This window comes from Meleagris gallopavo, chromosome 1, assembly GCF_905368555.1.
Source record: "Meleagris gallopavo chromosome 1, MGAL_WU_HG_1.1, whole genome shotgun sequence".
In the NCBI taxonomy this organism is placed as follows: Eukaryota; Metazoa; Chordata; class Aves; order Galliformes; family Phasianidae; genus Meleagris; species Meleagris gallopavo.
Window position 1 is genome coordinate 37508035 of NC_139404.1, and position 144179 is coordinate 37652213.

Sequence of the window (144179 nt, forward strand, 5' to 3'; positions counted from 1 at the left end):
AATTATCCACATCTGCTCTGCTCTCTGAGGCTCCATCTGGAGTACTGTGTCCAGACCTGGGGCCCCCAGCACAGGTAGGACATGGAGCTGTTGGAAAGGATCCAGAGGAGGGGCACAACCATGATCTAGAGGGCTGTAGCACTTCTCCTATGCAGACAGGCTGAGGGAGCTGTGCTTGTTCAGCCTGCAGGGCTCCAGGGAGACTTCTTTGCGGCCGTCCAATGTACCCAAAGAGGGCTAAAGAAAAGCTGGGATGGACTTTGCCAGAGGGTGTAGTGATAGGGAAGGAATAATGACTTTAAACTAAAAGAGGATGGGTTTAGATTAGATATTACGAAGAAAATCTTTACTGTGAGGATGGCGAGGCACTGGAACAGGCTGCCCAGACAAGCTGTGAATGCTCCATCTCTGGAGGTGTTCAAGACCAGGTTTGATGACACTTTGGGAACCTGATCTAGCATGAGGTGTTCCTGCTAACAGCAGGTCTTGGAACTGGATGATATTTATGGTCCCTTCCAACCCAAACCATTCCGTGATTCTCTGATTCCTCCCCATTGCAAAACCACAACCACGGCAGGAGAGAGGCTTCACTTGGCTGCAGACTGCTCTAGCACCATGCTCAATACTATCTGCTGTAAGCAGCTCATTTTCAAGATGCACACTGAGAGATGTTTCTCAGGCCTCATTGCTGCAGGTTGCTATCAGGCTGCAGCAGGAGAACCATGCAGTGCAAACCTAGCAGTAACCTCACATACTTTCTGGGGCATTTCTACTAAAGCACTCACACAGAGCAACTCTGGCACATGGAGCAAGAGCCACTATTAGTGAAACTTTATTTTTATACAAGAGAGAAAATAGATTGGTGGTGGCTAATAGACAACAGTGAGGAAATAGATGCTGTCAGGAGCTTGCTCCCTTTCTGGTCCCTATCTCCTACCCTTGTGCATCCCTAACACTGCTGCTCAACACCAGCACGTGGTGCTGAGGCACTGGGACAGGTCGTGCCAGCCAAAACTGTCCTGCTGTTACCAGGCACTGCGTGCCCCACGCACAGGGAAACAGCAGCACCATGCTCTGGCACCTGTCAGCAGGTGACAACTCTGCAGTGCTTTAATTGGAGGTGTGCTTCTGCAGCTGCTGCTGCCTGGTCTTTGCTCAGTGTGTTTTCTGAATGTCACATCAGTGATGTTCCTGCTGGTTTGTCAGGTCATTGATCCTCTGTATAACACTTCTGCTTAGTGCTTGCTTGTTGTGTCAGGACATAACACTGCAAACCAAGCACTTCTGGAGGCTAGTGTGATCTGAACACGATCAAACCCACCTTGTGTAAGTATTTTAAGAAAATAGCCCCAACGCTGTGCAAAGCTGATGTGGAGAGACTTCTGGCAGCCATCAAGCTCTGTGAAATAAATCTTAATTTATTCCATTTGGGGAATTTCACTGGCAGGATGACACAGCCCGATGCACTTCATTCAAGTGTCCTTGAAAATGCATTCTTTTTGCATCTCTTTCATGTCAGCAAAATGCTGAGAGCGCTGCTGGAACAATTCCAGCATTCAACCTGCTTTCCAGTGAGCATACAGGAGTGCGGCAGAAGCTTTGATTGTTGTTTTAATATTTGCATACAGATCCTCACTGGAAACCCTTACAGACATGCTCAGACACACCAGTGAGATCTGCAAGGGCTGTGGCCAGCCAGCAATTGTAAAAACATTCCGTGGTGCAAAAAGACTCAGAGTGAGCCATGTCCCAGCCTGGCCCAGGATTTGATATTAGCAGTGTTTTCCTACAGAAACATGCATCTCAGTGCCTCAGGGCACTCAGAAACACAATCCTGCATCTCCAAGCAACAACAGTGTCTGCCGGGCACAGGATGACTGTGGGTCTGTGGTGGTCCAAGAGAACAAAACAGGCTTGGATGGGGATGCCCCAGTTCTTCAAACTTAACACTGCTTACTTCAGAGCAGGAACAGAGCCACTATCAGGGACAAAAATAAACACCAGTTGTTGTTCAAAGCCTTCAAAACAAGAGCAGGAGCAGAGCACAGTAAGTGCCCTTCTCTTTTGATTGCCATCTCTACCAAGAAGCAGGGGGAATGCGCAGGCATATGGGGTTTTATTCTTCTTTAATTTCTTACAGTGGCATTCCCCTCTGTCCCAGCCAGTTCTCTCCAGTGGGTGTTTGCCCACATTTTTGCTTTTCACTACAATTTCTGCGACGCAATGCCAAGTACAGCTTTGCTGCTGCCAATCTAGGGACATGGATGCATGGTCTACAGGAGAGCTCATCTCTTTTTTTTGGACCAAATGATGCACTTGGAAAGAACAGAGAAGCTTTGGTGCCCCAGAACTTACCTGCCTGTTTCCCCATGCCCAGTGCTCCACAGCAGGGACCTCTCTGCTTCCTGCCTGCACAGTGGATACAGGATGGGGCTCCAAAAGGTGGGAGGGGGGAGGGAGCTCTGAGCTCAGGTGCACTGAGCTAACTGCTTGTCCAAATGCTTCCTAGATGACTTCACACAAGCTCCAGAGTGCTGCCAGAGGTCCCTGTGCTGCAGACCCAGCCCCATGACGGACAGAATGGCTGCCGCTTCTGCTCAGCTGTGGCTGTCCTAGGCAGCCTCTGAGCCCAGAGAAACCCAGTGGAGGCTGCGGGTCTCAGCTGCCAAGGGCGACAAGCCCTGCTCAGACGACAGCCTGGCAGCAGAAAGTGGAGGCTGAAAGCCCATGGGACAGGGAGGCTGAGAGGCTGCCCACAGGCCATCATGGACACACTGGCAGTGCATGAGAGGCAGCCAGAGCTGTGGCGTTTCCCTGAATCATCCTCCCAGATGGGTGGTGAGCTGCCCAGGTACAGACCAGTCCAGAGGCACACCCACATCTGTTCTGTGCCAGCTGAAGTCCATCTTGGTTGGAGTCGAAGCTGCTGGTGAACAGCTCCTGGGCTGCAGGCAGCTAGGCTGAATCTCTGCTGAGGTTTCACAACTAAAGTGGTGCAGCAACATCCTCTGTTAGCAAGGCAAGGAAGGAGTTAGGATACCTGAGGCCATCCTTCTTGCCTACCTGTGTCTCTATCACCCAGAGAGGATGCAGGATGACAGCTCTCCACACAGAACACCTTGGCCTGCCAGTCTGCAGCACCCACCTGCCCAGCACTAGAGCCACAAGTCTGACAGTCTCCCTGTGACTGTGCAGCCCTCCTTCCAGTGCTCAGTGCCTCAGCTTTGTTTTCTGCCTGAAACAAGCCATTGCACTAACAGAGGTCTCACACTGCTTGTGTGCCTCATGAAGAAGACCTTTCCCTGGTGACCTTCCATGTTTACATTTCCTCTGTGCCACCAGGGACCAGACTTCTCCCAGACCCTGGTCCTGTAGCTGCTCATCATGACCAAGGACACCGAGTGCAGGAGCCCATCAACCAGCTGTCACACACAGGCAGGTGTGTTTGCACACCACGCCCTCGTGTCACTGCTGCTGTACCAGTGAGAAATAGCTACTGTGAGGCCATTCCTAGGGGATTTGGAGCAGGTGGTTCTGCTGGCTCTGCTCTCTTACAGCTTTATTCCAGATTCACTTTCATAAGATGAAAAAATCATTACTGTGGATGAGTTCCCAGAGCATAACATCTGCTCGTCATCCAAGGCCAAGACAGATAAGGAGAAGAAAAAAGAGAAAAGGAGAGCCATGCATACACAAGGCAGAAAATAAAAGGAAAACAGGAGAAAAAGCAAAAAACTAAAAACAATAATGAAGTCAACGTAGCTCCTCTTCCCCAGCTGCCTCTGCCCACCCGCTGCTCCGCAGGACCCACTGAGCAGCACTGCCCAGACCTGCCTTGCTGCCGGCCTCAAGGTAATCCTGTGGGACACGGCCCACAGCCACCCCATGGCACACAGACCAGCCCAAACTGACCCCTCTGAGCCCATGAAGAGATCCCGCCCTCTCGACCTGTAATGGAGAAAGGCTGCTTGCATACAGGTGGGCACCCGCAGCCTGCAGCAGGAGGATTCTTGGGGGCAAGCCATACATCTGGGATAGCTCCTTACAGTTGCTTCAGCCAGAAATGGGTTGTAAAATCCACACATCTCATTTTCTTTTCTTCCTTATTTTCTTTTTATTCAATAGGGCAACACTACTCATCCTAAAACATTTCTTAAAGACAAGGGGAAAAAGCATGACAGCAATTCATTCACACAGAGCCAAGTTTACCCAGAAATCTCCATTTATTTGCCACAAAAATAATTTAAAATCAAATAGGAACGGCTCAAAACAAAGAAAAAAATCTCCAGAGATTTTCCCCTCTCTCAGACCAAGACAACTGCCAATCCTTTCAGGTTGCTGCTCCACTCTAATGGCTGCAGCAGATTCATGCCTGTGTAAGGGAGCTATTAATTAGCCTCAAAGATTTATTTTTCCCTGGAAGAAGCCGCTGTCTGGCCCTTGTCCAAAGGGACAAGCCTCCTTGCTGGTAACCAGAGGCTGATTCCTGAGGGGTGAAATCAAGTGCTGCCTGGAGGAGGGGCAGGCCCGGGGACACCATGCTTTTACATCAGGGTTTTGTAAGGCTTCCTTACTGCAGCAAAGTAAATGAGTCAGCCTAGGAGTGTGCGACAGTCAGGAAGAAAACAGTGTTGGGGACAAGGAGAAAAGGGTTTTGCATGAGAAAGATTAGGCTCTCCTGCCAGAGAATGAGAATTCAGGGGTATGAAGTTTACAAAATCTCAGAAGCATAGAGGGTACACTGAAGGGCCTGGCAATGGAGTGAAGATGAAATGGAGGAGCTGGGCCTTGACTCAGCTGATGAACTTGTTACCTCAGGGAACTGTGGAGGTGCAGAAGGAAAATGGATCAGAAACCGCCATGGACAGATTGATTCAGCATAAGGCCAGGATAAAGCCAGTGATAGTGATTAAAAAACAATTAATGAAGGATAAACCCTTCTTTAGACATGGTGAGACAGTGGCTCTACAGATATCTTTAATTAAAAGTTGGGGAAGAGAAGAAGTGGCTGAAAATACCTGCTCAAGACAGTTAGGAGTTCACAAAAAGCCTGGAATAAACGAGTAATTGTGATTTAAAAAATAAGAGTTTGATTTTTAACAAAAAGCTCTCTGCTATGTGCTGGGTTACAGAGCCATGGCAGACATATGGGAGCCTGAGGGGCTAGCAGAGACTCCAGCACAAGACCTGGATGAGGAAGAGCATCAGCACTCACCTCCATCAGTTAAATGGCTCCAATATATGGCAAGCATATGGAGCCTGCTGTGCTGCAGATCCTTCACAGGCACTACCCCAGGCTCAAATCTAGTTCCCTCTGTACTCAGCCCCGGTGAGGCTGCACCTCAAGTAGTGAGTTCAGTTTTGGAGTCCTCACTACAAGAAAGACATGGAGGCCCTGGAGCATACCCAGGGAAGGGCAATGAATTTGGTGAAGGGTCTGGAGCACAGATCTTATGGGGTGTGGCTGAGGGAATGGGATTGTTCATTCTGGAGAAGAGGAGGCACTCAGAGGAGACCTTGTTGCCTCAGGTTGTGACGAGGTGTGGGTTGGCCTCTTCTCCTGGGTAACAATGATAGGATGAGAGAGAATGGCCTCAAGTTGCACCAGGGGAAGTTCAGGGAATATTAGGAATAATTTCTTCTCAGCAAGTAATGCATTGGAAAAGGGAAGTGGAAGAGTCACCATCCCTGGAGGTGTTTACAAAAAGAGTAGATGTGGTATTTAGGGACATGGTTTATTGGGTCTTTTCCAACATTAATGAATCTATGATTCTATGAACAAAAATAGCTGGAAAAGAAAGGATGGGTTTTGGTTTTTCCAAAGTTCATCCTTCTGTGCTTGATACAAACTGCACTAGAATGGCTGCCTTTTTAATTTGCATTATCACTGCAAGATAAAACAGATTAAAATGCTACAATCAACAAGGCAAATACACTTTACTACACTTGTGGTTTGGATGGTTAATTGCTATTAAGAACATATCTCTTTTTGCAGTGAAGAAAAAGCCAGAGAGAGAAATACTTCCAGCAGAAGTGGCTGTGTGTGACTCAGTGAACTGAAGAAGAGCCTGATGTATGCCCTGCTGCTCAGTACCAGCTCAATCTGAGCACCACAGCAGTGAGGGCTACTTACTGAACTGCTGCCAAATCCTGTGCCTGCAGTTCATACCTAGGGTCCGAAGTGTGGCAGGCAGCAAATGGCTGCTGTGGCTGATGTATACCTGGAGCAAAGCAGAGGCACACAGCGAGGATTGCAGCCACTGCTGCAAACCTGCGCCAGCAGTGAGTGGGGTTACTTCTGTGAGAGAACAGAAAGCAGCAAATGCCTCCTCCTACTCACAGCTACGGAACGTGCAGCCAGAGCAGCTCTGCCTTTCCTGGAGCATTAGAAAAAGGCTGGGGTGAACAAACGCACAGAGGCAGGCCTACATATCAGGCTGTGCTCTAAGAGATGAGGAGAACAAAAGTGGATGCAATTAACGGAAGGGCCACTTTCTCCTTTCCAATCAGAAGATAAAACAGGCAATATTTTAAGACCATGAGTAGGAGTCCTTTTGTTGGATAACTCACAGGGACTGCTCATTACCTCTCGTGGAAAACACAGCAAGTCTCAGGCAAGCAACCGAGTTACATTAGGACAAAAAAAGCAAAATAAAAACAAAAACAAACAAACAACAACAACAACAACAACAAAAACCAAGCTTGTGGTGTGCATCTCAAGAACTGGAAGTAAATCCATCATCTGAAGGTTACTCGATAATGTGGGGACATTAGAAGCTCACCATTCCTTTGCTGGTGCTGCAGGAGGGCTGCACAGACAGCACTGCACAGAGGTGGCTGCAGCACCTCACACAGGTCGCCTCACACAGACCACTGCTCTGCTCCCCTGCACACCCCTTCCAGGTGCCCAGCTTATAGCGCACAGGGGTATCCCTCCCTTTGGGGGGCCAAGCACTGAGGTCTATCTCACATAAAAGAGAAGGGTGTGGAAACAATCAGCTGTTGATAAATAAAGCAGACTCAAAGCACTCGCTCATGGTGACCACCTACTACCTCTCAAAAAGGGACTAAAAATACAGCAATCAGAAACAACCATGGGTTTGGGGAGGACTTTTCTTCTTTCATCAGATGACAGCTTTATTACATAATACAAATTCATTTGGAGCCCCAACTTTTAATACTTTGGAGCTTTTATTCATTACCCTTTTGCCTCTTAAAATTCATTTTACGACTTAATTCTTAGCCATTATTCAGTATTTTCATCAGTGTTAAGTAACGGGGGAACATTTGCAGTTCTAGCCTTTATTCCTCATTGTTTTAAATGCATGAAAGTCAACCGAGTTGTTTTGTTTGATCCCCTCCATGCAACAATGAGCTCTGTGCTGTTAAGTCTGTAAATGGGCCACATCACTCATGAATTACTAATCCCCATCACTCACATTTTCTGGGGAATGTACACTATATTTAGTCCTTAGACTTGGAAAAACAAAGCTGGAGAACTTTGCAGCTCTTTTTTCTCATGAAGAGTCTTTAAAATATTCCCTAAAAACTGGCAAGATAATTTAGCCACCACGTATAAGTGCAATTCATTAACTGTGGTGGAAATTAGACCCTTGAATTGAGAGGCTAATTAAGACATTTAGATATAGAGCCTGAAAGGAAACTACGCAGACATTTCTTAAAATCTCATTTACAGCTCTGTAAATCTGGCCCAACTCCACTGTCATTTTTTGGATTTATACCCAAGTAATTGAAATCACTACTGAGCTCTTCTAAGCTCTCCATATCAGCAAAAGGCATTGAAGTAAAACAATTAGCAGACAGGTTGTGCTTTTCACTGTTGCTTCTAGAGGAACTCAATAGCACAATGCTGAGACTTCAGGGGTAATTTGCCATTCTGATGGATTGTTTGTCTTAAAAAAAAAAAGCGTGATGAATTTAGTGGGCCACCATCAATACAAGGAGCTGCCAACCCTACAGCATTAGCAAATGAAGAGAGCTGGAAAGCTTCAGCTTCTACTATTGTCCCTTCCAGGATGACCATTACTTTTAATTAGTGGCCTCTGCCGTCTTTCTTTCCACCACCAGCTGCACCAAGACTGCAGCAAGTAAAAACACTGAGTGAAAGCTCTATACAACCCATGCAGAGAAGCAGACAAGTTTAGATGGGGGGACACAGCATATTTACACACAGCTATGGATTACAGCAGTATGCCTCTTCTGCACTGCTGGCTGCTGTGCAGTCCCCAGTGCATGGAGCCTCTCCTCGCTTGTGCTCTGCAGGGAGAAGTGGGCAGATCTCTGGCTATGCGAGCTGTTCCCCATCCCATCTCATCCCATCCCATCCCATCCCATCCCATCCCATCCCATCCCATCCCATCCCATCCCATCCACTCTCAGCCCAGCCCATACTTTGGAGCTGGTTCTCCTCTGAACGAACAGAAACAGCAGCTGCCAAAACCTGAAGGAACCCAGAGCAGCCTGGGAGGGACCAGCTGCTTTGCTGAGAACTGCTGGCAACTGGGCTATGAAAAATATCAATAGCCACAGAGGAAGGGGATGAGAAGACGGAATCTGAGCAGCAGGATGGTTGGCTCAACCCTGAGTGCTCTTCAGCCTGTTGGTTTGTGCCCCAGGCCAGTGCCTACAAAGCCTCTGGGGACTGGGTATAGTGCTGCCCACTGCAAGCTGCCTCTGGGCACCTGCCAGCTCTGGCTGCCACAGCCCCAGCAGTACAGCAGAACATGGGCCTCACTGCCTGCATCACCAGAGAGCACCCTGCCCTTTGTGGGACAAGACTGACGCCAATGGCCCCCCCCTTAGCCCCATCCCACCTCCCATAGCTCATCTCTGTCTATGTTGAGTCAATGCGAGCATTTTGCCAGCTCTAACAAATCTAGGAGCAGCCCTTCCCAATTGCCCTTTGCCTTATAAACCCAAACCCTTCACACCTCTCTCCCACAGGAGCCTGCCCTCCATGGAATATACTGCATGTAGGAAATAAACAGAACGTGAAATCCTTTTCACCAAATGCACATGGGTGCTTAGGCTTCAGGACTGTAATCTCTCCCACTTGAACTCTGGTGTTTGATTTCTATCTGTGAGGATGATCCAGTGAGTGACCCCTTTCAGGACAGTAAGGCCAGGCAGCTTTCCATCCATATACCACCAGGGCAGGAGACCTCTCTGTCCTTCCTGTGCCTGGCAAAACAAGCAATTACTTCCCTTCCTTTCCCTCCCAGTTCCATCAGCGCTCCGACACTGAATGTCACCTGGTGACATACTGGTGTGGTCATGTTTCTCCAGGAAACCTCCTCTCCAACAGCAGAATTTTAAACAAAATCTGTTGATTGCTCTATGAGCAGCAATGTACATCAACTTTTTTTAACAGAACACCGGGGTTTTGATTGCTAATGGCAGATGATTCAGTTCCCTCTGACTTTCCCACATTACCTTTGGGGTAATTAGTCAGCTTTTCAATTCAGTCATAGTTCTGTGTCCTTTCACTTGCTGTGAGGATGCTCTGGCAAAGCACCTGCAAAAATCAAAGTTCAAAGTTCAAAGTCAGAGCATCACAGCAGTACAACTACATCTAAAATATTCCTTCCCATGAATGGATAGACTGGATATAGGGAAGAAGATTTTTACAGTAAGGGCGGTGAAGCAGTGGAACAGGTCACCCAGAGAGGTGGTGGAAGCCCCGTCCCTGCAGACACTCAAGGTCAGGCTGGATGGGGGTCTGAGCAACCTGATCTAGCTGTAAGCATCCTTGTTCACTGCAGGGGAGTTGGACTAGATGGCCTTTAAGTGTTCCTTCCAACTCAAATTATTCTATGGTGTATGACTCTGTGATTCTATGAGTCTATGAATGAGCACACAGGATTGCTATTGAAGTGGCAGCCTGTGAAGTAGGGATCGGTCAACACTAATCATTTTTGATACAAAAAACTCCAATCCAGCAAAACAAAACAACCCTGAATGTTGAATCTGAAAGTTGATTTTGGCCCAGTGGAACAAAATATGAATAAAATCGCTTCTTTCTCTTGTGTATGTTAGGGCTAATGCATTGAAATTGAAAAACTGCAGGTGATGATCCCAGATAAGTATCTGGTATTACTCTGAACCAGAGGTATGGGTTGGACCTGTTATCAGTAAAAACAGTTTCTTGTTTTCTCAATAAATATAATCTCCAAGAGGAGATTAGAGGAAAAGAGCAGAATTTAATCGATAAATGAGAAATTTGTAGACTTGTTCTGATGGCAGCTACATCCTCCAAAATGTAGGCTGTTTCATGAGGATTATCAAAGTCTCAAAGCATTTTTACATTTGTCGATGATTAACATGAGCAGGTCTAGGAATTACATGACACGTATAATCCAATAGAAGGTTCCTGACTTTTGAGTGCTCAGTTCCCACAACCGTGTTGCACGGACAAAGCTGAACATGCAGTGCTCTCTGACAGGCCCAGACACACATACACAGTGACAGCTGAACCTGCTCAGTATGGTGGCTCTCCCTGTAGGCATAGCACAGTGCCAGTTACCAGCCATCAGATGGGCTCCCGGAGCAGTGTGATAGGAATGTGCTGAGTGGCTCAGGCCCTCCCTGCAGCTGGCAGGAACACCTTTTTGTGGGCCCAGCTGATGAGAAGCAGAAGAAAAATAGCTCAGCAGAAACTGGAACCCTCAAACCACATCTGGAACCATAAAAATAGGCCTACTGATATGTTTCCTGACAGTCCCAGGCACTGCACTGAGGTGTGGGTGCCAAGGCCGAGCTCTGGGTGCTGAAGCCCCTCTGTCCATCTATGAGGCACCTGCTGGGCCCAGTGGGAGCTGGGCCTGGTGCTGTGGCACAGGGGTGACCATGCAATGCCAGGAGGGCTGTGCCTGGTTCCTGCTCCATGATCCCATCAGGCTGGGACCTGAAACAGAGAACAAGGAGATGAGTCGAGAGTCCAGTGTCGCTCTGTTTGCATTTCCTCACTGAATGCAGCAGATGGGAGCATTCCTCCCCGAGGTGTGTTTGTGCCAGATACTGCAGTCACAGTGTGTTCCCAGTTGCTTGCGGTTCCAGCCACATTGGATGGCTCAGGGCTGCAGCAAGTGGAAGGGCCAGGCTTGTCAAAACCATGGCATTGTAAACGCATCCCCAGGCTGTGTGCCGAAACCCTTCCTCTGTGAGCAAGTTTCTCCTGTATTAGAAGGGAAAGGCACACGAGAAATTGTCTGCTTCCTTACTAGCATCTGAATTTTACCACAGCAGTCAGAAGTAAAAATCAGAACGAAATATAACATCTCTCTGATCCTGCTCCAGACAGCCATTCTGGAAATTTCTGCTAAATAAAATTCAGCTATTATTAAGCCAAAGCTATTAATTCTGTGCAGCTTATTATGGTGAAAAGTTTGAAAACTCCTCAGCATTTGCCGCCTTTCAATGAAATATTCAGACCTGCTCTTCTCTATTGAATCATTCAATGAGTCTTGTATTAAAATAATTTTTGAACAGGGAAATTAAAATACACATGAACAGATCAGCAATAAGTCAAGAGATATTCTGGCATTGAAGAGTTTAACCTCAACTTTGGGGAAAAAAATGGACATAAGCACGAAGTGGTGTCACGTGGCACTACAGAACAGTGCAAAGAAGGAGAGCCGGGTGGGGAAAACATGACTGTCACAATATGGAAACTAAGGAAAGGCGAATACATACATACATGTCTTGCTACAGATGTGGGTGTTTCTGTGAGTGGAATGAATTTATTGAAAGCTGAAAAGAAGAGCATTTAGAAAGCTCATGATGACAAGTGCGCTAACACTGGGAGCTGTAGAGGCAGCATTTCAAAGCGGCAACATTTATTCTGTCTTCTAATGGTAACACCCACTCGTTCTGACAACAGCAATCCAGAGGGCATGGCGATGAGAAATGTATTTCTCTGCATTTCCACACAGATTCAGACTTTGGTACAGAGCAGTACCAAAATGTAAAGGTAAAACTGTTGAAAAGCTTTACAGCTGCCAAGATACTGAACACAGCATAAAAATGATGCTGCTCTGCAACCCAATTCTGACCTTGGACATACATTGCTATAAGACTCCAGAATACAAAATGTTTTCCCCAGTGGTTCCTGGTAACAGGATCCCAAGATATTTGGAGGTGTTTCCCACATCTTTATTGCAATTTGATCTTTGCAGCTGAAATGATACAGTCAGCAGTTCTGAATCAAAACACAGTGTTAAATGTGAGATATTAGTCACGTTTGTAATACCCTGCAGTTGCCACAGAGCGAGAGGTTAGAACACAGATAAGTTTGATATAAAACAAGATAACATGTTATGGTCCTGTTAATAATTTTTTTAATCACTTTTCATTTTAATGTGAAAAACAATGTCAATTATTAATCAGAAACAGACTGTACTAATATATAACATAATAACAATACTGGGCAGCCTGATCTAGTGGTTGGCATCCCTGCCCATGGCAGCAGCATCCCAGCCCAAAGCAGATGATCTTTGAGGTCCCTTCTAACCCAAGCCATTCTGTGATTCTATGATTCTATGATAATAATAACATAGATAATAAAAAAGTACACTGGTGTGCTCTCTGTAAGTTTGGTATATTTGGCCTGAAGTCACTTGAATACGCTTGGATTAGAGGTTTGTGTCTGAATACGCAGAGGTAGAACTCTGCTGTTCTCAGTGGGGATGAACCATTGGACCTCTTTTCATGATCCCGCGTGCCAGTTATTAAATAAACACTGGCAATAAGAGGAATTAGTATATGAGTTTCCAGAAAACAATGACTTTCACAATAATTTGTTTTTTCTCAAAACATTTCACTCAAATGAGAACTCAGAAAGTTGTAAGAAAGCTGAATTATGTCCTATAATTCTATAAGGAGACTAAAAGTACCGAGCTCCTGTTATATTTCACTATGTACAATAATCTGAAAGGTCCTAGATGTGCTTTCTATGCTTAACACAAGTAAATTTAGATTAATTATCTGAGGCGTAGCTAGTGCCAAATTTATTCGATGATTTATGACTACAATAAGAGTTTGTAAAATTATTTCCAAAACAATAAATCTAGCAGTTTCCACGCCTTCCCATGGCATCCCTGTGCTACTTGCTGCACTTCCCACAACATCAGCCTACCCAGTGCCCCCAGCCAAGCACAGACACATGAGCTCAGGCCAGGAACCCCTGCCACACTGAGGCCAGGGAGCAGAACTACTGCCACTGATGGCCTCAGTGTGTGTCTGTGTGCCTAAGGATCAAAAACCACCCCAGTGAGGACAAGCTGTTCTATCTCAATAAATCTAACACACACCCAGTCCTTTCAGCACCCACCCTGTGACTCCTTGAGCTTCAGTATCAGACCTTTGAATTGCTCTTGCAGGCTGTTGCAAGTTTATGGCCCAGATTGGCAGGGTATGTGCGGACAGGCTGTCTGCAGGGCTCCTCCCAAGGCTTTCCAAGGCAGCTATTTGCATACTCCAGCTCAGGAGAAAATTAATTTCAGGGATTTTTTTTCCCATTTGCCACTCTTCCAAGAACACAGTGTATTCCCCTTCCTACTGCATACCCAGGGAAGGCGATATGGAAGCTGTGGCTGCTTTCTCCTGTTTATGTACACCAGACTCTGTATTCTTCCTTCCAAATGACAGTTCATTCATCACTCACTTTTCATCTTTCCCTCTCTCTACCCTTTGAACTGGGTGTTACTATCTTCTGCCTTCTCTCATTCTGGTTCCTCCCTCTCCCCACCCACACATCCATGCAATTACCATTGTATTACAATGTCTCATCACTTCTATAGTCAATCAGAGAGTAGAAGCAACGACCCAGCAATATAGGAGGAGAAAAGTTTCCCCTTCCTGCTTGTTTACTGACTGGCTCCTTTTCATAGATCCAAGCCAGATATCTTCTGCAGCACTTAGGACTGCAGCCAAGATGGCAAACTTCTGAAATAGAACGGAGTCCTAAGATATAGAGATGCTGACAGCACTTCCTATTAACCATCAAGGCTTAGAAAGTGCCTCTAATTTTATAGGGTGATAAAAATGCCTCAGATTACAGGGAATGCACCACAAATTCTGATTTCCAACACTTGCTGTATTATTACAAGCACCAGTAATTTCCAAACCTCCCCACTTATCCACGTGGCAGAATGCAAGACGGCAAACTCATCCATAGAGATAAGCACTACAGCAAACTGCAGGATGTTGCATGTGACTTTGGCACAGTAGGACCCTTCCTGGATACGACTGAGCAGCTTTTGTATTTTTCAGCCCCAAATGAATCAAGAGAGGAAACAGCCCAGCAGCATCTGGTATCAGACCCAGGACAGAAAGATTTGGTTCAGAATGTTTTTGCTACCTGGCTCATATCTCTGTCCAGCTCTCCCAGCAGAGAAGAAACAGGAGAACCGTCTTCCCAGCAAGGGGACTGAAGAGAAGCTCAAATAAAGGACCAGACAAAATGAAGGCAAAGCAAAGTACTTTTCTCACTCCTTTTCCAAAAGAATTGAAGTGCTCGGCCAAAATTCTCCATGTGTCAGCAGGAAGCAGTCACTCCTCGTACAGCATGGGAAATTTCAGCCAAAAAGGTTATTCAGGCTGAATTACAAATGCTGAAAATCGACTTTCATTATGGCAAGTACCGGTACTTCTTACCAAGAATTGACCTTAAAGTATCACAGTTCTAAACTCTTCTTTTGAGATGTAAGTTATGAAGAAAGGTTTTACATGTACAGAGTCATCAATCAAGAAACTGAATAGGCTGCCCTCCGCTATGTTCTGGGAGCTATAAATGCGCTGCTCACAGGGCAGTTACAGGCTCTGTGGAGCCAGCTGCACCAGAAAAGTGTCTCATTGAGGCCACAGCCATGCAGAGCTGCCTCCAGCACACCAGGGAAGGCAGAGGCATCCTGCAGCGGGGGCCCACAGCTGCCCCAATCATTGAAAACTAATTATATTTGGCAACAAGGGCCAACGCTGATAATAACACACTGTATTTTCTGCAGCACTATGTAACTATTCTGTATGTTTTTCCCTGTACTATGCTGGTAATAGGAGTCTCAGAGTATTCCTAGTTTTAGGAAATGGTTCTGTGTGGTTTATTTGCCTCACAAACACAATCCAGCTGTTTCTACTATGACTTTCATTGCTTCAAAAGCCTAAATTTGATCCTCATACACACTGCCAGGCGTGTATCAATTCCGAAGGCGAAATCTCAGCAGACATAACTCTCATTTGGAGCTGCCTTTTCCTGCATACCCAGAGAAATCCCTGCCATGTGTTCGTTCTGCATTTACATTTCATGTTAGGATTTGATCAGATGCTTGGTCTGGAAAATGGAGACACCCACTGCAAGTAGGTCATGATAGTTCCAAAAAGGAAGATCACAGTGCTAAATTGTTTTACTGGATATCCAAAACACAACCAGGTTAGAAATTATGTTCTGTAAAACAACACATTCTGCAAATACTTTAAGTGGAAATATTATCCCTTACAGTGAGTTCTGCTGTTGGTGGCTTAGAACGCAGCCACACAGGAAGCAGTATTTCTGATGTGCCCTTAATCCTGCACTGAATCAAAGCTTCAGCATAACGGTGCTTTTATCTGTTCACGATAAATAAACTGTCTGCTGAACCAGCGGTTTCTGTAGGAAAACTATTTGCTGCTCTTTTTGCCAGAAGTGTTTTTAAACAGAGGGCAGCACTTACCTCCTGCCTTCCTATCTATTGCAGGCATAAGCACTGCTTCTGAAGTCTCATCCTCCACTGGATCAAATCATAAAGAAGAAGCTATTATGTATTAACTGTATTACATACTTACTTTTATCACTTTTGTTTTTGGAATGCTAACATTACAATTCTTATTCCTGAAAGCAATTATTATTTTGACGTTCCCACAGGGAAGCAATCTGTATCATCTCAGATCCAAGCAGCTATTTCTAGCTTCATTCACAGGATACAAATGCTGCCTCACAAAACGCTACCGCAAAAATTTAATTGTGTAAATTGCAGCCAACACATTTCCAAAGCTGCTGTTTACAAATTCTGACATTAGTGCTTGATTTGTTCAGTCTTAATAGTAATAATGAGATAAATGACATAGTAAGCAAAGTTTGGTATGAAGGTATGCTTGATACCTGTTCTTAATGGTGGCTGAAATATTTACCTATTCCTTAGATGTAAAGAAATTAAATTGCAAACATCTCCTTGCTTTAATACCGAAATAGTTTCTAGCTTGAGATGTAAAAGAATCTTGAAGAAAAAAGAGACACAAGGAGACACATTAACTTAAGCACTGATAGAAATTTACCAATTAAAAAAAATAGTAAGTTTCTATGGCTAATAGCAGATCTGCTATATGACAAAAACCAAATCTAGTAGGGTGAAGTGAATACAGTTCTATCTCAGTCACAGAAATGTATGCGTGTGAAGAATATAATCTTCCTTAATCTCCTCATGTGGTACCATTAATCACCCACCTGTCGGCTCTGGAAGACTGTTACAAAGATAACCACAGAAACAATAGCAAGTTGGCACAGTACAACAAATACCACATTGACATTTGGTACTGTTTTAAGTTAACCTCAGAGCTTTCAGCTTAAAGGCAACAAAAAACACACCTTTGTAGCTAACTTATTTAGGCATATCCAACATGTTAAAACATATGAACAGATGAACGCAGCTGACGGCTTATTACATCACTACGCCACCCAAATGGGAACTTTCACTTGGCTGTGCCACCGGAGTTCCTCAGCGGGAGCAGGGATGGAGGAATGCTGCTGGAATGCAGGAGGTCTTGGTGCAGTCCCACAGGCCTGTCTCTGTCAGAAGCATGGGAACTACCAGCTGCAGAAGTGTGCTGAGACTCCACCACCACCCAGAGCACCAAATGACGGATGGCATCGTCAGGTGAACTGCTTGCCCCCATTCTCAAGAGCCGCTGCTGCGTGGATCTAGTGTCACTGTGCATTACTTCTCTGTGCTTGCTTGTATTTCAAGCGCGGACCTGCCTTCCAGTTTGTGTGGAGACAAATCCACACTCAAGCACAAACAGAAAAACTCTCTGGGACATACTACCAGAAATAAAACCCACAAGGTTGATCTGACCATAGTGCACTTCTAGACTTACTGCTTCCTGCGGCTTTGAAACACCAACCTCCCAACCCAGGGGCCTCTTGGGTCTTGACATTTGTCCTTGTCACAACATCAAGAAATCAGTCTTAAAATCATCTCCATGTCAGCTGTCAAAGAGCGAATTACATTTACAGAAAGCTCTAAAATTTGGGATAGTTACACAAAGAATTGCAGTGAAGGAGGAGGTACCAAGAAGCAGTGAGAGGGTGTCCAGGCTGAACAGGCTGCCTTAGGAAAGGGTTGGCTCCAGGAGGGATCCTGCTCTTCTGCTTTTCCCCCAGAAGCATCTCTCACACTGGGCTCAGTCTCCAGGGCTGGAAACTAAACGGCCACGTGCTGAACATGTACCCATCACAGCAAAGACACAATTCCTGACATTCTCTGAGGGAAAGGAGCACCATTTTGGGAACTCTCTAGAAAAACTGGGGAAACTGTGGTCCAAAAGTAAGAATGGATCATTCACAAAATAGAAAACAGCAGGGAAGTCAATGAAACGCAGCACTCAACTCAAAGAGCCTTCAGACTTGAGAGATTTTACCAGAGATGGGTCAGGTGCCAGATGAAAGAAAAAAAAAAAAAAGCTTTATGTAATTTTCACTTTTAAGTTCTCCTTTGTATTTCTGGTATTAAAAAAAGAAAATTGTATGTCATCAAATTTACGAACTTTTTGATTCTCAGTTACAAGGCTGGCAGGGTTTAAATATACGAAAGCAATCATATACTGAAATACTTCTGCTTCAACCTTAGTCAAGAAATTGCAGTAAAGGTGGAATTGTGCAGATGTACTAATGGTATAAAATAATGCCAGCAAGCAGCTCCCAGCACTAGGCCTGTCTGAGCAGGGAGCTCTGTGGGCTCACTTGGGCCAGTCGTGGCATTACTGAGCTGTGAGGAGTGTGATTTTCTCTCTTCTCCTCTGTGTTTAGTCCACTCACTCTTCTGCACATATCAGAAATGATTCTGCTAGAAGAAAAAATTACTGTCCCTTGTTCTTCCTTAAATAAATTTCTTTAATGAACATGGAGGTGCTCCCTCAGCAGGATGGGGTAGAAATTGGCAACAACACCATGGGGCGACAGGGAGGGAGCCTGCTCACTAATTACTGTCACGTACAAAACGGACTTGGTTTGAGGAAGATTAATTTAATTGATTGCCAATAACAAAGTAGGACAGTGAAAATGATAATAACAAAAAAACAACAAACATGACACCTTCAGCCCACTTTCCATTTTCACTCAGCTTCGGCCTTAGTTCTGCTGTTTCTTCCTTGCAAGCAGTGCAGGGGATCAGGGAAGCAGGGCTGCAGTCAGTCCAGGCAGGCCTAGCCACTGCCTGCCTGGCTCCAGGTGGCCTTCCCACAGGCCACAGCTCTCCAAGCTCTGCTCCAACACAGCCCCTAACCCAGGGCCCACCCTTCAGAAGTGCACTCTTCCTGCACGTCACCACGAGTAGCAGCTCCCCCAGCCCTCCTGTCCCACCATGGGCCCCTCTCCACAGGCCGCAGCTCCGGCCCAGGGTGGTCCTGCAGAGGTGTACATACAGGCCGTGCCTCCTCCAGGCCTCAAACTGCTGCACTGCAGGCTCCTCCGTTGGCAGCATGTGGCGATCTGCCCCGTGCAGTGCCCATGGGCTGCAGGGAGATAGATCTACACAGATCCCAACTGTCAGCCTCTTTCTTCCTCTACTTCTAAGAAGCATATTAGGTCTGTGGATCTAAAAAGGGATCTTTTAGCCTCCAGCATTGAAATCTGAAACCACTTTAAAGAAGATGCAGGGAAACACATTATCAAAAATGTTTTTATTTACAATTTCAGAAATCATCATCCGAATCATTATCCTCAATTTTCTGTGGTGGCCGCTTAACACCAATGATTAAATCAATATTGAGAAGCTCTGTAACACAATGAAGAACTGAAGTTACCAGCTGGTATTTGCAATAAACTGATTCCAAGCCTTTCTCATTCACAGGCAGGGGCTGATTCTTCCTGAGTGCTTCTGTGGTTTCAAAATAAAACTTGGTAAAGCCGTTCCGTTCTGTTCCACATAAGGCCTTGGGAATACTTAACAAAGCATCAGCAACTATGTTAGATATGACAGTAACCGCTGACTGCTGAACCTGCTTTGCATAATGCTGAATATAATAATGTAACAGGATTTCAAAGTAACCTCCTACCGGCAGAACTGATCCTGCTTCTAGGATGGAGCAGGGACAACTCTGTGTAACACCACAGCCAGCCTTCTCTAGGCCTTTATCGACACTTAGGTGCTCACGCAGGGTAGCAGTGCTGACTACAGCAGTGCTGTAATTCCTGTGACTGCACACCGCTGGGTAGCTCTCGTTCATCCCATCTGCACACTCACACAATTTCTGTGTCCCTGCCGAGTCAGTCCCATCGGTGCAGACATTCAGCTCCTTGCTGTGTGGGACAGGAGCTGAGACTGGTGGCGTACAATCAGGATGTTCGCTTTCCTGCAAAGCAAGACCTGAACTTTGTGCTGTTGTTTCACCCCTGCAGCCTTCCATCTGATGCTCAGAAACCTGACTGCTGCCACAAGCAATACTTTCTGTCACCATCTGCATTTCAGCAGCTGGAGAACACCCACTCCCAACACCTGAGGCACCATTCTGGCTCTCAGCTCCGCACTCCTGACCCACCTCTCTGAAGAGCTGCAGCAGCATGGTGAAGGCCCCGTGCAGAGCGGCAGCGTGCTGCTCGTTAACGGCATCGACGGGAGCGCACAGAACCAGGCAGTGGGGCTGGAAGGCGCCCGCGCTGCTGAAGCCAATGTGCGCGTACCGCTGGGAGCCCAGCAGCAGGGGCTGGCAGAACGTTACCACTGCAGCCTCTGTGATCTCCCTCTGCACGCTATCACCGGCAGGGTCATAGGGCGAGATTCCTGTGATTTCAGAGATAAGGGCCACTTCTTCCGATGACAAACACTCCACCACGGACACACCGTGTAATTTCGCGTAGTAGATAACTTCCTCGTGCTGCTTCACGCGGGACAGCAGCAGCCTCACGCCGTTACTCCGCAGGCTCTCCATCACGGCCTCCGTTCTCCCGCCGCACCAGCGCAGCGCGGCCCGGTGCTGCCGCTCGGATCGCACCGCGCACTCCACGCCGGGTGCTGCGAGCACGGGCCGCAGGCAGCGGGTGACCAGCACGGCGAGCAGCCGGCCGCCGGCGGGGCAGTAGGCGGCGAAGTCCCTGCGGAGCAGGACGCCGGGCAGGACCCTGGAGTGGGCGAGAGGCAGCCCGGCGGCGGAGGCGTGCAGCTGCGCGAAGCGGCCGCAGAGGAGGCGCAGGGCGGGCGGGCGGCGTGCCCCGCAGCGGGCGCACAGCTCGCAGCCCAGCAGCGCCACGGTGCGCCGCTCGCCCGGCCCCAGCCGACCCCGCAGATGAGCCTCCAGCAGCGCCTCCAGCGCCGCCGCCTCCAGCTCCGCCCCCGGCCCGCCCGCGAGGAATGCGCTGCGGAGGTGCGGCCGCAGGCCCCGCGCCACGGCGCGCTCCAGCACCCGCCTCTCGAAGGCCGGCAGCGCCCGCGCCGCCCGCCGCGAGGAGCCCTCCCGCATCGCGCCCAGCACGGCGGCCAGCAGCAGCACGAACGTCTTGGCGCCGTCCCCCGTCGCGCTTTGGTGGCGGCAGGCGCAGGCCGCCATCGCCCTGGGGGCACACGGGGTGTTAGGCGCTGCCCCGCCCGGCCCCTTTCTCTTCCCCACCTCGGCCCGGCCCTCCCGCCGCCGTACCTGGCCGTGGGCGGCTGCAGGCTGAGCGCCTCCAGCAAGCGCCGCCCGTCCCGCGTCACCAGCGCCCGGCCGTCGGGCCGCACCAGCAGCGCCCGCCCGCCTCGCGGCCCCAGCGCGCCGCGCACCGCGCCCGCCAGCGCCGCCGCCTCCTGCTGCAGCCCGGGCCGCGCCGCCATGGCAACCGCCCGCTGAGGGGAGCGCGGCACATGCGCGGGGCGGCGGCGTGAGGCAAGGCCGTGTGGCGAGAGCCCGCCTCCCTGCCCGCCCCTCACGGCCCCGTCCCCCAAGAAATGCTGTCAAGGCGGGCTCGGGGGCTGTAGTTTACATTTTTATTTGTAACCGGAGGGTCGGACGCAGCAGGGGAGCTAATTTCAAACACGCAAGCCTTCACAAAAGGTCGGGTGTTACATATGGCACAAACTTGACAAACCATGTCTGGGAACAGCAAGAAACCCCTCGGGAAGGCACTGTTTACAAAGCTTCGATCCGCTCAGTTTTCAGCGATTGGAGGGTACCCTTAAAAACCAATAAAACTTACAGATGTACAGAAGAACCCCTGTTATCCGTTATTTACATATACAGTGGTGAAGTAACAGCCTCTTAAGAAAACACACTACATATCGAACCCAGAGTCTGCTCCATAAACACCAGTCTGGCAAAAAAAATAAAAAAATTAAAAAAATAAAGGAAATCCCAAAGGCACAGGAGGGTGGCAAACAAAGAGGAAAGAAAGAGAATCCACCATTTGGAAGGAAGACCTATAAGACAATTTCTTGACAAGGTTAAACTGGGGGGGGAAAGCAGGCTTTGCCCTCAGTAAGCAATGCCTTGTCTTTAAAAGACATCCACCTGTGAAATGCATGACATCTGCTGCTGCTGAAATGGTGCCCTGTGACATCTCACATTTGCTCTTTTAACCTAGGTCACGGGCACCTAGCTAGGCAATCTGTACCTAATGGCAAATTAAAGGCATAGAGTGCATTTGAAAACAAAACAATAAAACCACATGGCAACAATTTCTGATGGTATTTCCTGTACAAGAAAGAACAACCACCCCCTCGAGATCTTTAAATCAAATATGAAAACAAACTAGTGCTGTTTAATCATACAAACTGGGAAGCTACAGCCCTCACACATCTGCAAGCTGTACAGCCCATTCTGTAACTCACGCAGAGCTCGCCATTAGATACTTCATATTCAAGATCAGCCACACGTTGTGGGTAGGCAGACAATCGTGATGTGTCACAGAAAAGCCCTCACACACCAGGCCCAAGGGCAGCTGTACTGCAAGCATAAGGCAGGAAATGATGCCATCCTGTTCACACGGGGGAACATCATCCAGCAAAATGCTGGACTCTGATGTACTTTCTAGAATTTAAGAAATCCAATCATTCTGCCAAGCAGAAATCTGCAGTTTTACTTTTTAGAAGTTTCATCACATATTCTTTACTTTCCTGGACCACGACTAAAATCACTTTTACAACAGAAGTAACCTCTAAAAATAAGTTGAAAAGGAACATAAACATAGGCATTTTGTCTCACTCTGTTCAACTCTGACTTGCCTTGAGCTGAACCTGAATTTCAGATATGGAACATTTGTTTAGTCTGATGTTGCCCGACACCGTGCTGCCAGCCAGCTAGCTGGGTCAAATCCATGAACAGTGAATGTAAAAATACATCCAGTCTGTGTTAGTGACTGATCTTAAATAGAAGGATTAAAATCAAAATAAAAGAGCAGAAGGACATTTCCATTTACAAGGCAGATAAAAAGCTTGTAACTGTCAGTCAAGAGTTTTCAGCACCACAAATTTAGCAGAGCTATTTTAGGGGATTAAAGTTATTGCTCAAATTCTGATTTTATTTTTACCTCACTCATTTTCTTTTATATTACTCCCACACATGGAGTATGCTTAGGAACCTGTAATGGATCGTTATGACAGATGAAGCTTTGACATTTGAGTACTGTACCAAATGGCCCAATTCCATGCTGAGTAGATTAAATTAATACTATAGTATTCTGCTTTTTTTTTTATGTCATTTTATATATGGCAAACAACTTCAGTTTCTGTTGGAGACTTAAGTTAGGGACACAAAACTTAACAGTAAGAAACTTCCTATATTCACAAATTCCACGTCATCAGTTGTAGACAGTAGAGTCCACATTCCAAAAACTGATTCCAGAACAAGCTATGCTAGTACGAAGCTGTAAGACATAAGCTGAAGTGACTGCTTAAGCAATGAACTTTCACACAGCTGAGGTCCAAAGAAGGGATAAGATGAAATAGAAAGTGAAGTGCTGTGTAGATGTCAGCCATGGGAACAAATGAGCTTGACTAAGTAAATAGAATTTTCACCAAATGCTGGACAAGACTGATGCAGAACAGAATGTGAGATCACTTGAAGAGTTATTGAGGCTGCCCAAGGCCATGGCAGCTCCAAACTTTCCATTTGATTTCTGAGAGGACCCACTGAAAACAAACTTGGCTATACTTTGTGTCTCCCGTCTTCCTGCTGTCTTATCTGGGTTGCTGAAAGTAGCTTTACAACACTACGGCTACTTTTTGACTTGATACATGTACATGGAAAGGCTTGATTGCCGGAAGGAATTCACCAGATAAACACTGGTACCACTTTTTTAGCTGAAATTCTGTAAGTTCTGTACATGCGTGTTGTTCTTTGAACAAAATGCTACAAGCCCTGGTTTTAATTTGAAATTTAAAGTTCACATAAATTGGTATGGCTGCGGCTAACGAATAAGTGCACTGAGTATTCAGTTTGGTAGCATATATACACCATGAATGTAACAAACAGTGTTTCACTATCATTTGTTCTTATTTTTGTTTTGTTAGCCAACCCACCATTTCTGAAGCCACTTCCCTTGTAAACACACATTCTCATTTGCAGATGTTCTGCTGACAGTGGCCAAATTCTGTTCCACACAGTCTCTCCTTTGGAAAGCTCAACTCATCCTATATACTAAGCGTAACTTTTCATCTTCACGTTTTGTTTCTGAAATAAGAGAAGAGTCCTGGCATTGGTAGTCTGCCTTCTTACTGAGACGCAGCCATACTCCAATATAAATTCAGGACTTTCAGATTTATCAAGACTTAAAAACAAACCCTAAAACCTCAGTATTCGCAGTTCATGGGTGTGAGTGTACAAACACAGTACTTTCCCAGGTGCTGTGCTATTAAAAACATGCTCTGTACAGTAGATGCAGGAATGTTTTTGTGAAGAACCTGAAGTTTTAAAATTATAAAATTGGAAAAAAAAAAAAAAAAAGGCTTATAAGCCACTGTAGTAATTCAGGACAAAAACTGTCACGCCTCCAAAACAAATCAAGGACATAAAATTGCAGAATTCCTAGAGACTTCAGCTTTGTACTTGCCAGTTCCTAACAGTCATAATGATGTATTCATCTGACCTTAAATAAAAGTTCACATCCAAACACCCAACACCATTTACAAAAAAAAAAAAAGTTGGTAAGCCTGGCTACTTTAAAAGATACTTTGTTACAAAAATTGTAAGTTTAAATGTAACAAAGTCTGCTTGTTTATTACTCTACCAAAACAGGAATCAGGTCCAACCTACAGTGCCTGACCTCTGACTTTTGAATTTATCTATTCTGTGGTGGAGATTCATCAGTACAGCATGTGACATAATAAAAAACACAAGGCTGATGCTGTATGTCTGAGACAGAGGCACACACCAGGAGCAAGAGTGTACTGGCACTTACACGATTCTTACTTCAACTGGGTAGACGGGAGGATGATTCTGAACCATGGACTCTGAGGCAAAAAGTTCTGCAAGTTGTTGCTACAAGGCTCCTTTAGATAATATTGCATCATTTAAAGTCCAACTTAAAATATGGTCCCCAGTAAGAGTTTGATCATTCCAGTTCAGAAAGGCCCTTGTTCACACTTTCTATTTGAACAAGAAATTGATGATAAGCTGTAGCAGAACCAGGAGTAAAATGAAGATATAGTGCTTCAGCTGCAAAAACTGGTTGTCCACAGGTGGGGAATTAGAAGTGACTCGATTTCGTAGAGCCATTATGTCCCTGTAAGACACAGCATAATATCTTGTAAATCATCATCCAGACAATCTGACATTTCTAGTTTGCTGGGGCTCCCCGCAGAACACAAACTTTGAGGAAAATTACATAATATTGATAAGTAATTAACACTTAGAAGAAGGATAGTTGAACTAATTTTCCCAGTCCTTCAAAGGCATCATGGCATTAAAAGGAGAATGACATACACCAGCCTCCAAAACAGCTGGGCAATCAGTATTCTCAGTCATTTTAAAACATTTTAGATTGAGCACTACCTCTTAATGTCTTCTTGTGTTTCCTTTATAGATTCAATGGCACTCTGCAGTTCACCAAGGTCTGCCCCTTTTTTCCTTATTCTTGTATTATGCTTCATAAGTTGTGCTAGAAAAATAGAAAAGATGGGTGTAATTCACAGAAGGAAGTCCTTAATCCAAAATGGAACAAAGTAGTAATGACAAGCTTGCAAAACCAAGGAGGAAGTTTTCTAAGTGAATTTCTATTGAAAACTAAAGTTTTATTACAGAGTTACTGTAGCACAGAAGGAAAGCAAGTTGAGCTTTAGGAATATCTTAAAACTCTCAAGGTATTGTTTAATTTTTGCAGACAGTCTCAACAACAAAAATCTGTTTCCACATACTCAATACAGACATCAGAACATGCTTCATGCTGAAGTGCTATCTAAAACATGTCTTACTTTGCAATGAAAACATTTTGAAATAATAATAATATGTGTGACTAAAGAACTCTGCTTAAGTGAATTTCTTATGTTTGAATGTAAACATGTCTTCTCCTACCTTCACTTCCAGAGGAATCCTGATTATCAGGCTCGGGGGATGAGAAACCACACTCCCCTTTTTTCTGGCTGGTTGGTTTTCGCTTGATTTTTGGAACACTAACCTACAATTGAAAAACATATAAATTACTTCCACAGAACCAGAACTGTAGCAAAGCAGCACATTCTGTCAGTAACAGTTAAAAGCATAATATCTCACAGAATTCCAAATCAAGATTTGTGACATAAAAGCAACCCAAAGTTTGTGCATCTTTCCATTAAGGGAGAACTGTGCTAAACTGCTGAACTCAAGTTGGCATTACTTCACATTCTTAGTCGATTAAGTCATCTCTACCACTCAGGATGCATCACAGAAGTGAAAGACTATGGACTGGGTAATCTACATTTTCACAGGGTACCAATGGTATTCTTTAGCCCTTCCTATGCTTTGAGGACCTTTACACATATAACACAATGAATGTGAGTCCCTGGAGCTTGCTGCACCTACTAACAAAACTAGAACTTACCATCGGCGTCCGATGGCGAACTTTTGTTTGGATTGTGCCATCTTTTTCAAACTGAATCATATCATTCAAAGGGTCCCACGGCCTGGTACTAGACAAAATGAATACAAATGATTAATATCACAGAGTTTAAATAATATTTTATTGCTCAGAAATTATTTCGTATGTACAGGCTAACAATCTTTCTCCCTGTGTAGAAGTCAGACACTGAAAAAATGATCCAAATGTCCACGTGTAGCCTGAAAAGCCACGAGATCCAGTTGCCTCAGAACTACTTTCATTCCAAAGTGGCTAATGGTAACCTGCAATGGTTTCAAGAGGCAGTAATGAGCAACATACAATTCGCTTGTTCAGACTGTTAACAGTGCTTTTCCAAATAGAAATTGACATAAAATGAAAAATATCAAGCAAAAGACATAGCTCATTAGAGAATGATAAGTTGCCAAAGGTAAAGACAGACATTCCCATGAAGCACAGCCTTTCCATGATAGAAACCTCAAGTCAGCTGCATGAAGATCATTATTATGCACAGCTTTAACGAGTGCAGATTAAGCATGGATTTTCTTTCAATTCTTCTTGTGTCTTTTTTAAAACATTTGCAGCTGTTTCAGGTGTTGTGAACATAGACTGCATATACATCTTAGCTTAATGTGACTTGAGTTAAATGCTGTCTAAGGTAACTGGATAAGAACAAGGCATTCCTCTCCCAAAGGTCTCTCAAAACTGCAATCCAGGTATCTAATTTAGATACCTTAACAAATGCTGCTGTTCACTGAAAGCATTTTTCACAGTAAGCATAAAATATTCTGCTCTCCACGTGGTGAGCTGGCCTCACATTCATAAAAAGAATCAATTATTCTTTCCAATGACAACTGACACCACAGACTGCTTTCTAACATACAGTAACACTTCTGTGGCACACATTTGAATCATAAAACTTCACAGACACAGAAAATACATACAATGCATCCCAATCTGTGGAGGCACATAACCAGAAATAGGGAAAAAAAAATAAACCACAGAAAAAGTCCATTGAAATAAGTGCTTGAAACGTAGTTTCCTGCTGTAGTAATCCCTGCCTTTTCAAAATTACATGTAGTCACCTGCTAAAGGGATAACCAATTCAGCTACAAAATTACACATTTTGGTTAAAACACGTGAATTGGAGTATCAAGTAGCATTGCAAATTTCACGAGTTTGAACTCAGCTCTTGCTCTTGAAAGCACAGCAAGAGGCTCAGAGACACTTTTGAACATTCAACTAGCAGTTTTGTTACAAACATTCCAGCACTCACTCAGCGTATCTGTAGTGCCATTCTCCCGTGACTGAATCCTGATCAAACAGCTTGCACGTCCACTCTTCACCCTTAAGTTTCCTCTCTTTGGCACTCTTTCTCTGAGCTTCCTCCAGAACATATTTCTCTTGAGTAGCTTCTGTTTGGTCTTTATTATTTATTGCTTTAGTCACTTGTTGCCAAAGCCTGACAAACAAGCAATATCAAGAGTAACAATCTGGTTATAAAAATAATTGAAAACATTTCTCTAATTATAGGCTTAGTAGAGGTTGTAAGGCTCCTAAGTAGTGAGCCTGTATTTAACAGTACTGCTTTCTTGCTGTACAGGTCAATATCAGCCAACATAGGAAGTAACAAAACCATCAGCTACTGGCTGGCTAATGTCATAATTTGAAGAAGATAATGAATATTTGTCAGAATAATTATATGTGCTTCTAAAGAGCACTTACTTCTCTGACTCAAAGTCATCTTGCTCTTCAAACTTCACAGTGTATCTAGGTAATCTACGCTGCTTGATATCAGAAGTTGGGTTCCAGAATGTCTCCGAAACATCGGTCTTCTTGTCCCTAATAGTAACTTCACTGTCCTGTAACATACATAATTTAGTGGTCCTAACTGTAATAATCACACAGAGTGCAAAAAATAATGCAAACTGAAGGACTAATTACTATTTTTGTAAACAAAAAATATTTCAGATTCGCAGACAAGAATAATTACATATGCTAATTTCAAAATTCAATTTCTGCATTCTGCGCTGGTTCCAACTCAGAATAGAGAGGAAGTGGGACCATCGCTGTCAAACAATGGTGCCAGTGTCATCAGAACTGAAACAAATTTAAGTATTTCATCCTGGTGCCTCAACAATTCCTCCAAGTATTAATATGTATATCAGAACATTTTACAAAGTATTCTCATTAGGAACTTCTCAAACATACTCGAACAGTAACAGTCCCTTGACTCTAAAGTCATTCTTGAGGACTGTTTGACTACGAAAGGACGCTTCATTGAAAGTGGCATTTACTCAACTCCTAAAGAGCTCCAGTTCTTTATGACCCTTTTTTGTAACTAGGTTATTTTCACCTCTTTTAACTCAGAATTTACTCAATACTCACTACTTACCCAGTGGCCCTCCAAAATAGCCAGAACTTCTTTGCCAAGCTTAATTTTCCCCGATATTTGATTAACACTGTCATTGTTACCTAAAAATGGCTGCAAAGTAAGAAGAAATGCTTTCAAAATTATTTTAATAACAAAATATATTTGCATGTATGTTGAGTGTTATGAAATAAAATGCATTATGAAATCCAATGTGAACAGCCCTGAATGCTTTCAGTATTACAACTTCTGCCTAATCGTGCCACAACTAAATTGTTCTCTGTATTTTCTCAAAAGCTTTGCTGATCCAAATTACTAGGATTGGCTAAGAAATCTGAAAAGGGCAAATAATATAAAAACATGATGATATGCAAGTCATGTGATGATATCTTGAAGGAAATTGTCATTTGCTATTACTAATCTCACCACTTTGCCAAGGACTCTGTTAATAGAGATTAACTCTTGTAAAAACAAGAAGAAAAATGACAGCAAGAAATTTTCTTCAGCCTTTTTGATAGTCTATTCACATATCCCATGTGTTGAAGAGGCAAAACTTCAATTGACATAGCCTCTTAACTTTTAATTTCCCCCTACAATCTCAGCTGAATACAGTTTCTCTCCACATGCACAATGCACACTTTTCCCTAATGACTGTTTAGCTTTAAATCAGTTTGTCTCAAAAACAGCAGGAACATTTTCAGAAGAGCCAGCCATTTGTACATAATTGAGAAACCTTTGTTTAGCCTTTGCATTTGGTGAGCGCTTCTATAGCAAAGACAGCTGCAAAAAATAGTACACATAACTGCTCATAATGCTGGACATTAAACTGATCTGAATGTTAGCTAAAACCCTTCTGTTATCTTTGTTTGATGTGCCATGAACAACTTAATTTTCATGCAGGATGGAAGAGGGGAGCCCGAGTTTGAGTTCTTCTTCAAGGGATCTGAAGAAGTTTAAAAAGACACTCCAAAGTTTTCAGAGAATGAAAAATGTCCATGGGACATATATACTCTCAGCAAGATACAAAATACTTGAGTTGCTGATTAGATCACTAATCCCTGTTCTTGCACACTTTCCCAGACACATACAGATGCCACTGCTGGAAATGAGACAGACTATTGCTTCCTCCTGTCACCCCTCCAGCTAAGTTGCTTGTAAGGTTCACATAACTGGCAATATGCAAGCACTGCAATGGGAGTATTCTTATGAGCAGAGATTAAGACAGAGCTGTAAGTTTTGGTCAAGACTTTTGGACCCAGAAGAAAACATTAAATAAAAAAGGAATTATATTGTCCTATGTTTCTTTCCTTTTTCTTTTTCTTTTTTTTTTTTCTTCTCTAATCACCAATTGCTAGATTGTATCTATGGTATGATCTGATAATATACACATTTTAATATTAGAATGCTCATTCTCATGTCCACTCATAGCATTTACTAACCTTTAGTTTGAATTCAATTGTTGCACTGTAGCCAGTTTTTTCACAGGTGATGTTGACCGTTCCCCCAAGCTCTAAGGTCATTGTGCCATAAAGAATTCCTGCAAGAAGGAAGAGCCAACATGAGAATTTATAACTGGGCAAGACAAAAAAAACCTAAACTCTTTTGTCCCAATTCCTGGGGTAAACACATCTGTGCCAGAGAACAAAAAGAAAGCGACAGCTCTGCTTATTTTCTCTTTAGATGACCTTTCCTAACCATGAGTATGATCTTTCTGCCCAATAAGATAATCCAAACAAAAAGAAAAACATCCAAATGAATTACTGAAGCAGGAAATATGATCTATCAATAGGAAAACAACTTTACTCAAACAGATACAGTAGGCACAGTAAAGACAATCGTACAACCAATACACACTGATCAACTCTCCAAAGATTTTTGGAAGCAAAAAGGTTGACAACTCGTAATACATTTCCCACAATCACAGTCTTTCCCCTGCAATCCAGCACTTGAAACACTGAGTGTATTTTACACACAATGGATGCTAGTGGAAATATGTTTTCCAGCATGTACATTTTCCCCTGCATATTCTTCCATCTTTCTCTCTCTATCAGTATCACTAGTCATTCTAGTTCTTCTTCCTGTTTGTTTTGTATGTATGTATACATGTTAGGTACTTACTACTCGTTAAACATTATTTCTGTCACCAAAGTCATATAAAAGGTAACATAAAATCTGACAATATTAAAAATATCCTCCACCTACCCCCCAAAAAAAAAGCGAAGAAGAACCTACCAAACCCATGTCAAGTTATATAATTCTGCCAACTCATCTGTCATGCATCTGTATGAAAGTCTTACACTTGCTGACTACAAGAGTTCTGAAATGGAATTTTGGCAGAAAATATGGAGGCAAAAATCCCAGCAACGCTGCAATGTATTCTGTACAACTACCAGCCCTTCAGAAAGGAACTACTATTTTCCCTGTAGTGAAACTAAAGAAAAAAAGTCATGATTTACACCCAAACTACATGAGGTGTAGAGACTACAGTATTACATTTCCAATAGGAAAATACTGGAGAAGCTCCAAAGTATTCTCCAGAAAAGAAAGCAACTCAAACAATAAATTACCATCATAGATAGCTATATAAACACTTCTAATATTTATGAAAAAAAATCTTCTGCTGTGCCAAAGCCAGATGATTCCTTAAATAATACTTCTTATCTTGGTAAAGTATACGGGAGCCTAGAACCACCAGGGCTGCCTGTGTTCAGAAAAACTTAGAATAATGAACTCTACCTTTACAGTGAGCATATGGCATAGTCATTACATAATCTTCTCCTCTATTTAGGAATGTCAGCCGTCCTTCTCCATCTAGTATGGCAGATAACGAATTCCCTGAAATTCAAACACAGAGAAACACATTTCACACCCTGCAAGACAACAGTCAGCATTTCCTAATAACCAAGAAACAGAAATAAGATTATCATATTTGGCATTGAAATCTATCTTGCCCAGTGAAGCCACTGTAATCACAGCATCTCCAAACAAAAGTGTACTGTAAAAGAGAAATTAAAATGTGAAGACCAGTAGTAAAAACTTTGTCAGGCAAGTATAATACAGTGATCCAAGCCCTGATTCTTATAAAAGCCTTCTTTCAGCATCAAAACACAGCCCACTTGCACTGATTTTACACTCCTCAATGAAAGCACAGCCAAAAAAACCCCACCACTCTGAGCAAAACGTTACTTACCATAGAATTTTGATTTGGCCAGAATGCTACCACTAAGGCAAAAACCGTCCTTGCGGTTGCTAACATAGAAGGCAGATATTGGGGGATGATGGGATACCTATTGAAAAAACATGCAACGTAGTATAAACCTTGATCTAATAAAGACAATGCAAAATTCATGCTACACAGAATAGAATACAATTGATATCAAATATGAGATCATAGAATCATAGAACATCCTATGTTAGAAGGAACCCACAGAGATCTAGTCCAGCTCCTGGCTCCACAAAGGACCACCCAAAATTCAAACTGTATGTCTGACAGCCTTGTCCAAACACAACCTTAATCCTCAGAGATAAAGATCAAGCAAACATTTTCACTGAATTACAAGAGTTAAGAAAACTAGTATCTGACTTTCACTGGAGGAAGATGGAGCAAAAACACTGAAACATCTTTGCCTTTCTAAGAATATACTTAGGAGAGTTTTTAGGATACTACACATACATACAAATACATTTTCTAGCGCTCCCATATTGTTTATCTGGCACACACAAAAAAACCTAGCACATTTATTTTTCTTAAAAATATTCATGCTGGTTATGGCAGCTACCTGTTCTGCAATGTAAAAAGTCTTGCTGTTTGTCCTTGGATGGATCCACATGCAGCGGAAAGTCTCACCAAGTATTGGATTGTACGGCTTTTTTAGTCCCTGAATAGAAACAAAACAGACAGTAACCATACAGCGCATGTAGAGAACTCACAGAATATTTTTATCAGTCTGTCACTGAAAGATAGAGAAAGGAAAAAAAAAAAAAAAAAAGCAAGCCTAATGCATATGCTAAAGCACATCGCCCCAACTTCATTATTTGAATATTATGCTCAAAAAGCAGTAAATAGCGTCATCTTTAAACACTATTTTCCATCAAGCTGTTTATAAAGAGTATTGAGTTTAAAGCTAATTGAAGTAGGGGAAATTTTGCTCCTCGAAATACATAATGCTATCACCGAAGAACAATAAACAAAGATATTGCTCAACTTTGTGTAAAAATGTTTAATTACATTTCTACATCAAGGGGAAAAAAAACAGTTGTGCACAATCTACTTTAAGCATGGCTAGGGACCAAAAAGATCTATGATAAATTTATATAAATAATGAAAACTTAACCTTCTTTAGAAAAAAATGCATAACAATATAATGAAACAAAAACTCAGCACATTCCTGAGCTCTCAAACCAGACACAACTTCCAAAACAAAGACAAAATAATGAGTAAAAGGACACCTTTGGCTTTTTGTAGAATCCAGACAAATACCACTTTACCACTTTTTTCATGCGGTTGTAAGCATTCTCTTCAAGAGCAGCTCTGTGAAACAAACAGAAAGCACAGACTGAATGTCAGCATTGCTTCAATTATAAGACGCTACCAATTGTTGTGATATATCTTCTATCTAGAAGCTCAGTTAAACAGAAGCTTTGTGATTCTCAGTATTGTAAAACTTTCAGCCTGACTGCATCAAATTAAGCTTTCAGAATCCTCTGAATGAACATGGAAATCAAACAAAATAAAAATCACAAACACTTACTCCAAAATTGAGTCTGGACTTTGAAGCACTAAATACTGCTAAACACCCCGCCTCCCCCCCTCCCAATTCCTTTTATTTAGGAAAGATATTGCTTCAGAGAATTGGCATACTCATGCGCAGTTGAATAATATTTCAATGTACAGGTTTTAATTCATTAGCTTTTTTTGAGCAGGTAAATAAATTCTAAATCAAAACAGTATTTAATAATTTCTTTAAAAAGGCTAACTCTTGCTATTCTACTATTATAACTATATGCATCTAAAAGAAGAAAAAGGAAAAAAAAACCCTAATTTTGTTAAATCTTGAGAAGTCTTTTAACCATTTTCTAAAATCCGCTACAGAAACGCCTGCAACACAACTGCTATTAAGGTATTAAGAGGGGACAGACATTGAGACACACCAGCCGAGCTCTTAGGCTGATAATTTTCAGAAAGCAAGAATATTTGACAACTGATACATTGTCAGACAAACATTCAGACTACGTATTCTATGATGCTGTTCAAGTGAACCAGACCAAACAACAAAGAAAAAAAAAAATGTTACTGGTTTCTTATTTTAGCTTAAAAAATATAAGGAAAGAAAACCAGTGGTAGGATTGACTCACTCGGATAGGAAGTCTGCATGGTAGTAGTAATCAGATAGCTTGTCAAGGAAAGAACGAGGTTCCAAGATAAATGTAGGCAGTACAACCTTGGATAAGTCCATTCCTGGACGGACTTGCTTCAGAAGTGTCCAGATCAAACTTTTGTTTTCTTCTGACACTACTTCTGTCTGAGCAGCCTCCCCTGCCTAAGAAAAATAAAAAACTGCTAACAGAAAGGATAAAGAAAAGAAATGTTGAACTGTTTCAACACATTCTGATGATGCCATAACAATAGAAAATGTATACACAAAATGGAACACTCCGAAGAAGAGAGAGAAAATTCCTCTAAATAAAGTACATATTTAATATATGATACTATATTTACTATTCAGCATTAATAACTGCATTTATTTTTATCAATCCTAAAACAGAAAAACACCCCACTGTTCTCCTTTTGGTCAAAGAAAAGTGGAGATATTTTTTCTTACAATTCCTGAAATGAAAAAGTCTATAGGAAAAGCATCCCTCTTTCCAGAACTGTTCTAAAATGCATTTTTGCTAACTTGAACTCCTCAACTTTTCTTGAGCTGTTGTTTATTCTAGAGTCAATCCTGGAAAGCAACAAAGCACAAAGTTTTTATGTCCAGTAGGTATATAAAAATCAAGCAGAAGACAACAAAAACAAACAACTTCATAGTTAGCACTTGAGAAAAAGAGGAGAGCCACAACTATTCTCTCTATTTCTCTCCATTTCCATTACAAAGATTTTTGGTATTATTATAGCAAGTAATACATACATATTCCTCTCACATTTGACTGTGTAGAGGTGAAAGAAAACCTGCAGAAATGGAGCAGTAACTCTGGGCATTATAATAGAATGCAAGTTGAACACTGAAAACATAGCAAGTCTTTCACAGAATTCTGCAAACCCCAGCACTGCTTAACATCTCTCTTGCAGTAGAAAAAGAGGTGTCAGTTTGTACAAAAATCTTCAACTTGAAAATTTTTACTTGAAGAAAAAAACCAAAACAATTTAATTAAAAAAAAACAAAACAGAGTTAGTAACAAGAAGAAATGCAGACATCTGGTCAACTTCTGCTGCAGGTGGTCTTCTCACAGTAAGCGCCTTCTCTCTGAGAAATACCCCAAATAATCTTTAACAAAGAGATCATTCTCTTTAAATAAACTTAACTCTTAGAAGCGCAGAAGTGGTGTAGCAGAGCAGAACATGGATGGACACAATTTTTTTCCTCAAGATTACTGAACACATGAAAGTCAATCCTGTAAAGCAGTTGTCAAATGTAGCACATCCTCTAAAATACCAGCTTTACATTCAGCAAAGTGACCCGCCCACTACATGAAAAGTACTTTTACCTCTCCAAGTTCTTCATGACTTTGTTCTAAGTAAGTTGTTTCTTTGATATCAATTGGCTCTGGATCAACATAGGAGTCATCTTGTCGCTCTGATGTGTCGCTATCACTTTCTTCACTTTTCCCCAATCCATCATTATCAGACTCATCATGTTCATGATCATTTTCCTTATCAGATTTATCAGAGTACATATCTTGGTCTTTAAAGTGATGCCTTTCGATTTCACTGTCATTTAATCTACAAAGGATAAAAGCTAAATGAACCTTCAGCTTCACATTGTGATTTCATGTTTCCAAACCAAAATCCTTGCAAAAAAAATCACAATAATCCTTTGAATTAAGTGCCAGTATGAACCCCGGTCTAGCAGCAAAGTTGAACTTGCTTCAGTGGAAATATACAGGATGCGGTGTTGTCACTGATCTGTAAAATGCACCAAATTTACTTTGCATTTATGTTTAATTATTATATTCTCTAACTATTGAATTCCATAACTGAAGTGATACTTCACACAAGGCAATAATTTGTAGGTATAGAACACTATTTCCTCTCCCACATTAAGGCAGTGTAAATAAATACTGATTTTAAACTCCTTATTAACTCCCCCAACATGCTTCCTTCTCAAGGTTATACAGTTGTACACATTCCTCAGCTTCACTGAGAAATGTAAAAGGTTAGTTCTCAGCTGGCGTTAAAATTGCTTTCATGTTTTCTCTCTCTCCTGCCAACCCCTTTAAAACTATGTCTGCAGTTTTTATTATAAACACACTGAATACTCTTACAATACTCTACATCCAAAGATCTGCTTAATTAAACTATTACTCTTAATTAGACTTAACGGTTGTAGCTAATTGCTGTGACTGTAATCTCGGTCAGGTGATGATATTAAATTATGACTGCAGATCTCCAGTTGAATTGTACACAACAGTTTCACTGTTTCCTTAAGATTGTGGAAGGAGTAAAACTGTACCTGGACAAGATATTGCTTGGTCATCTGGATAGTGCCCTGAATTTGGACTGGAGGCAATAGTCTGCTTTTTCTCAGTGTTTCAGACTAAGTCAGCAAGAAATGCATTTCTTCCTGCACAGGCCTGTACTTTTATCTCAACTACAGCAGTATAAAAGTCCCACCCACCCAGAACAGACATGGGCAGCTGTACTCACATGTGTGAGGGATTATTCAAAGACATTTATGTCAGTCTATAAGTATACTCAACTGGTGGAAGAGAGAAAAACTGTGCAAAGTCTAAGCTTCAGACCAAAATATTTCAAACAAATGACTAAATCTTTTATATCTTTCTAATGCACTCTGATGACACAACTGGATGTGTTGGAAAGCACATTCATCCACAGAATCACAGAATGGCCAGGGTTGGAAGGAACCTCAAGGATCATCAATCTCCAACCCCCCTGCCACATGCAGGGCCACCAACCTCCACCTTTAATACTAGACATTCACCATGCTTGTTTAATAATATATTTTCAGGAAAGACCATGCTCACAAAAATTTGGATGAGAGCATTTACTGAAATGAACAAGTGACTCAAGGGCCCCCCAATATTTGACAAAGGTGATTTCAACTTTTGTACTATTTAATTTCATAAGCTGATGGAAGCATTATTGAATAACTTGATGATTCAAACCTGAGGCAAATTAAAACCATTTAAATAGCTTTGGTGTTATTTATACTTTGACCAAAGAAAAGCAACTTATATTTACATCTGCCTACTTTCGTAACACGAGCTAAACTTTTTTCAGGTGAAACAAACAAGAGAGACCAACTTCACAATACAAAAAAAAATTAAACTGTAACAGTTTAACTGTAAGTTTAACTTAAACTTACTGGTGTAATACTCAACTTTGAGTTCTTTGGGCCAAGCTGCCCTCTGTATCTGCTTTGCTCAAAAAATGAAGTATACATGTTTTTCATTTTATCCATGTATAAAAACACAGTGCAATTAAGTCTTATAGAGAGAATTTGGAAGCGAGTAGAACTGCAAAGAGAGATCCTCTTTTCGAAGAACTCCAATAACTTTGGAGAAGTTATTACTACATGGTTCTGCCAGAAAAGTAATCAGGTTTAGTAATTAATTTACTTACGGTAAGTTGTCTCCACTGTTTAAGTTGTTAGCACGAAGCAGGCCATAGAGAGAGACATGAGCACTGTCACTTGAAGAATTCAAGTCATGTTCTTTACCTTCTCTAATCATTGTACGTTTAAGTAGACTTGAACATTTCAAAGCCAGCTCCAAAGCATCCATCCAACACCTGCCTAAAGACAAATTTAATATTAGACTAGAGATGCTGCTGGGTAGGGTGAGCAAGGTGAATAATTCATTTAGAGCATATTCTAGCATTTCTTCCTAAATGCCAGTATGACTCCATCAAGGCTCTGCCTACTCAATTCCTCTAAAAGTGCTTGCAGATATACTCCACTTGTGAAGACTATATAATTGCATCACTTGGCAGAATTTGCTCATGTTATACAATTACAATATGGAAATTACAATATAAAAATCAGTTCAATATTGGACATTCCAAAACAGTTTCTCTAAAATTATGTGCTCTTTTCACTCCTCACTTATTCATTTTCCTGTATTTAATTCATTTTCCCATCTAACAGTTTTTCATAAGCAATAAAAAAAAGCATTTAAAACATAATAATGAAGATAGTACAAATTTACATGTAAGGGTGATTAAATAATCCAAAAATGTGACATTTATTTCTCTTCTATACACTACATTTAAAAATAACTGTATAATAATTTGAAGGAAAATAAGAGTCTTAACTTTAAGGACTTCAAGGGTATGCTTAACTAATCCGCAGAAGGAAAGCAGCTACTAAGAAGGCTAAACAGTGGTCTTAAATTTTGTTTTTGTTTTCTAACCTTCCAAGGTGGTTGCATCAATATTAATACCTACCTCCTCTAAGTGATGGCATTAATAATGTGTATTTCGAGGGAATTTCTACTACTAGAACTCTGCAAAACTGCTGAATTTTATAATACACAAACACTTTCATTAGCAAGAGTCTACATTAGCATTTAAGAAAGGAACTAGTTGCAAGGAGCTCAATGACAATTTCTTCAATTCAATATTCTCCTTGAATAAGCATGAAAAACTGCTAGTACCAACACAACTGAATGCACCAAGTTAAGGAAGAGCCTTTACAAGCATGGAACTGCAATCACAGGGCTGTAATAGACAGTAAGACAAGTTAAGCAATCTCTTTCTAATGACTCACTGCTGTCTTGGGTGAAAAAATATTGAAATGCCTATTTACCATCTGATTCTGAAGCGGCTCGGATGATCAAGTAACTGCTGGGTAGTGGCTGAGTTATAGAACCAACTGCTTCACCTTTTGGACCCTTGAAATACACAAAACAAGCATCATATATTTTAATTCCATTTTAGAGTTTACCATTCATGTAACAAGCAGACACACTGCTGGCTATTTACTGTCACTCAGCAACATCTAATGAAGATATGAATGGAAAGATGGACAGCCCTCTTTTACTGGATTTCTTCTTTAAAGACATCATTCTAAGTATAGCTCCCAATTCAACCCTCTTTCTTTTAAAGAGAACAGTCATTGGGATTCAAATAATTTTTGGTGCTTTTTTTTTGTTTTGGTTTTAGGGATTTTTTTTTTTTGTTTGCTTTTAAATTAGACTTGGTATAGTAGCTTAGAAATGCTCTGCTGATGCCACTGAAAGCAAAAAGACAAAAGCATCAAAAATAAATGCTACAAGAGGAGTCACTCTCACTTTTTAAGGGATTGCAGATGGGCATAGAGAAATCAGAAGGGATGAGTTATTTCTCTTCAACTCTGCGTTTCAGATAAACAGGTAAGTTTGAAACAAAATGTATGTGTGGGGGGTATTTTAAGAGGGTTGATTTACAACAAAAGCTGTCTATCAGAAGAATCTACATCTGTAAACAACTAACCCTTCCCCTCTGGTCCTCATCCTCTCTTGATGTGAGTAGATTCCTCTCAATTCTTAAGAAGATGCTATGGTTCAGAAACCCCAAAAAGACAGAAGAGCAAGCTAAACCACTGGAGAGAGCAGGAGGCTCTCCTGAGTGATCCACTTCATGCTTCTTTTACACAAGAACATGTTTGTTATCTCAACTGCATCCTACACTCCAGAACTGCATGGCATCTGCTGTCTTCAGAAAACATGAGTCGATCAATATTTAAACAAAATTGAGGTAACTGTTCCCACTTGAACCCTAGGGCTTGCAATAGGAACTCATTCTTCTTGGCTCCCTCCTTCTCCTTTCAACCTCTCTATCACCCAACAGTCAGTCAATCCCCTCAAAAAATTTTGGTGCCTAACTGTATTTAGTGCCTACCTGTAGACTTGGTGCTTAGGAAAAACAAAACAAAACAAAAAACAACAAAAAACCAATGATAGCTAAGTCCATAAAAGACATTCAGATGCTTAAGTCCTTCTACAAAGAGAATCAGCAGGACACCAAGAATTGAGTTAAACCAAAAAAAACCATACAGGACATTAAATGCCAAAGTTTAACTTTCATTATGAAGTTTTTTTCACATTTGGAATTTAAAACAAATCCCAAAGACCCTTCCATTTCTGCCAATCTTTGCTTTGGAATAAAAAACTAAGCAAACATTTTAATGTCCCTTCAAAAAGATTTACCCATGGGAACATTAAAGTAACTGATAGGCAAAGAGGGCTGTATTAAACACACTTGAAGCTTGTTAAAAGCTGGGTTAAGCCTGCCTAATTCATGAGTTATCACAGTTTGGTCTTGACTGATTTCCCCATAGAAGCCTAATGAAAACCAGTATAAGGCTTGGAAGAGGGAATTTGAAAGCCAGCAGAAGTTTTGAGCAAAAGCAGATAATGGCAGATATTTCAGAAGCAAGCATATGAAACAGCCAGAACATTTCTGAGGGTGAGAGGCAGGTAACAAGGAGTCTTGGTGGTGCTTAGATACCCATACACATGAGTTGGTGCTGGTAAACAATGTTCAGAAACTTCTGAATAGATACAGAGTAGAAGTCACTTGGGTGTTAAAATTAAGATTCTATGTTACAGTCTCCTCCAGTGACAGGAGAGGCTCATCTATGCAAGGTGTTTGGTGAGGTGACACGTGAAGATTGGAGCTAACAAGACCTGTGAGAGACATTATGCAGAGCACTCCTGATTTTGAGGGTGGGTCGCTAAGGGTCTGGGACACTGGGGGATGCAAGGGAGAGTTCACTGCACCTCTGGGGAGAGAAGGGCTGGGAGAGATCACTGGGCACTGCACAAGGGGGATGGTACTGTGCTGTGGCTCCATGGGCACATGTGTACTGAGCAAGTGCCTCCACTATTCCAAGTCCTCAAAATTGCCAGATTACAGGATACAAAGGGCAGCACTTCTCCCATGAGAACTTTAAGGTTATGCTGCGGGCATACAGGATGCATCACTTTGTACCAAACAGATGTAATAAAGAAATGAAGGTTTGCATTTTAGTGTGTATGAGAAAGCTATACTTCCATGGGTAGCTACACAATGTACTGACTAACAGAGAGTTAATCATTAGATTGAACATTTAAGTAGGTTGATTTATTTTGAAATATTTGCTTGTGCATTTTTAATTGATTATTGTTCCAAAAGCACTTGACATTTTTCATTGTTATCAGCCATTATGACTTCAAAATCAATTTTCAGTGTATTAGTGTCCAAGACAGATGTTAGTTAGTTTTCACTTGTTAGACAACTGCATTTAAACTGATTGCACAACTACTGGAACATGAGGTAATGGGCAAATTAAAAAATTCCACTAGATTAGAAAACTTTGAAGTTCACTTTCAACAGAATATTCATGCCAACTAAACTCAAGTGCCACAAATATTCATAGAAAACAACAAAATTAGGCAGTCACACTTCACTAAATCTCTTCATGGAAAGTTATTTGTGCTAACTTCTCTAGTTAACATCTTAAAAAACTCAGCTGGCATTAGGATTGGGCACCTGAGGAAGAAAGAAGGGTCAGTGCATCAAGTACCTTAAAGTGCAGAAGGAACATCACAGACCACAACAATAGGCTTAAGGGAGCATAGTAAGTGACTGACTGCAAACTACTGTCGATGAGAATTTACAGGCTGCCAGAAGGACACACTACAGAAGGTGCGTTCAAGCAAGAAAATGTCCTGCAGTATTTATCTCTTTGTAAATATTTCTTGCAATGTCATCTTCCTACACTGATGGCAAACACAACTCATTTTGTCTTAGACTTCAACCTTGTTCTGGATTATCTACTCTGTAAATCAGTCAATTGCTATTTATGTTCATGAAAATTTACCTTACAGTAATAAATTGATTACTAGAAAGTTATAATCGACTAGGAACAGAAGGCAGAAAATAGTTTCAAACTTCAAGGCCTCTCATCTAATTAAGTCCAGTAATTCTCAATTGCAAATAGCCATACCAAAATGAACAAACGCCACTCCAGCTCTCAGCACATTTAAAATGGACAATATCAACTTGTTCAGGTTCAAAATATGACCTACCTTAAAAAAGTAAAAATCTGGAGGGGCATGTCCTCTAAATTCTAAATATCTAGTTAAAAAAACAAACAAATCCATTTCTAATTGCCAAACAATAAAGAAATATAAGATTGATTTGTGATCTTCTGCAGACAGGCCACCAGTTTGCAATGTACACATACAAGTTCATAATTAAACCACATTAACACCAAACTCTGTTGTTTTTGAAAAAGAATATGACGTTTGTGTTCTGCTAATGTGAGATCACAATTAATTAGTGAAAAGTCCTCCTAAGCAATACTGAAATAAAATCATTCAAAAGGTACGACAAATGATTTGATCTAAGTTTAGTAGATTCAGATAATACCAATAATGACAGTTATTCAGCAAAAACAGCACAGATATCAAGGATAATGCTAGCTGACCAACTCTGAGATAAGGAAGAAACAAAAACATTGCAGCATATTCTCCAGATGTGACAGCACTCACAGGTATTAACGTAAGTCTCGTACAATACAATCTCATGATTAGTACTTGTATTGAGATGTTGCAGAGAACACAATTAATTAATGACAAGGATTCTGACATTATATCACAATTTCATCTAAAGTAATTTGGGAGCTAAACACGTTCACGTGTGCTGTGCTTCCACGCCCGCTCTCCATGTGTAAACACAGAACAAGGACTACAGTAGTTAGTTTAGTAAACAATGAGTAATAGTGAACATTAAAATAAAAATTACAAAAACCTGAAATAACCCTTTGCTGTGCAGAGCACACCATGGTTATTGACACTAACAATATTATGCCATGTATGACAAAGCAAGTAGCCATCAGAATTGAAGAGAAACATTGACCTTTGTAAAATTTCAGCCAAATCCAAAGAGTACAATTAGCAATATGTGCTACTATTGTATGAGGAAGCTATTTGAATTTCTACTATCACAAGCAAATTGAACTAGGCTGACATTACATGAATATAGAGCTGGAAGCCAAGAAATGTTTATAATGCATCTGAATACCTTCATCTTTCTCAATCAATTTCCTCCTTAATTTCCTAGATTAGACTGATGTAGAATACAATATTATATACTCATTCCTTCCACTTACATAACCACCAGTGATGGCATTATCCTCTTCCTGGCATACTTCTGCACATCGTAAGTTATTTTAGTATATACAGCAGAAAAAAGCAAATATTTTTTTGCAATGAAGAAAACTACATTACGTTTTACATTCAGAATAAACAAATCATTGAAAGTTATAACAGACAACACTGTTCAACTTTCTGCTATGGCTGTCTTAACTCATAGTTGGCTAACACTGGTCATCCTTAAGAACCACACATGCTACTACTAACCTTTATAGCCCATATGGACTGCTCCAAAGGATGAAAAAGTTTGAAACAAAAGCCATCTTTTTTAGAAGGTCTCTCAATGAGTTCACAAGCATTCAGGAGCACTGTTCCCACCCACTGGCCATTCTTGGGTGTTTTGTAAACAAGCAACACTCCTGGTTTCAGTACACACCACAGTTTGGTCCAGCTTTTCAAGGTACCCCGAATCTAGAAGACAAACAGTTACAGTTACATTCCATAAACTCGGTACAAAAATCATCCCCTTCAACAAAACAGAAATCAAAATTAGACATGTTTATTTTTGTTTTATTGGAATAAAAAAAAACCCACTAAGTCTATTCAAGTTCATCCATGTTTATCAAATATAGTAAAAAGGCATAATTTAAGTGTTCATTCTTTTACTCTGTCTTGACAAGTACTTATTTTACAGAAGAATATACACACATCAAGATATGTGAAATGTGGATAGTCATCTGAAACCTCATGAATTGTTTTATTTGGAACACATTTTATCACTAGTATGTAGGCAGGATAATCTTTGGAAACATAGTTCTGGAAACAGGACAGACATCCAGTAAGAAAAATAGGATATTCACAAAATAAATTATTTACATTAGATCTGAACTTCTTAGATAAAATCTCTCACAAGGAGCTGTTAATTTCAACCCATATGTGCTATATAAGACCCTTTCGAGTCCCTGAATTCTGCACATCTGATTAAACTGCTTGTGTCATTTAATCAACTCTGGATTTAGGTTCTTCTGTCTGTAGGACTAAATGCTAAAACAACTTGTAAGCAATGTTTTAACCTGTTTACATTGATTTTGCAAAACACTGAGGAACTTCTCCTAGACAAGCTACTGTTTGGAGCTAAATATAAAAACAGGGTTTCCAAGTAGTATGTTACACGTTCAAGGCATTATGATGCTGACTGCCATCTTTAATAAATTCACTTCTCACTTTCTCTACAAGTATTAGTGGACAGTTAATCCTTAGGAGAGGAAAGGAAAATAGCCAGAAAGAAACACAAATAAATATATACCTAATATGACTAAACTACTTTCACAGTTAGTAACAAACATAACAGAGCTTCAATTCAAAGTGCAAAATAAACAGGACAAGATTGGAATAATAAAGCCAACTCATGTGAAACTAACAGCTGCACACACAAGATGCATGTGACTATGGTGAGTGCAATAAGTGGGAGCTAGGTTCCTCCATTATTCCCCTAGGAAGCGAGCACAAAGTCACAATTAGTATCTGCTGTTTGTAGAAAAACATTAACAGCAACTTCAGTTGCTGAGCCTTTTTTATTCTGGTCAGAAAGCAGTTGGCAGCTGCTAAAACTTAGATTTCACATTTAGATTCTGACCTTCAGCCAGTCAGCCATAACAATAACTGATGGGTCTGTGATTGTGCTGAGCAATTCTTTCGTAGCTCTCTTCTTTTCTTCTCTGTAATTTTTCTTTTGAACCTGTAAATAATAATAAAAATATTTATAATGCCACAGGCAAAAGCAAGTAATCACAGCACAAAAAGCCACCTACTAGTACAAACTGAGGTAAAACCTGCTGAATTCAATTTACAAGAAAGATGGAGATAAGCAGTTTTAAAACAGTATTTGAATCCAAAGTCTATACAACCATTACATACTGTTTCAAAAGCTGCTACCAACATAACAACTTTACACTCTTCTACAATTTATTTTTGATACTGAGAACTGTGAAACTCCTCTTAGAATCATGGAGTGAGATGAGATGGAGTGAACCAAAACAAACAAAAATACTCTTCCTTTGCAGGCGTATGGTACAAACCCAAACTTAGGGCTAGATTCAGATTTTTATTGGCACTTTATGTGATCAATTTTTATCCATCTCTCACTTCCCCTCCCAGCAAAAATTCAACATAATACGTATTTTTCTTTTACTGGCAAATAATGTTTTGTTTCCCCTGATGTGGTATTTAACGAACAGAGGAAGTTTAGTCTTGTTACAATGGAGAGGTAAAAAGTCAGTAAATAAAAGAACATTGGTAAAGCATGCAAACCATAGCTTTGTTATTTCACTTTGTCTTTTCATCACAGGTGTATGTCCTGAGGTCCTTGCCAAGTTGAATTATCCTATAAGCTTCTCAGTTATCCAATAATCTTATGTATTCACAAAGACTACATTATAAAAGCCCATACTTCATAACAGTACAGTAAGACTTGAAAACCCAAGAGAACCAGCAACATTAATTCTCACAGAACATGGATATTCTACAGAAGTCTCCTCACTGATTGGCATTTCTCTTCTCATCGGAAGAATGTGATTAAAATTTGTGCATGTTTATAGTCCATGAGAAGTTTTTAGACAGTAATTCACCTTGAGAGATTCCTTTTTGGTAAGTTTGCTTGAAGATAAAGAGATGTCTTTCTCAGAACCATTGAAAAGCTTGGATTCAGACTGAAATTAACAAAACATAGAATAAATACATGATAATAGATATGAGGCCATATTATGTTTCAATGTTTGAAGTGTACAGCTATGTTTCCAAACTCCCCACTCCTTTTTTCTACTATTTATCCCACTTAGTAAAACAAGGCTTGTAACAGTAACGTTCATCACCTATGGAGTCTTTTCTTCATAAGGCTTTTGTGGGGAACAAGTCTGAGATTCCTCCAGAAGTTGAAGTAAATACAGTAAATATTTAGGCTATGTATCCTGTTGCTTCACATATCACAGTCTTGACTAGGTAGGCATTACTTCAGCAGAATCCTGGTATTTAAACTCAAGAGTCATTCCTGTATCTGACATGTGAATCTCAGCATCTTCCTAACTTCACAGTTCCTCCAAATACATTGCTATACAGGCACTTACCCCATGACCCATGAAGGAAAACAGAGCCTCTTCAACCTAGAATTCAATGCTCTGCAAGTTACCAGAGTACTACTGACCACTGCTGGCACTTGTTCTTCTGCTTCCTCCCTAATGCCACGCTCTCGTTACTCTGCAAATAATCTCAGAGAAGCTCAGCATGGCAATAGGCAGGAGACAACTCAGGTTTGTTTATAAAACCCAAGTCCTCATTCATGGCAGGACAATATGCTGCCTCAGCACCACGTGATTTCTGTCACTCCCCCCACCTCCCGCGAGGTTCAAAGTTTACTTCTTGGCATCTATTGCCTACTAATTGTAAGGGAACTAGAAGGACCAAAGATTCTCCCTGGGTTACAAAGCTCTTTTCGTAAAACAAAAAGAGTATGCTGAGTTATCACACACCATTTCTATTTCAACCCAAGCGCACTGTATGGGCACCCCACTGTATAAAAATATCAGATAAATTACATAGTTGTATTTCTTTGAGCAAGTAAATATAAACTGGATTGTCAAAAACACATGTGCAACAAATGGCAAAAAGTAATTTTAAATCAAAATCATTTCAGCAGTAAGCAAATGGTCCTTAACTTCAATGTACATCTTGCAAGAAGGAAGGTTACCTCTTCATTTTATATTAAAGCTATGTCCTTAACACCGAAAATATAAGATAAGCATGCATCTTGAAATTTAATTCCAGCCCAGAAGTTAAAGAAAAGATGGTACTTTAAACGTAATAACAAGAGAAAGGAAAAATGCTTATCACTGTCACATAAGAGGTAATGAAGTCATTATGCAAGGTAGAATGGAGTAATGCAAGTAAAACATTCATAAATATTCCAGTTGCTCACTAGCAGAAAGCTAATGCAATCTAAAGTCCACACATATAAAGCCTAAACCAGTAAATATCCCAGGTTACAAAAACTCATTTTCTCAGTTATAAAGTTCACTAACATGACACTGAGTGAAAGTCCGTACTTGCCTATCCAACAGATTATGGACAGATCAGTGACAAGGATATTTTTAATCTAATGATCTTCTCATCTGCACGTGGGGGGATAGGATCAAAATTTACAAGAAAAAATCTCTTTAGTTAGAAACAAGGAGTGCTACTTCACCTCCATAGCTGGGACAGCCAGTAACCATCTTCTGCTAGCCTGAAGCTTATTGGTGGAGTATAAAGGAACTACTGGTCTTAACAAGCTCCATTGCAAAAATAAGGATAAAGAACTATATATATTAAGAGAAGTAGGAGTATCTGTCTCCTCTTGAATAGCAGAAAATCACAAAAGGAACAGTAAAGCATAAAAAGACTTATGATTCTGGAAATAATAAAGAACCACTCTAAAAAAAAAAGTAGAAGAGAAAAAACAAATTAGTCAGTCAAAAATAAATTATTAATAGAGTCTGAAATTCATCTGGGTTAAAACAGACAGTGCTATCTTATTTCCAAGACAAAAAAGATTTAGAGGTTTCTAGACCATTAAAAAAGTACTTTGACCAGAAATAAGTCAGATGATTAAGTATGCTTCCTTCATCTCCCTGATCAGGATATGTTAAATCTTACAGACACAGTTCTGTGACTTCAGATTAGGTGGAAGACAGTGACTCCAGGGGTTGCTCAGCTGTGACAGCATGGGATTGTACCAATCACAGAAACTGACCTGCTCTTTCAGAATGCAATTCTGAACACACCATTTAAGTAGGGGATGTTACCATAACCTTTACATCAGTTTGATTTTGTTCAGCACCTGTTTGATGTTTCTCTTGAAGACTCAGACATATGAAACACTGCAGAAAAACTTCTATGAAGGCCTGGAGGGCACTACCTCTCTCCTCTGGCCGAGGCTGTCTGTGCCTGGGGCAGCTCGGGGAACCTTGGGTCAGAATGCTGAGAGGAGAGCTCAGTGAGAGGCAGTCCTCTTCCCCACCTCACCCAGGAGATGGACATACGGGAGCTTGGTTCCCAGCCCCTGGTCCCAGCCCAAACCAACTTACAGCTGTGCCTAGTTTGTGCACCTAACAGACACAGCAGCTGACCCATGCATTTCAGCCCCCAGATTGGCTTTGGATCTATCTTGTCCCCACAGATTGGTGCTGTAAACTGAGCCTGGCCTACACTACCAGCCTCACTCTCCTCACCCTGCCTGTTTGTGGTAGCACCGCGCTCCTGGCTTCTGCCCTCCCCACACAGCCATGTAATGGGATCATTTAAAGATTTGAAATCTAGCTAGTGGTGATGCTTACATAAGAAAAGCAATTTAACATAGCTACTCAATTCAGCAATCAAACCATACAGAACTTTCTCCTCCACAAAATGGCATCTTTCTGCTCTTCACAGTTTTGATGAGAAAAAGACATCTGTTTTGTAAGACACTCAATTAAAAATATTTTTCTGGAATTCCACATTCTAAATATACATAGACCACTAGATGAAAATGTAGTGCTTTGACAAGCCAGGCACTCTAAGAGTTACAATAATACAGTTTTTAAAGAAAGTAGCATCAGAACAGTCTATATGATGTCTTAAAATGTAAAGCTTCTCTAACTGTTATACACAGATTTAAAAGGATTTAAGAAAGGAATAAATAGATAAGGAAGATTTTTCTCTGCATTACTATGACTTTTTACACAAATGGTTCATACTACATCAGGACCAGCAGAAAAGAACATTTTATTCTGAATGTTGATGCTATTGCAAAGTGTTCATGTAGATAAATTTGATTAGAACAAAACAAAACTCTGAAAAGAAGAAGAAAATGGGATCACTACACAGCAACAGTCTTTTTGATTGCTGAAGAAGTTCAAGTTCTCTTCCTCTTTAAACTTCAGCCATCTCAATATGCTATATTTTTGGTGACTGCTGTCTCCCAACTCGGTGCGTTCCCATTTTTCACTGCATATCAGTGAATGAACCTTTTTCACAGAGACAAAAAAGGTTCTACCATCAGTATAATACGATGAATTGACCTGGTCAATTATGAATTTGAATGAAAATCTAATACATTTGTTAAAGCAGGCACTCAACTCCTTTGCACGCTGACATTTTTAAGCCAGGCGGAGGCAGCTTTCCTTACCTTGCTTTTGGACATAGAATGTGCTGTATCCTCTTTGCTTTGTGAGGCATCATCCTTCCCTTTGTCAAAACCTTAAAGAAAAGACAGCATTGTTGCACATGATTTGAATGCACTAACTTTAACACAAGCTAGCCTTTGAAATAAACCTGCAAATAGTATTTACCATTGAAAAGTGCAAGCAAACCAGATTTTCAAACAGCTCATATATATTAGTTCATCATGTAAGTTGAAAATCAGTTACCACAGCATAGTCTGATTTAATACCTGCTAAGAAGGGAGAACAGTCCACTCTATTTAGATGATGCTGCACCCAACTCAGAGATCTAAGCAACTGAAAACATGATTAGCAAATTTTCATCCTTTTATGTCCTCAGCCTTCCCTATCTGCATACGCAGGCATGAACACAGCAGAACACTAAGAAAAGCTGGGATTGGTTTGTTCATTTCTTTAGCCAGAAATAATGGTTAAAATCCATACAATTGAAAGCAAACAGATAACATGGGTTAAGATTGCCAGTCAATTTCTCACAAGTACATGAAAAGATGGCCCACATTTGCCTTGAATTCATATTTTGGAATTCACATTGCACAGATGCAACTACGTGGCTTTATATTAAGTCACCAAAATTCTATATTTATCTTCCTTGAATGATGCATGATGTGAATCCCACACTTTCACAGTATCCAAAGAGCAAAGTGAGCCAACATCTCAGTGATTTGCTTTCTTTGAAGAAGTTGGTTTGAGCACAAGCAGTTATAAATGGCAATAAAACAAATACCTCAATGCATTTATTTTAGTTATAATGCCATCACTGACATGCCCTCCAGACATAAGGGCATAAGTGAATATCAGGAAAAAAGAAAACAGCGAAAAGCAATGCCAAAAAGCGTGTTCAGGAAACGTTTATATGCTGTACTGAGGGACATGGTTTAGTGATCAAATATTGGTGGTGGGTAGATGACTGGACTGGATGATCTTGGAGGTCTTTTCCAACCTTGGTGATTCTATGGTTCTATGACATTGCCTTGCCGCCCGGCCCACCAGAGGGCACCAGACCCACAGAGAAACGGCAGATGGACGGACAGACATTTGCTACTTTGAACCCCTGCTACAATTCAGCCCAGTGTTCAGCCACAGAAATGGGTACTTACGCCCCTGACGTGACATCGTTGATCAGAGAAACAGTGTGACTTCAGGTTCTTCAATGTGTGTATGTAATGTGTGTGTAGGCTTTGTAAGGTTTAAAAGAACTTTTATCAATTCTCTGCAGCCATGTTTTTTGTTTAATGTGGGACTTTATTTTTTCAAGAGTAGTATCTTCACCTTTCCACAACTTACACTAAACCCAGAAGTTTAAGGCAGCACTGATTCATCTATCACAAATAAACATCTTGGGAAGTTTCTCTGAGTTATTAAAGACATTAGGACAATTTTCAGGCTCTGCGAGGAATCCAAGATTCCTGCTTTGTTTCAGTAGCCCTATTTTTTTTCTTCTTGTTTTCTACTTTATTACCTTTTGTAGAGATTCAGTTTGAAGATCAGATTTAAAAAAAAAATATGCATTGCAATACAATTCATTTTTTGTCTACCCAAATAAAGCTTCACACATCTTTACAGAAGCCCTTCTGCAGACAGTTCATTAAACCCTTCCTCACGTAATTCTCCTAACACATCTGTAAGGGATTTGTTCAGTTAAAAAAAAAAAAAAAAAAAAAAAAAAAAGGCATAATCCAGCAGGCTGTTTGACCTCAGAGAAGAAGCACCTAGACATGCAGAAGATTTGTAGCTCTAGGCAACGGGGCAAAAAAAAAAAAAAAAAATTAAAAAAAAAAAAATCACCACAAATAGATTCATCAGGATCCAGAAGTTGGAAGCCACAGAGCTGGAAGATAACAAAGGTGACCTCAAGTCTTAGAGGACAGACGTAAGTTCAGTGAGAAGTTATTAGATTTGATGCCAGTCTTAGATAGTCAAACATGCATTACAATCACAGTAACAATGTCTTCTCCTCATCCCACAGCCAAAAGCAACCAATGGTTAGGAACTAAATTCTGCTGAAAAGGTAATGCACGGATATTTTAATCACTTTCCGTGTTTCATTTATCTATTTAAACACAGACACAAAAGGGATGGGAATTACCAAGGAAGTGCTACATCAGGGTTGGGATTACAGAAGAGAAGCTCCCTTTCTGAAGCACAACAGCTTTAAGGACTTCGAGGACTTTGCACATCCTTATCTAACATACACATTTTTATTTTCATATACAAGCTTTGCATCTGTATCACCAAGCACAAATAAAGCAAGAAGGAGTGCTCTATACCCAGAGTGTCAGAAAAAGACCAAAGCTGTCTTTCTTAATTGCACCTTCTCTCTCCCAGAGCCTCCTGTCCAAGACGTGCATACATTTGCTGCTATTCAATATGTAACTGCACTCCCTCTCTTAGTCACACAAACAGCAAAATGATGGCTGGAGGGCTTGCTAGGGAATCCAGCTGCTGAAATCACAGCACTGCAGGCTCTAGGTCACTTTGCAGTACATTGACTTAGTTTATGACAAAAAGCCAAGCAGTCGGATCCATATCCTGTGCTATCCTTGTTACTCCCCTCTCAGTGGAAGGAATGAGCCAACACAGACTAGACAGAAGGTCCTTCTGCCATAAGACAACATGAATGACTTAAAAAAAAAAAAAAAAAAAAAAAAAAAAAAGAGCATGATTCGGGTGCTACCCCAGACACAGCCTTCCTCAGTGCATCTTCATTAAGATGAGGGGAATGCATGTACAGTCACTATCATGGAATGGTTTGACTTGGAAGGGAACTTAAAAGCCATCCAGTTCCACACCCTTGCCATGGGCAGAATTGCCAGCCAGTGTATCAGCCTGCCCAGGGCCCCATCCAACTTGGCCTTGAATGCCTCCAAGGATAGGTCATCCACAGCTTCTCCAGACAGCCTGTGCCACTGTCTTACCACCCGAACAGCCAAGAATTTCTTCCCTATATCTAATCCCAATCTGCCCTCTTTTAGTTTAAAACCATTACCTCTTGTCCCATTCCTACATGACCTTGCAAATGTCCCATCCCAGTTTTCCTGTAGGCCTATTTTTATTTAGGTCCTGAAAGGCCGCAATAAGGTCTCCCCAGAGCCTTCTCCTCTCCAGGCTGAACAAGCCCAGCTGCCTCAGACTGGAGACGAGTTTCAGGCCCCCGAGTAGTCCTGATTCTTCTGACATCAGTGTGAGACTAATACCTTAAGGAAGATTTGTACTGAAACATCACCAAAAGATACATATGAGTCCTAACTGAGGACAATATACACTCTGCCATGGAAATATTTGGTCAACACCATCAAAACAATTATATGCATAGAATCAGAAATAAGATGCAGTTTTCCCCCCCTCCTGATAGCAGTTATGAACTACAAGTTTCTCTACGGATTTCTATTTAAACTCATGAGAGCAATCTTCAGGTAAAACTGCCAGGGGAAAGCAAGCAAATGCAGTCTGAATCAGCCTTCAGAGCTACAGACTGAGCACCCAACATTTTTCAAGGCACTTGCAGTTGTATTTCTTTTAAGTTTCTCTGCTGTACCCTCTAGAGCAGTTTTGGATAGTAGAAACTGTCTCCAGAGCAACACCATTTTAACAAATTTCTCTCACTGCAAGCTTTGTTTTCTTAACATCACAGGCCCTGTACTCTAAAAGTTGATCCAAAACCAAGCAAGCTACGGTTCATGATCTGATCTTAGACTCCAAGGGAAACTGTCCAGGACTACATTCCTATCGAGGGCACATGGCAAGTCCAGATGAAAACTCACACTGAACTTTCAAAAAGACCTGAGAGGAGGCTGACAACTGCACACAGTTTGAACATGCAGAACTTCATAATGTAAGCTGTCCTCACAACAAAACCCATCAGTAATTGGCAGGGAGGCTGGAACTAGGTGATCTTTAAGGTTCCTGCTTATCTGAACCATTCTATGATTCTGTAACTGTTCAGAGACTGAGCTAGAGCACACTGTCAACATCAAGAGGGAAAAAAAATCTTCCAAAGTATCATCCTTGACATAAAATAGTGAGTAAGAATGATGTGAGAGTAGTGTTCAAGAATTCTCTTCAACAAGAAGCCTGTAGTAGGGTACAATTAAAACAAACGTGTTTGTTTAAGATACTTCAGTTTTGAAGCACAGCATGTGTTGGCTGTTTGAAGTCACACCTACAATCTGTCCCCCAATCAATCTTGAGTGAAGTGGGAAAGAAAAAGCAGAACAACCATGCAGCAACATCTCCATTTCAAGTACTGGTATTATGTCTCTCAACAAGTATCATATACAAGTAGGATACTTTAGCAAGAAAGAAAAAAAATAAATGTTACTTTTTAACACTATTTTATTAATACTATTTTATCTAAGAAAAAATATCTACTGACTGAAGGGTTGTTTGTTTGTTGCTTATTTTTGTTCCCAACAGCCCAAAGAACAAGTGAAAAGAGGTAACAGAATGCATAAAAAGATCACGAACAGCAAGCCAAGTAACAATATTACTGACTTGCAAATGAAAAGCAAGAAACAGACTGATTTGATTACTGGCATGGATGTGCAGTTCTGAAAGAAAGTTACTGAGCTGAAAATGGATATGCTTCTACAAGGACAAAGTGGTTATAATCTGTGGAGACAGAAGTACTAGCGTTATTTAACAAACAAGGCAGAAAAAAAGGCAAGAGTCTTTTAAGATTCAAACATCAGAGACAACAGTTTTTGACTGAGTGATTTTCAGCAGCTTATTGACAAACACTTTTAAGAATACTATTCCATATTATCTAATTCATTTTGAAGGTAGGGAGGTTCTGCCTATGTGCCAACTCCATGCTTTCCAGGTTTGACATCTTCATTTCCTGAGCAGCTTTAACAAGGCTCCTGGTAGAAGACTGACCACTTCCTGATGCAGACGGAAAGGATATTTTCTACGGTAAAACAGGAGGGCTACCAGGAGGGCTAACAGAACATGGTGTTCTGAGGAAGCACTCAGCTGCCAGCAGCTGAGCATGCCGCTCCAGCAATTCTGCAAGCCATTGTGAGCCAGTGGTGCGGGGAGCTCAGAAATCAGCAGCCCACAGCCTCCCGCGTGCACTGCACCCTGACTCTTTTTCACTGCTTCAGAGGCAGAGCTTAAAAATTGAGCGAGTTATTCTTTAGAAGGTACACAGTAAGAAGAGAAAAGTACTTTTTTTTCTCCCAACATTCCACCCCCACAACAAACTGTGCATTTGCACAGGCTCAAGACAAATCACACGTGCAGAATAATTCCAGTAAGAATGTACTATTTTTGCAGCATTGCTTTTCAGAAATAGGTGACCTTGTATTTCCACAGATCAAAGTTTCATGAAGTAAACTATTGAAATTCAAGTACCTACATCAGCAGGACACATGATAGACAACAAACCTCTAGCAATTCACTTCAGTATCCCATTACTGATTTTCAGGAGACAACAAATCCGAGGAAAAAGAGATTCAAGCCCTTTTGGATGCTAAATTTCTTAAAAGAAGTCTTGCAGTACAGACTTCAGCGAGGCTATGTTTTAGCCTTAACTCATTCTATCTTGTCACTACCTGTACTACAAGAAAAGGATTTATAAATCACAGTACAGAACTTCAGTGATAAAAGCTCAACCAACCAAACCAAAATACTCCATGAAGTATCAAGTAAACAAATTCCTTTTAAACAGATATCTGCTGTAGGATAAGCTACCTTGCTTGCCTATGTACAAACAGATATCTGCTGTAGGATAAGCTACCTTGCTTGCCTATGTACAACAGCTCTTGCTACTACAAAGTGCTGTCACTTCAATGCACGCAACCAATATTCTTTCTGATTTCTGTTAACAATTTCTACCAATATCTCAGTAGACTACTTTCATTCAAGATGAAAAATCTGAATTAGAAATTATATTATCTTCTGTACATTTTAAGAACAACAAACCTGGTGAAGCAGGTGAGAGTTCATTATATCCTCCAAAGGAAGCATTCCGGACAAGTTTTCGGCCATCAGCTCTTGCAGAAAACACAGATGAAATCCCAGCACATGAGGAAAACCTACGTCGCAGTGCACCCTCTTCCTTCATGAGTTAAGATGTTTGTACAAGGATTATGTTCTCTGTGAAAGCTGGTTAGCATTAGCTGGCTGGAACAAGAGTGTTGCAGTAACAGCCTTCTACCTCATATTCTGATGAGTAAGATACAAAAGGAAAAAAACAAACGAAGGGCATACATGAAAAATGCAGTGAAGAGACAGAGGCTGCCAAATCAGCAGCAAGCCAAGCAATATTATACTGTTCTCGTCAAATCCATTAGAACATTTAAAGGTGAACAGCTGCGTTTCAGCTTTTCTTCTCCACATACACAGAACACTTCATTTTTTTTACATCTCAGCTTTGGTCCTATTCATCTCTGCTTTCTAAGAGCACTAAAACGACCATTATTTAGGTTTTAAGGGTTCATTAAATCAAATCTTCTTCATGTTAGTCTTCCAAGTCCCAAACTTAAATTGCACTTAGGAGCTAATGTGGCTTCCCTATTTGATATTTCAGTACACAATGGGAACCTAAAAAGGAAGCCAATGTTTGCTTTATGCAGCCATGCTGAACTCCCCTGTTCAGGCACTTACCTAGCTAATTTTCACCAGCTGATTATTACGGCTTCTACATCTTCATCTCTTACTTTTTTTTAAAAGGTGAGGTTATAGCATATTCTTCTCTAACACACTGCCACATTTATTTATGTAATCTGTCTCACTCCCGGAAGAGCTGCACGAAATAAGTTCCACAATTATTTTCAATGGCCCAAGTATTTTGTGCAATGAATACAACGCTTAAACTAATCGTCCTAAATTTTAAACACAAAAAATAATTCCAGTAAATTATGCTTCAAGACTAGGAATCAGATGATCCAAACTGTTCATTGCTGGTAGCAGAACGAAGCTAGATAAGCTCTCCCTAATCTCCTTTCATGCACCCCACTTTTCACTGGCTGTTTCTCTGCCCTGTTCCATATGCTTCCACATTCCATTCTTCTATCACCTGGATCTGATAGACTCACACCATATTTCTGACAAACTACATTTTGAAACCTGCTTTCTTAGCTGGAAAGGAGAAAAACAAAACACTAAAAATAGCCTTGAAATAAAGTCTCGTGTGCTCCCTTACTTGGCACAGGAGGTCTTCTCACAAAGTGAAACGCATACCCTAAATCAAATTAGTGTAATGTGAATTCAACTAATTCTTAAATAATCCTGTGTAACCCAGCTGTTTGTGTAAAGAAATGTAGTATTTGCAGATAAGCAATCTCAGTTTGCACTGGCTTAAAGATAATACAGTAGACTGAAACATTCTTTAATTCCATGACAGGTTTAAACTGTGCAGAATGTTCATATATTTGCATCTATGAATATACTAAAATACATACAGAAATCACTGAAAATTAACTTTTCTGATTATGAAGCATAACAGCTTCCAGGATGCTATGAACTGCTACAATTTCCTCATGCCTCTTACCAGAAAAATGTTCCAATATATTTCAAGCAATGTAAGAAAAACAAAACACGAGATGGAACCTTCACTTATTTTGTATGAGAAGTGAAAAACTTATGGGCATGGTGAACAGAGAAATTAGACGTTACGTTCATTTTACTGAGAAGTGGCTACATATCCAGGGGGAAACAATAAAATCTTGAAGGTTTATCCGTCATTTCCAGCCCCATTGTCTCAGGTCCCTTGGCACTGTTTCATGTTGCCAAGCTGTACCGGAGTACGGTCTAAAACCTTTCTCCGTATGCCTTTTCCTCCATTTAGAAGAAAAGTAAAATCTTTGGCTAGCCTTCCAATTGTGATAATGTTACAGCTGCATCTCTCCTCTCTCAAGTTACCTCCCAGCCAAGGAAGCTGCTACTAAGCACCTCTTCCTTTAATCCAACAGCAGCACAGGAGCAGCAGACTCTGAGCCTTTTGTCTAAAGATGACTATCTCAGCACTACAATGGAGAGGGGAAAAAGTAGTTCATCTCCCTTTCGCCAAATCATCCTCATATCTCACTTCCTCATGCAGTGGTAGAACACTTCATACCAGGCTTTGGCTATAAAAATTCCACCTCTGGAACAGCTTGTGATTTCTTATGACTTCTAATACTTGTACATGTATGCTCAATTACTTTAAAGCAGAAGCAGATAACTGACACATTACAAAAGCTGTGAAACCAAAAGAAATCTGTAACTTTTGATAAAAAATGAGCATTCTTCTCTATAGCGTGACTGCAAATGAAAGTTTATTATCATTCTTGGGAATCAGTCTGCAGTATTAAAAAGGTTTTTGTTCCTCAGACACTCCGCACTCTAAGTTTCCAGAAACCCTCTTCATTCTCTGCAACTAATTTTATTCCTGAAACAGCCTGCGAAGATGTTTCAAGTAGCTTGGAAGCACTCTTATCTGCACATTCTGTATACAACAACAGCAAGGTGCACTTCATAAGCCACCATATATTAAACAAAATCCTTTTTCTCCCTTTTTCCAACCTAACCATAAATTAATACAGAATGAGCCAATCTATTGATATAAACATAATTAGCATTGTTCATTAAACTAACATCCCGGGGAGTCTTCTATTCTTTTGATATATTCAGTGCACAGTGCTTTAATAAATGGTATACTTAGAAAATGCACTAACATACAAAGCTTGAAAGTTTAAGAGTTTCCAAATATTCCCAAATAGAACTACAGTCAAGTCCAATGGCAGACAGTAGATAACTATCAATGTCTATGTAAACAGGAAAATAACCACACTCTGGTCTAAATGTATTCAGGTGCATGCCACAGTGCAAAAGTTAAGTATTTCATAAAAGCAGACTTAAAGGGAGAAAACATCTTCCGTTTTCTGTTTTATGTAATAGCTACATCAGCAGAAAGAAGAGAAAGTCCATGAGTGGAATACTGATCTATCTCAAGGGAAAAACAAACAAAACAAAAAATCCATTCCTAATCATAAACTATCGAACATCTTTTCAGAGAAGGAAAACTTATGCATTGTTCATATTTTCTCAAGGACAGAATATATTTCTCACATCACCTACTCAATCAGAGCTTCTTTACTAGTAAATGCTGGCTGAAAACATTGTGGTCCTGTGCATAAGGCATTCTTTCAGGATATTGCCTTAAATCTTAGCACACAAACTCTAAAAAGCAAGTAAGCAATGCATGCAGTTCCAACAACACATGAGCTCTTTTGATAAAGCATGGTTATAACCTTAAAATATTTATTAAAAAAAATAAATATCCAGTGTTGAAATAAAGCACAGACTTACAAAAAAACTTCTTGGAATTGCATAGGTAGGAATTGCCAACCATGAAAACTGAATTCTAAAAATCAAACCATATTCTAAACTATCCTACTGAGGAACTGTAAACAATTATTTTTACACAGATGTTAGTAACTTAAAATGATGAAGATTTTAAACAAATTCATACTGCTGTAATAATACAACTCTGAGAACACCTACTGATGCAAAGTAAAAAATATTTTCTCTTAGAGTTGTGCAAGCGAAGCCCAAAAATCTTAAAACCAAACTCTGTAAAAGCTGAAGGGAGGAGAAAGAGAAAGGAAAACTGATAGCATAGCAGAGAAGCTGGAAGCTTTTTACACTCACTCTTCAAGTCTGACAATAATCTGCTCTGACAGCTCAACAACATGACGCTTCCAGCAGGCTTCTCCTTCCAGTCCAGCAAATGAAAACATTGTAAATAATTTTCTACATGTAGTATATGCACATTCTGTACAGTATGCAGAAAACAGTAAAAGCAAACTGCTAGGCTACCGTACCTACAAGTAAGTTTTATCCAACACACAATTTTTGCATGTGGATTTTAAGCAAAAGTGTTCTTCTTCTATTCAAGAAAAAAAAAAGAAGATGTACTTGCCTTCAGATACTAATATTTGACTAACAAAAATGACATCTGAACCACGAGGCTACACGTTGTGCTGGCAGTTTTCAGTGGCAAATTTCTTTCACAAAATCTTCTTTTGTTCTCTACTGTTTCCAGGCCAAGTGCAGTCTAGCTGAGGAGTAATTCCAGAGGCATGCCTAAGAATGGTTTATGAAATAACACCAAGACTCCCAGCGCCTTGCTGGCAACTGTACTTGCCTCCACCTCATCACTTGCTAAGGCTCTTGTTCAGCTCCTCCCACCCAAAGCAAATAGCCTTGCTCACTCGCTGCTCAGGTTTCAGCACTTTTCATCTCAGCACTTACAGAATTCAAGGTCACAGTTCAGGTTCAAGTACACCAGCTTTCCTGAGATTTACATGGAGAAAAAGAACTCGTTTGAGAAGTTTCATAGTAATAAGCCCTACTGTGCCCTTCAAACCCAGCACCATTCTTTCACAAAGCTATAACTCACAGAGAAAGGAGCACACATAATTTACCCAAGCCACAAATGCTGGGTGGAGCAGCACTTCAGAAATGGCAAGTTTTAATAAATACACAATGACTTGCAGAGGAATGTGCCAGAGCGTGCATTACAGTAAGAAAGCAGGACATCAAGATAATACATTCAGAAGACTAATCACACACAGCTAAACATATTCGCCTTCAGTTTGGCAACATAAACCGAAAATAAATTACATAGGGTCAAACTCCTTCCCCCTCTTTTCTGTGAACAGAACCACATTAACGTTCTCCCTGACAAAAGTATCAGTGAAGCTACTCCAAGTAAGAGGCACAATTTTACAGAGGCTTCACCTGGGTGATGCTATGCACAAAGCTGAAAAATGACCACTCATGTCACTGAGGCCAGTTACCTGTGCCAGCCTGCAGCAATATACAGATAGGAATCCAGAACTACCTGAAGAACCACCAGTCCACGTGGTTTCTATACATTCCAGATTACAAAACACTTCTTCAGCATCAAAAGACAAAGTAAGACAAACTACAGCAATAGAAACCAGACAAAGTACTGAGGGTTGCAAGATTTTAGGCAGAAATAACCACGTGGCAATAGAAAACATTTCTAAGATGTTAGCTATACTTAATACGAAAGAGAAGGTGCTTGGCATCAGAAGTACCATTTGCTGCTAATATGGAATTGCTAAAACAAATTAAAAAACAAAACAAAACAAAACAAGTCTCACCAAACCTCTAGCAGTTTCCTTGTTAGTGCTGAGTCAGTTTTAAGTGAGGACGAACTAAGTTTAAAAACAAACAAAAAACCTCACATGACACGCTTGATAATAAGTTGCTCATACTATAATCAATTATTTAGTCATTCTTCAGTTTCTCTGTTCAAAGGATAGATACAGAAGAGTGAAACAGGAGACTGCATGAAGTTATTTGCACGATTAAACCTGTCTGGATGTACAGCAGAAAAGTCAAAGGAAACATTAGAAGAAAACCAGAAATCATTATCAACCATTCAATATAACCCAACTGCCCAGAAAGCAATTTGATTTGGAACCAGGCAGATGGGGAAGATCTATCATCTGCAAGCATCATATTCAAAAAGCAGTATTAACACTTTGAAAGTGCTAGTTGAAAGAAAAGTAGAAGCTGTCATTTAATCAGAGATCAGAATTTAGAGTCCTGGAACGACAGAGGTTGGAAGGGGACCTCTGGAGGTTATCCAGTCCAATCTCCGTATTCTGATAACCCTGTACCTGGAGATACGGGCACAGAGAACTTTTCTCTCCAACTCCAGCACAGACCACCTTTGCTGCTGTTTCAACTCTGTTCACTCCCATGAACAGGCTCTCACCAACCTGCCCAAAGGTCCAAAACAAAACATCCATCTCAGAAATAGCTGCTAGTGAATTAAAAAGGCTCAACTCAAATAACACAGGACTGAACTTTTCCTTCCATTGAATCACAGTAACCCAAATTCTACATCTCAAGAGCCTCCTGACGCTACCTGCCAGTGGGTCACAACAGTCACCTCCATGGGATCCCAAGTCCGGAGTGCTATGTTATTTCTTGCCATGTAATCAAGCTGTCGGCTGAGCCAACCCACCTGAAAACAAATGGTTTTAAAAGCTGCAAGTTGTATGGATTTACAGTGAACCACCTTTAACTTGTCAGCTGCTCAGGTAGATGGCAATTTTTGTAAGTCTTACGTTCTCTTGGTCAGTACAGCTGCAAAGGCATCTCATCCCTCCAGGAGTTAACAAGTGTTCTTCAGCAGCTAATGCTTGAAAACATTTAATTTTCATCCACCATCTTCTCTCTCATATAAAAAATAGTGAAATTTGTATTTTCTCTCCAAATTTTTCTCCAAAGCTTCCTACAGATTAAAATCCTACCACGTCCTTTAGATATTTACTAGAGAGCAAGCAGTATTTTAGCACAAGGTCTGCACAGCCAAAAATGCTCTTTTTTTTTGCAAAAGGAGCATCAACTTCTCCTTTCTATTCATCATGATCACCATCATTACTCACAGCACAAACGTCGTTTCCACCATCAACCCATCTCCCTGCACCTAAGCCACTCTCAGTTACAGGCAATACACATTCATCCTTGTGCAAAATGAATTAACAGCTACTACTGCTCTACTAGAAAGGAGGAGCAGATCCTGCTTCTTAGCTCAGTTCAAGCTCTTTCTGGACACCTTCGTCCAGGGCTTATCCTTATGTGACAAGCATTCACTTAGTCATACAGTACGTCAGTTTAACACATTAAAACAATCAAGCCCTTAAAATCCAACACAAAGAGCTCTCTCTCTTTCTCCCTTCACTCCTAATCAACAAACTGAAACAACTTCTTTGTAAACTTTGTAAGCTCCAGGAAATAATGTGGGGGGCAGCAAACTTCAAAAAAAGAGCAGGAAGCTGTTTATCTAGAACAAAGATTTACATTATTGTAAAATATCGCCTCCTTAATCTTTATCATGGTAACATACTTTTCCTAGATACTACTCACATTTTCACTCATTGATGCCTCCTGTAAAAATAGAAATACTGAGCTTTGATGCAATTAAATTGAGCCAGGAAGGTTGTCTGCACAGGTCACTGTTGACCACAGGAAATAAAGGAATCAGAGCTCCAAAACCCTAATGCATCATCTGCTGAGTTTACAGCCTTAAAGTGTAAGTTAGAATACTATCAACACAAGCACCACTGGTATTTGCTCTTGTTCAGGTCAGGATGATGCTCCCATTATTGCAACCTGCAAGTTGTTCAACCTGCAAGAATTCAAATTCACTAAAATCTAGAATGGTAAAATTTCCCAAAAATGGATGCAGTGAATTTTGTATTCCTCTTTGTGGATTTTCACTTCCTCACACTCTTAAAAATTAATCTCAGAGACTACTTCCCGAGGAAATAAACACACATGAATGCTACCAGCATGATCAAAACCAAAAAAACATTTCTTTTCGCCATGTATGCTTTGTAACATACGCTCAGTGGTACACAAAAAAAACAACTGCACAGCTCTCATTAAATAGCGCCATAGAGAGACGATACAAATTCCTTAAAAAAAGTCTGACATTTTCAAACACCTTATTATGAAATGCTTAATGTTGCTACCTCAATTAAATTTCTCTCTTTATCACAAGAACAACTTATCAGTTAAGCCGTATATATTTTATTTTCAAAAGAAGTTTGAAATGTTTTAACTGCATATTTACAAGTTGGAAGGTGTCCCCTTCCTGAGGAGGCTTCTGATTTTTTCATATATTTTAAGAGATCAGTATTTCTATATTAATCCCCTTTATCAAACAGAAATAAAGGGGCGTGCCGATGTCAGTCTGAGTTAACAAGATTTACAAGAATCCAATTTAGCAGAGATAATTTGTGTAACAACATAAACAGCTTACATCAACGAGCGCATTTCTGACTTACAGTTTTTGAAAATGCAGTCCCAGACTCAGTATTTCTGATGCTCCTTTTTAACCGTAATAGCATAGTTTTGTCAAAGATTCCTTTCTATTGCACTGATATTTTGGTTAAAAAAAAACCAAAAAACCCCAAAGTTTCCATATACAGCACTGACAAGTCACAGACAGGGCCAATGTGGCAGTATTAGGAAAGGACGGGTACAAACACAGACTTCAAAAGTCACAGTTAGAGATTGTATAAGGAAAAAAAGATCTGCTTTAAAAAATTTGTTGTGCATATTATTACCAAATCCTTATCTCTCTTTGATCACTTCCCACATTGATTTAAGAAGCAAAGTAGCCTTATTGAGTGAGCTGCTGAATGTAAGAATCTAGAAATGGCTGTTTAAACATATACCACAAAAAGTGGGGGGTGAGGAGGGTGGAAATCAGTAAATGTCTTCAACATCTACTCAACATGGAGCTGGTTGAGCCCACTCTCACAAGTGGTTCCTGAGTCATGATGCTGAGAATGTCTGTAATCAGAACATCATCATCTGTGCAACTGAGTTTAGAGCTCCCACAAAAAGTTGCATTGCTGGCTTTCCAGAATTAAACTATTTCTTGCATGCTATGGAGGCAACAGGCTAGTTTCTATGTTTGTTTTCATGTCACTTGAACCTCAGCATGAGTGTCTCAGTTATTATACTAGATAGCACTTCGTTTTTGTGTACTATGCGACTTAAAGCCACGACATTTGGAGGTGCAGTACTTCTAGAACAAAATATAATTGCAGCCAATCAAGTCTGGCTTATTCTGACACTAGATAAAAAGATGGGCATGGCAGAAAGAAACTGAATCCATATTAATTAAAATTACAAGTCAATCTTAGGACCAAGGCTATACAGAGCTGACTTAAACTTTCAGCACTAAAACTCTGAAGTTTCTGTTTAAACTGATGAGATCATGAAGGCATAACTCCCATGATCAGCTTATAAAACAGATCTGCACTGGAAAGGAATGAGGAAGGACGAAGTATTTCACACTAAGAAGCCAAGTGTAGGAAAAAAGGAACTTTCTGAAATCAAGAACTACATTAATGTAAGTTAAAACCCACTATTTATACATGAGAGTACTTGAAATTATGAAATATACACCACTTAAAACTTCACAATGGTATGTTATATTGCTCACTCTTTGTTCCAAATAGGAGGCCAATGGCTAAAAATAACTGAACATTTAAAATCTTTACCTCTGCTCCCTTATATTAAGATACAACTTCTCGTCTATTTTAACTATACTTGTAGTCATTACTGTTAGGATCTTAAGACATGAACAGAAGACACAAATCAAGTTAGTTCCAGTAGATGTGCCAAGGACAGGCACCAGGTTACCCCTCTCCCTGGACCATTGCTGGTTGGCCAAAGAATTTGACACACGTTGTGTTTGTCGACCTGTTCCTCTTTGCCCATTAACACCAGCATGTCCACTAGCTGCTTCAACTCATTCATTTTTAGCCGTAAGTTTTATAAAAAACTGGATTTGCCATGAAAATTACTTTATTCAGGCAGTAGGAATTATAACTTAGATAATGGTGGATAAACCATCCAGCAGCAGAAGCCAAAATACTGATGTGATAGCTTCCCTACACATATATTCAACCAGATCCTTGCAGACCGTATCATACATTTTTCAGTTCCGATTCTCTTTTGTGCTGTGCCTAGTAAGACTTTCCAGACTGTTGGTTTAGATTACCCATTTCGTAAGGGTGCATTCAGGTACAAGTAGCTAGACATGTCTCCATTTAGTTTGTAAGAAATACCTATAAAAACTGTATCTAAACATTTCCTATATTTCTGCATATCCTCATCACACAGTGCCATGGGTGTATCATACAGTAAAAGAAAGCACTTACCATAATATTTAAATAATCTTAAATAACTGCATCACTTCTCAAGTAAGGGATCTGACACAGAACACAGAGTAACACAACATTTATTTGAACAATAAATGTTACAAAGAAGTTACATATACATATGCTACAGAAAATATTTCCAGACTCAGCGCAGCGTAAGCCAAAAACCATCAAGCACTGTTCCAGTGAGATAAGAGCAGCTTTTAGAAAATGTATCAGAGGTAGCTATGCGTATCACTGAAGATATTGCTGTAATTCTTAAAATACAATAAAAGACTACCAGATTCAACATAGTAACAACTATATTTGATGTAAAAGTATTTCCCCTGTTATGTCAATGACATGGAATGGGAAAACAGCAAAGTGATTCAAAGACACCTCAGAATCTGGCTTTATTACTATGACTAACATCATTACTTGGACAAATCACATTAGAGGAGTTTGGGAAGCTTGTACAAAGTTGACTCAGAAACACTACTCATGTTGAGAACTGAAATAATCATAGCTGATTAGCGCAGCTGACAAGATCAAAAAAGAGTATCAATTAAAAAAAAAAAAGACTCTATACACCACCACAAACATTTACATTCTAGCCAGTAAGACAAACAGTTTCAAATTCAAATAAGTACAAGGAGAGCAACTGCAGCTTGTTTTTTATTTTTGCTTTTAAACAACCTATCAGCACATCAGGTCAACTGGTATGTTTCACTATGGATGGATCTGGTCACACAGATTTACTGAGAGTTTGTTTTTAACAGGTTTAGCAAAGCAGAGAATGGGGTGAAGACTGGCAGGCAGAGCTGAGACTTTTACCTTTCAAATGGAGAAGGATCTTAGAGAAGCAATTAATGAACAAGGGCTCCAGGCTTAGGTGATGTATCGTAACACTTCTGCATACCAGAGACATTAATGTGACCATCAATTACAGGGTTATACACAGATAGTGATTTTCCATCATGTGGGCTGTTCTCTCACAAGTCACAGCACACTTCATTAAAGTACTGCACCATGTGGTAATTTTTTTCTGTTTCAGATTAACATGTAAGGACAAAAGAAATTACCTGCAATACTTTAACACACTTTCTTCCTTACTTCTTTACTGTGGAGGGCAGTGTTTTTGAACTAATATTTGAAATAGGTAATGTCAGCATTTAAGTTCTTCAAAACCTCTGGGAAAAAAAAAAAAAAGAAAAAAAAAAAAAAAGCTTTGTCTTACCATGGCTGTGAGCAGTTGCTGGGCTGAGAGATGGCTGGAGTAACTCTTTGGTTGGAGTAAAATAAGCTTCTTTCCCCTGGCGCTGGCTCATTTTTCCTGGAGTTAAAAGCTGTGATTCATCGCTGTTTGTTACCACTGCTGAAATACAAAATGGATGCTCAATCTTGTGTGCTTGTGTATACATTTATATCAACTTCAATGCTTTTCATGAAACAGAGATTAAATGCTATCTTGTGAAATACTTCTTTCTATAAAATGAAAATTTCAAACCAGAGATTTGCTTGGGAGGGGATGGCAGAAAGGAGCCAGAAAGATTGGTCTAAGATATGAGTCAGAAGATGAAAACAAGAACTAGTAGATGTATGAAAGCTGCAGGCTACTACTGAATACAGACACAGTGCTGAGCTGTTATTTAAGTTCTGAAATTAGGATTTCTTTGCTACTTTTTTTACTTGGTTTAACTAGTCACAAGAGAGTTGACCCAGGAAACAACTTGCTAGGTCAAGCTATACTAGCATCCCAGAAAGCTAAGATGAATGAATGTATACATTAACATCAAAGAAATGCATCTTATTAATAAAGATCATGTAGAGAATATATCAAGGGAAAGGTTTAAAGTGGAACAGTTTCTCTCCTTGAACCTTATCAGTTTGAAAAGGACTTGTTTGATCCCTTCTAGCTATTCGTAGCTAGACAGCCATCCTGTTTATGCTGTTCGTACTTAAGCTGCACATAACAGAACTGTAAGTTTTTTGATAGAGGAAGAATGGCTGACTCAGTAATATCTCTCCTTTGGAACTAGATGTATGGGCAAAAGGAGATAAAAAGAAATACAGGAGATGCTTGCTAAGCAACATTCTGTCTAAAAGATTCTAACTTACAATACTGCTCACTTTAAAGAGTTCCCCAGCTTTCCTCAAAATAGTTTTAAAAGTTCAGAAGAATATGTAGGCAAAATAAGTAAGTTCAATTTTCTAGATAGAACCTGCAAGTATAGAGGCTGTTGTATAGGGCTGCTGAATCACGGCCTGAACCTTTGATTGATCACCTGAGGTGAGCAATGAGTCAGCCATGGGAGCACAGGTGAAGGCAATTCACCTGCGCTACAGGAAGAGGTGGAGCCAGGCTCCACCTCTCCTAGACCCATTTAAGAGCTGACTGCCAGGGGGGAAGGATCTCTCTGGAGATCCACTCCATCAGGAGTTCATCTCGTGAGCCCAAGACAGGGTGAGTGACTTTCTCTCATTTCCTCCAATATAAATTATATTAGCCAAGCTCCTGGATATATATATCTGTATATTGATTAAACAGGCTGTCTTCTTAGCTTTATTACTACTATTATTATAGTAGCTCAAATGTGCTTTTTGAGCAAAGCCTAAAAAAACCACAAGGCGTTAAGATGAATGTAAGGATGCTAAGATACCCATCTAAGACAAATCATCTAGAGCTCTTCTCCAGATAAATTATACCATGACTACTGCTCAAGAAAAGTGAGCAGGTAGAAAAGGAAGCAAAAAGCTCATTTTCCTAGCTCAGGGTTCAAATGTGTCCCTTTTTAACCTTTTACAAAGGTTTTTACACAGATTTGTTTGGTTAGTTTTTTAACTATCAAGATGCAATGATTTTGCAGATGGTATCTGCCCGTAGTTTAGTAGGCAAGCAAGCTCTGCACTCAAGTTCTAGAAAAGCATGAACTAAATTCCATGATATTAACCCAGCAACAACCATAGCAAGCTTCAGATTCCCCATTGAAACTCGTGCTCCTCTATCAGCCTGCAGACTCAGTCTGAGTCTTGAAAAGATTGCTAGCACTGCCAGAAACGCTCCTTCTCCATGAAAGAAAGGTTATGTATCACTTTGTATATAACATCTTGTGCACATACCTACTGCTTTAGGCTGAAATTCTTAAATCAAGTGGACTTTTCAGAAATTCAATCTGTGAAGTTGGCAAATGATTAACAAGAGATTTTTAACATTCCTTTCTTAATACAAAACATCAAAGTGCTAAACAAATGGAAATAAATCAGTTAAGACCATGCATGTCTATGTACACTGGAGCAGTGAACAAGAAGTTACCTCCCTACTTTCCAATGCCTGATCCTGATGCTCCAAGATATTTGCTTTAGGGCAAGGGGGAAGACAACAACAGACAGAACAAAAGCCCAGGATCATTTAGGCTGGAAATAGAGCTTTAAGATAATCAAGTCCAATCACCCACCTAGCACTATCAGCCCACTGCTAAACTGTGTCCCAAGTAACATTCACTGTTTCATCCTTCAGGTAACAGGTATAAGATTACTAAGACGACTTCATCATTTCTATATAAAGGATAAACTAATGACCTAGTTTTTTAAGACGCCAATCCTGTGTGGAGCCAAGAGATGGTCTCAAAGATCTTTGTGGGTCCCTTCCAACTCAGGGTATTCTATAATTCTATGCTTGGCAACCTATATAAATATAAACCTTAAGCATCTTATGGCAGGAGCTCTGGAGCCTTAGACAGAAACAAAGAAAACTATTTCAAAGGAAAGGAAAAAGTATTGGGAATGAGAAAGGAGGAGAAGTTCTGCATGTCATGAAGCTCAGTCTTTAAGATGTCATCAAATCAACACCTAACACTTGAAATAAGACCTTTTAAGAGGGAATATTTAATTATTACAAATTAATAAAAAGCTCAGCAATTTGAAGAGGCTCTTTGGCTGCTGTTCATAGTTTCTGATGGACTGATTTTATGAACACTAAAAAAATTTGTGGCACATACTTAAATTATCCATTTACTGACTATGCTTGATGGTTCTACAGCTAATTTCTAACTTATTTGAAGTCAGAAATGATTTTATCCTGGAATTTCAGTAAATTCACAAAATAAAGTAGATTCATCTCAGAAAAAGAGCAATGGTCATTTACTCTAGTGTCTTGTTCACTTGTGAAAGTTTAACATAAATGAATGATATTCCTAGTTAAATGTGTTACTTCTCATTTGCCCAAAATACCAAACTGAAGCTTCTAGTTTAAAATTGGGTGTCCACATGTACCTGAAGTAAAATCTTGACAAACTAATGAAACCTGTAAGTCTCAAAACCCATACTCAAATGCTGACTAATCTTCAAAGCACTCAAACATTCTAGAGAGTAAGGCTTTAGCTTCTTAATCGGGTCTTTATGGCACGGATATCCAAAATCTGATTTTTCTAATGATCCCAGGGAACATGTCATTTAATTCTTAGGTTTCATATGTCATCTTTGCAACTTGAGAAATGGATTTAGTAGATACATACTCCAGCATGCACATCAAGTAAGATACAATAACACTGCCAACCATTTCTTCCACTCAATGGCCTTGAAGTGGTTATGTATTTTCAGACTTCAGCTCAGGCTTCAGAGCGCTCATTCAAAACAGAGATCTTAGTTCATCCTATCCTTTACCTGAATGGGCTTAAACTCATATAATCTATCTCCTTGAAGCTAAGCAGAATGCTATTTTAGAAAAGAAACATCAAGTAGTAAACATCAAAGTCTCTTTGTGAATCTTCAGAGGGCACATTTGAATACCAACAGAACTGTTAGAGACGATAATTCAAACTTCATTCTGTTTCTCACTACTAGCAATCAAATTACTAATTATAGATTGTCAGCAAGATTTATGTATCAGAAGAAATACAAATTGAGGTCTTTACAGCTAATTTAGTTCATCAGATGAAGTTATGAAAAAAAAATAACTGAAGTGGTAGATTGCCAATTCTTCTGTTCCATAATGAGCATATCATATCAAAGTGCCTACACACTTAAAAACAATACAAGGACATGAGATTTAGGAAAAGGTTTATACAAATTCAGTTCTGCATTAGTTTTTACTAAGTAGCAACAGTAGCTCCATTTGCAGAAAATCCAGAAGATTGTAAGTTGGTAAATTAAAAGCATTATTTAGGTAGTTATTTTAGCAGTAAGATTTTAAATACTCTGTTCAGGAATTTTCTAGCACCTAGCATGGCTACTTTGTCCACTGGAAAAAAAAAAAATATCAAAAAATAACTTCAAAATGCAGGATAAAGAGGCTTCAGGAACTCTATGCATGTACATGAGTACACTCTAGTAAATGCCAGCTTTTCAGATCAAACATTAATATAGCACAGCTGTCTCATATTTTTTTCAAAGAATCAGAGTAGTCAAGGTTGGAAGGAATCTCTGGAGCTCATCTGTTCTATCTCCTCACTCAAGCAGATACACTTAGAGAAAGTTGCCCATTTTTACATTAGACTGTGAGGTTTTTTTGCAATCAAATTCTGGGAGACTGTACCTGCTATCTACAGCTCACAAGACACAGAAGCTGTGGATGCCATTAACTATATACCGTAAATTCAGACAAGAGGCCAGCAGCAGCCTGTACATTAATCTGCAAGACAGAGTTAAAAACCTCAAATAAGTTTATTTTGTACATCTAATATCACAGAAAGTAGCAACATGTATTAATTTGAAAAATGAACAGTCGGATGCTAAAAGAACTCTTTCCATTGTCAAAAAGGTAAATATTTCAATGATTAAATATCATTTTCATATTAAGAATGTGCCTCATCAAAATGTGTTCTTCATAAAGTGAAAACCTCTACCTGCATGGGGTACATGGACAGCCCACAAAAGCTGTTTAAAATCATAGCTTCTGCACAGATTTCTTACAAAGGAGAAAGTTCATGCCTGCACCTGTCCCTCCCTCACATACACAGACTCTAAATCCCAGGCAAAATTATTCTGCCAATCACACAATCACATTGATGCACATGAAGCAGTGGCACTGGTCAATCTTTGACTGCATGCTCATGAACACACAGAAGTTTTCTCTATTGAAACAGCAGAGTCAATCTTTGAGTATTACAGTTCATGCACCGGTTGATTTCTCATGACTTACTGAAATAACTTAGTGAAATTAAACAAACCATACAGCACCATAAACATAAAACTGCAAAAATGGATTTATTTATGAACCACTATTTCCTTGTCTTTATTATCTACACTACAGTAGCTTCTGAAGGATTTTTTTGCAAAACAGTATATTTTCCACTCTATCTCAGCTTCTGGATTTGAAGACAGAAAAAAATCAAATATTTAGCCTACGGACTCACAGAGAAAGAGACTACCTATTATGCACATATATCCAAAATACCATAGTAAAGATGTGTTCACTTACTTGATGGTCCATGAGAGTCTCTGTTATCACCATGATGCTGTGTACACATACAATTGAAGAACGAAGTACAGCAAACAAAAAGATCCAGGCCAGGAAGAAGCAAGTGCACAAAAGCAGCAGCAGCAGGAAAGAAGGACAATGAAAACAGAGTTAGTTCATGGCTAAAATATAACATGCACCTCAATACCAAAGGCGAGACCTCAAGAGAATTAGCAGCTTAGAAAAGTCAAAGCAACAAAAAATTGACACATACACTAATAAAGCAGCCAGTAGAAGCCATCACTGTATGGTTAGTGTACATGATGAGCAACTGACCAAGCTGCTAATTCTGAGTGGAATCTCCCACTGCTCCTATGACTTGATATATAATGAACACTAAGAAATTTCCAGCTGAAATGTTTTCAGAAGGCTAAAGCTCAAAAGAAAGTTGAAATAACATTCATTTCCAAAACTGGACCACTTTCAGACAGGTATTTCAGAAATAAAAAAAGCTCTTAAATGATCGCTAGTGTGCAAACAAGCACAAAAGCACTAAAGCCATATCCAAGCCAATGGCTTCAGTAGGCAAACATTGACCCAGAAGCCACATTTTGTATCAAAATATACCCAAAGAACTAACTAACTTGCATTAAAACATTATCTTCCTCCATTGAGATACATGAAATGTGGCTACTGCAGGAGAACAATCACACAATAACAGTCTGGACACCCTTCTGACATTGGAATTGGAATCACTTAAAAGTCATTACTACCCAAAGCCACAATGGGCTTAAGATCCCACTGTGCTTAGCAGTATACAAACAGGGTTAGTTTCACCCATGTCTCAAAAGGTTTACTACTTTCGAGACACACACAAAAAACATAGAAGAGTGAAAGCCAGCACACCAGCATGAAATGCCGTTTCCTTTCTAAGACCAAAATAAATCCAAAAAAAGCTGTACCTACTATACCTCAGACAAAAACCTTCTGCTCTGTTTCCATATAGAAAGGAAATCTTTGTCCTGCTTTGTAAAGCATTCAGTTTTACCTCTCTGTTATCAGGACTAGTTAACAGCAAATTTGAAAAAAGTAAAAATCTTTGCAAGCAGTGCAACATGCAGTGACAAGCAAACCTAAAATACTGCAACAAGAATTCTGAAACTGAAGGGCAAATCAGTGGAAAGATGAGGGAACACTTCTTTCATAATGTTGCACTTCATGGAAATAGATGTGATTGAACGAGAGAAGCTGAAATAAAGTGTGCTTGGTAAACAGCCTTCTGCCCCTTGTCAGACACTTTAGGTCAGAGGGAAACACTCCTAAAGGAACCCATGAACTTACCAGACAAGTTTAAGTACCAGCATATGAAATGCATACAAGAAGTCAACAGTTTTGAATGTACAGCTTTTTAGCAATGTACAGCAGACTAGGAGAAAACTTCTGTTTGGACTGTAACTGTGCTACCCCTATGCTCTTTACAGATTGAAGAGAATTACTGACAAGAGAGCAAGGAAAGAGCCTGCAGTAACAGATCCAGCAGCTGATGGAAGGACTTGAAGCGCCAATGCTCAGTGCTGGTCTGCTTTATTTCACACTGCAAGTCAGAAAGCAAGAGAATAGAACTGGAAAAATAAATTACTAACAGGCACACAGATCAGAAGTTTCTGATGCACGGTTGCTAACAGCACATACTTACGCGCTGAAGAAACACAGAGAAAAAGCACAGCAGAGGGTTCTGTCTCACTGCCTGCTTCTCAAGCAGTTTGACCAAGATACAACATGACACCACAGAGCAGGGCAGCCGGTCATCCGAGACGATGCAGGGACTTTTGCGTAAATATTTTAGCATTGCCTGGTTAATCCTATGCACCGGTACAAACAGCTCCCATGCCAGGGACTGAAACACAAGCCTGCCTAACTCTGTCCCTGATCTTCCCCAATAAACATTCTGTTTACACATCAAACCACGTTCCTTGCTGGTCAGTGTCCCCTTCATTAGAAAAAGCTGGGCCTGTGCATTTACCTAAAATCAAGTGAATATTCTGAACACGATATGAGGCATAAAAATACTGAAATGGGATTATCTCAGTCTGGAAGACCTCTCTATTTTCCAATAGCCTATTGCACCTCAACGATTTGTAATTCCTATCCCTGCAGATCAGCAATTCAAACCCATCAGGAAACAAAAAATGATCATTTTACTACATTGGTGACTGCTTTGAAAAGAATGCTCCCTCAGGGCATTCCCGTTCCTCATCTCCCTTTGATTTTTATTTTAAATACAAAGAATTAAGAGAAATCAATATACACTTATTTCCAGAGACACAGCCCACTGTATTTTCACATTTACTTAATTGATGACAAACTTCAGTTACAGAAGTTACATAAATCTTCTGACAAGGGAGGTTCTCCACATTAAATGATTTAGTTTCTGCTGCGGCATATTCAATTAAAAATGAATATTTTTACCAAACCATACAAAGCTCAGCACTCCTCCCAGTAACATTTCAGCTACTCAATACCACGAAAAGAAGAACAGCGACACGGACCACCTCATGCAACAGCAGCAAGAATACTGTTTTCATACAAAAGCTGCTCTATGCTTCAGAAAAGCATTATTTTTAGACATTCATTTCTCAGGGATAAAGCTTATAATAACTGCCACTAAGCCTAAAATTACATCTGCCAACTTGTCCTATAAAACAAAATCCTTCTCCTATTGTGGATTAGGCAAAAGCAAAAGTGAATGTCATGCTAGCGTGTCCCAATCTCACACTATAAGAGATCAATTTGTTAAAAATATTTACTAGACTTACAATCTAAACCTACAATTAAATTCTTAATAGAGTTTGAATACGTATTTTAAAGCCAAATTAGAATTTTTAGCCTGCTGAAGAGAGATATTTTCAGGAAGCCATCTTTATTACATATAATCACTAACATTAGTCATATTTCAATTAAATTCAGGACCACTAACCCAGCCTGCAGAGCTGATCAGTAAAAAGGACCAATAAACTACAGTTTGAGGGGGGGAAAAAAAGGTACTTTGTCATCTGCTGATGCCTTTAAATAAAAGTACATCTTCCCGATTTCACATATAGCCTGTTAGCTTCCAATGCAGCAAACAGTTTTGCTTCCAATCATGTACTTCCTATAGAAATGCTGTAGAATAAAAATTTACCACTGATTTGAAGTACTTACTGATTGAACTCAGGCTTAACGCTTAATGGAAAGTATGATATAAGATGATCACTTTTATCCCAGTTTGTGCTGGATCTACCCAATTTCAGATTTCTATGTAGTAAAATGTAGACAGCCTCACTTCAGGACACCTTTTTAAAAAAACATGCTTTTGTGAAGGCTTGTCACAAAAACAGAAGCAGCAAATTTCAATTACCTTCAACTTTACAGTGGATTTTTTTTTTTTTTTAGATTAAGGAGCACAGCAATTGAACTGGTGGTATTTTTTTTAATAAAATATCCTATCAGAGAGTTGAAAGATGATACTCAAAGTGCATTGTGCATGGGATGTACACATATTTGTCCAGCACAATTCAGGGAAATTTTAACTATAGGAAAAAAACCTCACAATTTTTAAAATGTATTGTAAAACAATCTCAAAATGATTGTCTCAAAAGTATTTTATTACTGCTTTTACCTTATCAAATGAATAACTTCATGTGGTAGTTGAACCATCACAAAAAAAAGTTTGTTTCTAATTGTTAAAACCTCAGATTCACCTCAATTTACAGAATCCAATTTTGCCTTTTGGAGGCAGCACTTTGGATCAGAAAACAACTTTGGAAGGAAAAAATCATTTCCTACTTCAGTTATTAGAGTGCTTTCACATAACATAGCTTGTGGAAAAAAACAAGTTCTTAAATAATTCTGACAGTCTGATGATGACTAAGTATCACAGTACCCTCTGTGCTCTTCCTGTTTTTAACTTGTGCTTAGAAAGAGAATTGGGATACTCACTACTTCAGAAAATTTATAATCTGCACGGATTACCAACTTTTGTACCTGAAATGAGCCTGAAAATACATAATTACCTCTCTTCCTTTCTTTTCTGCCCCTCATTCCACCAAGAATTATTTTTCTTTTTGTCCATAGTAAGTAACTGGCAAAGTGTTAACAAGTGAGACTGACAGGAATATTTTTCTTTTGGGATTCAGATGCATGAAGTATCAAATCCAAGAACCAGACATTTCTTGACATCCAGCCCTCTTGCCATTAGAGTCTACCAAATTATGGTTGATAGGACATAATGTACCAAGTGCATTACCAGAAAAGTATTGACTCCAACAGAAATAATTCAAGCTGTTTGACCCTTCTCCTAGGAAAAACATCTTTGTTTTCATTTGAATACATGAAGCCACATTTAAGTTACTCACAGAATTTTTGTCAAGTTCCCCATCAGCCAGAACAGTCTCCATGCTGAAAGAGCGTGTTGTGTCTCTCCTTCAGCTACAGTTCTTCCATCCTGCCAGTCAATGTCCTGGAGAGAAAACAAAACAAAACAAAAAGTAACGCCCAGTGTCTGAAATCTATTAAAAATCTCTCACATTCTCTCTTAAAAGAACAAAGAGTCTTCTCCTGTATGCCCTCTGTATTACAAGGTTCCTTGCAAAATGCACACACTACCTATAAAACTCAGCCTTTTAGGAGTGAAAGGAGAGGTCAGCTTCTGAAAAAATGGCCAAAACAAAAGCTATTCCAGCCTTTACATTTAGTCACACTTGCAACAAATGAGGTAGAACTGCAAAAACATAAGAAAAAAAAAAAAAAGATAGCTAGATAGAGGGAAATCCTTCGTTTTTCCCTTGTATTTTTCCTTCATTCCAGACATCATCAGCAGCACAGGAGCTGTTCTGGAATAGCAGAGATAAAGAGCTTCTCAGATTAACTTTGGAAACAGCCACTTTGATTTCGTGGAACCACAACAGAGAAATTAAATTATTCAAGCCAGCCAGCCCCTCTGTGGCACGCCTGGGCATTCAGCTCATGGTCACTGCCCTGGAATCAGGCAAACAATGCCTCATTCTCTTGATACTTCCTATTTACTTCTCTGATAGAGAACAAAAGCTATTAAAAAAAAAACAAAAAAAAAAAAACAACCTCAGTACTACACCACGTTTGAAGTCAACGGTGAGACCGGAAAGAGATTTGGAAACAGAACTCAGTGGGAAGGCTTAATCATGTGCTTAGTGGGTTCAAAAAGGGAAGCAGATGAAGATGGGATGAGCGCAGAGATGCCCACCTCTACCCACCGCTCTGCCCCTCTTTCCATGGCCTCAGAGAAGAGACAGAAGCAGAAGTGAGGGCTGCAAGACAGCCCATACAGAATAGAGGAAGTCAACATCCCACAGGAGAACAACCAGCTGTCCCAGCAGCCTCAAAGCACATTCACAACGTCTGCCCTCTTGCCAAAGCAAGCAGTCAGCAGGGTATTAGCCCAAGGACATTTTCTTCTTCCTTTCTAAGAAAGGCTGGGCAGGAAGAAGCTGAGTCAGAAGCCAGATGCTGAACATTTGGGCAAGAAGAGGAGCATGAAGAAGATGGAATTTTCTTTAAGCTACAGTATCAGCATATTGTGTTTGGGTATACATGAAGCTGCAGCTTCAGCTCAAGCAGAAGGAGTAACTGAGCAGAGAGGAAGGTGGTCCCACAGCCTTCTGGGAGCTGGAGGCTGCAGGAGGATGGAGAGAGAGATGGGAAAAGAGGAGTGGGGAGAGCACACCAACCTGGCTGTGCAGCTCCAAGCCTGCCTTGGGAAATACACACTCGTGGAAGAAAATCTCACTAGAAAGAACGAGTATTTGTTCAACTATTCCATTATTACCATAGTTTTTGTTCTTGTATTACATAAAGCACATTAGAATTAAAACTCCCTTAGGCAGAACAAATAGAATTAACACACTATAGCAAATTGAAATACTAAATTACCATAACATACGCCATTGAAACACAAAAGAAAGTGATAACTCTTTTAAACAAAGTCATAGTCTGCCATTGTGCTTAAGAAATTGCAAAGTTATTGTTCTCCATGACTCAGTTCAAGAACCAAGGAAGACCTTATTGATGTACCTCAGCAAGTTCTGAGATGACACGTAACTGGGAAGTGTATACCTGGATGTTCTCATTTAAATTAAAAACACTATCCATTGGAAAGGAGATTATTATAAGGGATTAACTGCCATTACTGAGGTGAAAGACAACGTTACCACGGGCAGAACTTACCCCACCGCTTTACTTCCAGGAGCAGCCGGGGTGCAGACCACCGAGGCACAACCGCTTCACGCTCCTGCAGGCCGCCCCTTTTCATCTCTTCACCCCACACCCATTTGGGGCTCTATTATTAGAAGGCTATTCAACAGCACCAGGATGGCTGCACACACATTCAATTTACGGAAACACTAAGCACTCTCAAAGGAGGATGAAAAAGGAGTGACACTACAAACAGATATACACACTGATACCTAAAGCAGTTAGTCAGCTGTCGGAGTTGCATGAACTCGCTGCCACACTCAGTTATCCAAATAAACAGATCTTTTCTGACATTGGAACATTCACCCTAAAGCTGTTTTAAACAGATCTCTATTTTTACCAGATATCTTTGACTTATGATTTTTATTGGTAGCACTCCTGGTGCATTCTGGTTCTGTCTGTCCACAAAACTGCAACCCCTTCTTCATCTTCCCTCCTTTCAGTCCCAAAGGTGGTACCCATGACATCTACCCTAATATCCACTTCTTGGTATTTGCTGCCTTTTGTGGTGGCCAGGCAGCAGACAATCCAGCACAGCCCAGTGCACCACAGAGGAGTTACAGGGGAGAGAAGGCTTTGCCTGCCCACGTTGGAACAGTCGCAAGAATAGAGCAGGTGCAGGACTGGTAGAGGACTGCATTCCCCCACGCTGTTTCACAGATCAGCAGACAGTGGGCTACACTTATTTCTCTTGGCAAAACAGAGGCTGAAAATGTACAACATTGGTTCTGAATGTGCCAAAATAAATACCAAAAGCAGGAAAAGGGATCTCTAACAAAAGGATATTGCCAAAAAGGAAAATAAGTCCCAGCACTGAGAAGAAATTTATTTTGAAAATTACAGATTTTAGGACGAGGGAGATGTATTTTTCAGCTGCAGCCAGGTCACTGTGTGGGTGCTTCCAAGAGCAAGTGCAGTCTTTTCTACTTCAAACAACCCAAACATTAGGTTTGAAAATACAACCCCAATTTTAAATCACCACCTTCTTAGCTTTTGGGAGGCATTTATGATGTGCTTCTGCTGTTCTCATCATATACACCAACACTGACAATCTCTCTGTCAGGCTGGCCGGCTTGGGTTTTTTAATTTACAGATGTTTTCATTCTATAAATCACACCTCTTAAGAGATTAAACATTCAGAAGAGCTCACAAACTGAAATTGTTTCAAGATAAATATATGATGATAGCCCAGCTAATCCCGTTTCTTTTATAAACAACAGATACAAACAGGCATTTAGAAAGGCATTGCTCATTTTAAAGCAGCTGTAACAGTTGGACAAATCATGCTATAAAGCAAGCTATTTCTCTCCAACTGTGAAAATAATCTAGGGTGATTAGTTCAGAAGCATACATTTCAAGCAAAAAGGGAGATCCAACTTAGCACACAACCAACAACCTGTCATGCTAACACCTCTATTTCATTTCCATTGCTGTTTCATCAACGGACCGAGTTATTTGAATCTTTGCAGACTGTATATGATTTAGGTAGGTTTTAGCTTTGTCCTTAAATACTGTCACCTGCAGTCATCAGATATCCCATTTGCACTGTGCTGCTTCCTCATCTGCTGTAGTATCACGGTTTACACTGCAACACAGTAACTCGTAGACAAGTGCACAGCCCCGACTGTGACCCGCTAATGGGCCCCAGAGAGCGCTTGCTGAAATGGATACCGAGCACTGCTCTGGCCTGCCCAAGGGGGAAGTATTCTCCAGGGCTCTGACCTTAAAACAGACCTGCTAATCTGTTGGACACCTGCCTTCTTTCTTTAAGGTCTAGAATAAGTTACTGCACTTCAAACGCCCAAGATGGTTATCAGCTAACAGTACACTCTAAATTTTGTTATGATGACACGGGTGTAATGACTTCAAAGATCAGTGTGGCAACAAACACAGACAGGCACACTAAAAAAAATGAAACCTAGCTGTTTGCATTGGCATCAGGAAGGGTAAGAATTGACCTAAGTCCTTTTTGCAGTCACAACAGCACCTGAGAAACACTCCATGGGGAATCACTGAATCATTTAGGTTGGCAGTGCCCCTGAGCCAATCTGCTCCAACCTCTGCTCAGCAGGGACACTCAGAGCAGGGTGTCCAGGACCGTGTCCATGTGAATTCTGAAGATGTGCAAGGAAGAGACTCCACAGCCTCTCTGAGCAGCTTTCTGCCAGTGCTCTGTTTCTTGGTGCTCAGAGGGAACCTCTTGTGCTCCAGTTTGTGCCCACTGGCTCTCGTCCTGGCACTGGGCACCCTGGAAAAAGCCTGGTTCCATCCTCTTTGAATCCTGCCTTCAGGATCACTAAGAGGTCTTTTTCTGGCTGAACAGTTCCAGCTCTTCCAGCTTTTTCCTCCTCTGAGGCCCTTTGCTGATCTCCAGTATGTCTATGCCTCTTTTGTACTGGGGAGCCCAGAACTGGACACAGCACTTCGAGTATGGCCTCAATGCTGAGTGGTAGGGAATAATCACCTCTCTTGACCAGCACTCTATTGCAGCCCAGAGCATCATTGTCCTCCTTTGCAACAAGGGCACATTGCTCCTTCACAGTAAATTTGGTGTCCACGAGGATCACCAGGTAGTCCCACATAAGCAGTTCTCAGCTGTGGTTATCAGTGGATTCAGTTCAGTAAAGCCTGTATGAAAGCTTAAAATAGTACCCCTGAGAACAGTATAGGTGCTTAAAAAAAATAATGATAAGTTTCTTAAAAATTAAAAGCTTATGGGAACAGGATAAGTTTTAAGAAATTCAAGAAGTCTAAATCCTAAATCTAACTAGGATAATCAAACTAAGGCTCTCAAATAATTCAAGTATCTTTCAGGGAGATGACAGGGAGAAGGCACTTTCAGTCTGGTCCAGGCAGTGGGAGACATGCAGGAACACTGAACTCTGAAGAAGATATACATCTCCCATCTGAATGTCCGAAGTCAGTGCACCAGAAGAAATAGAGCACCCTGGAAGCAGCATAAGACCACACACCAGCTCTTTCAGTTCATGAGTACGCACTGAGCACGCTCTATTAACAAGCTACAGATCGGGCCAGCTTCTTGCAGGTAACACAATGTCACCACATGCCAAGGACCGCATGTTTATTGAGAGCAGTTCCAAGAAAGCAGAAACTGAAGCTGAGTTACTGGTAAAAATGGCATCGGTCCACAGAGGTCAAAAGCGAGTAGAAGACCTTGTTAAAAAAAAATAAATCACATTTTCTTCAGCTACCAAAGTAAACATATTATGCATGCTAACAAGAATTTGTAAGAACTAGGGAGAGATTTTACTCTGCAATTCTCTAAAAGAGAAATCTGAGAGCTGAATAAACCTTCCAGTTCCATGTCTCTTACTGTAAAGTCAGGCCAAATACAAATGCTTGACAAAGCCAGTGATAATCTAGGGGAAGTTGTACATGAGTAACTGCATGGTTAGCTCTGAACCACAATATTTAAATCCTCAAAGTTTAAACACCAAATTCAACAAATGCCTCACATGTGCCCCCCTCACATATATTGTGGCCATGTAATGTTTTAAGTCAACAAATACACTCTTTTGAAATGCTTCCTTCCACTGCCAGTTTCATCACCTGCCTTCTCATTTCCTGAATAAATAGCTCACGTGCAAAGAAACTCTTTCCTCTGTTTCTCTATTGCTGTTTTCAGAAGGAAGAAAACAGGAAGGGTGAAACACTTAAGAAAGACTTGAAAAAATTCTCACCTAGAAAAAACTTGAAAAGTAGATGTATAGTTCTGATAGTTCAGCTATACTTTGTTAGTGGTAGATTACAATGAATGCCAAGAAAAGGATACCAACCTTCTGAACAGCCACTGCAACTTTAATGAATTACAACCTTAAATAGGCATCCCACAGGCAAACTTATTTTGGTAAAACAATGCTAACATCCTCTCAGAGCTTATGTCAGGTATTCTGGAACCCTTTTGCCATTCATGTACACTTCAAAGCTCCCCAGCCTGTCCTAGTTTTCATGATGCACATTTTGCATGATTGCTCCCAACATTCAAAGGAATTGTTGGTCTCAGTGGTAAAAATGGCTATTTCTTTGCATAAGGGTGTCTAGTTATCGAAGCATTAGTCCCATTGCTTCCTCAAGGCAGTTTTATCGAGGGCTAAATCTAGTTTTTGAACATAAGAATGAAAGGCAATATTACTAGTATTTCTGCACTTACTAAAATTGAAACAGAGACCATCTATGAAGCTTCATAAAATATCCAAAGGACTTGTCTGGCTTTGTTGTGATGATGTAGGAAAAGAAGACTGAATCACACCTTTCATAGGCAAATCCAGTACTTTATTTTTTATCCCAAGATGCTGCAGTACCAACCAGCAAAATAACCAAGTGGACACCACACCGACCTTATAGCAGACACAGTTCTATCACTACTCATTGTTTAAAAGAGATTATGTTGCTCAAGGACAGCCTTTGTTTGAAGGAAAAAGATGCACTCTGACAAAGTGGTTAGACACCTTTCAAACTGTTTACCTTTCAGAACCCCACCCTGGGGCACACTGGCCTTGTGTTTCTCCTGCCCAAAGATGACAAGTTAGAAAATGTTTTAGGAGAGTGACAAGGTCAATCATTTTAATTTTAGGGAATCCTGCCTTTTTTTCTAACAGTGTTAGAAATTCTCATTCCCAACTATAAAGTTACTCCTAGTGCCAGACACACACATTAGCTACCCAACTCATGCTCATCTCCTTAGAGGCTTGCATTAGAAGCCAAGACACTCCCAGTAATACACCTTGCGCTGTGCTGAAGCCAGTTGGTACTTTCTATGTCTTCATATCTCTCATTCTGACACTTGTATGAGGCCGCAGCAGGACAACCCCTGTGGTCACAGCTGAACAGGTCTCCAAGCCAACCCGCCCTCCACGCTGGGCTGCTCTGGTGGCTGCTTTCAGAGTGGCCTGCATGTACAGGATGTGCTCCCAGCCCACCCCAGCCACATTAGGACAAACTGCTTTACACAGTCACAGGCAGATGACTTCAGCAGGGCTAGGGCAAGTGACTTTTTACATGCCTCTCTGCTTATACATCCAGCACGGCAGCAGCACAGAGCTTCAGCCTCTGCCACGCCGCTTTGTGAAGACGTGGGCTATGCCTACAGCTGTAGACCCGTCCAACGCTGGCTGGAAACCAATGAGGAAACAAAAGGAGTCAAGCCATTGGAAAATAAAAAGCAGTGTTTTTGTGAAAGGTTTTTCTGAAATGAAAAAGAAAGGTAAGTCAGCAGAGATGTTTGCATTGACAAGATGGATAGGCGACAGAATATTTCCTTCCGTTTCTGATGCCAAAGTCACCATTCTGATAAACAGAGACAGACCCGCGTTTCCTTTGCATGGAACTTTCCAAAACAAAATCCAACCTTGTTTCTCCTAAAAGGATTTTTTTTTTTTTTCCCCTTGACAGACATAACTGTTAGGTACAGAGCCAAAAATTAAAAAGACGGACACCTACTATTCCAAACCTATGAAAACTACTTTAATCATATTAAGTATAAGACTTGAAAAAGCCTCAACAAGGGGATGCTGTAAGTCTATTTTAATACTCCAAAAGAAACAGAATACTATTTTCAGTGATGAAATTCTCTAAACATCTCAGTTACAACACAATCATAGATACAGAACTATTTTACGGGTCATATGAAAGTCAAAAGTACCATCGACTTCATAAGGAATAAAGCTTCAAAGAAAACTATTCTGAGATGACATGCAGTTAATTGCAAGGAATCACACAGACCCAATCAAACTAAAGCAAATTCAGATTAATACCACAGCCAGGAGTACCACCCTGCTCAAACTCAGAATATGCTAAACATACTCAACTTAAAAAGTAACCAAAAAAACCCAAACATACACACATCCTTCCCAAAGAGCATAAATGTGGAAGGAATCAACTAGAAATGAATTACAGTATCATATATTCAGTTGTACACGAGGTCCTTCCCAGTAACTAGAGTAATTAACCAAAAAAGATACCAGTCTTTACTTTCCTTACTGCATTTCTTAACTAATAGTTGTCAGTGTTTGACTGTAGGCTCCTTAGAGCACAAACTATTTCTTTGTTCTGTATCTGTGCTATTAAACTCAATTTGATCCAAACGCATCAAGGCCTCTCAAGTTCAAAGCAATATAAACGGTAACTGTCGACTAATAAGAAAGTTAAGGGAAAATATCATCCTAATGCACATTACAGCAAAAAGAAGAAAATGAAATTCATAAAATGAATAATATTCCTCCAAAACTGAGTCAGTGTAAGGTTTTAACCTTTCCTCTGCGCTGTGTATTTTGCCACTTCTCAGAACTGAAAAGGATGACAAATCCACTTTAACACTTTCTTTAATAGATTTCTGTCCCTGTTAAAATAGAACTAAGTTTTACAAAAAGGAGATGAAGGGAGGGTAGTGAAAAAACCCTCAAAATGATGCTTAGTTGACTCACTAACACATGTGCAACAAGAGTATGATGGCTGTAACTCGGAGTGTGCTGCCATTTACCTACATTCATTTAGAAATACCACTGAACTACAGGCTTCCAAAAGTCCAACAGTGGTAAAGCTTTTTTTTTCTTCTTTTTTTCTTTTTTCCCCCTTATTAGCAAGCACTGTTAAGGAATAGCTTTAATATGAAGAGAATAAAACAGACCATCTATCTTTCCTTGCCCAGAGCTACCCAACCTACCAGTACAGAATCGCATTTCTACACCTAAGGACTTAGTTTAACCACGTCTCTGGATGCTGCTTTTAAGAACCATAAACTTCCAAGGGATTCCATTAAGATCAGCTATGATCCTAATTTCAGATCTAAAGTGAGACACACATAAGAGAAAATCAGTGAAAGATGTAAACCCTCTTTCATGCTTTTAGTCTCAACACAAATCTCAGCTGAGCTGTGCAGAGCTGCAATAGAGTTACATTGTGTGAAGGAGGTTTTCATGAGATGGATATCTGCAGTATTAAACATGGTGATTATTTCAAACAGGAACCTAATGTTCTCTGGTACAATTTAGTTTTCCATATCTTAGCAGCCGTGTCTCTTCTTGATATTAAAATAGAGTCAGTGACATAAGAGACGGCCTTCCTTTGGGTTTCTTTAAGCCAGTGCTAGAAGGTAGTTCCTACAATAGAATTTAAGAGCAAAAGGTCAGAGAAGTGCATGGCAAAAGGAAAAACCCTAGAAATTGTAACTTAAAGTAGCAGCAGTTCAAGCAAGCACTGATAGCATCTCGCTTACACATCATGGTTTATTAAGAAGCTTTAGAAAGTCTAATTTAGATTTCCGTTCTTTATGCCAAGTTTTTTTCCTTTGCTTAAATAAAATAAGTTCATGCACCTAACTTCTGGGTCTTTATGTGTCAGTGCTATCCTACCTGTTTGCGGTTTGGGATCTGTCATAGAGTTCTTCAGTTTTATTTTCTGTTGTGGAGTTTCTCTTTATTATTATTTTTAAAGTCATGAACAAATGTTTCAAATAGCCTGTGCACAGGTTTAGCAAGGACTAATGCTTTTAGTGTCAAAAATTCAAGTTTGTCTTTCTGAAGCAACTAAGCGACTTTCATATGGAAGTGCTTCATGAATGTCATACATCTTTTAGTGACAACATGAACTAAGAGCACTTAAACAATATAAGCTGGCTTTGTGGTTTAAGCCAGCAGGCACCTCCACGCCACACAGCTGTTCACTGTGGGATGGGGGAGAGAGTCAGAAAAAGGCAAAACTCACGGGCTGGGATAAAGACAGTTCAACAGGACAAAAATGGAAGAGCAAGCAACAATGCTAACAATAATTATAGTATATACAAAATAAGTGATGCAGCTGCTTACCACACTGTGCCATTCCAGACCTTGTCAAGTTACCCAGCTCTTAATTCTTGGACAGACCTCCTGTTTCCCTATTCACTTCTATCCATTAAATTGCCTGTTCCCCATGGAATTTCTTTAGGTGATGAGAAGTACTGAATCTTCCATGAAAGCAGTAATGGAAGAGATACAAGCATAATCAAATGACAACGTACCTGCAATTCACAGTCCTCAGAAATCAACTTGATATTTCTCATCATCATCATAGAAACATCACAGAATGGCCTGGCTTGAAAATAACCACAATGATCACCCAGTTTCACCCCCCTTCTGTGTGCAGGGTCACCAACCACCAGACCAGGCTGCTTAGAGCCACATCCAGCCTGGCCTTGAATGCCTGCAGGGATGGGGCATCCACAACATCCTTGGGCAGCCTGTTCCAGTGTGTCACCACCCTCTGTGTGAAAAACTTCCTCCTAATATCTAACCTAAACCTCCCCTGTCTCAGTTTAAGACCACTCTCCCTTGTCCTATCACTATCCACCCTCATAAACAGCCATTCCCCCTCCTGTTTATATGCTCCCTTCAAGTACTGGAAGGCCACAATGAGGACTCCGCGGAGCCTTCTCTTCTGCAAGCTAAACAAGCCCAGTTCCCTCAACCTTTCCTCATAGGAGAGATGAATTCCTTTCTAATGCAAGTAAGGCAACTGCTCATATTGTTTACAACAAATAAGTACATAAAAAGAGTTTTTGCCAATGGAAGAATGCAAGTCTTTCAGAGGTCAAAGCCAATCCTTGAACAGTTAAATAGCAACAAGTAGCAACATTATCACAACATTATCAGAATACATTCGATGTCCTCCCTTAGGGGCTTATGCAGAAGACATTAAATACATTCAAGCAGAAAAGAAAGTATGTGCCGTGGTTGGGATAATAAGGTTCTGTCCCTTTACAGCCTGAGTGTGGTTGTAAGTTTGCTTTGTGCTGCACAACCAGGAAATGAAGCCTTGAGACTTCCTTGGAAGTTCTTTGAGATGCTCCAGAGAACAAAGCAAATAAAGAAAAGGAAGCATTTATTCAATTCAAGGCCCAAGGAATCTTGAATGGACAAGAACCTCCTTCCTCCCTTCCATCTAGTCTACTCACATAGTAGGAATTTGTTCTGCTATAAAATGGATTAACAGAGTCATCATTAATTAATTAGCTAGATAAGTAAAATAAGAACAACGTGGTCTGGGTTTTGAAAATATATCTTTCTGTTTAGGAGGCCAGGGACAGACTGAAGGCAAACAAACACCCAGACAGAAGGCTGCAATGCTTGTGTACTCCAGTAAAATCTGTTTTCATCAGTTCTCAATCAGTTTCTAATAGCATGTCATTGTTTAGTTTTATATAGAAAATTGCACCCACTACTGAGATAACATTAGCTTAACTACCAAGATAATATTAGCTTAAAGCAATTTGATACCTGTATCTCTGCCACAGCAGTTAACTACACCTGGAAGTGTCCCATTACACTTCATATTCCCTCGAGGGCACTCACACGTGTATTCTGAAGTCTAGCACCTAGGAGAAGAATAAAACACTAATTTCCATTCTTCATGATGCAAATTAATCTAGGTAGCAACAGCTAAGGTGTCAGAGACATAACTCAACAAGAAATTATGTGTCCTGAATTAGGCAGATCTGAGCTTCCATTTCCTTGCATGTATACAATGTCTGACATTTATTTTCAAACACAGCACTGAGATGTCAGAAGAAGGAAAACCGAATGTATCAGTTTGGATTGCCTGCAGAGGTAGCTACATATCTGGAACCACACGTTTCCAATTATGAGCTATGCTAAAAGCGACAACTAGAAAATTGTAGCACCCTGCATTCTCACTCATTTACTGAGAGCCCAGACTGACTATTCAAAATCAGTGGTCAGAAATACAAACCTGTTGAGTTCAGCAGATACACTGTACTCTGATCTCTCTAAGATGTCTCATAACATGCTCTCTTTTTACCCCAAGTAGTCATGAAAAAGTACCTGTAATATTCATTTTAATGAAAGCAGCAAGCATGCAGAGCCCTTTATTCTCAAAACCAGCTTGGCATGTGTAACTTTTCCTATGAGAAAGTATTTCCTTCCTCCATTTTGCAGCCCTCAGCAGAACTCAGAAAGCGATGATCTGCCCACTCCTATTGATCACGACTTGGGGAAAAAAATAAACCAAGATAAATCAGTAGCTCTTAAAGCAATGTCATGTTCTACTTTCCCACAATAGCTTTCAGAAATTCTCTGATGTTCACAGATTCAGCTTTTATTTCTCATGTCTGGATTACCTGCTAGACACATGCAATATGGAATTACGATCTGGTAACTCCAGGAATGCTATTAACTTCATAAATTCCAGACTGTAAGTGAATGGCCTTTTGGACATTTCAATGCTGTTTAAAAGCACCAACTGTAAAATAACCAAGATGTTTACCCACCCAAACCACCTAACCAAGACAAACACACAAGTACTCAGTAATAAAAGCCTATTGCCATCCCCCATACCACGAGTTCTGTGCCAATACGTCATAAATAATGAGACTGACTGTTTGCAAACGCTGATAAGTATAATTAACCTTCACAACCCTGTCTCTGGCCTTGAACATTGAAGCCGAATTCATCTTGAAAACCAATTAAAATGCTAAGTAGTCTATACACTTTGGGACTAGAAAATGGCATACCACATTCAACAAAAATATGAAAAGTACAATTGTCTCCTTAGCATCAAGGATTTATTGGTTATTTAAGCAAAAGTCTTAACTACATCATGCTTTCAAATAATTGAAGAACTCTTCAGATCTCCTTTAAAACCGCGAAACATGTAAGATTTATGCAGGGGTACAGATCTCCCATCTCAACAAAACTGAAGGTTTAACAAAAAAATATACAGGCAAAGAAACAAAGGAAAGAGTTAAGTGCGTCACAAGGTTTGATGCTGCCTTTTTGTGCTTATCTGTAATGACAGACATCAGCTGTATCAATAAGGGCCAAGGGCTCGTTCTCAGCTCACACAGCACGCTCCGCACTTCATTTAGCCTTTAACTTCATTCTCCCCCAGCAGGGTGCCCTTCCTCATTCTGCCCTCTAGATGGAATATTGACAAGGAAAGATACTTAGAATTTATGTTGCTGAAATGGCCTTTCTAGGGCTGACAGTTTTAAATGAGCAGAACAGCATGGCAGGCAAATGGATCTGGAATTTTCATTTTTCTGATGCTTCTTTCCTGAATGAAAAGCATGGAAAATTTTGGACTGCAGTGCTTAATTGTAAGCTAAGGTTTCAGACAGACCTCACAGCCAGCTAAAAGCTGCCTACATATCGAGAGCTTTTTAGAAATATATTAAAAAACAACATTTCAGAATGGTGGAGTCTACTTGGAGATCACTTCTGTAATCCATCTAGCTTTAAGATAACAGAAACATGCCAAATCACATGCAGTCATCCATTTTCAAGAATATTTCTGAATGTGGCAGCATTCCAGTTTAGACAGTGCTCTAAGCTGATTACAAATGGTTCTGAAGTTTTAAAATATTCTACCAAATAACGGTAGGATTTTTTAGATCTTATTGAGACAAAAATATCTTTAAGATCTTTACAGTGGATGTCATATTTCCTCTAACAACATAAAACAAACATGTTGTCTTGCCATGAAATTCAGATGCTTGTGCATTTGCAGCTGTAGCTTAAGGCTTTTTTTCCAGTCCTTTAGTTTTGTCAAAGTTGAAGCAACATGTATGTTATTCTATTACCACATCCCCAAATAATGAAGGGAATCAAAGATTATAGTCATATCCCTAAACAGTGAAGCAAACAGAAGCTTATAACAGACTGCTGCCCATACACTCACACGAGCATTTCAGAGTCTACAGACCTGACCAAGTATTATTTTGCATGTCAAAATACAAACACTGTCACAGGTGGGGAGCAAAAGCACTCTGTAGCTTTGCTTAAAAAACAAATCACTATCATTTCCTGCTTTCCATCCTTCATGACCTAAGCTCAAAATTCACATTATAACATTTTAAACCAGGTACGAAATTCTGCTCATTTAGTAACATCACAACTTTTTCCATGCTATTCTGTATAGAAGGCTGCCACAATATGATCACAGAGGTAAAATCTGTATATCTTTATAGATGATTATTACATCTATTCCTTCACATTAATCATCACTGTTATTCACTCTGGTACTAATTAAATTCATGGTTGTTGTTGTTGTTTTTCCAGTTAAAACAGTAGGTAGAGACATAACTTTCTTGACTGAAAGAAAAGTAGGTAAGGTGATTTCTAATTCTGCAATGAACCTGAGCTGCTTATCAGCATTTAAAAGTTACTACTCTGTTCTACCATCAGAATATTGTTTCCACTGATCTGTGTGTATATCTAAGTAGTCCTCAATGCTGTCAAGTTATCCTTGACATCTAATGCGCGTACAGCTGTGCTGTAGATAGCAGCATTTTATGCAACTCACCTCTTTACCTTCAGTTAAATAGTGCAATACGAAGGATATACTGCAAGGCTGTTGCAAGAACCTTCAATTTAAGCATTTGCAGAACTTACTGTCCATAATAAGTATACAAGATGTATCAATTTGAAAAGCAAAACCTTGGTTCCTTCTCCACAGAGGAAGGAAGGACCTGCGCCTTGGTCTGATCAATCACAGAAATTTAGCTTACTACAGCTGAGGTAACATCCTTCAAAAGAGAGTCCCACAAACTGTTCCTGTGTATGTGATCTGAGCATCCTCAGACATCTCACTTCAGCTGACCAAAGCCAAAATGAGCTTTATGTGATGATCTAAATCCTCAAGGTCTGCAGTGTGCCTGGAATCCTGGCACATACTTCCCAGAAAGCAGTGGCCTTCCCAGCAAACTGGAGTTTTGCAATGAACTCTCCAACTCCTTAAGTTGACTCTGGCCCACTGGCAACCAGCTTGCTATGCAGAGCCTCCTGGAAGCAGTCACTTTCTCCAAAAGGTGACTTCACACACCTCACAACACATACGGCACAAGCTTCACAAAAGTAAACTGTCACAGGAAGCGAAGAGCAGTTCAGTCCAAAAATCAAAACAAAAACCGAACATAACAAAAAGAAACAAGCAAACAAAGAAACAAGTCACACTTCCTTCCCTCCCTCCAAGACTTCACAGATAAAGAGATAAATTCAACAGTCACCTCAATGAAGACTCTGAACTATATTCAGAAATTCACGTTACGAGTGAAGAGGTTGCTTCTGCAACACATCCCCCAACATCTTCAAGAATTATGAATCACAACAGATGCTACTCATCCTTGGAGAGACAACCTAAGTATCTCAAGTCTGAATTTAAGACAGAAATATCCTCTAAGGCAACAGTTTACATTTCATTCACCCACAAGAATCTAACATTTCTTGTTGTTTTTTTTTTTATCTCATGAAATTACATTGACTGTTACTGCTGGAATTGTAAGCATTACTTTTGAAACCCTCAAAAATGTCTACAATGAATAACAGCTGGGATTTGCGTGCCATGTCTCAGATGTTTCAGCTATCACTTCTGGACACTGTACATTCGGAGTAACATCAGTTCTCTGTCACTCGAGCTTCCTTTTCCTCTGCCGTCACTACCAGCACCAATGCTTTTGTACATGCTGTTTCTGCAAAAGGTCAGCTGCCAGACCACATTCCACATTCAGATGTAGAAGTAAAAAAATAAAAAACTCAGTCTGCAATCCATAGTTCTCAAGAATAACTATTGAGTTACCCTTTATACTATTAACCTAAGATGCAGCAAAGCCTTCCTGAAGTTTAAAACTAAAAGACTAAACTAAAACTAAAACAAAACTGAAAGACTCAAAGTTTCAAGAGCTCTAAGCCTCCCATTCCTACTCAGCAGTACCCAGAGATCATGTTGCTGACAACTTACTGATCTTTTTCCAAAAGCAGAAAAAGCCATTGAGAAGTTTAATTTTTGAGCCGAATCTTCAGTAACCTGAAGAACAAACCACTGTTGAAAGCTCTGCTGAAGAACTTACAATATAATTGTTAAGTATTCACAGCCAAGATGGTATGAATTTCAGAGATCTAAAGAATTCTGTGCACATACTAAGAGAACGGAAGATGCCACAATTTATTATATAGAATAATTGAAGAACAGAGTTAAAAAGATATGCCAAAACCTATAAAAAAGTACTAAACTTGCATTTGTCAAAAACATGCTTCTTAAATATGAAGCGGCACAATTTGTAACCTGTGAGCTGCAAGGCTGGCAGTGCCCAAATGACAGGTCCTCTACAAATGAAGAACAAACCAACCAACCTCATGCACCACAAGCCTCACTGCCTTACCTTCCTTCTTTACATAAAATAAAAGCATGTCTACCTGTTCCAAGCTGAGAACCAGTTGGAGTTGATGACAGGTGTGTCTGTGCACTCAGATTTATTTTCATCAGTTTTTCTCTAATTTTATAGGGCATCTTATTGCTTTTCATTCTGTTGTTTTGTTTTTTTTGTTTTTTTTTTTTTAACCTTGCTTGGCAAGCATAAGTTTGCTATGTGGAGCTCCTTTACTTCAGTGAGGCTCTTTTTTTTAATGATAGGAGAATCTTTTCTAAAGAAAAACATTATTTTTGGTTGTTGATTTCAAAGATTGGTCTGAAGCTCTTACGCAGTAGCTTTGTGAGTTATTCAAATAAATAGAATCTGCACTTTGCTTTTAAATATCATACGCCTGAAGCTCGTTTATTCCCCTGAAGAGTTTCTACTACTGGCATTGTAACATAGCTGTTTGCACTGAGATTTATCCACTCTTGTCACAGCAGCACAGCCAGGGCAGTTGCATATAAATCCAATCTTGAATCACAGTATTATCTTGACAAACGCCAAGCAGCACATCCTCATAGGAAGGTATGCTTGGAGTCTTTAATTTAACTTACAAAGCATGCTTCGTGTGATATTGGCTTCTCTCCACAGGCACAAAGACTGCATTTTTATTCCTGATGGGATATTCATTTGATCACAAAAGAAACATCACAAAAATTGTAAATCCTGTGCAGGAGAAATGCAGTGCTACATGAGTCTTTCAGCCTCTAACAGATCAAAATGGTCAATCTAGTAACATTACAAGATAAATTTTGAAGCCAGAATTACTGGCTTAGAATTGCAACTTCATGCATATTGTGCAAACTCAATTTAGATTTTTAAAGAGACGCGAATCAAAGCAAAGAGTTATCTCCAAAGTCTTCAATTTGCATCTTAGAGGTTATACAAATTTGCTTTGCTTACCCACACAAAAGCCTCATTTTTCCAAAGGAAGCTGCAAAGAATATGAAGGACTTCAGGTGCAGCCTGCCCCTACTGTTGTGCTTATTTGAAGGCCACGGCTCTGAACAGATGACTGTCAGTTCACAGAAAGGAATCTGTTTCTGATATATTACTAGTACTGCTCCTTTACACATGTAAATAGATACACTCCTGCATGCAAACTATGTTCTACAGGTTTAGCAAGTCCTTGAAGCCAGGCGGATGCTTCACAGGCATTGTCTGTTTGACAGGCAGATAGCACATACCACTGTCTCTATTTCACCTGCAAGCATACCACCTTAGAAAAAACAAAAACACAAGAATTCACGCTCACCTCAAACCAGTAGCCTTCCAAAGTGTCTGAGTTATCCAGAGGGAATACAAGGTTATGATTGTTCCCTCTTCTAAAGCTATATCCTTCTGAAAAAAGCTAAGGCCACCATTAGTCATATGGTGCCCAGAGATTGCAAGAAATGAGACAGAAATCTCCCTGCAGCCATTTAACCACAATCTGTGCAGGAGACCAAGTTCGAAGAAAGATGAGAAGTAATCAAAGAAATCAGAGCAGGCAGTTTAGATGGAACTACAGGAGAGAGTAGACAGGACATTCACCACAGGAATAAGCAGCAATCCCAGATGTCCTTTCCTAAATAAAACACTCAGAAGGCACTCAGCATCCTGCTCAGGCAGCAAGAGAGAAGCAAAACAGCCATCTCAACTCAGGCAGAGAATTGTCCACCAGGTGTGTGTGCAGCCACTGCATCAAGTGTAACTCTGCACTGACAAATGGTATTCCTCCATTTGTGACATACATGCTAGATCTACCTCAAGTATTAAACGTATCAGCCACCAGCAGCACGGGTAGGAGGGCAGTCACACTGTCTTGACCAACACTGCCTCAGTGAGGCTTTTACAGCTCTCCTCTATCCTCCACCTGTCCCCACCTCTGTCACTCACCTTTCATAACAGCTCCAAACAGAAAAGACAAAAAAGGTAACATGCCACAAAGGACAGAGCACTGTAATTTCTCACCATAAGCAAACAGCATGTCTTAGAGACTGGTATCTAGAGAACTGGAAGACACATAAATCTGAACACCAACACTGATCCTGAAATTTCTTCTTGCACACCTCACACAAGACTTCTATGACTTCTGACACACACACCTCTCTCTTTCCCAAAGGTCTTCTGTATTAACTTCTGATGATGCATGCTGTTACTCAATCATACAACCCACAGTAACAAGATGTAACACGTTTTTGTGTTGAGGGACATGGTTTAATGAGTACTATAGGTGATAGGTGGATGGCCGGACTGGATGATCTTGAAGGTCTTTTCCAACCTTGGTGATTCCGTGATTCTGTTTTCAAAATTTGGAAAGAACCTGGTCTACTATACTCAGAATAACTGCATGTTGGCTGTACAGTGCATGTAACAATCCCAGGCATACTGGTTAAAGTCAAATTACCACTGCACTTGCCCCAGGTTTTAGCAGTGCAGCCAATAAACAGTGCTCCGCTACGTCAATGTCAGCTAAAAAGAGACCAATCTGTTAGAAATACTGAATTCTCACCCAGTCCACACCTGTTCCTGACTGGCAACCACAGAACTTCTCCTTTGCAATTTTTCTTCCCTATCCTACTAGCTATTATTTGAGTCTTCAGAAAGTCTTTTTTGGTTTAAGCTTTATTTTAACTCTGTTTCAGTTCATGCACAAATTTTGTTTCATCTAGACTTGAACCAAACAAAAAGTACTCAAAGATTAGTGACAATTATACACTAAAAGGAGTAACAGCTGTGTCCCTTTTTTTCAGTTCTTCACATATTCATCACACTAATATTTCATCTTGGGACCACTCCCATATTTTTAAGACCAGTACACTAGGAAAAGATAAAACTTTCCTTACTTACCACGCTCCACATACCATCATAACATCTCTGGATATTGTATTCTTCATTTCCACTTGGACTATACCTTGATTTAAAAAATCAAGTGTCTTCCAAGTACATACGTAGTCTTAGTCTTCCAGATGATATTACAATAACAACAAATCTTCAGTGTCCAATAACCTCTCAAGGAGTAGAACAGTAGCTTTTAAGGTTTGTAAAAAGCAGGCCCACAATGGCATTAGTCTTATATCCACCAACAGCTCAACTAACAGATTCTGAAAAATGTTTTGTGCAAGAAGGATAGATGGCATTCCTGCCTTTCCTATTACAAGGCATTTATAAACTAATTTATTTTTCATCATCTTGTGAAAAATTGAGGCAGAACAACTCTACTCTTTGTACAAGCCACGAGCCTTCTCACAGCAAAAGATGGCTGGTACCAGACCATCCCATCGTAAGGCAGTACATAAAGCATAAACCCCTTCTTCTGAAGCAGTACCTGGACGTCTATGCCTGCTTTTAGTATGGATCATGCTACACCAGTTTTACTGCAGTTACACATGCCATATGCTGAAACCAGTAACACCAACAGGCCTCCACAATATAAAGTTCACAGCTATCTTTTCGTGTTCTGTGCGAGTACTGACCTAACACGAAGTTGTTTTTTTTTATTTAATTTTTTATTTAAAAAGATGACAAAGACTTTATACTTCACAAATTTTATTCATCTTGACTGGAAAGACTTCCTGATACTTTGTTTTCATCAAGGAACCAACACAAAATGAATTACAACAACTCTTTTGGCCAGACTCCAAAAATGGACTTAACTGTGTTTTATTTGCTTGGGTAGGGCTTGTTTTTTCCCCCACAGAATCACAGAACTGTGGGGTTGAAAGGGATCTCTGGAGATCATCTAGTCCAACCTCCTGCAATGGCAGGCTCCCTACAGTAGGTTAGACAGGAAGATGTCCAGGCAGGCTTTGAGCATCTCCAGAGAAGATGGCACCACAACCTCTCTGGCCAGCTTGCTCCAGTGCTCTGCCACCCTCACAGTAAAGTTTTGTCTCAAGTTGTGATGGAACTTCTGTGTTCCACTATGTTAGGACCCATTGCCTCCTTTCCTGTTGCTGAACACCACTGAAAAGAGCCTGGCCCCACTTAGCATCCACTCTGGGTATCTGCAACTGTTGATAACCCCCCTTCCCCCTCCCCAATCTTCTATTATGCAGGTTGAACAGCCCCACATCCCTCAGCCTTTCCTCATAAGGGAGACGCTCATGGCCCCTCATCATCACTGATGCCATCCACTGGACTCTCTTCAGCAGTTCCTTGTCTTTCTTGAACTGGGGAGCCCAGAACTAGGCACAGCACTCCAGATGTGGCCTCACCAGGGCAGTGCAGAAGGGAAGATAACTTCCCTTAAACTTTAGATCATGCTCTTTTTAATGTACCCCCAGATACCATCGATCTTCTTAGCTCCAAGGGCACACAGTGCTGGCTCACAGCCAACCTGTTGTCCACTAGGACACCCAGCTCCTTCTCTGAAAGCTCTTTTCCAGCAGGTCAGCCCCTAATCTGTAGTGATGCATGCAATTGCTTTTTCCCCAGGTGTGGGATTCTACATTTTGCCTTTGTTGAACCTTGGTCAACTTCCTGTCCAGGTCTCCTGAATGGCAGCACAGCCTTCCAGTCAGTCACTGTTCTCAGCTTTTTGTCATGAGTGGTTTTTTTAGTTGGTTTGAGGTTTGTTTTTTTTTTTTGCTGTTGTTTCAATTACACAGGCTGTTATCAAGTGCAGTTGACAGAACTGACTAGCTGAGATACTAGAATCTATAAGAATGTCCATGACTAATTGGATTCATTTTAGATAATAAACTACACTGAAATTATTTGCATAAGTACTTTTAGTTCATTCACTATTATTAGATTCTTTAATTAACATATGGCAATTTTATAAAGCATACTGTGGGGTCGGGAAAAAAGAACAATAGTGACACGACTTCTAAAACAAGTATTGAGTAACCAAATTCCAACAGCAGCAAAGTTGGCACTGAAGACAAAGAGATTCATAGCATTATGCCAAAATCATCAAAAGCAGCAGCACTCACAAACTGGTAAATACGCCAACATAGCTTGTGAAAGCACTCGTATACCTAATTTCTTCTCCCTTGTCACAGCCTTCTTTTTTTTTTCTGAGCACTTCAGAAGACAGTAGTTCTAACAATTTTATATCTGTGTGTAACTTTCAAACATGCACAAGCAGTAAAAAAAAAACCAGCACTGGAAATGTGTTCAGAATATAACCTGTATTTGAATCACACGTTACATGCAGTACATTTGTCCAAAATGCAGAATGGTTGGTGTAAAAAGTTAACACAGAATTGAATCCAAAGTTTTCTGCAATACCTCCAAAAGCAGTCTCTGCTGCTTACAATAATGACCATCACGCAGTTTCCTAAATAAGTTCATACAGTAACAGGAAATACCATGGAGTTACATCTTGCACAGTTTCTTCAGACATTAAAACCCTGGGCAAGTGCATGGCAGAGTGGAAGTAATGCAGGTGCAACCTTTATTTGCACAGAAGTCCTGTGACTCTGTAAGAACTTCACCATGTGAAAGTAAGATTTAAAATTTAGAGCACAGAAGAAGTGACTTCTTCCAAAAAAGTGAAATTGTAAACACACAACACTTAGAGGAGAAGAAGTCCATTTCCAGTGTGCCCGGATGGCTCCATTGGCTTCATTCTGTTGGGCAGGACTGAAGCACAACAGAGCTTCCCCCGTCCATCAATCTGCAGGACCAGAGATACCATTTTCTCAGCAACTATTTGCAAAGCAGGGCAGAGGGTGCTGAGCAAAGCCTGTGCATAGGTGCTGCATCCTTCCAGTGGACAGAGTGTGGACGGCAATGTGGATAGGAAGCAGATAGCACTGCCATTCTCCTTTGCTGGAAGTCCCTTCTACAGGCCTGGAAGCACATTGCTACAATCTCTAAAAGGGACAAAAGCACAAAGTGAACCCAGTAAGTAAATGGGTTGCCTTTATTCCATGATACATGCGAGAGTGGGAATCAGTGGAAAGTAAAAGTTAGACGACTAGCAATCAGAGGCAGGCCCCAGTACACACATTACATGATAGTCGTGGCATGATAATTTATTTATTTCAACCAATATATTTTCTCTGTATTATTAGTACGTGTTCTCAGTGGTTGCTTACACTACTCCAAACAGTTATCTAAACCATCTCAGCTCTCAGCAGGCCACAGATAAACTAACTCTTATGATGGCTTCCCACTGGAAAAACACAGAGAGGAACATCACAAGAGCTCTTGACAATGCAAAAAGAAACTTACATTGAAGGCCTTACAATGGAGCTCTTATCGGACAAAGGTAATGTCATGCGAGGAGGGAGACTGGTGATCTTCTAGGCCACATTAAATATTTGCCTTTAGGCCGCACACACTCTGAGCAGTCCTTCAACAACAAACAATGGTAAACCCATTCCCTTGGTACAATACAGCACTGCAGTTTTGACCCCCACAGCTACAAAACAAAGACCTGTAGTTTATCTAGCCCAAATGTTTCCATGTCTACACAATATCCTAGCTATGCTTCCCGTGCTCAAGAACAGTGTTTGCTTTACAAAGGGTAAAGGTTTGCAGGCCACACTGTAAGAAGAGCCGCATTGCTCTGCTCTCCGCACCACACCCCACCTCACGCAGAAGAGGCCTCCTGCCCACCTACTTCCCACACAGCAGCCCCTCAGGGCTCCAGCAGTGTGATGTGTCAGTCCCCTGGCTCAGCTAAGGGGACCAGTCCTACAGCATTGATGTCACTGCAGACGTGCACCATGCAGAGCTCTCTAATTGCTGCTTGTGCCAAAGAGAACGGAGACCTGCAAGCAGCTATTTCCATTGGTCAGTTTAACATGCAGCAATAATGGAAAAAAAATAATAATTGCTATTTAGCACTGCAAATGTCTTCTATCTATCATTGAATTCCCATACTGAGTGATCTCCCTCGTTACTTCACAGCTGGAAGAGGGAAGCTAAGCTCTCAAGTAAACGTATGTTTCTTAATTCAGCACCACTTGACAAGTATCTAATCACACATCATCACATCACATACTTCTGTAAACTTGCAAAGACTGCAAGAATGTACAATCTGAGCATGTTAACCAAAAAACAGCAAGAAAGAATCCTCAGTGCACTGCCTGAACAAAAGCTGCCCGTGCTTTGCCTAGGAGAGTGCTCACTTGGCTTGCAGAACTATCCTTATTACTACATGTTGAAACAGTAATTAGAAAAAAAATTCCACAGAAAATCTCATGCAAAGGAACCTAGTGTGTACCTGTCAAAAAGTGTTCATGTCTCTTAAAATGAATCATATTTCTCCTTCAGAATGCTGCCAAGAACCTTCAGTAGTTCACGAATTAGACAGCGACTGAACCAGCATTCATTGCCCAAATCTCATATTAAGAATGCCATCCCTATTACTTAATATTTCCAGTTTTAAGTAACATGCTGTTTGCCTTAACTCTCCAAACCATCTATAAACACATATGTAGAGAACATCTTTCTGAGGAAAATAAGCCAGCTGCTGAGATGAGGCACTCCATATGTATTCATAAAAAAGCCTACTGTATACTGGAAAATCCCAGTGTTGGAATGATGGTTCTGCCATTTGTCATTTGAGGAGTCAAGTAAATCATCTATGAGTATTGTTACTTTTGTGGAGGGGGAAGAGGAAAAAAATGTTACAGAACTTACTGAAGCTATTCCTAAGGAAAGACAAATAAAGACCAACCTCAGTCAAGTATCCTCTTCAGTATACTGCGCACCAGCTTACTATCAGCTTCAAACCACGAGCATTAAAACCAGCTTATCTTCTGATGCACGGTTCCTTCAACAAACACACTTCCTTAAGTTGTGTAACAATACTTTTATTTAAAAAAAAAAAATTATGTGTTTAAATTGGGAGTAACATGCCACCCTGTGAATTCTAAGCCTTTAAAAAAAAAAAAAAAAACCCCAATCAGCTGGTCTTCAGAATACCACAGCTTCTGTTTGCAGGCAAGGTAAAGATAACTGAAAGAAACAAGCTGTTTTCCCTTGCCTCAAATGAACAGCCATATCAACATCTTCTGCATTACTTCTAAACAAATGCTGGGTGACAGGATTACAGCACTGGAAAATACATGAACGTATAGATAGTGCATGAGTTTATTCAAGCCTAGATTCTATGAGAACTTGAAATGAGATGCGGTGCAGGGAAATGGTTGAATTAAAAAAAAAAAAAGGGGAGGAAGGTCAGATACAACACTTCAGTTCTGTGTCAAAGTCACTGCAAACTCAGGAGCTTGTAAAGAGACAGATGTAACATTTTTACTGGACGATCGATATTGCACATTGAGGGAAAAGGCAAACTAAGCTCAAACTCACATCTACTGCTAACAGCATGAAGAAAATGAGGCTTATTTCTTCATCTTGTACCAGAAGTCCACGTTACTTCCTCAAAATGAAAATCTCACTTTCCAAATGCCTCTTACCATCTGTCAAACACTTCTAGTTGTTCTCAAGAGGCTTTTTTTTATGCTACCACATACGTTACATCTGCAACAGATTTTCCTGTTGTAGAGTCCAGATGGAATAAAACATTGTTTTATAACAAACATACCAAAATACTGTGCAGAATTCAAAGTGTGTACAATCCAGAACCAGCTACTCTGAACAGAACACTTCATACTAACATATCTGCTGTTAAACAGCACCTTATTACAAGAACTGTTTCCTAAACATCCCTCAGTTTATAATGTTCAGTGCTGCATATATACCTTCCTCTTAGAGGTGAAGGTCAGTCCTTGAAACAAGCTCCTTCAAGTCTACAGTCCAACATGACAAAAAATGAATCAACTGAGACAAACTACTGGAGAAGTATGCAACTTGTTATTGGCCAAAGTTTTCTTCAGATAATGCCACAAGCAGCAGCTTCTACTGAGTTTAAATTGATCAACTGTTTAGGTAGAGAAACCATTTCCTTGATCAGAAATTGATTTATAAAAAGCATCTCCAAAATGATGCCAATTGTTTAAGTCTGGGCTCAAAGCAAGTGCACAAAGTAACAACGTATTTTCCCTTTAATTCCAAAGATTGTGGAAGTGAATACTATTTTTTCAAAGGAAATAATTTTTTTTTTTTTAAGTATACTTTCTGGTTATAATTAGACCTTCTGACATCTGAAAAACTTGTAAAAGCCACACTAGCCTCAATATCTGCTGGTACCTTTTCAAGGAAAGCAAGAGGCTCTTCAAGTGGCTCCAGCTGTAAGCCCTTCACTTCGCATTAGTGGAAGAGCTGTAGCAGCAGAGGGAAGGAAGCAAACTACTGGCAGTAAACAGAGCGGCTATCAACTTTATCCACAGCACAACAGCAAAATAAATCATTCAAGCAAAATCCAGAAGCAGCCCTCTAAAAGGACAAAGCCTTCAGGAAAAATCTTTTTCACCCCTAAGACTGTGTATCTCTAAAAGACAGACTGCTGAAACATAACTATCAATTGTGTTGTTAACTATTAGTATTGACTATTGCTACATGCCTTGTAATGAAAGTTAACTAGAAAGGCAGTCTAATTCAATATCAGTATGAGCATAGAATAACAAAGGGGGGTGGAGGAGAAACGATGGGTCACTCAGAACAGCACCATTTGACATTTAGCAGCAGGGCTTCTTTCGTCCTCACCAATTCACTGAATCCCCCTAGCTGAAGAGCTGCACTGCTTGGTTTCATGTAACAGCAGGGGCTGCGTAAGGACCCATCTCAAAAACCTTTCAGCTGCTTCTCATCTCCTCAGAAGCACACCTGCCATGGAAGCAAGATCTGACCAAGATTTACATAGTACCATTTTGGGAACACAATCATAACCCTCTGTTCTGCTTGCATTACACTGAATGCAACTTCAGAAAAATCCTCACTTTCAGGTAACTTACTGCCTTACTCTTAACTACTTTGATTCCTAGAAAACAGTTCTCTGTTTCTTCACTGATGGGCTTCTTCTGTTTTCCTTTATTCGTATCTTGTCTGCTGTGCATTAGAAGTTTTTCTGTTTTTAATCAGAAATCTGAGTACCTCAGAGCTTGATATAGGCTCAAAAAGAAAAGCCTGTTGGCCCATTTGAAATAGTTAACTATATGATGTCATGCGTTTTCTGTATCAAATTCATTTTCTGTTCCAAAACAAAAGCCCAAGAGACTAACATGAGAAATTGCTTGGCGGATAGCCTAACATGACAGATATTTCATACCACATGGGGGAGAAGGGAGAAACCCCCTCAGAAAATTACCCAAGAGGTGTCAGAGAACAGTTGTGTGAAATGCAATAGGGAGGCAGGTGGTGGGACAGCTACCAGGGAAGAGAGGAGAGCCAAATCAGCAGCACAGTTGATTAAACGCTGGCAAAGTGTTCCAAACAAAGATTTACCAGAGAGAGAGGGAGCTGGAGCACAACTCCATAGGGCACAAGCATGCATAGGTTCTTGCAGTACAAGGGTGGCTGCACGAGCATTTCCTTGAAAGCATGACAACAGAAAAAAAAAGTGGGATGCTTACATGTACTGCATTAGACATGTATTGCATTCCCTAATGCAGTACATGTAATTCCCTGGCCCACCTTGACCAGTTCAACAGAATATTTATCACCCCCCAAAACACAGCAGTCCTAAACTTCTATTTTCTACTAATTCCAGCACTTCAGCTCCCTTAGGAGTAAGACCCTGAAGCAATACAGTAAGATCTAATGAAAAACCACTAGTATATCAGCCTGCCTTTCACCCCAGTTCTGTTCCCTGTAAGAAGCACACAAGCCCAACAGTCTTTTGTGCAGCCTCAGGAAATTCTTCCTTACACAGTAAAAGTTAACAAGTTTAAACAAACACTGATGACAATTCAAGCACAGAACATGAAGTACCCCGAGAAGTTCACTGCTGTGTGTGGACACAAGAGCTGCACGGTCATTTTCTGAGAAGTTCATTTTACAGTAATTTGACAGGAAAGCATCTTTAAACAGAGCCCTCTCCTTTAACCACGTTCGACCAAAGAAAAGAAAAACATATAATGCTTGTTGCATTCTAAGTTATATCTGTCTCAGCAACTCCCTCTACTTACAGCACCTGTGCAACTCCCCAACAAGACAAAAATTAAGCCAGCACCCACAAGTGAGCAGATTAGTGCTTCAGTTTTGAAACAGACTGCGCTAAGTCAGAGTTCAGAAAGGAGCTCTAAAAAGTTGTTGCTCAGGAAACAAACTGCTTCAAAGCTCAGGAGTTGCGATGCAAAACCAACATGAGACCAAAGCAACAAACACCCTCAGAAGCTGTCAGGGAACTCTAAAGTGGAGCAGCACGCAGAATTCAGTGCCTTTGGAAGGTACCAGGTGTCAGCCGCACCGAGCCATTCTCCTCCCGCACTCAGAGCAGCGCTGCAGCGGCGCCGGACTCACCGTAGAGCAGCCGTGACGGGAGCTGCACTCTGTGCCCAGTTCTCCTACACTGACGTTGACTGAGAGCTTCAATTCAGTATCCACGGCTCTCTCCCCAAAATTTTGAACGCTAGGTTAATATCGAACAAGCACCAACAGCGACTCAACTGCGTAACGGCGACCAAACAGATCTATATTTTCCGTACTTCAGTTTAAACGACTGAAGTTAGGAAAACTTCCAGATGTGAGCAGAGGCCTCCCGCCCTCCGCCTCGAGAGCTCGCTTCGCTCAGACCGCGCTCTGCGAGCGGCACAGCCCGCGTCAGGAGTCGGTTGTCGCCGGGTGTCGGTCACCGCCGAGCTGTCAGCGGCCCGCCGGGTGCAGAGCCCCACGCAGACCGCACACTGCGGGGCTGCGGTTCCGCTCGCCCAGCACGCAGCACTCCCGGCGCGGCCGACCCCCGCGGGACCCCCGCAGCGCCCAACAGCCAGCCAACCCGCCCGCCCCGCAGCCGCCACCCCCGGCCGAGCGGGCGGCACCGCGGAGCCACGCAGACGGCCCCTCCGCCCTGCGACCCCGGCGGGGCACCGGCTCACCTGTCCCCGCGGTCGGGTCCGGGCGGGAGACGCGACTCGGCCCACCCGGTGCGGCCGGGAGCGGGAGCGGCACCGGGACCCTCCCCGCCCCCGCGCCGTCCCCGCCCCTCTCGCTCCGCTGCAGCCCCGCCCGCCACGCGCACGCGCCCGGTCGCTGGTTGATCCGCTCATCCGCCGCCGCCGCCGCCGCCGTGGCCCGAGCGCAGGCGCGCGCCGCCCTGTCACGCGGATGCTGTTGGTGGCTGGGGGGGGCGCGAGGGTTGGCGTTGGGAGCTGCCCGCGCCAGGGGGACACGGGGGGATGGCTGGTAACGGGGAGCGGGAGATCATCGAGTCCTTGCTGAAGTGGACTCCCTGCAGACGCACAGAGAGGCGTCTAGGCGAGGCCTGAGTATCTCCATAGGAGGAAACTGCACAGCCTCTCTGGGTATCCTGCTCCTGTGCTCCGTCACCCCCACAGCGAAGGAGCTCTTCATGTTTGTATGGAACTGAGTTCAGTGTCCTCTCATAGCAGTTTTAGCCGTGTATTTGTTGGTAATATAAACCCACAGCACATATTGCCATATTTAAAAAAAAAAAAAAAAAAAGGCATACTTTGGGTTTTCATCGCCTGCCAGTTGCTGTAACTGGGAGCAGCTGCGAATTGCTGAGTAACTTTGGAAATGCTGAGCATCCTCCTTCCACTTATGTCAAGAGGGATTGCTGTCAGTACAGACAGAAGACATTTGGTGCCTCCAGTGCTGCCCAACTAGTGGCACAGAAATTGCCAAAGGATGAATGCTTCCAACCCTGAAAGTACAACTTCAGCTCCATCCGTTTTTCAGTGTTATCTCATTATGTGTCAGTGTCACTGGGAGTCCATTATCTCCAGCCAATGTTCCACACACAGTCTTTTCATTCTATTCCTCAAATAGGCAGAGTTAATTAAAAGGCTGAGTATTCTTCCAGCAGCATTTCTTTTTCTTTCAAATACATCTGTAGAAATATACGCACGTATCTCCGGCTGCAGAACACCGCTTTTCCCCTCAGCAGCTAGGTACAGAATGCTGAAGAACGCAGCAAACAATTGTTTTCATTCTCAGAAATAACTTGGGAGTTTTTTCTGCACGAAGCTTTCTATAATTCAACACCACTTCTTGCCAAAAGAAGCAGTGGGATGGGATAATTCTCTCTGATGAGAGAACACACAGGCTCTCTCCGTTCAGCTTTAACTCACAAGGCTGTGGCCTAGCTAACTGGCCTAGTCTGGCAGTGGGAGGCAGTTGTGTGCAATTTGTGACTCACTCACCTCTAGCCTTGTGGCAAAGGGCAGTTCTTACAAAGCTGCTTTCAGAATCACCATGTTTGCCCTGTCTCTTAAACCCCGTTAAGAGAGCTGCAGAAAGAAAACAGAGCACCTGAAGTCCCACAGGACAACCATGGGCAGGTCACGGTGTCGGATGTGTGAGGAACGTGACACCAGGCAGTCAGGCAGCGAGGAACTGGTCTGTGTAGAGATCATACCAGCTGAATCCATGCCACATTCTTTGCCTCTCCTGGAGGTAACCAGTAAACTCCTCTTACTCATCTCTTAGAGTGCTTTCTTAGCATTACAGTTCTTGTATTTCAGTCTGCAGTAGGAGGAGAGGCTGCCAGCACGCCAAAACAGCAATCCTTTATGGAGAAGCCCAGTTCTCTGATCACATGATGGCAGCTGAACTGAATAAATGCTGACATAGGTTTCATTAGGTTGTGCAATTAGGGTTACATCACAGAAATTGTGTTAACTGGCTTCTTTTAGCAAGGGGATAATGACCATGCACTATTATATATTCATGTTTGAGGACCTAAAATGCTGATGGATAATAGGAATTTGTATCTCAGTCATTAGGACTTCAAGTGGAAGAAATACATGATTGGCACCACTGATATGTTGAGTGGTGAAAGCATTTGCCTACATTGCATGTCCATAGGAAGCATGAATGGCAGTAGGAAAAGAAAGAACCAATTTTCCTGTAGGAAGGCCACAGCTACCAACCCTCTTAGTTGGAGGCAGAGGAAAGAAGAGATGGAAACTGCTGTGTAAAATTGGACAAGCTCTGTTCCATCTTTGATACCAAGCTTTGATTAGGGCATGTTTTCCTTTGAAATTGCAAGGATACAGAGAATTTAAGGGTGGACCTAGTGTTTGAAATAGTCGGAGAACAGTACAAGCAGGTTGCTCCCCAAGAAAATGTGAGTTGGGAGTCCAAGGGGATAACACAGTTGGCAGGATAGGAGCTTTGCCAGCCAGGGCTCAGTTTCATAGAATAAAATTTGAGGACAGAAGCAGCCCCCACCTGAGGGTGGGAGCTTAGGACAACGCTGCCACCACACAGCTCCTTCCTAGGTTTGTGTATCCTCTACTGTTGCTCAGAAAACAAGATAAAGTACTTTACAGTGTAAGGGGAACAGTAGGAGGGCAGAGTGCTTTGTTTTGTGGTTGGGCTATGATTAGGAATGGTAGATGGCACAGGAACACAAACAGGTTTTGTAAAGAAAAGAAGATAAGAAAATTTGCATTATTCTCAGATAACATACTCGCAGAGTCACCAGAGGATAATTCATTGTAATCCTTTTAAGGGTTATCATATTATCTAGTGGTAACATGTACCACATAGGGTTTCACTGGTAAAGTAAAACAGAGGAAGTCTAAAAGCAGCAGCAGAGTCTGAAGTAAAGTGAGATTTTTGCAGTCTTAACAAGGGAGCTTTTGGCACCCTGACTTCTTTTTACTTTCTCAGGAACACATGACAGCTTCCTGACATATCCACAGGGGTGGGCATCTTCAAAATTAGAAGGAAAAAATTCCCACCGATAAATGAACTAAAAATCTTGTATTAAGAACCATTAATATGAAGGAAAGAATGGTTTTCTGTTTTCGGGAAAGCTATTTCTTCTTTGCTCTTCCTAGAAATTCCAGCTTCCCAAACTTTCAAAGAGAATGGACGCGTTTTTCTCAGCTTGAAAAGGTTTCTACAGCGAAGGTTGATATAATTGATTATGAGTATAAAAAAGCTTGGCTGTAACTAAAAAGCAGCTGGGGTTGGACAGGGGCAGAATAGCAAAAGACTTGTAACTTGATGTTCACCTAAAACATTTTTAGCCTCCAGGTTACGAGGACTCTCAGAGAGCCTCCGTTGCCCTCTAGGGGAGAGCTTCGGCATCGCTTATAGAGCTCAGTTCTGCTGCCTCTCAACACTTCTAGCCCCACTGACTGCATTTCCCTTTGTGCTCTTTTGGAGAAGTTAAAAGCATTGTGGCATCAACATTTGAATTAAAAATTTGAAAGAGTTATTATATGTTTCCGGGAAGACTGTGATGGAAGACAACATTAATTTTATCACACTGTTTGGTAATGCTTGGGCATTTCTGAATAAATACTTTGAAATTTTAAAATTATTTAGATTACTGACAATGGTTTGGTACTAAGCATGGTTGTACTAATTGAAACTAGAAATAAGACAGCAGAAAAAGAGATTAATTGCAAATATCAGAGATATGTCTGTTTTGCATTATGGTAATTCTTGTTTTCAGTTTGTTCATAGTTATGCCTGCTATCCTTATGAAACAAATTTTGTCCGCTGTAATCTATAAATTTCCCCACTAACTCACAATATAACAGTCCATTTTTATTTTTTCCACTCTCGGATCATTTTTTCGTTTTGTAAGCTTCTAGAACTGCTCATTCTGTCACAGGCATTGGCACTCCATAATGCCATTGCATATGTTCTTCCTTCCTTTTGATCTAAGCTTGTCTCTATGAAATATGTCAGTCCCGCTCTTCTGTGTTATATTTAATTATTTAGGACATGATGTTATAGCATTTTTTTTTATTTTTTTTTTAATTCAACTCAGTCACTTTGTCAATTAGCAGAATATTTATTTTTATTCTTTTGCATCCAGAGTGTTCAAGTGTTTTTAACCCTGGTCTGGTTTGTCTTTTTTTTTTTTTTTTTTTTTTTTCAGTTTTCAGTTTGCTCTTGTCTGACAAGTCCTCTTTAAACATCTGCTGTATCAGCTCCTCTGCTATCTTGGAAAAGCTCCTTCTCTCTGCACATCTCTGTGGCTTCCATTTTCTTGCTGAGTGCTGTTATCTTTTTAGCCTCCAACTTCCATGTTGAGAACCTCTCATTTCTCACGCACTCTGAACTGAGCTTGATAAGATTATATTTATCTGTATGAGTAGGATTCAAATCCAGTAATCCTGCTGAGAAGTTTTTGTCAGCAAGGAGACCTAAAGCACATTTTACCTCCTATGTAATTTGCATGCCTTTGTACTCAGCCTCCTCAAAACCCTTTGTGTTAATGTCTGTTACTGTGAAAAAAAAAATAAATGTTAAAGGATGCAAGATGTAAAGGTACTTTTCATGCAGAAAGTCAGCTCTTTCCTGGGTTTGAAATAATCCTTTCCAGTAATGACCTTCTCAAGTCTTCTATAAGACTCTCTCTGCAAACATCAGATGCATCAGACCTAAGTGGCACTGTCAGGCTACCTGCTTTCCAGGTTTGAAACTGTTTGTTTTGGAAACTCCATATTGAGGAGATTCTTGAGGAAGGGAAGGTCAAAGAGGGAGAAGGTGAAAAGAACCAATGCAATTACCAATTACAGTACAGCTGTATCTGGCTGTTGGCACTACTGACCTGTTCTGGCCAAAGGTACACAGTTAATGAAGTGATTAATAAATCCAGATCAGAACTTTGCAGTTGGAAAGTGTAGGGCTTGTTCTGCACCATCACATATCATTGTCAGTTGTTCGTAGGTGGAATTCTTCCTCAGCCTAAAAGTAGCTACATGATTAATATAATCCTCCCAGGCAATAAAGCTGGTAGTGAGAACCAGACCTGGGTGGCTGTGCAGTCCTCATCGTCTGCACAGGGTATCCCTGTCATCCACGTTTTCCATCCATCTCAAGTGGTTACTCCTGGCAAGAATTCCTAATATTTGTTCTTTCCAAGCTTATCACATAGACCCTCACTTACCACATCTAAAGTCTAAGTCTAAATTTTTGGAATGTTAGATTGGGAGGAATGTAAATCCAGTACTCACTGCATACTTGCATGTTTTGTCAAAGGTATGTAGCAGCAATTCCTACAGAGATCAGTAGGGTTACTGGAGTTGCATTGACATAATTCCTACATCTCATGCCGGTTTTGCAGGAAAGAAGAAAGATGTGCACACATTTTAATAAGTGTGCCTTTTTATCAAGAACTTCTCCCTTTTGTTTTCTTCTTCAGTGTAAAAACTTGTGCAGAATAAGACATACTTAAAGAAGTATACTTACAGAGTATACAGTATACTTACAGAAGACATACTTAAAGCCATGAATCTGTCTTCTGAAAGGAGATTATCTACTTGTAGGGAAAGTGAGGGACCTCCAGAGCTGTGAGAATTTTCTGGTCTGTTACTGAGTCAGTAGGCAGTATCTGCTTTTCTCTCAATAACAGGATTTTTACCAAGGCTTTTGGTGTCCTTGTGTGATTTTTTTTCCTGGGTTGTCTCCTTTCCCTTGTTTTTCCAACAGAAGTCTACTATACTAGATGGAATACCATCTGTGGCCTGTTCAGGACAGAACGGAGTGCTTGTAACTTGGAGTGAGTCAAGGCCCTCCTTGCTTTTAAACCTGTTGGCAGTAAGCAATCCCATTCAGCTAGATCATGACAGCTACAAATATAGTCCCTTTGTGACTGGTTGCTGAGATTGATGCCTTAGGTGGTGTAGCAACTTCAACTGATCCTTAGCATATTGCATATGAAACCTTCTATCTTGCTACAAGCCTCCCTCCTAAACTTTGATTGCTAATTGAATTCACACCCATAACGTGTGTACTATTTATGTCTTTATCCTTATTTCCTTAATACATAATCCTCAAAGCATATTCTATTTCCAGGCCTCATCCTAATCTTATGGATTGCTGGCACATCTCAGCTCCTTCATCTTCTTGGTAGATAGCTAAATTCACTTATCTTGTAAATGCTTGGTCTCTAGCACATTATTACTAAAAACATATTATCTGAACTGAGAATATCTCAGCTGTTCAGGGTAGTTATCTAGTCTGTGCTTGGGGGATTTGGTCAAAAAAAGGCCTACTGTCACATTTGATTTTTCTTTCACAGTCAAGAATTCATTAATCCAGAGCAAAACACCGGAATCTGTGATGATCCATTCTATGATTCTGTTATCTCTCACAGTCTTGTTAAGATTGTTATTTAGCAGGGCAATTGAATAAAGACTCCATCCACCTCTGCAAATGTGTGTTGTGATTATGTGGTCTCCAGGCTGTCAGAAACATTTTCTAATCAGGGAAAGGCAACTCAAGCAATGTTTCTCTTTTTTAGTTCTTGTACCACACAGCTCCTTCATTATCTGACACTTTATTTCTATCTTAAGAAAGCCTGATACATAGAAATCTATGCTGAAGCAAATCATCCCTTCTGTTTCTAGGTCCTTTCCATGTTATACAATACTACTTTTCATTGTTAACCGTATTTTTATTACTTTCTTATATATTAAAGGCCAGTGTCTCTCATCTGGACCTTGACAGGTTGACTCTGTTAAGCTGAGAGTTATACCCTCCATTTTGGCATGTATTTTATATCTATAAGCGAATGAAATACAACGTGTGAAGCTCATCATTGACTCAGCTACTGGAAACTTCTTGTCATTCCTCTCTGATGAAACCCTGTGATCTATGAATTTAGCTGGATTTCCATCTCACAAAATATCTGAATATCTGAACTGTCATTTTCTTTTTATATGTTCTTATATATGTTACAGTTGTCATGAACTTTGACAATGAAGCACATTCCAGAAGACTTGATCCCTTTTTTTTTTTTCCAGAAGAAAATAGAGTAAGTGATAGTAGCTCAAATCTCCCAAACATCCCAAAGTTGTGTCATATCTTCCCTATAGGGATCTTTTTGAGGGAGAGAATAAACCAGCCTTCCTATCAACAACAGTGTGTGCATAGTTATAACAGCATTGCTGGAGGGAGTATTTATTGCATCATCAAGGATAAAGGAAATTCTGGAGGCTTGGAAAATGAAAGTCACAGTTCCCATTTTTGAAAGGAGTGTGAGAAGAATTGACCAAAGGAATTATATTTTGTACCCTTTCTGTTTCTAGAAATAGGTAAGAATAAATCATCTACTTGTAAGCACTAAAAGACAATAGTGTAATGAGCAATTGTATGTATTAATTGACATTAATAAATCAGAACAAATCACACCAAATTAATTTCCTCTCTGCAAGGAACATTCTGAATAGGAAAGCAGTGTGTAAGATCTTAAATTTAGTAATACCTTAGAAAGTATGAAAATACAGTCTGAATAAAGCTTCCTAAGGAAGGGATAGATATAACGCTACCTCTAAACCTAGAAAAAATATTAGTGGTTCCTGTGGGATCAAGAAAAGGAGACGTGACAATGCCATTGAATGGATATTTTCTTTTGAAATGAAACTGTAAATTCTCTGGCAATAACAGTTATTCTGGCTTTAATTTTCCTCCGTCATTACATTTAAATCATGGAAAATAACAACCCAAATTGATATTAAATCAGTTTTCCACTGGGCAGCTGTTGCTGTGAAAGATGCTTTTGAACAAGGTAGAGTCCAGGAGTAGACAGGAGTAGAATTGAAGTGATTATCTCAAACAAAGAGTCTTCCAAGAACTGTAATTAAAAAAAAGAAAAAAAAAATAATCAGAAAACATTTCTGGAAGTTTCAAGTAGCATAAAAAAATCTAGTGAAGCTTGTAAATGTTCTAGATGCTCAAGTGGTCCAGGAGGCTTTTTGACAGGGCAAAATATTCTGTTCCTCTCTAAAAGATACTCCTACTTCAGGAATATTTCAGTACATACATGACTGAAGATAAACAGGTTATATCTGGAAATCAGGCATTCAGGAATATGATGGGTGCTTTATGCCTCATTTATGGTTCCAAAATGACTTTTTCTAGCTGTTATTGTTATTCACTACATTAATCAGGAGGAGCTTTTGGTAATATATTTGCCTAAATGGGTAGTTCTTCTTTTCAAAAACATGAAAGCTAGAATCTAGTTATTTTTACTCTGGTTGGGATTACAGAGTAATACTTTTCTTTTTCAGTTTTCTTATGTGGTACAATGATCTCACAAATGCTTAATATAAAATCAGAGAGAGAATTACATGACTCTAATGCAAATGAATAAATATTAAGCCTTTATAACAGTTCAGAGTGTTCAATAGTTTCTCCTGAACAAAGTCCAACCAGAAACAGAAAGACATATAGAAATGTACAGTTTTTATTTAGCTCTATGAAACTAGGATAGAAGAAGGCTGAAATCTACTTGCATGTTTTGTTGCATTATGGTCTTTTGCTAATATAACAGAAGCCAGTTTCTAATAATAAAAGTTCCAGAGGAGAATCAATTGAAAGAATGCTGGAAGACTGGGAATATCTGCTGGGTAGGTGGAACTATGAAATTCCACACAACATAGGCATACTATTCCTACAGTTCAAGTTTTGAACAAACTTGACCGTATTCAGTAAAAATGTTAAAAACATTTATTTCAACAAGTGCTAAAAAGACCTTCTTCCTCTGCAGCAGGACACTTTATTACATATTCTTCACTGTGTGTTTCTAACCTAATTCCTCTCTGCATCCTCAAGTATCACAAGAAATGAACCACTTCTGCCAAGTGAGTTGCAAGTGGGTCCAAATTCTAGCTTACTGCATTCAGAAAATGCTGAAAACCAGAATTTCATGGTCTGATTTTTTTCATGAAGGTTTTAACTTAGCAAATAGCTCAATTGAATAATGAAATTCATCACTAAAAAATGCTGATTCTGAGTCTAGCTGATTATTTCCAGCAACCTGTGTGTTCACTGAAATGTAACTGTGGGCAGAATGAAAAAAAGACCACCCCTTCCCCAGCACTTTTCATGCTCCTTTGCTGAGAGAATGTGCTCTTCTCTGACAGCTCTGCAATACAAATGATAACAGCTGTGAAGCACAGAATGAAAAGCAACAGCAGAGGGAGGCATACGAATAGGCACAAGACAAAATCTGCAGAAAGGAGACCTGAAAGCAAATGCAAGGAAAAGAGAAAGCCTGTCTGACAGGGTCAGAGAAGGGTAGGACTGCACAAGTGGAATGGATGATCTTTAAGATCTTTTCCAACCTGAGCAATTCTATGATTCTGTGATGGAAAGGGACCACTCTTGTGAGTCTCAGTTAATCCATTGCTTGGATTAACTGAAGGAAGGGCAAAGAGCAACTTTGAACTTCCAGGAACTGCAGGGAGGATGTGAGGGAGTTAGGTTTGAAGATTTTTATTTGGGTTTCATTGCAGGTAAAACACTCCACTCAGGGGATTTTAACACTAACTTCTGCTCGCTGATTTGGGTACTGGGAGAAAAAAAGTCATTACAAACACTTTGGGAAACATCTTTCCTTTGCTCAACATTCCCTGCCCCGTACAGCCTCTTGTTTTGCTTCATGTTACACTCAGTCATCCTAGATGGTAGGCAGCGTCTAGGTGTGATGGCTGCTCTCTGCCCTCCTCAGTAGTCACCCTTCATCCTCCTTGGTGCCAAATGAACCCAGAGGCATCCTCCTTGTTGATCCCAAAGCCTCGGACATCTCCCTTGCACTGAAGAGGGAGCCCTGGCACTCTCTGAGGCTGGTGACTGGCTGCCAAAATGCCCTGCCTTCAGAAGCATAGGAAAACTCTGCCCCAATAAGCATGTCCGAGTCATATACTGGGGCATCTTCTGCAGGACTCCTCTTTCAGCAGAAAACTGAGATGTACTACGTTTCCCAGGGAACTTAAAATCTTCATTACTTCTGACCTTATTATATTTCTGCTCACTGCCACTTGTGTATTAGGAATCTTCTTGCTGGTGTGAACTTGAGATATAATGAATAGACTGAAGGATCAGCGCATAAAGCTTGCAGATGGCTCCAATAAACACTCTCACTTATCTCCTGTTCCTGACTATGCATAAATCACTAGTTCCATCTGTCTGCTGTTTCTTTCTGCATCTTGGGCATTATAACTCATTAGGAGGTAGCAGAGAAGCTCATCCCAAGCTGCAAAGGTTTTTGCCAAATAGCACGAGGCACTGAACTCAACCTTCAGGAAAACACACGCGTCAGCGTTTTGCTGATGATTCTTTTGCAGAAAGAAATGCCTGTTTTATTTTAAACTCCTGTCAAGGCAGAGAACAGGCTATTTGAGAGCCTGGGGTATCAGACAAGAAATCCTCACTCCCTATTTTTCTGCACTTCGCAGTGAGAGAGAATAATGGCAAGCACAGAAATCCTGACAGATTTCACCATCGTTCTGCTTGGCCCAGAGTCACTTACAGTCCCCAGTTTCCTGCTTACTATAAATAATAACCTGTCAGGAAAAAAAAAAAAAAAAAGAAGGAAAGAAAAGAAAGAAAGGAAAGAATTTGCAGCTTCTTAGTTGCTGGCAATAGGAAGGCATTTTCATGCTGTTTGTCAAGTATTTGAGGCTCTGCTTTAGATTTCTATAATGACTATAATAAACACAGATTGGCTGTGGGCTTTGCAAGACATCAGGTGATGGAAGCACTCAAACAGGCTCATCTGCAGAAAGAGAGCAATACAGGCTGATGCAGTCTGAGAGAGAAAAGACTACAGGAAAAAAAGTGAGAGTTAACCTGAAACCCTGAGGGCTTAGGAGGAAAAGAGCTTGCGAGTGAGAGGAAGACATCTTTTGATGGAGCACAATGCCCATGAGCAATGGTGACTGCAGGGAAGTGGTGAGCATGCTCTCAGGTGAGAATTCTCATTTCTGCTTATGGGTGTATTTCCTAATTAAAAAGCTTTACACATTTTTTAATGACATTGACCTTTTGAACTCAATTTGGAAGCTGAATGAAGGTTTCCAGTGTCAGAATTCACTACTACAATATGTAGCTTATTAAGATATCCTTGTTTTGACCCTTGGAGGTTTACTTGCTGTTGCTCACTGCTAGTTTATACCAGAGGAGGTATGTCCTCTTTGCTGTGTCAGACACAAGTCTGATCTGAAATTGCACTGTGTAGAGGCCATGTCCTGCCATGCACGTGTGTTCTTTTGACACAAGTGTTTGCAATGTTTGGCCCCGTGTGCATAAATGTGAGATTCCAGGTATCTCAAGGAGCAACACGGTGAGGGCAGGGGAAGAGGAATACAGCTATATGGCCCTTGGCTTGCCAGCTGCCACATCAGTCTTGTCTCCCTTGTTTGACAGAGTGACCCATGACAGGAAAAATCTCTCCACGAAGGACAAGATCGAGTTGCTCTGGCCTCTTACAGTTGTTTGCTGAGATCAGGACACTGTTATTCATTAAAAATCTCCTTTTTTTTTTTTTTTTAACTCCTCGTCCTTCAGAGACCTGTGTTCTGATGGTAGAGCTTTTCTCACTGAAGAAGTGCCATGAGAACTTGTTCATTGTCAGCAGTTTGCTGCGTCCTCACTCAGTGGGCAGACAGGTTTAACCCAGACTGAAGTGAAGCACATCACACGTACTGTTTGCTAGCCCAGCACAGGTTTCTTTGTGGCTTGTTTCTTGCTTCTCATCTCACATTAAACTTTCTGGCTTATTTGTACCTTTTAGACAAAGTGGCCATGGGAGATACATTTTCACAGCTCACCATGCTGCTGTCTGAAGAGATCCCAGCCCCGGGCCTGCATGAGTTCAAGGAACATTTGGTCAGCACTCTCAGATGTAGAATTTTGGGTCCTGTGTGCGGCCAGGAGTTGGATTTGGTGATCCTTGTGGGTCTCTTCCAACTTGGGATATTCTGTGATTTTATGATTTTTGAAATGAATGCAGCCCATTCCCTCTCTCACTTCTATATGGCAACTTCTGTATTGGCAATGAAACATCAGCATGCTTACAGCCATTTCACTCAGAGGTATGTGAGCACTGGCAAAAAAAATCCATTTTTCTCTAACTCATTTCCAGAACGATGGAACTGATGTAGGTGCATTCATCAGAAGTATTTTTCCTATTCTAATCACTTACAGTCCAGTGAGATATTTTAAATCTTAACGATACACAGAATTTGAAGACATTTTTAAATGCAGTTTGAGAAGACCAGTGCAGGCCATTATGCAGGAATCCTTAAGTTGTTTCTTTGGACAAAAGATTTCAGAAAAAAATTGATAAAGAACAACAGATTAAATAATGCGGGTGTCTGTAGAGGAGTGTTACACTGGATTAAACATTTTACATCACAATTTAGCTGAATTAATAGAGGTGTTTCAGCAGGCAAGATTCTGGTGTGAATTTTCTATTCTTGCTCAAACATCATGGGAATTACGTGTTATAATTCTTCCAAGCTTTTTTTGTTTTGTTTTGTTTCTCCTGCATCTCTCACATATCCTCCTGCATATACAACAGCACCTCATAACTAGGTATATGCCATTTAAATTATTTACCACATTGATGCTTTCTGACAGTCTCTGAGAAAATGTATGATGCTCTTGTTTAGCCTACCTTGCGCATACTGAGGGACTAATTTTGGTGCAAACAAATATTTTTCTGGTACTTTTTTCATCCCTGTGTATAGCTTCACATCAAAAAAGCCCATTTCCACTAGAACGTTAAGCATCACAGGATTCCAGCATTATAATCCTTTTTGGATGTATGAAGCAAAAAAATTATAATCTATAGCAGCAGGAACAAACTGATAACAAGAACGTTCTGCCTAATGCCCAATACATTTCAGTCAGGCTGAAGTTTGTGGTAACTGGTGGATGGCTGCTATGTATCAGGTGTGCCCCATAACCACTGCTCCAGGCTATGGCCTCATATGAAACCTCCCAGAGACCTCACTTTCTGGCAGCTCATACTTCCTTTATTTAGAAAATACCCTGTCAACTCAGCAATCTGCCAAATTATGCAGCCTTTGGATACACTGTAGAGCTGATCTTGTCTTTCGTATTTCCCTGCCTGTCCTGGAAGGAACAAGCTGCTGATGATTTTCACCTTTTCGTAATAAGGTTGTTAGACATGGGCCCTTTCACATGATTCAGTATTTTTATTGCAGTTATAAGATGCACAGAATCCAGAGCAAAGCCTTCTGTTTTATTTTATGTACTCAAAGAGGTAAATAATATATAAGATCAAAGATATTTTTGCTACCTTCCTGGCTTTTTGTTTTACTGTTTCATTATGCAGACAGCTACTTGTTAGGCTTTGTATCATTCTGTTTCTTTTGATGGTGTTGCTGCCTATACTCAAAGCAGAATAACAGTATTCAAAATACAGGTCACTTTTCTTTTGTTTTCTTTACTTACACACGGTAGAATAAATAATGTTTTGTTTTGTTTTTTAAACCTGTGACTTACAGAATTCTGGAAGAGTTGGGCTTTTATACAGTATATTGATTATAAATAGCATTTGAAAACTGTGAGTCTAAATAGATAACATGTCAGACTTTGGGATTATATATATTTTTTGAACTGGAAGAGGGTAGATTTAGACTGGATACTAGGAAGAAATTCTTTTCTGTGAGGATGGTGAGATACTGGAACAGGTTGCCCAGAGAGGCTGTGGGTGCCCCTCCCTGGCATTCAAGACCAGGCTGGATGGGGCTGTGAACAACCTGGTCTAGAGGGAGGTGTCCCTACCCATAGCAGGGGGTTGGAACTAGAGGATTTTAAAGGTCTCTTTCAACCCGAACCATTCTACAATTCTCTGATTCTATGATTCTATGTTATATTACATATTATTTCACTGAGTAATGAAACTGAGGGGGAATAGAGGAAAGCTTCTCTCCAGAATGTCAGTGATGGGTTTGTTACCGTAGCACAAAGGCTAAAGTTAGCTCTGTGTAAGAGGAAACACCAAGGAGGTTTACATGCATAAAAACCAGATGAAGCTGTACTAAATGTCTGCAGTACTGCACATCTCAGTTAGACTCCAGCAGCCCCACCCATGCACTCCTGTTGTGCCCTTGCGGTTGGTCTTGGTGCAGAAATGAGGATGATACTCCTGGAGAAGGGAGGGTCAGAACTGTTGATTTGGCTCCTACCAGTGCATCCATCAAAGCCCTGTCAGGAGCCATCATGCACATACAAGTTTGGAGGCATGGGTGTACACTTGCATGTGAGAATCATGCCCTATGTCTAATGTAGGATGTGACCACCATGCACTAAACTAGGCAAATATGCTGGCCTTCTGATTTTTATAATCAGTTTATGAAATCTGATGTCCTAAGGTAGCAAGTGGGATTGCCATTATGTGCTCTTTCTTCTCATCAGATGAACTATGTTGAGGCACCAGGCTGGCAGGCCTGGCTTAGCATGACCATCAGCTGTTCCAGCCAGCATAAAAAGCCTGCTTTTCAGAAACACACTGGATCAAGTCACCTTATATTTCAAGAAGTAATGAAAAAATGATGAAGTCAGTTTTTTCTCCCCATGCAAAACTTCTAGTTAGTACGAATGAGATGAGGCTGTATGCCTCACTGTGAAACAGCAGCGGGAGTTAAAGTGTAGAGTGAATATCTGAAACACTGACACAGAATGACTCAGCCAAATTGCTGTGCACATATGATAATGAAACAAAGAAAAGGAGAACCAAAGCAAAAATGAGACAAGGGCACATGAGACTCAGGAAGATGAAATTACATTTATGGAAACTGGAGCAGATTTTCTTTTCTCCAGCAGATGGTAGGATTTTCTCAGCTACAGTCAGGCAACAGCAAGAAAAATCACCCAAATCCTTATCTCTGAAAAGCTATCTCCGGCCTTTTTTGACTTGTAGATTCCTACAATTCTAGGGGAATTAGGATAATAAAATTAAGCTGCTGGAAGAAATGTGCAAGGTACCTGGCATGTCTGCTAGCACTAGTCTGTGCAGCTGAGGTTTAAGCTACATGTCTTATCTTTTCCAGAATATAAGTGAAAGCCCATAGACAGCGTCTTCCCACCCAGCTTTAACATGCAGTTTAGGGATATCAGATAAGAAAATGTGCCTGATAGAAGGCTATTTCAGCTTTTGAGCCTGAGCTTTGCTGAAACTTCAATGAAAGGCAAAGCTATCTGTGCTCTCTCAATGCAAGCAGAATTTAAAATAGATGGAAATTCAAGAACGTTTTCCCACTCTTCAAGAAGGCAGTCAGAGAGGACTGAACAAGGCAGTACGGTTTCTGCATGAGCACATGCATTCTTTTCAAAATCAAGGTCAGTGGAGCAGAGATAAAGTCGCTGAAAGTTGGCTCCCTCATTTTTCTCTTTTTTCTACTGAGCCATATGTGGTGAGGGTAAGGAAGAACTAATTCATCTCTATGGATGTGGAGGTGTTATTTATGCTCTTTTGTTTCTGGGTGAGCTTACTCTCTATCTTTTGTACATGCTTAAAATTTGCAAATTAGGGTTTGCCATACTCTTCCCTATATTAACAACTTCTGAGTGGATAGATATTCAACCATCTGCCAGGGGTAATGTGTAGGAGGTGGCCAAGTCACTCTGTCAGCTCTAGGAAGGTAAAGAGGCTCTGAGTAATTTTCCTGCTGCTTTTACTGTAAACATTTGCAGTTATCTGCAATCCCTCGAGCATCACGGACATCCTCAGAGCTTCTAAACCTATTTTCCATCTGTTGCCTCTGCACCTACAGCAGCAATAATGTGCCCCAGAAGACTTTACTGCTTTTCCCAACAGCAAGAGCAACATTTGGATCCTTCTGTTGTGTGCTGGTGTTGATGGAGCTGGCAGACAGCAGGAGTTAACAGCTTCAGAGCCCTGCATATAGGGTTGGATGCAGAGCTGGTCTATGACTGAAGCCATATTCTGACTGTGCTGGAAAGTGTGAAGCTCACGTATGATCTGAAGGACACTGCTGTGACCTGACACTTGCATGCCCAGAGCTGTTAATGTGATTGCCTCCACCTCTGCAAAGGGCAGAGCATTGGCTCCGCTTGGATCTCCTTTCTGGCCAGAGCAGCTAACCCAACAAATAAAAACCAATCTACTGCTCTTCACCAGGAGGAGGAAGGGTGAAAGTGGATTTGCTGTGTCTTCTGGGCATAACCCACTGGTGGGATAACTCGCTGACCCCTCTGCTGCTGGGGCCAACAGCTGTGAGCACAACTACACTCTACAAGAAGAGGGGGAATAAGGAACTGGGGAGGTGTCTCCTTGTGTCTGGGGATACAGCTGGAGGCAGGAAGAAGCTCCCAGAGCTATTAGAGGGATTGACTTGGGAAGAATATATCTAAAAAGAAATAATATCTATTGATTCTGTGACCTTTGCTCTGGCCTGATATACTGAATTGATTTCTCTTAGCCATGGATGCATTTCGGTAGTGTATAGTTTCCATCCAGGCACTCCTTCCCTCAGTGCTTCACCTCCCAAAGCCTATACCAGCCATGAGGTGGGGGGCTGGAGGAAGCTGCCATTCCTCTCAGATCTTCTCTGCCACAGCTGGATTCACAGATCCAGGTTTCACAGAAAAGTTGATGGCCACACACAGAAAGAACAATTTGAGTGCTCACTTTTATTTTCCCTAGGTACTAAGGTACATTACTAAAACACCAACCAATTATTTCCTAATGATGAGCTTTTATGTGACTGTGATGAGAAGATGGGAAGGCATTAGGGGGTGTGTTTCTGAAAAGGAGAGAAATTGAGTGAGAAGATGATGAAGTCTACTGGTAAAAAGAAAAGAGGGATAAATGGAGGTGGATATACCTCTGCCCTGTTTCAGGAACCAAAAACGTTCCTTACATAACAGAGCGGAACTGAAACTATGTGATGAAATTTGTGCTGTGGTGACATAGCTGTGACTGTTGCCACCACCATTTGATTTCATGTCACTTGGGGAAATAACCCAGTCCTTCACTGTGATCTCAGGAGCCTCCCTTGGCAAGCACTAACACACTGGTTACCCTGTTCTCCACCTCCCTGAGCTTAGAATAGCAGCAACCAACAACAGTGAGGCCTGGAGGCTTCCATGCCACCCCCACCAGGCAGACAGAAGCTCCCTCCCATCCTGGCAGCCTTGCTGAGTGCTGGTGCCAGTGCTGCTCTGGGCCTGCTGTTCTTCTGCCTCTCTGGTGACTGCAGTAGCGCTCCTCACAATGCTGTGAGAGCCAGGCTGAGGGCAAAGACAGCAGGGAGGTGCTGCAGGCCTGGAGAGCATCCTGTTGGAAAGGTGGACTCAGACACAGTCTTCATCTGTGCCTTTTGCATGTGTCCTACGAGAGCCTGCTGCGCTCAGGATGAGGTTCTCAGAGAGGTCCTGCTGAGATCTACTGTCTCCTGGGCCTTGTCTCCATCATGCTTGCTGATAATCACAGGAACAGCTTACCGTTGTGCCCGGGAACACTTCCTCACTGGAGTCTCTCTGCCGTTTTAGGCCTCAGTGAAAGAAAAAGAAAAACTTGGATACTGCTAGTGTCACTGGGGACACTCTGACCCTGGTGTAGCCTGGTGACCACAAAACGTGACAGATACCATCTACAGCAATGCACAGCAAGCACTGAACATACTGAGAGCTCCAAAGGGATCACTTCCATCTCCCTGAGCATGGTTTCCATGTCCACAAGCAGCTTGTAGCAGCTTACATTAGGTGGGTTGACAAAGCCTCAAGAAACTAGAATAAGATGGCCAGGGACCTGTAATGCTGGCAGAGCACTTAGTGTGGCCAGATTGGAGCACAGAGACCAGCTTTATGCTGCCTAAAGATCTGGAGAGGTCATAAGCAGACAGTTATATACCTCTGTTGTCAAAGCAGAACAAATATGTAAACAATTTCAACAGTACTTCAGAAATCAGCGAGACGCATTTCTGAGAACGAGAATAATGGAAAATGTGTTTTTGGTTCATACTAAAAATAAAAAGTTCTCTGGTGCCTTCCTGCTTTAGAGATGGAAGTTGATATTTGGCAGGGGGATGACCTCATGTCAAAAATGTGCCATTTTCATGTCTCCTGACAATAGCCCATTTTGAAAAGGTTATAAATCTCTCTGATAGCTCAGCTAATATGTACTCCATAAAGACTTGTCAGAGCTTGGTACCCATACTCCCAGGAAATGCGATCTGCAAGCACATATGTTGCCCAAGCTGCAGCACAGAGACTAAGAGCCCTGCAGCAGCTGCTTGTGGTTGATGCGGGCTCTGTGGTACTTGACACCAGGGCCGAGAGCAACAAGACTGTCCCACAGGGATTTCCTGTGTTCCTTCTCCTGGAGGAATCCCAGCAGCAGGACAAGAACTGGAGAACAGCCAGGAGTTATGAAGAAGTGGCAGAGAAGAGTGAAAAAGGGCAGCACTAAGAATGAAGACTGGAGCTATGGGAAGAAGGCCAACACATTGTGATGACGGAAAAAGATAAGGAATTTGGCTCTTTCAGGTGCTTTGAGAAGCAACTGGAATGCTGGAAAACAGATTTTCCTAAGGAAAAATAACTGTAATTGTGTAACAGTGAAAGACCAGAAAGCACTTTTAAAATGAGAAGGAAGCAAAATTCCTAATAATTTTAATGGAACAGTAATGGAAATTGAAGAGTAGGGGATACGAGAAACAGAAGTCAGAATAGCAAGAAATTAGAGCTGTAAAGATGTTGCTCAAGGCATCTGGATACTGAGAGGCAGAGCAGGGAACAGGGAATAAGAAAGTAATTTAAAATATAAGACCGGTCAGGGCTAGTAAAAATAAACACAAAGATGACAAGTGTTCTCATGAGCTCTTAACAGACCTGCCGTACAACCAGAAACAGCAAACTCCTACACACCTACATGAGTGTAGTACATAAGTATCTTCTCTTGTACAACTGTTCTTTCTAGAGGAATTTACCCTCCAGCTTCCCACATTAATTGTTGTTGTAGGACAGTTATGCCTGTGATTTCTTTTATAGTGTTAACAATGTAGAGGAACTGGTAAGGTTCAGTCATCGATAAAATCATCAGATTTCTCCCTTCACTTCAGAGTGCTCCAGGCACAATGAACAAAGGAAGGGAGTTTAATTAACAGGATACTGGAAGTTTCATTACTCTTTCTGTGTAGAGCTCTTCGCAAAAAGGCTGAACAAAATTAAATGCTCAGATGGAGGGGGAAGTGGAGAATGAAAAGGGAAGAACAAAGAGAGAAGTGAAAATGGACTCTAGCATGTAATGATCTGATTTGGCACTCTGTCGTACCCTGTGTCAGACCACAAGAAGATTTATCCTTGCTGCTAGCCCAATGGTTCAACTGGAGACAAAATCAAATTAAGTAGAGCCCCAGCATTCTCAAATACATGTTCTTTTCACAGTGGGCATCTAAGTTAATTGTGCCTATGTGAAATATGTGGAAGAAAAATGAGGTTCTGCTACTGACTTGCCAAAACAGCACTGTTTACGTGGTTAACTTATATGTGAGATTGCCTTCTGCTCAGCCCTTTTTCCTTGTGCCAGGCTCAGCTATTTGTGCCTTTGGATGTAGGGAATCCAACATTGTCCCATGCAGCAGAGAATAGGGATGGAGCATACAGCCCATGATCAAGAGTGGGGTTTCAAAAGCAGCAGTGTTCCCGTTGTGAAAGGATATCAGAGCATGGCACCTTTTCCTGCAGTTGCTGTTTTGTTTGCTGCTGACAAAAGGCCTCTGTGAGAAATGGCAAATGGACCTGCAGATCCACCACACCTTTCAGTGAAAGCAGAAGCTCAAAGTGGTCCTGCTCACTGCTGCTTCTGCACTTCACTTTTCCTTCATTCCTCCTGCCAGAAAAATACTCTCATGTCTCACCCATGAGTGTCTCTGAGGCTCTTTGATTTCTGGAGGAAAGGCTTTACAATAACAACTATGAGGCTGCAATCTGATATTAATCTCTGGATCTTCAGTACAGACAGGACAAGAATTTGTGTACATTTCAATTTAATAAAGAGCAACGTGGTGCTGAGTGACCTCTCCTGGCTTAAACAAACAATAGACCTAGATTTGTTAAGGTCTGGCAGCACCATCTTCTAGTAGAAGATGTTTTCTCCCTGTCTGGAAACTGAAGACTACATTACTCTGTCAGAGGAAGCTGTGTTTGTTTAATATTGCTACTTCTCTCCTGTCCAGCCCCCTACACCTTAATCAATATCTCAGTTTGTTTTCTTTCTTTCTTTCTTTTTTTTTTTGCTTGTTTGGGTTGTATTATGACCATACAATTTACTTGTCACTAAACATTTTGCATCAACCCAAAGCATCTACCATGTTCCATCTACCACAGAAACCAGTTTAAATCATCAGCATCTTCTGCATGCAGTGGTTATTCTACTCTCTAAAGAGAGAATGTTAACAAATCTACAAGTGCATATTCAGTTATTTGCCTACGTAGGTTTCAAGGATTAAGAAAGATGTGATACTGTGAAAAGATAAACTAGAGACACATATGCCTGAAAGGAACGATTATTGCTAAATTAGCAGCAAGTTTTTGCCAAGGCACAGTCAGTAAAGAAAAGCTGTAACTGCCAAAAGGACACCTCCCTGGAGCACGTTTGGCTGAGTGATAACCAGATCTATAAGCAAATGTGACACTGATGGATAGCTCAGTTACACCTCTGATGTGAATAAGGAAAGGTATCATGTGTTCAAGTGCAGATACAAGACTAAAACCAACATGCCCAGAAGATTGTAGTATAAGTACAGAAAATCAATGAATGACTTAATATGGTTTACAAGTTATCTTTTAACCCCTTCTGAATTTGGGGGTGTTTCTGTGAACAGACAATGGAAGACTTAAAAAAGGAAAGTCAAGCTAGAAGACAATTCAAGTTGTAGTCTAACTAAAAGGTCTGTGCTTTTTAGTCTTCTTGTTGCCTCATATTTGAAATTGTTTATCTGGGTGGTGGGGGGGGGGGAATGGGGTTCTCATCTCCCATTCTCTCTTTGTTGTGTCAACTTTTTGAGTCCAGGGCTAAAGCCTTCCTTCTTTGCAGACAGAGGGCAGCATCCATGCCATGTGTACCTGCCCTTCCCCAGAGCAGAGCAAGGGAAGCAAGTGCCTGGGTTGAGTCCTGCATGTGACCGGGAGCAAGGATGACTTCATTACGTGGTGAAGGAAGTTGGGGAGTGATTAGGTGATGTGATGGAGGTGTTTGACTCTTTCTGGGGAAGAGTGAATGATTGGGTCAGAACTGCTGGGGAGAGAGAGATTCACAGGAGCTTTCTGTGAAGTCAGCAGGTAGGGGGATACTGTCTGTATCTGTGGAAAGTAAGAGAAAATTAGGAGAACATCTGTAATTGGCACCAGTGAAGTACCGTTGTTTGAAAGTATGGATAGTCACAGCAGCAACTGGAGAAGTTTCATGCTAATCATGTGACCCTCTCAGCTCATTAAAAAGCAAAACTCAAGGCAGAGAGCAGACAAGATGCTGAATAAGACTGCTCATTACTCAAGTCAGTGGAAACTGAGTGAGGAGCTAGAATATATTCCAGAGAAGTGATGAAGAGAAGGCAATTTGCATGAGGGCAGATGCACTAGGCACTCACCTCCCTTATTAGGGGAAAATTCTTTTCACTCAAAGAAAAAGAATTGCAGGAAATACAGTAGTCAGTCTACAGTGGTCTGAGATGATTCACTATTCTCACGTGGGGAAGAGTTGCTTTCATCAGTTACACATTATGAAGGCCTTTGTGCAGTGTTACGTATGGCAGGATGGCCAAAGAGGATGAAAGTTGCTTTTAATATGGCTCCTGATTCTCTGTAAGTAGTCTGTCATTTTTATGTATTTCTTCTTACTTCTAAGACCTTGGATCCACAAAACTCAATTATTGGAGGCAGGTCTTCAAATCCATACCTGAAGTAAGGAACCTCAGAATGGGGAGCTGGAAATTCAGAAATGGAATAAGGAGAAGGCTGTGTGCTAAGAAGATGGGCTGAAGAAAAGGCAGCCACCAGTTACACACTGCAGGGAGTGTTCCTGAAATCCCAGCTCTCTCCTAATGCCAGGACAGATTTCCTTTTCTCACAGGCACCTAACCTGACTTTTGGGTACCCTCCTCTTACACATTAAGAGGAGCATAGCATAGATGAAAATTCAACATTCTGGGGACAGAGAAAAGGAGAGAAAGATGGGGTAGGAAGTGAGTTCCTGTCTTCACACCATTCAGAACAAGTCCTCTTTTCACTGCATACAGATTCATGTTTTCTCTTGTTTTCCGGTTCGCTGCCTTGGGTTTCTTCATCTTTGCTGCATGCTTGCTGGTTCAGCTCTAATAAGAAAATCGAGAGAATCTTTTTTATTATCTTTTCTATTTTTTTATTTTGCTGTCAGTGTCCTAGCAGACAGATTTGTGAACACTTTTAGAGAAGAGTTTATTTACTCAGGGCAGCCCATTCAGAAGAGAGACCTCATTGCAGCTGCGTAAGTCCCAGTCTGTCACCCCAGCAGCTCAATTGAGGAAACCACATTTCTAGAAGTGCTGCAGATATTTGAGAAGCTGATCTCACTCCAGCAAAACTTCTGCTGTCTTCAGTGTGCCACCTCGTACCAAGATACAGCTCATACTTAAATGCATTTTCTTTGAAGAGTACATCTGTCATTGAAAGTCCATTGAAATGGCACCTAATGGGTAACACTGTCTGAATTAACACACATTGGTGTCTTAATACCTAGCCTTGTTCTATTCTCTTCTTGGAAGGAACCACACTTTCTCTGTTTAGTTATTCATTCATTTCAGTGGGACCTCTAGCAATAAAATCAGCCATGTGTGGTTCAAGGTGCTATAATCAGAGTTTTCTGTCCTGGCTTTAGAAACTGAATTTATGAAGTAGTAGCATAGAGAAGTGACAGTGGAAGAATAAAGGGAACAACAGAAAGGAGGAATTAATCTATTTTTACTTTGAATCAAGTTCATCCTGTGATAAGTATTCCAAAGCCTAATTTTTCTTTGCTCTGACTGCTCACAGCATTTCTCAGCACCACAAACAGAGGCACACTTGAGCTTATGATGATGCGCACATTAAACTGCAGGAGTCCTACTTGGCCTCTTCTTCGGGGGATGTCTCAAACAGCGGATGCTGGGCTAGAGTAGGACAAGCTTTGATTAGAAGGAGGACTCTCTTTGGAACATGTAATAGTGTCATAATGATGTACAGACAGTAGCCACTGTGTTTATGCTGGTGGATGTCAGGCTCCCATAGCCTCCATCTATCACGATTTCACTGCAGCAGGCTCACACTGGTTTCCTACTGCAGTTAGCAGCTGATGCTGTTGGTTACCTGGAGCTTTAAGAGGTGCTCTGGAGGTCATTGGCTCACATTTCAGATTCCCTGGCAAGCTGCCTGGCAGCAGTCTTTTGATTTCTTGGTGCAGGAAAGCACAGCAGCTTGGCTTTGTAACCCTGGGTTAAGGCAGACATGGCCTGGCGCAGGCAGTGCTCTGCTAACATGCTGGACACCTCCACTGTGCTGCGGAGAGGTTTCTGCACACCTCTGGACTGCTGGACCCAGCATAAGCAGTGGGAGAACTACTTCAGAGCACTTAGAGGGCTCAGCCTGGCACACAAATGAGCACAGTTTGCTTACTGATAGGAAAGATTTGCTTGCTGCCTCCAGGGCAAGCTGCTTTTCCTTGCATCACTCTGCAAGAAATGTCTGCGTGCATCTGAGCTCTCCCATTTCCCCAGCAGCTGAGAACATCCAGCTACAGTAAGGTCACCTCCAGTAAAGTTGATTTTCAGCACCACTTCTTTCATAGAGAGGAGATTTTTGATGTCAGCAAAGGTGAAATATTTGTCTTCTGAAACAGAAGCACAGCGTATCTGTTACACATCCTGCTGCAGACAAACTCAGTCCCATCCATGTCAGTACATCTGCATCCCTGCCTGCAGCCCAAAGACATAGAAAGCTACAAGGGAAAGTACACCAGGCTTTCATGGTATTTCAGACCACTGTTTTCAGTTAATTGTGATTTAAAAGCAATGATGTACCTCTCCATACTAGTCTGAACATAGAATGTTCATTTCCTACTGATCAAAGAAATACCAGCTAATTTTTGTTTTTCCTCCAGGTAATGTAACCAATTCCTCCTTCCTAGCAGGTGGAAAGCAGTTCTGGTCCTGCAGAAGAATTCTAGCAGCACTCACATGCCCAGAAATACCAGGTGAAAGCAACACAGAGGAGAGAGATTGTCCAGAAGACTCTTTTTAGCATAGAAAAATAAAGGAGAGATCCTTCCGTGTGACTGGCATGTGAGGTTCTGCATCACCAAACCACTACCACAATGTCAGTGTGGTAAACTGGCAGCTGTCCTACACTGTGGTAACATTTGTGCAATAACATTCACTGAAATATGTAATAAATAATAATATTAAAAAATCCAATAAAATAAATAAACAAAAGAGGACAGTCCTTTGAGGGTGGCTTTAGTGCTATTTCTTTTATACATACCTATACTAGGAAAGAAACAATTTTGTTGGCACAAGTGGTGTTTTTTTGAGGGCAGCCATTAAGCACCTGTTGCTCTCATTGCAGTAAGGCAGAGCTTCCCACCACAAGATGAGTCTTTTCCTACGTGCAGCTCCCATGGTTGGTCTGCTTTCCATACTCCAGCACTTACTGTGTGTTTATCTTTTTGATAACTCTGATCAAAAACTGGCAAGTGACTTCAATGCCAGAGTTAAATAAAATCACTTTTTTATATACAATTTTTTAAAGTAGAACCCTTTGCAGTGAGTGTTGAACAGAGTACTTACCTGAGGTTTGTTTCACTGGGAATCTCTTTCTGAAAGAAGAGGCAGTCTTGAAATGACAGGTAAAGGCACACAAATGAGAGCAACAAATGGAGTACTCAGGGATATCCAAACACATCTGACGTTGGCATCCGCTAACAAGACTGTCAAGTGCCTGTCGAAATTCAAATGTTTTTGTTGTGAGGCTTGGCAGTACCTATGAGCACTGCTGACAGTTTGTTAAAAATAACCCCAGAAATGCATCCTTTCTAGGTCAAAACTGACTATGAAGCTGAGTGCACTGTAATTACAGTGCACTAAATGAGTTACAGCTTGAGCTAATCACACCCCACTGCACTAAAAGCTGTAATTACACAGAGATAGTGTGAACTTGGCAGCATCTCCTATGGCAGTCCATAGCTCTGAGTGAAGTCTGGCACTCAGTTTGCTGTCACTGCTGGCTGGGCCTCTGCTGGGCCAAAGCATGGCTCAACAGGTGGAATGAGCTGATGTGTGTGCTCAACAGAGTAAAGCACAGTATTTAACTAGCAAAGATGTATAAAGAAGTGCCAAATGGCAAACTTACTTGAAAACATGCAGCTAATGAGGGACATTTCTCAAGCCCACCAAAGCTGTGCTGGTTTTATGGCAGCAGAATGCTGCTGGGAGCTTTTATAATTTATTGGTGTGACCACGTAGAGAACTGGGACCTCTGTATTTTTAATGCATTGCATATTCTCCTCTTTTGTAGGGTACCTCAAAGCAGATATCTGGATGAGTTACTGAATTTAGGGTTTGACACTTCATTTTTGATTTCTTGGTTTTCTGAAATGTTCACTTCTGCATTACCATGGCTTTTTGGAAGGGTACGAAATACTATTTTTGGCAATTTAGCCTTGTGTCATCCAAGCTTTTCATCATTGATTAATAAATTACTTTGGGTTATTTGTGGTGCATCTCTGCTTTTGTTATGAGTGAAGCATTTTGGCAGGATCGTAGAAATCCTGTGGTTCAAACAATAACCATATTAACCTTAAATAAAATTCCAGATCATAGAAACATAGAATGGCTTGGAAGGACCGCAAGGATCAAGTTCCAGCTCCCTGCCACAGGCAGGGTGGACAGACAGTAGATCAAGTACTAGATCAGGTTGTTGAGGTCCCCATCCATCGTATTTGTTAAGAACCTCATTGTCATCCCTTCTTCACAGAGGAGTAAAGCTGTGATAAAGGTAAATAAGATTGGAGGAGTTGAATTAATGTGAAACAAAGAGGAAAAGAAGACAGATTGGAGAAAAATATCAGACAGATAACCTGCAGAGAAATGGTGTACTGTGTGTAGGTCTGGGCTCCAACACGAGAGAGAGACATGAACATACTGGAGAGAGACCAGTGGAAGGCCACCAAGATAATCAAGGGACTGGGGCACTGGCAAAAGCTGCTGAGAGAGGCTGCAATGACTCCTCCTTGGAGATCTTCAGACGTCACATGGGTCTGGGCACCCTGCTCCAGGAGTCCCTGCTGGGCAGGGGTTGGAGCAGATGGACACAGGGGGCTCTGCAAACCCCAGCCATTCTGGGACTCTGTGAAATTACACTGCCTGAGGCGATTCCTGAGCTTCTGGCTGGAATGTTTCTAAAGACCTGGCAGACCGTGTTTCATCAATGATGGCTTTTAGTCTTCACCCATAGCTTTAGTTGAATTTGAGTTGAATTTAAACTTTGTGTTTATTCAAGCAGTATCGAGCGCAAACTTCTTCTACAACAGCAGCTACAGAAACTGCCTGACTACTACAAATACCATTGTTGCTGTTAAACACAATCTGATAACTCAGACAACTAAAAGCCAGCTATAAGCATGGTGCCACTTCTGTTCACTGGAGAATGTGTCACATTTCAGCTACACCCTCCATGCCTTTGGCTGTTAGATCTGTGCAACAAAGGTTGCTCTAATTTTCTGGAATGCGTGACTCATCAGATGATGGTGACCAGATGATCCCTTGTGCCAAGGAGCAGCAGATATGGCAGGGGCACCCTCCTGCAGAAGCAGTGGTGTGAAGAATGGAGGTGGGGGAAGAGCAGTGGGGGTTTTGTGTCAGGAGCGGTTCTGGTGAGCTGGACCTGTTTTGTTGCTGTGAGCCCTTGTTCTCTTTCCTTCTTTTCTATGAAGGAGCAAGACAGAGGTGGAACATGGGGTTAGGAAGCCCTGCACACACTTGACAGGCAGTCCCGGGACACGGCAACACTTCCTTCCTCTGAGTATGGAAACTTTCACGTTCAGAAGATATCTATGCTAAGCTTAAACTTGTGGCCTTGCCTCCTTCAGAAGTGCTTGTCTCCTGGACTTCTCTGAGAAAATATGCATGAAAGCCTCAGAGAGCCTGACAAACCCAACTAGTGATTTCTTGAACAAATCTGGACCAAGGGGGATGAGAACAAGGGATGGACATTTTTGCAATGATCCCTCAAGGAATGGAACAAGAGACCAACAATGAAATGATCTGCAGGATGCTTTTACTTCTTGCAGTGTGAGAACTACAAAGGGGAGGGGGGCGGGGGAAGGTGAACTATACAGCTTCATTTTATCAGTAACCTGTAGAATTGCTATAACATCAATGGGAGAATTTCTGAGGTGAATAAAAGCCAAGAAGTGGATCCTGTAAGGAAAAGATGTATAAAGCAATGTGCTGGCATTCCCCACCACAGTGAGTGAGTGCCTGCTCTGCTCTGGGGGTATGGGCTTGTGCCCAGGCAGTGCAAGCCTGGGAACTAGGCTCTGCATGGGATCCATGCTTCAGGCTGCTTTCACCCTCTGAGGTGGAGACAGATAGGTGTGTGCTGGGTGCAGGCTGTCCTGAGGGATGAGTGGAGTTCTTAATGCACAGGGAAGAGTGTGGCGTTTGCACCAATGCCATTCTCCAGATAGCAGTCAGAAGGCAGGCTGTTTTGTCAGTAGGAGGCAGTTAGGAACGGGGATGCTGGTGTCAGCTGTAAGGCCACAGTGCTCAGCAGCAAGGGATAACCAACAGAGAGCAGAGGGAACCACATTCAGGTCCTTTGCCAGGAGTAAATTAATGCCCAGGGTCAGTGAATCATCTTGCAAGGACCTAGGCCCAGCAGGAGAAGGGCTGCTAAGTGCAATTATCAACACTCACCAGCTGCAGAATAGCAGTTATGGAGTCATCAGGTTTGCTGCAGGCACAGAAGTGGTGTCTCCAGACAGTTTGATGTAGATCTGCTGCCCCTCTGCTCCTGGTGAAATGTGTACCAGAAGGAAAGGATCTCACAGCTGTAAGGATGTGATAATTACTGAGATTTTGATGATGCCTCAGTGGAAGTGAGTGCCCACACACTCCCATCCTTAGCAGAAATGACTGATTAGGAGTTTGGTTCATTTAGTTAAGGTTTTCCTTGTCCATATGTACTGAGACAAAAGACCCAGCGTGGAGCCTTGAGAATGACAAACACCGTATAAATAACAAAAAGTAACTGGGAGAACAGTGTAAGGCAACACTCAAAGTTCCTCGTGCTATCACAGCAACACAGAAAGGCTGCAGTCAACAGAAGGTTTGGACTTAGCCTTGGATTCAGCAGAGGCTTTGGGCTCAAAAGAGCTGCACTCTGAGGCGGAGGGTACTCAGGTGCTGGAACAGATTCTCTGAGTGTTGTGGGCTTTTGTCCTTGGAGATGTCCAGGAGGGGAGTCAACTCTTTGAGAGAATAGATAACGGCAGGACAAGGGGAAATGTCTTTAAGTTGAAGGAGGAAAGATTTAGGTTGGATGTCAGGGGGAAGTTCTTTGCTATGAGACTGGTGAGGTGCTGGCACAGGCTGCCCAGAGAGGCTGTGGATGCCCCATCCCTGGAGGTGTTCAAGGCCAGGTTGGATGGGGCCCTGGGCAGCCTGATCTAGTATTAAATGGAAGTTGGTGGCCCTGCCTGTGGTGGGGAGGTTGGAGCTTCATGATCCTTGAGATCCCTTCCAACCTGGGCCACCCTGTGATTAGATATCCAAGACCCGAATGCACCCTAAACAGCCTGCTCTTACTCTATCTTCCCTGAGCCAGCAACTACACTGAGTGACCTCCAGAGGTCCCTTGTGACTTGAGATGTACTTCCATTTTACCATCCTGTCAGAAAGTCCCTCACTGCTGGATCCCCTTGAACATGCAAACCTGATTTAAATTACAGGTAAGTAAAGAACAAAGCTTTTATTGCTTTATTTGTTGGAAGTACCCTTGGTTTCTTGTAACTCTCAATAACAGATGAATTTTATCTAAGCCCATATATAAAGTTGTCTAAATACAGCATCAGAATATTTTTTTCAGTTTCACCCATGTACTGCAGATCCTCTGTAAGGTGGTGCTGGCTCTTCCAGTTTTCTCCATTACCGAGGCTTGTGCTTATGTTCCAGTCTACCTATTACAATAAATAAAGCAGCAGATGAGATTTTGAAGAAATCCTTGGCATTTTAACAGCAGTTAAAATGCAGTGGGGTTCCATCTAGGGTAATGCTGGACCTATTTCACTATCAGCTGGGGAACTTCTCAAACCAAGACCCCAGTTAAGTACACAGTACTCAAGAGCAATGTCTGCATTGTTTATAGAATTCACTTCATTAATTAACACAATTTTGTACCATGGTTAATGACATCTAACATAATAACCATAACTTGAGTAGATGATTGCTTCTGAGTTATAACAAAAAAAGTTACTCTGAGATTTGAGATGGTGACTTTATTGGATTAGTGCTCTTTTATTATTTTTCCTCTAATTTTCACTAAGTACATTTTTATTAAAATACAAGGAAAAAAAGTAAATTAGTTGTTAAAGTTGTTAACAAAGGTGCTTTGGTATCACTGTAAGGAACTGCTAGCTTTGCGATGGCTGGAGGCTGCCCTCTGCTCACCCAGGCTCTGCTTTCTCTGTGTTTGCATAGCACAGATCCACCTCACTCACCCAATTTTATCAGAGTAACCCATGTGATTAAACTTTAATTGTCAGGTGATTTCTCAAACTGCATGCAATCACATTTCATTTTAGATGCTGAGGTCTAAAGTTTACTCAACACTTCCATGGCTTATTTCAGTTTACAAAATAAATGATATTTCCCATCCTTTCAGCAAAAATAAATCTTCATGCACCCCTAGTTTCTCCCTGTTCCAAGGAAGCAATCCTTAATCTGAGATCCTTAAAACCAGTATAAGCAGTAAATCAAAGCCAGAGGTAGAAGTTCTAAGAACATTTTTCATATTCTTTGCTGGAGATTCAGGCTACATTCCCCTTTTTGCTTTAGTCAGCATGGGGCTTACTTGAGGATGATTCATGGGATGTTTTCAGAAATGACAAGCTGAAATCTTTCATCTCTTGTTTATACACAGTCACTACAGCTTGTCATAAGCAGTTTGGATGTTTCCCAATTCTTGCAATGAAATGCTATCATTACTTTTTGCATGAAAAATATTTACCATGTACAAATAAGGATATATTAATTACATATGGGTTCCAAGAAGTTTGCTCATTTTGATTCCATTAATTTCTCCCCAGTTTAAAAGTGCTGTTTTGTTTTAATTATTATTATTATTATTATTTACATTTCAGATCTTTAACGCCTTCTTTGTTGACTGTAACACTATCATGGCCAGTGCAGCAACAACAGCAAAGTTCTAAGCTACAGCAAACGAAGACTTGCTTAAAATCAACAGCTGTGGACACAGAAACAAAAAAAAAAACCCTCTTCTTACCCTTAAAATGCCTCAGTTACATGGAGAACTCCAACAAGACAACCTCACCTTCACTACCAACTCTTAAACAAGGCCTGGGAAGGGGTGGATCCTGGCTCCACCCCTTCTGGTCACTGAGGTGCACTGCATGCACCTGAGCTCCCATGGGTTGGCCCTGCCTTTACACCAGGTGCTCAATCACTGCTTCAGGCTGTGACTCAGCATTTCTGCTACATTGGGTCACCTCTTAACCAAGCTATCTTTTCAGTTTATTGCTTAGTAATGCTTTGTAAGTATTTTCTTTTCCCCTTTTCTTGAACTAATGCAGTGGAAACAAAGTTAATGGTATCTTTTAGTTTTCTTGTCAGATCACCTGGGATGTTCATAATGGCAACCAGCAAGAGAGAGAGAAAAAGCATAGTCTACTTTGATCACGTTTTTGCTACAGGTTCTTTATGAGGAGATAGTAAAAAACAAACAAACAAACAAAAAACAACGAAACAAATCAACGCCCCCCCCCCCCAAAAAGCAACATTTCAGTTTGGAGAAGGAGAGGTTCAATGCATATTGGTGGGTTTGGGAATAATTAGCACAGAGACAATATTCAGAACATGTTTTCACAAGTAGTTGCTCAAACTGCACCAAACTTTGTGAAGCAAGGGGTAGGAGCTTTTATTGCCTAGGGAAAAAATGCACTATGCTTAGGTGTTAGAAGCACTGTATCTACAGTACGGTGCTGTTTGCTGAGATTGAATGTATCTGGTTTCTCAGCAGACCTAATTAGCCAGTGAGAACTCAGGATGTGCTTGTGCAGCTGGATCCGAGTCCACAGCAGCATACCATGCACCACTGGGCTGCTCAGCACCAAAAGATATCTGAAGGAGCATCTGAGGCACTCCCTGAGGGGATCTCTGGCTGAAAGCAAGAGCTAAAAGAGATGATGCTCCACCACAGGAGAAAATGCAGGAATAATCTGGAAGGAAAACACAGAGCTTACATGGAATGATATAGCAACCCTCCACAGAGTTTTGAAAACAAGGTTATGTTTAGTGACTCTGATGGATGGCACTTGCTAATTAGGGCCAGATACAAATATCTAATGTCTGTATATTCCAGTCCAGTAGAGACTAAGAGGAGAAACAGACTGAAAAGTGTTCACTCTCAGAGTAAAACAGGCAGTTGTTTCATCTGCTGAGAATCCTATCAGTGCTGAAAAGGCTCTGGTGCAACCAAGAATATCCATGGAGAATGGAGGAGCCATTAGGAAAGCACCATGCTTTTTGGTAAGGATGGCAGCAAGATGATGGAGGTCTGTGATCCAAAAAACTGTCATTGCAAACAATAATACACCTGAGAGGGAGAGAAGGAGGGACATTGCTAGGGTTGTACTATGTCTTAATACCCCTAAACAGGGGGAAATAAGGCAACAAAAACCTACCAAAAATTCAGTGTGGAAGTCGTACTGCGTGGTGCTTCCAGTATATGCTCTTCCTGGTGAGAGAGAGGCACTTCAAGCAAGATATAACTCTCCCATTCTGATTATTTATCCTTTGATAGGAAAAGTGCAGGCACAAGGACACCAGTCCTGTACATAGTTAAGAACAGAGACATAGATATTACTTTCTTAGTTGCTGTTTTGCACCAGAAGATGATAGTTTCTTATGAATCCAGTAAGAAAGGGCCTCCGACTTTGCATTGTTTTAAAGGCTCTCTATTAGTGTCAACAGTATAAAGAAAGAGAAGGTAGTATAGCTAACCACATGTGCCTTCAGATGCTGGGAGCTCCAAATTGTGCAGTATCAAACAGGACTCTGATCTGCCATAAAGACCCCAACCACGGACGAGTTACACCGTTTTCAGTCAGTGAATCCTTTACATGATATTCTTAAAAGAAAACAACCCTATTCATCATTTCTATATTGTCATCAGAACATCAACGTGTTGCTGCAGTTTTAGATAAAGGAAAGGACAAGCAGGTGGTGTAATTGCGGGTACAGTGGAGGAACTGCCTGCAGGCTCCTCTGATAAAGTCATCTGTCTTCAGCTTGTCCTGCAGCCAAGAGATGATTGCAGTGTGGCACATGCCTCTGCCTATTCAGGCAAACTCTTACATGGACCACCAGCTCCTCGGTATGCAGTGGTCTTCTGGTCAGGAGCACTGTGGCTGGCTGCATCTAATTTCCCTATCTCAACAGCTACATTAAGCATTTCTGTCCCCATACCTTTATTTAACTTGGTAACTTTTATGAGCAAACCAAATAAACCATGACCACAAATAAAAAACATTGCATATTAAATAGGGAAGGTATTTACCTAAGTCAAGCATGCATTTTGCTCAGTAGGATGATGTAATCTGCATGCATGGAGAGAGAACATTAACTGAACCATTAAGGCTGGAGAGGTTAAACATCTGAAACATGGTTGCTGGCAGGTTTGGATGCTTTTCTCTGGAGACCCTTTAGTAAAATGCTTCATATATTGGACTACTTGTGCAGTGACAGCCATAAATATGCCAACTGAAATACAAGTTAATTAGGAAGCACTTATTCTACTTCTCCAGAGTGTATTAAAATAAAGAGTTTCACTTTCAGGCTACAACTTCCTCCTTTCACTTCTAGCTCCACTCTTACGCTTTTTAATTTCTGAGAGTTTCTTCTCCATTCAGTGACAGGGCAGTGCATCTAGCAGGCTTTCCAATGGAGATTTATTTCTGTGCTGAGTAGAAAAGGTCATTGCCTGGGAAAGCAGATAACAAAAGTCCTTCAGGAAGTGTAACACTGGTTTCTTCATCTACCCCATCAATTTCCTCTTGGTCTCCTTCCTTTAAGTAAACATATATATCTCCTTAAAATACAGAACTGGTAGAAATGGGCTACCTCCATGTAGGGCTACAGGACTCATCAGATGCAGAACTGACATTAATTTTCTGCTAGCATTATAAACCGCTCCCCATTGGGAGCCCAACTCCCCTGTTGCTTTGCTTGGTGTGCCCGGTAAATTTGAACAGTGAATTTGCTGAAGAAAACAATCTAGAGAGACCACGTAAATGCGTTTAATGGCAAGCAAGCTGCTTGAAAATAGGATGGTGATGGTAAAGAGTGATATGAAATTACATCATATCTTGGCATTCTTTGACATTTTTGAGATAAAAAAATTGAATTTCTCAAGTTCTTATAATAAAACTAACCTCTTTTGCAGCATCATCCTTGTCTGCATTTCTGTTTCTGAAGTGATACCTCACCTTGGGTTGTGATTATAGCTTAAATCTAAGATAAACTTGCTTGGACTATTCCCTACAAGTGAAATCTTGGCTCCGTTGAAGAGAGTTGTCTTTTTTCTTCAGTCAGAAAATTGATTGTTTGCGTGCTGATTTTACTTCTATTCATCTGTACTTGTAACCAATAACTCATCTTTCTTGTCCTTGTTTGAATACCACAATTTAGGGAAGAAAAATGTAGGCTTGTGTCAGGCTGGTCTATCTGATTCTCAAACTTTCATATTTTCAAATCTGGGGATCTGGAAAGGACTCTGGCCTTCTTTGTTACTCTTAGAAGTTATGTATCAAGAATGTGTCTGCCTTTGGAGCTGGAGGGAAGATGTCGCCAGTAGATGTTGCCAGGAGAGCAGCCCTTAAGCTGGGCAGTTTTCAGACTGGATTAAAGGGTGAGCATTGGAATATGTTACTTGGACAGATGTGATGGGCAGGGAATGATGGCCTAAAGTGAAGACAGATGTTGAGTTTATGGTTTCGGTTTTGCAAGTTGAGGACCAAAGGCTGTGTCTGTATTTTATTTTATTGGGTTGCTTGGGTCGGCTGGGATTGGTGTGCAAGGTAGATTTTGATATCTGAATTAGAAGACTCCTAGGTAAGTGTTGCCATAATTTAGTCTCAAGAGAACTCTGTTAAGAAGCTTTCCTGCTCCCAAATGACCAATTAGGTGATGGGGAAAGGAATACAGACTGTCTCAGGTGTAGTGTTGGTGCAGCAGTCACTGCATCGATCATTTCACCAGGACAAGATTTTGGGCCTAAGGCACAAATCTCCCACTCCCCCGCCATCCTTGTGAGAGTGCTGCAGCTCACAGGTCAGATCTTGAACAGGAGAGAAGGAGGCAAACAAGGGAAAACTGTATCTTGTGTATGTCACAGAATTTGAGCTCTGTATTGCTAATATCCTCTTTTATAAGGCATATTAGACAGTTGTGATGCCAGGTATAGGCAGAGAGAAAAGTCTGTGGATCTGCTTTCTTTGACATATCATAGATTGGCCACAATTAGAACTAGATCAGGGCAAAAATCTGACAGACTTCTCAGATTGCCAGTTGCCATATCTTGTTCATATTCCTCAGGCTAAGCAAATTGACAGATTTGAGGTTAATGTGAAGATTAATCTTTTCCTTGGTGTCAGATTGGCAGAGACTGAACAGCTTTTCCTTCCCTTTGGGGCATGATGCGGGGTCCATCTGCTCGAAATTCTCCAGGGATATTTCAGCTAATGGCAGTGCTGTGCATGTCTTCTGTTCACTTTCTGTGCAATAGTGAATTTTTGAGGCTTTTTGCCTGCTGTACGGATGGCGTTGCATTTTACATGCTATCAGAGACGTACTCTGGTACGTATACAGGCGGAGCAGCAGATATTCAGAGGATCCATCTGAGCCAAATGTCAACACCATCACAGCATAACTGTGGTGAGCCGCATTCAAGGGACCCTGGAGCTTCCCTCCAGCCCTACACTCTGCCTCACACCAGGTCAGCTCAGACAGATGATTTGTCACCCTTTTCAGTCTTATTCTCCTGTCTCTCTACTACTCTTTGGTTTTCTCTTATGTGGATATATCTTCTTCTATCTGCTTATGAGACAACCTAATAATATAAACAAAGCATTTCCGAAATAATTGAACATGGTAAATGATACCATCCTTTGAAGCATTACTATTCTGATAATTCTTACACATCTTTCAATTCCTGCATTTGGAGCTTTGGAGGCCATATTTCCACAAACATGTGGAATTGGGTTTGAAAACTTTTGTGCACCTTGGAAGTTGTGATTAAAGGTTTTCAGATGAAAAATTTTCATTGTTTCAATCATAAATCAGTTTATAGGCTGTAGCCATTAAAAATTGGTCAGAATTGAAGTGAATCAATGTGAGCAGAGAGGATGTTAACAAAAGTAATGTGATTTTTATTTTCAAAATCTCATGAAGCACTTGGCCTAGAAAACAAACTGCCATATGTCTTTGGAGGGATGGGATGGATGATTAGCCTTTCTGTGACATGGAGCTTCCATTCTTAGTGATCCCAAATCAATAATTAATGACTTTTCAAATTAGGAAAACTTTCAGGCCTTTTTCTGGTTGGGGCAGGATGTTTTCTGTATCTCACGTATTTTCAAACCACTTACCTGACATTATCCATGTGAAATAAATCTACCCCACAGGAGTAAATAGAATTTTAAGAAAATATTTTTTGTTCTCCTAGTGTGGGAGAGTAAAAAATGCAGACATAGATGTATAAAAGGAACTGCCTGCATGAGGCCTTCTTCTGAAAGGCTCACACGTGGAGTGTAAAGCTCTTCTTAATCACTCACTTCTCAGTCAATGGTACAAACCTCACACTGTGCACACAGTCTTCAGTTTTGATAGCATTAAGTGTGGGTAAAAAGGAGGATCTGTTGCTTGATTTTCTAATTCTGTCTGCATTGTTTTGGGAAACATTATTTCTGCATAGAGCTCTGGGGAAGAAAGGCAATTCTTTTCTATTTTTTGAGAGCCTAGGATTTGTGAACCCTAGAAACAGACCAAAACCTCGATGCCATTTTTGACATTCCAAAGTCAGAAAAGCTCAAATACTGCTTAGTCACAGAAAGAATGAAACCCTGTTGCTTCCTTGCTCCCTTGCCCCAGCCTATAGGTTATTTGCATCATGTGGGAGAAGATAGAGCACAACTCAAAGATTAGATTAAATAACAGCAACTTCATGATTAACCAACACTTGATGAAATTAAACATTTTTCAAGGGATAGTGAGTAAGAAATGCCCCTTCTTTTTTTTTTTTTCTCCACTTATCTTTTGCTTCTTTAATAACCACCTTTCTTTATCTTTACTGCCTGCTTTAGGCAGTAAATTGTCCCCCTGCCTGCCATTCTCTCTCTGTTCTCTAAATCTTTACTGACTCGTGTTCTTTCCTTTCTACTCAGAGCTCTTTTTCTGTTTTTTTTTTGTGTTTTTTTTTTTCATGTGTTCCCAGTCACCTACTCCTTCATTTTGAACCTTGGCTTACTCTGTTCCTATTTCTACATCTCTACCTCTATATCAAGGTTGCTGCCAACTTAAGACAAGGCTATCAGCAAAGGGCAGACTCCACAGATGAACTCTTGAAAGAACGAACAGTTTGGGAAGCCAGTAGGCTTCAGAAATCTGCACTACATCCTTGTAGACAAAGTGTTGAAATTCCTTAGTGTCTAATGCAATAAGCACAAATACAGAGTGATAGCACTACTAGAAGAAGATGGGAGAAAAGGCTGTTCACAGTGTACGGAGTGATGGAAATTTTCAATAATCCTATTGCTATTAATGGACTCATACTGTCTACTTCAGTGCTTGCAAAGGTACCAACAATACTCACTTCTCCTTTCTCTTAAGAGATGATCCCTGCAAATACTGAACCTGATTCACAGCTATTTGTGCTGAAATTTTGCACCAGTGTAACTTCACTGATTTCATTGGAAACAGGCCAGGCTTAGCAATATAAATGAGATCAGGAGTAGTAAACCTAGCCCGTATATTTCCCTCTGAGTGCCTTAGATAGTCTTCTATTGTGTTTTGAGAGCCTCTGCATTTCCACTCAAATTCAATTATTCATGTTTGACAGAACTTGCTCCAGCATTGTTGTGCTCTAAAAACTGGAAACTCCTCCAAGGTATAACAGAAAAATACCTCCCCCCCTCATTGTCCTTGAAGGGAACACTGGAAGGTTGCTGGTTCTGTTCTTTCAAGCAGACTGATAGATTTTTGTCCTATTGTGTCAGTTCATGGTTGCTGAATGTATTCTAAAACATCTCAATTACTTTCTACTATACAGATGTTTTTATTAGATCTATAATCTCATGCCTCATATCCTTAGAGCGTCCTCAGTGTTCTGCCATTGCTAAGCAATTACCAAGGGGATGTATTTTCTCCCCTGATGGATTCTAAGCTTTTCTTCCAGAGGCTGAACTTTATTGCAGATTTTATGTCAGGACAGCGGAGGATTATTGTTTCTTCTTAATTTTTCCCACTAGAAGTCAAAAACATAAATACAGAAAGAAGAGCCAGAGTGATAATCCAGGCAAGAGATAGAGTGGTTTTAGATGTCCAATACTCTCATAAAAATTCATTTCATGTTCCTGCTGACCTTCGTCTTGTTAACTCATGACAGATAACGGAATGCTTCTCTCTTTTTTCTGCTGTTGTGAGGCATCACAGAGGCCAAGCTCATCTCTTACACGGTCTCTTTACTACAGAATAACAAGCTACAGGATGGCAAAGAATTTTGCATTTCTTCATACTTTGTTCTTTCTGCCCCTATCTCTATTAATTCATCCTCTTCGTATCCTGAAAAACTTCATCTGCTTTGCACTTAGGTGCAAAGAAACATACAAACAATTTCTCAGCTTTACAAATATGGCCATTATGTATGTTTATTAAATTTCTAATTAATCTTTAATTCCAGCCTTTGCCTCCTATTTTTCTTCGGGCCTTGAAAATGAGCATGCCAAAAAATGGTAGGAGAAATTTTCTTTACTCCATAGTAAAGTAGCAGAGTAAAGAAATGCATGAGTTCTCAGGAATATGACATTCCATGCATGTAGAAGACATTCTCAGATATTTTAAGGTATACATGCATTAATGAATTAAAAGGCAGCAATTGAAGGAATAAGTCTAGACTCATTGGTCTCAGCATTATGGGAGATACCTTGCCAGCTGGCAGCTTTGGGTAACCAACTCACTGAAACTACAGGCTGCTGGTGTGCTTTGGTCTCAAAGGAGGCGTTTTGGGAAAAGAATAAGCAGTTCAGCTGCAAGGCTGTAAACAGACCTGCTCAGTGTAATTCCAGTGGTTCCTGAATTCGGCAGACTCATGCACATAAGAGAATAGAGTTAGTTTTTTCACTAAATGCTAAAATTATTCTGAGATCTACAGAATTCTCACAGTCTGAATCAATTGCTACCAATTTATTTATTTGTTGATTCAGCCATTCTGAATGCCTTCTTCCCCATGCATTTGACAAGCACTTGAAATATCACCACTAAATAAATGCACATGAATTCAAGCCAGCATCCTTTTGTATAAATGTAGTACTTCTGAAGATCCTGTATTATTTTGGAGCCAAGACAATTTTTAAAGTGGATCTCAGATCTCCAAGCAATTCAGATGCCTTGGAAAGTGAATTCTAGGCTAGATCAAAGATAATGTCCACAAAAATTTCTTACAAGCACAAAACTCACAGAGAGGCAACCTTCAGCTTTAGATGATTACAGGTGTGTTGTGCTTCTTCCAGCACTGCTACCTTTCCAGAATAAAGCAGATGTAGCTGGGTCCTTTCACTGTATATTCCACTTCTGCTTGGCCTTCTGTGTAGATTTACCCACAGTTTAGGACAGGAAATGAACATTTGCAAAGGGCAAGCTATGAGCATGGAGTGACATTCCAATTAAGCAGCACTATGCTTATACAATACAGGTCACTCCTGGTTGTTATTGTGTGAGGCAACTCTGGATTTCTGTCTGCGAAGTCTCTTCATTTTCTCCTTTATATCAAAGACTTGTTTTGATTTGTTGTCTCTATCTACAGTAATTGTGTAAAATCAATATAGTAAAAATCTTCAGAGCTTGGCTCTAACATGCATCTCTGACCACAGGCATCCAGTGCTGCATGTTACCATCCCCAGCTGGGAGGGGGCTGGATGCACAAGTTGTGTGCACTGACTCTGCTCACCCCAAGGCCTTAGCATGCTACTCAGTCTGCACCTGCAGAAGTACCAGGGGGCAATCCCCAGGCCCATATATCAGCCACAAGGCCTCAGTAGGTCTCCCCATGGCCCTGCCCAGCAAGTAGCAGCTCTGCTCCTTTGCCTCAGCATGCAGAAGCTCTGAAGCGTGGTGCTAAAAAGCATTACTTAGTTGAAAACTAAGAAAACCAGGCATGGGCAGTCAGGAAAAAGGAAGCCATTTCTAAGAAATTAAGCATATGGTGCTGTGGTCTGTGTTATTTCTCATTTCATCCTTAGAGAACAATGCTGCATTTCTCTGAAACCACTAGTGTTATACAGGGGAGCTCACATTCATGCAGCATGGAATGGGCTCACCTACAAATGCTGATCTGCAGTTCTATAACTGAAATTGATTATTTTTGCTGTTAGCCCCCTCCTTCCCTATTAAAATTCAGTGTTATGTGCAGCATTCCTGATAGAGGTGTTCCGTCATTTTTTCCCAGGCGTGCTGGAAGCATGTATGTGCTTCTAGCAAATGCTGAAACCTAAACTAAAAGGCTTATGAATTAGCAGTGGCAGGCTACACTACAATAAACTGCTTAAATTTTTGTTGCCGTACAACGTGTGACCATTTGTAACAGTTTTAAAGCCCAGCTATACACCCATCTATTAAATACCATTCTGCCTGCCAAACCTTTTAGTTCTGCTGTATTAAATGATAGTCTTTTTTTTTTTTTTGTATGCTGATAAAAAAGTCAGCAGTAAATTAAGTCCAAAGTGACCAAGGTCTTGATCCTGCTAGTTCCTGAGCACTGCACTTCCCATTAACATCAAGCTGTGTAGTTAGAGTGCTGGGAAGTCTCTCTTTCAAGAGATATTTTGGCACTTTTGAGAACAGGGCCTTTGCAGCAGTTCAAGGGAACTCTGTCTTAATGCATTATAGGAGTCATCTATGCTATTTTGTCTGTATTACCTCAGCATATAAAGGAAGATAACACACTCACTTCATTTAAAATGTCTTAGCAACTAGAGATCCTTTTTTTTTTTTTTTTTCCCCAGAAAAAAATGGGGAATAGGATTAAATCATCCACCTCTCTTTGGAATTATCTGCATTCCCATCATTTTGTAATGTTTCTAACCATGTATGAGTTTTTATTTTCATCCGCGCTTTCAGAAAGGCAGCCTTGGAATCTAAGGGTTATCATCCTCTC

The 144179-nt window shown here is 40.8% G+C and overlaps 2 protein-coding genes across 10 annotated transcripts; both read right to left on the reverse strand.

Moving 5' to 3' along the window:
* Positions 1-18933: 18933 nt before the first annotated feature.
* Positions 18934-21128, reverse strand: BBS10 (Bardet-Biedl syndrome 10). Of its 2 annotated transcripts, XM_085221615.1 has the most exons (3): positions 20899-21128; positions 19807-20815; positions 18934-19620 (listed from the first exon to the last, which is right to left on the reverse strand). In XM_085221615.1, exons 1-3 carry the CDS (start codon positions 21072-21074, stop codon positions 18961-18963), a joined length of 1845 nt encoding a protein of 614 aa, XP_085077741.1. In that variant the 5' UTR covers positions 21075-21128; the 3' UTR covers positions 18934-18960. The 2 variants fall into 2 exon arrangements, with proteins under 2 accessions (XP_085077741.1, XP_085077737.1); XM_085221611.1 differs by having other exon boundaries at positions 18934-20815.
* An 85-nt stretch (positions 21129-21213) lies between these two features.
* On the reverse strand, positions 21214-103767 carry OSBPL8 (oxysterol binding protein like 8). Of its 8 annotated transcripts, XM_085221563.1 has the most exons (25): positions 103613-103736; positions 86803-86900; positions 75661-75764; positions 71288-71324; positions 66107-66244; positions 49132-49202; positions 45563-45643; positions 44572-44673; positions 43203-43406; positions 38624-38708; positions 37441-37612; positions 35346-35580; positions 33993-34177; positions 33087-33168; positions 32417-32515; positions 31828-31924; positions 31374-31472; positions 30077-30174; positions 28662-28751; positions 27992-28128; positions 27543-27728; positions 26252-26339; positions 25747-25849; positions 25228-25333; positions 21214-24958 (listed from the first exon to the last, which is right to left on the reverse strand). In XM_085221563.1, the coding sequence occupies exons 3-25, from the start codon at positions 75700-75702 to the stop codon at positions 24823-24825; spliced, it is 2673 nt and encodes an 890-aa protein (XP_085077689.1). In that variant the 5' UTR covers positions 75703-75764; positions 86803-86900; positions 103613-103736; the 3' UTR covers positions 21214-24822. The 8 variants fall into 8 exon arrangements, with proteins under 8 accessions (XP_085077689.1, XP_085077696.1, XP_085077683.1 ...); XM_085221570.1 differs by lacking the exon at positions 86803-86900 and having other exon boundaries at positions 66107-66241; positions 103613-103767; XM_085221557.1 differs by lacking the exon at positions 86803-86900 and having other exon boundaries at positions 103613-103767.
* Between the last annotated feature and the right edge of the window lie 40412 nt (positions 103768-144179).

Excerpts from the sequence above, each read along its gene's own strand:
- BBS10 (XM_085221611.1), bottom strand. The coding sequence starts at position 21,074 with ATGGCGGCGCGGCCCGGGCTGCAGCAGGAGGCGGCGGCGCTGGCGGGC. Across the intron at positions 20,816-20,898 it reads CTGCAGCCGCCCACGGCCAG|GGCGATGGCGGCCTGCGCCT; the intron begins GTACGGCGGCGG and ends GTGTGCCCCCAG.
- OSBPL8 (XM_085221557.1), bottom strand. The coding sequence starts at position 75,702 with ATGGAGACTGTTCTGGCTGATGGGGAACTTGACAAAAATTCT. Across the intron at positions 33,169-33,992 it reads CATGCAGACTTCCTATCCGA|AGCTGCTCTTGAAGAGAATG; the intron begins GTGAGTCAATCC and ends TTTGTTTCACAG. Across the intron at positions 31,925-32,416 it reads CTTTTTACATTGCAGAACAG|GTATCCCATCATCCCCCAAT; the intron begins GTAGCTGCCATA and ends TTTTTTCAATAG.